The sequence below is a fragment of the Parasteatoda tepidariorum genome, chromosome 9 (assembly GCF_982258835.1).
Source record: "Parasteatoda tepidariorum strain Cologne lab strain chromosome 9, Ptep-v5.0, whole genome shotgun sequence".
NCBI lineage: Eukaryota > Metazoa > Arthropoda > Arachnida > Araneae > Theridiidae > Parasteatoda > Parasteatoda tepidariorum.
In genome coordinates this window covers 86404908-86549086 of record NC_141763.1, presented here as the reverse complement: position 1 = coordinate 86549086, position 144179 = coordinate 86404908, and the positions used below count along the sequence as shown (strand labels likewise).

General features: G+C 29.4%; 1 protein-coding gene across 1 annotated transcript; it reads left to right on the top strand.

Moving 5' to 3' along the window:
- Positions 1–63727: 63727 nt before the first annotated feature.
- On the top strand, positions 63728–138403 carry LOC147804297 (uncharacterized). The gene is made up of 2 exons (XM_087151503.1): positions 63728–65485; positions 138164–138403. Exons 1-2 carry the CDS (start codon positions 63728–63730, stop codon positions 138401–138403), a joined length of 1998 nt encoding a protein of 665 aa, XP_087007629.1.
- Positions 138404–144179: the final 5776 nt, after the last annotated feature.

The following is a 144179-nucleotide window of genomic DNA, read 5'->3' as shown; positions in this document are numbered from 1 at the left end:
CAAGGAAATAATTTGTCAAACCTTTTCTTCATTCTTGGAAGACGATTTATTCAACCATTATAGCCACTGTCTGAGACTAGTACTGAAAGCTGATTGATTTTTCTGTGTTTATCTTTAACCAAACTATTTCTTCCAATATACGACCTGGAGTTATTTCTAAGAGCAAAAATTAATTATTCTCATAGGAAAAAAATATAACGTTTAGAAATTGATGAATAACTCATTTAAAAATAGTAACATTTTTCTCTAACTAAAAATTTTGCAGTTTATTTTTAGGAAATGATTATTTTTTCTATGAGCAATAACTATTAGTTAAAAACTAAGAGAAAATAAAATGAGATATTTGATGAAATAAAAGCATATTTTGAAATACTTTTATATTTATCCTAATTACTGAACATTATATTCTTAGCATCTTAGATTATTCTTATTCTTACAATGCTCTTAACTGAGAAAAATGTATTCTTAAATTAACTAAAAAGCGGTATTTCCTTCTTATAAGAAACATTGATATTTTTTGATATTACCGAGTATTTTATGTAAATACATTTAAATAAGTACCCAAACTTATTAAGAATTTTTGATATTAAATTTAAAAAAAATTATATCTACTTTTAATACAGATTTGAGGTATAAAATTTACACTTAAATCAATATAAAACTGCAAAAAAAAATATTCGGAATTAATTTTTCTTTACAATTGCTGAATAATCTCTTTGATAAAAAAAAAGTTTTTATAGCAATAAATTAAGTAATAATTTGAAAAAAAAAATGTTCTAAGAAGTGAGAAAGGTAACCGAGCGAAATGACTTTGCTTCAATTTTATTCCAACAGAACTGGAAACGAAATATATGAAACCGGATCTGTGTTAGTTTAATAAAACATTTTGTGATCTTACCATCGAAAACCTTTTATTTACTCTTACAAAAATTAAAGATTTTGTGTGAATGAAAGTGTTTTGAAGACTTATTTGAGATAGATTTTTTTAAGGCGTTAAGATTGATTTGAGGTTTATTTGATGTGTGTTGACTTAAAAAAACCTTTAAAAAACCAACCTCCAAAGGTTTATAACAAGAGTGAAAGAAGTTGTTTTATTTACATTTGAGTTCAAGATTGATTGAAATCTGCTTCTGAGCAACCTGTTTAGAGAGGTTATTTTTGAGGTGTAAAGGTAATTTTTTTCAAAACTTCAAACAAATAAGTATATTTGAAGAGTGAATAATTTCACCTGATCTCAACTGTGTTATGTGAGAGGTAATATTTTCTAAGTTACTCATGAGGTTGATTTTATGAAGTATAAATGAGGTTAAAATTAAGGTTTATTGTTGAGGTTATTATTTGCATAAAAATAACCGTCAACAATGAACTTTAATTTAATCCAGTCAACCACAATAAATCTTCGAAAGCATCTTATTTCTCAAAGAAATGTCTTCAAAACACTCTGTTTTTTTACTACAAAAATGATAGCAGCAATCATGAGGGTAGGTGAAGTAAGTGGACAGTGGGCAAAGCAGCATAGTGTTTAAATATTGGGAATATCTAAGCATTTTACAATTCTCAGCTGCACATATGAAATATTTTAACTGAAAGTTTATTTATGCAATTGTAATGTCTTTTGAAAAAATAAATCAGAACTAGAAATTGCTTCATATTCTGTAGTTGTATTGGATGATGGAGGCTATAATTTCTAATCAAATCTCCAAACACATTCATCTGTAATTGGAATGCATCATTGGATATAGTTGTTTAGTGCAGACGTTATGCAAACTCTCATTGCATCTAATCACACTCCAAATATTCTCGTGCAATAGAATCAATACATATGTGTAAATATCGAAGATTATATGCAATTATTCTATAGAATGCGTACAAATAACTGTCGGTTGTATTGAATTAACTGTCACACTAAAGGCAATTAAAACTACAAAGTACCTATTTTTAGATATAAATAAAAACTTATGAGATATTAAACTAAATAAAAACGTATTCAAGATCTTTAAATTAGAAGGGTCTATACATTTTTATGCAAAAGCTTAAACTAATTTTTTTCCGATCAACTGAGAGGTTAATTTAAAAACTAATGCGTGAAACAAAAGTGAAAAAGAGCAAAGAAAAAAATACTGAAAAAAATATCAAAAAGTGAATATGGGACTTCGAGGATATGGAACCTTTATGTATTAAAGACGATATCCTTTATTAGATGCATAAAGGTTCCACGTATATTTTATCATCTATAAAATCATTATCATGAAATTATTAAAATTTTGTAAACTTCCTAAGCGCAGAGCTAGTGACGTAATTGTTTACAAACAGTCAATCAAAAGTAATGCAGATTACAAACAATGATGTCCCGCAGTGACATCATTGTTTGTAATCTGCTTTGATCGTAAAGACACGGTTCCCAGTAGAGCACCGAAGCCAAACATCACTGTCTGCCGTCAGTAAGCGGGTGGGTGACCGCTTTGATCATCCAGGGTGGGGACCGAATGTGCGCGGTATCGGTCCTCGCTAAATTGTTCTACCGCAAACTGCTCGACTTCATGAGCTGATCGTCAGGCTACCAAAGCAGGGGAGCCTCTTCAGAGGATCAAAATTGCGATAGCATGTCTTTAGATCATCCTCAAATATGTTTCCCAGATAGTCACCAATAGCCCATTGTGCAGCTCTAGTGCGACGTAAATAAAGTACTTTCCTAACCTACCAACAAGCAATGCTAATTTCAATTTGAATTGTATTTAAAAGAAAAGTCAGTTTTGATTACAGCTGTAGTAAAAATTGTTAATGGTTGTTTTGGGTATAATTTTTTTAGTTTTAATTACTAGTTCTAGTAATTTTGTACTCTTGATAAAATTAAATTTGGTTAAAAGTAATAAGAATGATTGATTACAAGAAACCATGTTAGGAAATATCATGTAACGATATATTATTACAAGTCATCATGATTACTAGTTACTAGTTATCGTTAATTCGTCTAAGTTATATGAGCAATTATAATTTTTGATGAATAAAAGAGCAATGGATATGAAACATTCATTGAATCTGATGAAAAGCCATTGAGTTTGATTGATCTTTGAGTGAAAAATCCTTTAAAGCTGACATTTCTACTCGTGACTTAACCATTTCTGATGAATAAAAGAATGATGGATATGAAACAATCATTGAATTTGATGAAAAGTCATTGAGTTTGATTGATCTTTAAGTGAAGAATCCTTTAAAGCTGACATTTCTACTCGTGACTTAACCATTTCTGATGAATAAAAGAATGATGGATATGAAACAAGCATTAAATTTGATGAAAAGCTATTGAGTTTGATTGATCTTTGAGTGAAAAATCCTTTAAAGCTGACATTTCTACTCATGACTTAACCATTTCTGATGAATAAAAGAATGATGGATATGAAACAAGCATTAAATTTGATGAAAAGTCATTGAGTTTGATTGATCTTTGAGTGAAAAATCCGTTAAAGTTGACATTTCTACTGGTGACTTAACCATTTCTGATGAATAAAAGAATGATGGATATGAAACAAGCATTGAATCTGATGAAAAGCCATTGAGTTTGATTGATCTTGATCTATGAGTGAAAAATCCTTGAAGTTGATCCCTTGAATTGAGTATTTCTCTCACCGATGTTGATATTCAAACTATATTTTTAACGAATCAATGAGGCAATATTTTTTGAAGCTGAATTTTTTTAAAACAGGGTGAGTCACAATATGCGCCAGCATCTAATATCTCCCCCCCTCTTTTTTTTGCTTATTTCTTACTATTAGCGTTTCATAATGATAATTTAAATTTACGTTAGCCTACTATAAAGATACGTTAATATTGCTGAATATTTTGCAATTTAATAATAAATTACATTAAGTAACTCGGTAATAAAATAATAAATTTCAAAATTTTCTTTGCGTACTTCATCCTACAAAAAGAAAAGCCGATTTTAAAAAGAGGTTCACATTCAAAAATACCAGGGATTTAAAGTAATACCGGTTGTATGCGTAGTTTTTCCCAACACATTGCATAATGTTTTAAGCGTAGAGCATGTATTTATTAAATTAAAATTGATTTTCAAATAATAGAAAAGAATGAGATATTAAAAAGAGAATTAACTAAATTGTTACGTTTTTCTAAGCATGGAATGGTGCTCAGAAGTCAAGGTCAGTGAATGATCAATGTTGATCAATGTCAGTGAATGGTCAAGGTAAGTCAATGTTAAATGATTTTCGTAGGAGAAAGCAGAAACTTATGATTGGAATATCTACTGTGCACAATAATGAAAGACACCGTTTATACACATTTGGACGGGAGCTCAACAAAGAATCATCTTTTTCCTCAGTATTTTTACAGAAACTGTTAACAGTTATAATAAATTTAAATATATTGTTTTAAATTGCTGAAAATAAAATGATCCACTAACCTAAATCAGAAGCATATAGAAACAGACACTTAGTATTTAACATTTTAACGCCGGAATTAAAGAAAATATTTAACTTTTGTTCGAATATTATAAAACCTGTGGTAAGTTTGAATATTTAATGATTTTTTCTGTTGCTAAAATACTTTTATTTCTAAACAGTACGAATGATTCCATTTTATTGTGTTTCCAAAGTTAAGCAAATTTACATCAAACATTGCAAAAAGAAAAAAATATATACATTTATACAATATCAATACAAAAGTATTTTGTTTTAATTTTGTTATGCAGTGACGTTTTTTAAATATATGTAAACCTTTAGATCTACATTATTGACCTTACCAAATACATTTGTATTTAATTTGTTTTTCTTAAAGATTTAAAATTTATTTTAAATAAAAAGTGATGAGTTGTAAAAAAGGCTGTCAGAATATTTTTTTCTGTTTGATGTTCGCAAAGTTTAATTATGAATCTTAATCTCGTCAGTTATCTATATTTGTAAATGATATTTTATTCAGTGAAATTTAAATAGTCTTGACAATGAATGACACTAAAAAGATACTTTTAAGTGAAAGCAAATTAAATGTCGAAATATCATTTTTTTGTTTGGTGTTTAGAAATCTTACTAAAAAAAATATTAATTTTAACAGTTATGTATATTTCTGACTGAATTTCTATTTAGTAAAATTTGGATTATCTTGACAAAATATGACACACTAAAAAATACTTTTAATTGAAAGTGAATTAAATGAACAAATAGGGCAGAATATTATATTTTCCTCATTGTAACTTGCTTGGCTAAATTGGCTACTTAGCAGGTTTTTTTTTAAATTTGCAATTCTCAAAACTAATAGGAACAAATTTGCAAATTTACTTAGAGAAGTTTGGATATTTGTGCATTTCTTCTAAACTATCTCGATTCTCGGTAAATTTATAATTCAGTCATCAATTGTGGAACTTATTACTCCAAAGTTTATATATTAATACTCAAGTGAAATATCCGCTAAACTAGGTTAACATGAAATAACTCTTGGCTACTAGAATTTCTCTCTGCCTTCCAGAAAATCATTTATTAATAGCTCATTAAGAATTAAGTACCTAGTTATATTCAATGAACCTGTACTTTAACGTTAAACGAGAAATGTACTTAGTTTAAGGACATTTTGTGACGAAAAGTTCATGTTATGCACAGCTATTTTCAGTTTAATTAGTTCATCAAAAATAATTTTATAATTAGATTTCGTGTTATTAGCATTTTTACGCGGAGTTAATCGTACGGAAAGTATTCGTTATTGTATGGGAAGATATAAGAATATGCTTCAGGGGTAGATAATCTCTAGTAAATAGGTTTAGTGGTTTTGATAAGCGTAAGGTATCTAGCGGCGAGATGAACATTTGCATTTTTTCGTGAACAGTTTTTATAATTTGAGATGATTTTTTTCATAATAAAGTTCGGAAAAAACTACTAAAGAACTTACCCAGATGTTAAAAATAACGTTAAAGTAAGAGTCATGTAGATAAGGTGTTTTAACTCTAAAGCATATTTTAACTTCATGAACTTTTTTAGTGACTTTATAGTAAATTGGAATTTTTAAATTGTCCGTCAGCTTTAAAAAAATGTTATTGCAGAAAACTTGTTTTTAAAGATAATGTTTCATCTCTGGAATTAAAAGTTGATTTGGTAATAAATTATGCAATGCGGAATGGAACATTAAATTGTAAACTGACTACTGTATCAAAAACCAACTGTATTGATCTGTAACCGTAGAAATTTTTTATGGATAAAATATTTTTTTACAATCAATCTTAGCAAACAATTTTCTAAAACATTTTCTAAATCCAGGTTATGAGGCTTAGGAGACTTTTTATAATCAAGCTAATCATTTAATAAGACTTTAGTCCTTAAATAAGATACCTCATTATATTCACTCATGATTAAACGAGTTCGATTGCAATAACACTATGACTTTAAAATTATGCGAAGCTGCAAACTGATCACAATTTTAAAGCTAATTTTTCGGTCAAGCCAGTAATCAGAGTTCAATAAATTTGCTCTTAATTTGATTCCAGGATTATGTAGAAAATGAAATTGAATAAATTTTAAATTCTAAATTCCTAATTTTCAGCTTGACAAAATGTAATCAAGCCATGAGTTCATCAAAGATTACGCATTATGTTTTCAGAAATATTTAAAAAAATTGTACCGCAAATAATTATTCGTTTATTTAGTTTGGAAAGTGATTTTTATAATTTTTACTCGTGTATAGTTACAGAAATATTTTAATACAAATATATCTTCTTAATTTAATTTAATATTATTTAATTTAGTTTATCATATTGATTGTGTTATTTCCAATATCACATGTAGAAAAAAATTCTGCTAAAATTACTGTAGTGCATGGTAATGACATTTCTGGTGTAAAACACTATGGTTTTGATAATAAAAGGCAAAATATAAAGTTTAAAGAGTTCATTTGATAGTTCTTCCATTCACATCAAAACGGTTTACAAAAACTCTGATTTTTAAAGTCATAGTTCTTTTTACCAAACATTTAGTAAAAAACTAAAATACTAAAAGGTAAATTTAGCTCGTAATATTAATCGCTTTATACCGTGCTCGCAAAGTATCATGATAAAATTACCAAATTTTACCAAATTTACCAAACTTATCTCAAGTTATAAAATCATACTTTATTGTTAACTTTAACAAAATATTAACAAAGCGCATCGATAAAGATTATCGAGTTATTTGGTGTTCCCATAAGGCAAGAAATGCTGTAAATTTTACCATATTCTGGTAGTTTTTACCATATTTTTTTCTTAGTGTACTGATCGTGTAATTTTTAATATCAGATATTCATTTGAAATGCTAATTTACTCAAAAGAATTAGTGATAAAGTATATTTCTACGATAATCTTTGCAATTGAATATAATATATCAGTATTCTTTAGATATTCTTTAATATATCACTATTCTATTTCTAGTAGAACCCAAACTATTTATTAAATACTGTGTATATTAGTGGTTTAAAAAATGTAAATTCCAAACGAACAAATTAAAAGGTTTGGTAAAGCGATGAAGCTATTTCTAATAACAGGCTTGAGAAACACGTGAATATTTCACACAAATCAATATTCGTTTATTTAGTTTGAGAATTATATTTATTGTTTTATGCTCTGTTGCATTTACTGAGCTCATAAATGAACTTACGTTGAGTTCGGTAATTTATATTGCACTAACTCGATCGTTACTGTATCCGTATGTGTTTTACAGAAACCTCATTACTCAAATTCAAATTGCAAAATTCGTATCAATATTATACATTATAGTTCATCATGCTGATTGTGTAATTTCCAATAGCAGATATTCCTTTCGTCAACTAAATTATTCAAAATATTTAGATTTGATTTAGATAAATTTCAATATTACGTTCAAATATTTTACTTACATTTAAACAATTTATTAAATACCGCTAAGGCTTAAGATTTAAAGAAATATTGAACTAAGAAGTTCAACACATCAATTACTGATGTGCTTAACTAGTTAGCCACCACTTTATAAAACGACTGTTGTTGTTACTTTTAGGATTATTGTATTTAATAATATGCATTTATAGCAAATTTTGTACAAAACTAAATCATTTTATTAAAATTATAATTCTGACAACGGTGAGAGTGATAAAGTAATAAAATGTGATTAAGTAACAAATGATTAAGTAACAATTTACAATATTATTTAATTTTAATTAACTACACATATGCAATATCACATCTAATTTAATTCTAAAGTAATAGATTGCTGCATTAGTTTTATAGATTGCCATGGGGAAAATGTGCCCATATTGTGGAAAAAACTATGAATTTACTTACAATTACTAGTTTTAATAGTTATTACATAGTTCATTATAATAGAAATTATATAATTAATTATAATTAAAATTATAATTATAACAACAAGGAGAGTGATAAAAATATAAAGTGTACTGTGCATGTGGTATTAGATCCAGTAATTAAATAATCTGGTAATTCGATAGCATTAGTCAGTAAATGGTTAATCAACAATAGCTGAAATCAATTAATTCTAAAGAATACTTATTCTGCAAAAATATTTTAAACATATTCATTCATATAATTTTACATGCTTTTGGGTTAACATTTATATCCTTAATTCTTTTTAATCTAAATACAATGAAATTTTCGAGAAGTGCTTAAAACGAGCTCAAAATATTGCGCAAGCTTAAGCTCTCAGGTGATGGGACAAAAATACCATCTTCAAGGAATCTTTTAATAAGAGGGTTTAGGACGAGATAGTCTAGAGTTTCATTTTCTATGTTTGGCTTCATTTTTATTCCGTTGCTTTGTTTGAAAACTAAATTAAGTCAAAGAAGGTTTTAAGTTAGATCTCAAGCTCACTTCTAAAAAGAAAAAGGAGAAAAATATATGGAGTTTTGGTAGAAAGCTTTTTTTTTATAAAGTAAAGTAAGGGTTTAAGTAAAGTTCATTAAGTGGGATTTCACGGAGGAAAGCATCTTAAGAGATTTGAGAAGAAGTTTCGGCGTGATGGATGCAACTTAAATTAAATTTGTTATCTCAGTTACACATTATATATTTCTTGTTTCTTTTTATTAACATACTAGCCGCCTAAGGCGGCCAGCTGTCCGCCACGCTGAAGGTTTTCACAAATAAAGTTTTTTAAAACATAGTGGACAAAGATTAGAAGATTTTAAAGATTAGTGGACAATTAAAGTGTTCCTGTCCAGCAATTTTGTCTTCATATCCAGTTCTGCTGCAGATGTGTTATAGCTCTTGAGGATGTTTGAAATTACATAGCTACAACGCTTAAGAAAAAAAAACTAAAATGCTAAATACATGAAAAGAACACGAAAACGAATAAATTTTTTATGGTATCAATTTCTATTTCTATATAATTTTTTATGGTATCAAATTCTATTTCTATATCTGTTACGTCAAGCACTCAGGTATTATAATTTGATCTAGTTGTGCTTGTATAATTTTGATCTAGTTGCGCTTTCTACGTCATTTTGTTAACATCGTTTGGTTTGTTATTTAACATCGTTTGGTTTGTTATTTCTAAGCTAACTTTCAAAAAATTGGCTGGCATCAGCATTTTTATTCTTTAAGTTGTTTATTTTTTCTTTTGGAATTCGTTCCTTTTTAGCGAAATGTTTTTCAACCTAATCGAATTCTTTGCCGACTGTTCTCTGTATATATAAAGAAAATAAAGTAAATATTTTTAAAGTGTTGTGAAAAGAATTTTTAGTTGTACAAAGTACTACAATATCGCTATAAAAATTATCGTCTTCGCTTAAGGAAAAAAAAATAGAGCGTGGAAAGAAGAAGAAAAACTTATTATAACAATTATGAACAGCGACAAATATATCAAAGCGAAGCGTTCTATTTACGTATCGAATATGTTGCCACATTTTTAATACAAAAGTTAAACTTTTCTCCACTTTAATAAATGAAAACTAATGCGAACTTTACAATTAAATTATTAATTCTTTCGTATATTATTGGTTTAAGTTGTCGAAAATTAATATTTCAATTGTGAGGTTCGCATTAGCATACATTTATAAGAGTGGGGAAAAGTATATGCATTTTTTAATAGTTTTTTGAATATGGCTCTTTGAAGACGAAAAAGCAGACGAAAAGCATAGACTTACAAAATGACTGATAACTAAATAACTAATCAAAATTTTTGAAAAAGAAAAAAAATACTTCTTCATTATGTCAAAACACAATTATGGGCCGAGTTTCGTGCCCGGGCGAGGCTTCTGGGGCGATATATTGTGATTACAGACACACACACACACACACAGCCGCGTTTATTATTATGTATAGATAAATCAAGAAATTATTTAAATATTTAACAGCTTGCTTCAGAATATAGTTCAAAAGTAATTTCAGCACAAAATAACATTTTATAATTACGCGATTTTGTTTACACATCGCAGAAAAAACAGATCAATCGGATATGTAAAAGATAATCAAGCATTTAAAGAAACTAATTTAAAGAAAGATGCAAGGACATAAATATATGCTCTGTTTCTGCTCAAAAAATCAGAGAATTTTTTCTCATTAATTCCAAAAAGCGTCAACGGATGGCATCGCTAACAAATCAAATTTATAAAATACTAGTTTTTCAGGTTCAGGCAAACCTGACGAATCCATTTTTATTTTTCTCTCCTTAATTTCCTGATCAACCTATTTCTGTTTTGCTTTTCTAAGGACTTTTGAAAAGATATTTTTCCTCTCTTCATGCTTTTTCTATTGTTTTCAATTCATTTACAATCGTCTTGTGACAAGTATTTTTAGGTCTTCCTCTTTTTCAATTGCCCTGAGTGTTCCATTCGAACCTTTGTCTTACTTTAAATTTTTCAGGCTTACGTAGAACATAACCAATCCATTTCCATTTTACGTTATTTTTTAATTTCCAGATCAATTGGTTTCTGTTTTGCATTTCTAAGGATTTCTGAATAAAAATTTTATGAAACCGTTTGATATACAATATTCTTTTTAAACAGTTAATAATAAATATTTGAAGATTTTCATTTTATTTAATATAAAATATAGTGCTATATAGTTAAATATAGTGCCATGTCTCAGATCCATGTAGTAGATTTAACATTAGTATTAAAATGTCTAATTTATGTTGAATTTGTTATGTTTTTGTTTTTCCTGAAATTATTCTGTTTCGGGCTTTGTTTTATCTATTCAAAATATCTTCATCAGCTCTTCCTTTATTGTTAATTATACTTCCAATATACGCAAAAATGCTTACGCCCTCTAGTTTATTATTTTCTAAGAGTAAATCATTTAATTGCTTAGGATTAATTTTCAAAATTTTAGTTTTATTTTGGTTGATAACAAGCCCCATATTCCAATGGGGCTTATCATTTATTTATCACATGCATTTTGTTAGTAAATTGGAGAAAGAGTGAATAAGTTGTTAGATAAGTTAACTAGCTTAGAGTCAAATTTCAGGACAATTCATAATAAATAACTATAAATATTTCTTAATTATACAGATATAAAGCACTACATGAACAAACACTATACTAATATTTTTATAATCTTTTCACTTAAAAAGTCAATTTATTCGTAAAATAAATATCACGCAAATGAGTAATTTCAAGAAAAAAAAAGTGAAAGTTCTGAGTAAACTTTTAAGAAAAAGAAATATAATATATTTCGATGTAATTGAAATCTGACATTCTGCAGAAATCTTGTAGTTATTCTGAACACATATTATGTTTCAAATTCTGGAGGACGGATTGATTTGAGACGTAAAATAAAACTAATTTGGTGTAAAGTTATGTGTAAAAACTTCAAAGTATGAAATTGTGTCAAGTTCTATGAAAATACAGTAATAATGTATGCAAATTTTATTCTAAGAATAAATTCAAGTGAAAATATTCCAAATTTCGTGAATTTTGAAACTGTCGTATACTTTTTGTTACCTCAATTCTAAGATGATTGAATTTTTCGAGATTTCTCCCGTTCGAACGAAACTCTATTTTAGAAAAGAAAAATTCTGCATACAGACTGACTATGAATTTGTAAAGAAATGTCATATGTCATTTTCTTCAACTGTGATGACATGCTTCTTTTATTTTCACTAAATTTGTAAAAAAAATTAAATTGCTAAAAGGAAAAAAAAAAAGATTTTTAATTAATTCGAGATGCTGCGTATTAACAGAATATCATGAATACGAGTGCCATCAATGCCTGATTATTTGTCAGAATGCAGAATATCAAGAACACTTGAGCATATTCATAAATAATTAAAAAATAATAATATACGAATATAATGAATATTAATTCGAATTCCTTACTCGGCTCCTACCGTGATCAGTGCTGACGTAATGATACTCTCAGTGGTAGACAGATCATGGGTTAGAGTCCCTTGCTGTTAGGCTAAACGTGGGAGGATTTCGTGGTTTTGTTCGCCATGCAACGCAATGCGGGTTAGTTCCACCAAAAAGTCCTCCACGAGGGCGAATTTCTATCAATACTTGATTCAGTAGTTACCTTGTTTTCTGGATTGGGTTCAAAATTACTAGGCTACGGAAATAAACATTGGTAGTCGTAATTCCATAATTTGGTCGACTGTTCAACGACGGTTATAAAATGAAATAAAAATTAGTAACTGCCTTATGGAGATCCTTGTTTACTAATTGGTCGAATATTTTTCTTTCCTTTTTCTGGATGGACTTTCATAAACGCTACAGCATTACCAAGTCATGGATTTCAAAAGCTGTATCGATTAATGTTTGTCCTCTTGTTCTCCAATGGATTTGGTTGGTTTTCAATTCCTCAAAATATGCATTTCTCAAAAGAAACAAAATTCTTTTCCTTTTTCAATGTTCTTATTTGTATTGAAATTGCCTCCGAGACAATAACTATTAATAATTTTAACATAAAAAGAACATAAATGCTTTAAATGAATATTTCATTTTAATTTTTAACAGTCGTTGAACAGTCGACACAATATTTTGAGTTTACGACTATCAATGTTCAACTCCGTAGCCTTGTAATTTTGAACCCTATCCAGGGAGCTCCTAGATCTAGTATTGGAAGTACTAACCGCATTTGCGTTTCCTAGTGTGTGAAACCGCGAAAACCTACCATAGTAAGCCTGACGGCTAGGGGACTCTAACCCATGATTCGTCTACCAGTGAGGATATTTTTCATCAACACTGTGATCGGTGCGAGACGTATGGAGAATTAATATCGACTAGCCATCGCTGGGATTCGAATCTGGGCCAACTTACTGGAATGTGAGTGCTCTATCCACTGAGTCACCTCGGCTCTTCAAATGAAAATTATGTAAAAACATTTAAAAAGCAGGCGGATCAAAATAAGAATAAAAATCTTCATAAGGTATTCAAATTCATGTACAGAATTCAGCACCCAAAAGCTGAGCTGTAGGTTTTTCTAAAAAAAAAATAAAAGCTTCCATAACAATTGCAGCAAACTGCAACCGAGAGAAAAATCTCCAAAAAAGAGAAAAGGCCATTAAAGGTCTCTGGATCGTATAATAGCTGACCTAGCAAGGTTGACTCAGTTTTCCTTACTTTCAGAGAGTTGATAAAATTATTACCAAGCTTGTTTGGACACTAAACATCGTGGTTCCGGTTTCCTCCCAAATTGTCAACATGCGTTCCTGCATCCCAGAACCTAAAGTCCAGAAAACTTGAATGGATAAAGTAAGCTTTAGCCCTTAATGGGTTGCCTGCCTCTGAGTTTAGTTCAAGTATGGAAGTCACTTCTGATGATTTATTAATTTAACATATTTCCTAAGTATCTGGGCATTTATCCAAAGGCATGGATCTGTCCGTGGTGTTGGGTGTTTTTCATGCATCTTCTGAGATCCCATATTTCCTGCAGTAGTAAACTTGAACTTTTGAATGTTCTGCAAAATGTTGCGCAGTATTGCAATACTTAGGGAACGACTCATTTTTCAAATCAGGATAACTGCTTCATTCACAGATCAAGACTTTGACAAAATAGGTGTTGAAGAACTGGATTGGTCTTCGCATATGCAAGATCTAAATCCCACAAAACTCCTTTGGAATGAATTCGGTAGCCAACCATCCTTACTTCCAGTACTCACTTCAGCTGTACTAGAAACCTGAAAGCAAATCCCTTTGTCCTCTTATCAAAAAATAGTTGAAAGTTTCTCCAGACAATTGCGCTAATTTGCAATCCAGTGGCTTTTAATGACTTGATAGTTTTTTTATTTCTCTCTTGGCTGTAGTTGCTGGCAATTATACCGCAAGCTTTTATTTCCTTTAAAATTTATTACCAGAACTAAAAAAAAAGTTGTGAATTAATTTTTTATTTAAAAAAATGCCAAAACAGAAGAGAGGGTCATCAAAGGCCACTGGATTGAAAAATCGTAACATATGTAGATAGTTTTTTGCTGAAATAGAGGACAAACAACATACTAATAATATACGCTTCAGGACTCTCAAAGTCCATACCATTGGGTATACTGATATTTTTGGCCTTTTTTTTTTATAGAAAAACACAATAATAAATAATATAAGAAGATATTGGTTGAAAAAACTATTGAGTTATTATTGTTTTAATTAACTTAAAATATTGAATATGAATAAAATAACATAAATTAATATAAAACATGAAATTGCTGAAGTGTTAAATAGTTTCTTAATACAAAAAGAGAGTACGATTCAACACAACTGTTAAGCGAATAAATGTAAATTTAATTTAAAAACTAGTGAGGAAATAATTAAAAAGATGGTGGCAAAATCCTCTAACAACTTTATGTAAATAGTTTATTTTTTAGAATTAATTGATGTACAATCTAAGTAGAAGATCGTTCCTAAATACTTTTCTATATTCTAACTATTCTAAGCAATATTCTAACTGTCCTGCGTAGCTTTCCGAATCAAATTGTTGCATAGGTTGATAAATCGTGAAAAAAGTGCTTTAAATTAAATCTAACGCAGAAAATTTTAATTTTTTCTGACAATGTGTTTTTTATTAATGATATTCTTTTCATTTATCAACAAAATGTTTTTTATGAGATTGGAGTTCCGCAACATTTTTCTCACTAATAAAATTAATTTCTTCATTTATTTTTTACCAGTCATTCCAATCGTTTAATAATATTTTTTTTTTTTTTTTTTTTGTAAAAACGTAGAATTGAAAATCTTATCTTTATACTTTTTTTTAAAATGTCCCCAGAGAATATGATAGCCAAACTTTATTTCCTTTTTGATTAATAGAATTGTCTAAAAAAGTTTCATTCTTCTAACGTGTCTGACACACCCACTTCTCCGAAAAACAAGTTTTTCCGGTTGCGTTCTGAAAGCTAATTGAAACTACTGACAAGAATTCCCAACCAATTTTCCAAATGAGGTTCCGTCACCATTTTGTTTGTTCACTTGTTTGTTCCCATTACTCATAGGAATTACAATTTTCTTTTTGTTTCTTTACATTTAATTCAGTTTTTTACTTTGGTTTAGCAGTTAGCTGAGAAATGTTTTTTATTGCCTATTTTTAATGCGAATAATTGTAAAAATATTTGAACAAATTTTTAAGGATTACTTTTGTTTCAAACAGTGTTAAATAATTTGTTATGTTTGTAAAAACTTAATTTTCTTCTATGCATCTTTTTGTTTCCATTAGCTACAAAATAACTTAGTAAACAGTAAGAATACTATCGTTTTATTAAATAATTTCAAGTATATTAAAAAATATTATAAACTTGTTTTGAAAAACGTTATTTCTTTTCTTTCAGAATTGTTTAGTTTTACACCCTCAGATTTTCAACTTGGTCAGAATAGTAGTATTTCTTACTCATCTTTTTTGGGTCAATTATTGTATAAATATTCGAAAAAACTTTAAAAAATAACTTTTGCTTCTAATAGTTCTAAATATTTCATTAATGTTTTAAAAACTATATTCCCTTACATGTATCTAACTGAAGTTTCGATTAGCTGCAAAAGAAATTCAACAAACAGTAAGAAAACTATTGTTTTATTAAATAACTGCGAACTATTTAAAAGAATTAATATTATGATCTTTTTTCATAAAAAGTAATTTTTCCCTTGAAATTATTTACTTTCATTTCACTCAGGTTTTAAACTTTGTTAAAAAAATAATATTTTTTGCTAGTAATTGTCAAAATTTTTGAACAAATTTTTAAGGATAGCTTTCGTTTTCAATAGCTTAAATTCTTTATTGATGTTGTGAAAAATCTATTCTCTTACATATATCTAATTGATGTTTCTAATAGCTGCAAAAGAAAAGTAGTAAACAGTAAGATAGCTATTGTTTTATGAAAATATGCCCATCATATTTAAAATAATTAACATCATGAACTTGTTTTATGAAACGTTATTTTTCTTTTGAAATTGTTTATTTTTATTTCACTCAGTTAATCAACTTGGTTAAAAGAATAATTTTTCTTGCTCATTTTTTTGGATCAATAATTGTCAAAATATTCGAACGAATTTTTGAGGATTATTTTGTAGTCAATAGCTTTAAATACTTTGACTAATGTTGTATAAACTTTGTTTCCTGTTGTAGATATTCTAGCAGTGTCTCTGAACTTCAATAGAAAATCGGAAAATTTTATCCATAAATTAGCAAATGAATTCATTGTTTTATTAAAAAATTGCAAACATAATTAAAATACAAATTTAACATTATAAATGTATTTCATGAAGTGTTAATATTTTTTTTAAAGTGTTTCTTTTCATTTAGTCCAAATTTTTAATTGAGTTTAATTTCAATTTCCATAAAAATACTTTGTTTGCTAAATATTTGGTCATTAATTGTACAAATATAATAAAATTTTGATCATTGCTCTTGTTACCAATAGTTTTGAATACTTTGATTAATGGATTGTTTACTGATTAATGTATAATCTTTGATTAATGTATAATCTGATTTTTCTTCATATTTTTCTTAAACTGATTTTTCTTCATGAATCGTCTATTAACTAAAATTAGTAAAGGTTATCTAAAATTTGCAAAGTAATTTGTTGTTTTATTAAATAAATGAAAGTATATTTAAAACAATTTCTCATTATTTTTCATAAAATGTTTTCACTTTTTTTCGTAATTGTTTTTTTAATTAACTCAGTGTTTCAACTTGGTTTGGAAGTTACCACATAAAACATTTTTTGCTCATTTTTCGGGTCAACAATAGTAGAAATATAATACAATTTGGAGTATTGCTTTTGTGAGCAAAAGCTTTAATTACACTATTTTTTTAAGATTTATTTGAACAATGTTTCTATTAGTTAGAAAAAAGAAAATAATTTTTAAACATATACGAATTTTTTTGGTTATTATTTTTGTCATCATAATTTGTTCTGATATTAATATTTATTAGGTGTAAATAATTTCTGCTGTAATATTTATTGCTTTACAGGGATCCTTAATAACCACTTTTAATGTATCTTTTAAGATTCATTATAACAAATAAAATAAAGTATACATATAAGGCACCATAGTTAAATTTTGAGAAAGAAAAAAATACTATCAAACTACTATTGTGGCAGGCAAGGTGAAGAACATCAAAACTAATTTACTTGAACGAAGTGAAGGAGATGCGCAACTTTAATCATCCTCTTTGTTTCCATGGCAATAAAGATTTTTATGTTAATTAATGAACCAATACCACTATGTAATAGGCATGGTAATTTTGCTCAAATGTAACCCAGACTGCGTATGTGGCAGCAATATATATATATATATATATACATAAGTGGAGGAGTAATTATTAGTTTCGAAAGAATGTTTCGACTTCTTATAAAATTAAGATGTCTGAATATATTTTCATTCAATTCAATTTATTGATTTTTAACTAAAAGATAGATGCTTTGGGTGAAGTTCGTATTGTTATTAATACTTGAGTCATAAGTTAAAACATGTACTTTTTTTTTACTTATATGAAATAAAAATAAACTTTTAATGCAAAAATTACTATGCCACCATTTAGAACTTTTTTTAAAGTATTTAATATTATACCATGTAGTCTTAAGTCCCTTAAAATGAGCCTTGAATCCATAAATGTAACTTTTTAATGCATACATGCGTCGAATTTATTTAAAACTAGCACAACTGTTTCTAAAATAACTATTTTATTTCTATCATATTATTCCAATATATTATTATAATTTATAATCTTATTCCAAAGTTAAAAATAAAACATTGTGATTAATTTAATTTTATTGTTTTTGTTTATTTCATTATTATAAATAGAGTGTTTTATGCTATGATAATGCAAATTTAATGGTTCCTTCCCCCAAAAAATATTGTTTAAATAAACATAATATGTAACCATAATATGTAATATTGTTTAAATAAACTACAGTAACTGAGTATCTTAATCTTTCTTTGCAATTGCAGCTGTGAAACATTAAGAATTCTCAAAGTAAGACTATTTGAGATTATTTATCCGCATAAAGTATCCAGGATCCACAAGACAATAAGAGAAAAAGTTATATTTTGAGAGATATCATCCAAAAATGTTGGTTATTTTAATAATCTATAAGCTAGAGCTAGACAATTGTTATTTTACCGGTCTAACTGCAGTGCATCGAAGCCCAAAATATAATTTTTTAAATTCATTTTAAGACTTTCCAGACTAAGTGCAAGCAAAGGGAAATTAACTGTAGCAATTAATTATAAATGCTCTGTAACAGTGCGATAGGTGAGTTATTAGTCTATAACAGTTCAATTCGAATGCAATTGGTAGGGCGAAACGCCTTGTATAATTTATCACATTTTAAAGTGATTCACTTTTAACTGGATACTCTTCTGCAGTATAGCAATATATATTCTCTGAAAAACATTAGCGAAAGGAATGCAAATAAGCTTTTTTTTTGTTTATTTCTTATTATTTGCATTTGGACTGCTGCATGTTACAATATTTTTAACTGCTAGACCGGCAGACAAACATCTATTATTTTACTTCAGCCTACATTGATATACAATGTATGATAATTTTATCGATAAATAAGTGATTAAATTTATTGTTAAAATGCTTCTCAGGCTAATATGAATTCCCAATAACATTAAGACCTCATACAGCATAGCATTTAAATGTATCGTGCATTATTAAGTAATTAATTTACAAACCGAAACTAAGTATTATGTTATAATATACTACTCGGTATAACTTTAAATATTTGTATGAAGTTCACTTATTGTTGTTAAATTTCACAAAGTTGTAATAGATAAAACGTATAGTTGTGAAATTATAAAATTAAATGATATTAGAATACATTTTCAAAATATCACTTGCAGTAGGATTAACGGAGAATGCCGGGGAATGCACATAATAATCGAAACTTGTAACCAATCATTCATTTGCTTTAGTAGATTTGTTTTTTGAAGAAGTCTACATCATTTGTCTAGAAAGCAATGTTTAAATTTATTATCATCTTTTACTTTTCTCCTTCCGTCTTCCAAATCCAAGATGTTCATCATTGCTTTTCTTAGTATATACAAATCATTAAAAATAAGATAAAAAAAATAATCTTAAAGTTACACATAAGCTTTACCATTTAAGATCCTTTTTTCAAAAAAAAAATATTTTTTCAACAGACTTAATCATTTTTTAACGGAATTGGTAAATTAAAAACAGAAATGAGCCACTAAAAAACAAATTTCATAGATTAACTAAATAATACAGCCCTATATCGGATATAGCCCGACAAATTTCTAATTTTAGGCTGAGTTCTATATCAGACAGCAAAAGGTTAAGAACAATTAAAAAATCAACGAAGATTGTATGAATCAAAATAATTTTCAAATTGTTATATTTGGACAAAAATTAGAATATTGATTTTTTTTAAAGTTTTTTGTACTAATTTAAAATACACTTTTGCTTACTTACCAACTGATTAATTCCTTTAAACACAACAATAAAACATAAATTGAAAATTGAAAAAAATCTTTGAACCCACTAAATATTATCTTATCAAAAGATTCAGCACTACCAAAATCTATGAGACATTCCAAATATTATAACCATCCTTCCTTTGAAATTGTAAATATCGAAAAAAAAAGAATTACGTTATATTGATATACATGGAAATAATAAAAAATGAAATAAATTTGACAGTTCATTAATTGTGCCCCGAATGAAAAAAAAATGAGGAGGCATACCCAGCTTTTTGGCAGCTGTTATCTAAACATAAAAATAAATTAAGATATAAAAGAAATTTCAATGAAATAATGATGTAAATCGCTTTCTTCCTGCACCATTTTTCTGAAAAAAGTTCGAAAATCTAATTACAAAAAAATTTTAATGCTACAGGTTTAAGAAAAGTGGCAGCATTCTTAACAACCAAGAAAATTCTAGAATAATTCATTGTGTTTGTGTACTAAATGAGAAAAATATGATAAATATTCATAAGACTAGAACCCGAAAACGTTAAAAATAAATGATTGTCTCAACATAATTGCGGTTTTCTAAGTTCTATAACTTGGACTATTAAGGCCTCAGTTTTATAAGAAGCAAAATGTAGTAACGTAAGAAATAGCAATCAAAATTTAAGTTCTATCTTTTCTTTTTTAAAATGAATAAATTGTTTTAACAAACCATAGTACTTTTTTCTTGAATCCGAAGAATCATGAATCTAGAGTAATATTATTCACGTATTAAGTAAAAAGCTCGGTTCAATTACGTATACTGGACATATTTCTTAAAATTAGGGAGTTGAATATATATATATATATATATATATATATATATATATATATATATATATATATATATATATATATATACAGGGTGTCCCAAAAGGTCGTTTACAAACTTAACATGCTGGTCTGTCATATCATGATGAACAAGATTTACATAGGAACTTGTGTCCGAAAATTAAAACTGAGACCGCTAGCGGGCGATAAGTGCAGGTTTGGATGAGGAGAAAAAAAATGATATCGACAGCGGTGTTAATATGATTTTTATTATAAAACATCATTACATCACAGCAAATGCTCAAAATTCCTTCCATTCGCCACAATGCACGTTTCACAGCGTCGGCGCATGGATTCACGAACCCGTTCAAATTGGCCAGGAGTGTCACGGACACGTGCTGCCGCTTCCGCGATCCTGGCGATAAGATCCATGTCCGATGTTACAGGTGTCTCGTACACTATGGACTTCATGTGTCCCCACAGGTAGAAATCCAGGGGAGTCAGATCGGGGGATCGCGGTGGCCATGGGACTGGTCCGCCTCTACCGATCCAGCGATTAGGATAAATCCTATCGAGGTATTCTCGAACAGCGTAGCTAAAGTGGGCAGGCGCTCCATCATGCTGAAACCAGAAGTTTCGGCGTGTAGCGGCTGGAACGTCACCCATCAGATCCGGCAAAACTCTTTCTAAAAAATGCGATAGGTATTTCCGTCGAGGCGTTCAGGTAGAAGGTAAGTGCCAATCAACATGTCACCGATAATACCAGCCCAAACGTTTACGCTGAAACGTTGTTGATGTGCATGGGCACGTGTACATCTTGGGTTTTCATGCGCCCATACGTGCATGTTGTGCAGGTTCACGACACCATACCGTGTAAAGCAGGATTCGTCAGAAAACAAAATCCATGATGGAAAATCTGGCTGTGCGACCCGCTGTTGCAAATACCAGCGTGAGAATGCAATGCGTTTGGGATAATCGTCAGCGCACAATGGCTGTACTTTTTGGAAGTGGTAAGGGTGTTGCATGTCATCGTGCAGTATGCGCATTATGGTGGAACGAGTTACACCCAAGACACGTTCGCCTTCTGGGAGACTTCTTTGCGGGTTGATGGCATACTCCTGTAGCACGGTTTCCTCTACGATAGGTGTGCGTGTAGCACGTTCTCGACCGATGTGGCTACGTGCTACGAAAGCACCTGATTCACATAATCTGCTGTGCAATCGTCCAAACAAAACATGACTTGGCTGACGTCTGTTTGGGAAGCGCTCAAGGTACGTCCGTGCCGCGGCTCGTCCATTTCCATCAGCGGCGCCGCATACGTAATGCATGTCGGCCATTTCTGCGTTACTAAACTCATTCATCCTTCTCCTTCAACGTCCAAGCCTGAAATGATTGTTTTTCCCACTCTCCCGTTTTCGTGCAATAATCGCCCTCTAGCGGTCGCAGTTTAATTTTTAGAAAAGTAAAATACACAATATACACCGAAGAGGTCCTACATGTTGACCACCCTGCTAATAACATGTAGGACCACCTTCAGCCCTCAAAACTGCTAGAACCCGCCGTGGCATTGATTCTACAAGGTGCTGATAGGTAGTCTGAGGTATCTGGTACCAAGCGCTCACCAACTGGTTCTGCAAGTCACATTGCGAGGGGGCACGAATTTGGTTTTTCAAGTAGGACCACAAATGCTCAATTGGATTAAGGTGAGGCGAATTTGGGGACCAAGTCATGACTTGAAAGTCACTGGAATATTCCTTGAACCAATCCATGACGTTTCGACCATTATGACATGGTGCATTATGCTGTTGGTAAACAACATCCCCAGGAGGAAAAACTGTTACCATGAAGGGGTGAACCTGGTCTGCAACTATGTTTAAGTAACTTGCAAACGTCAGGGAATGTTCTATGAGGATTATGAGTCTTAATGTGCCCCATGAAAACATTGTTCCTTGGTGAGAAACCATGAAAATCTGGCCGAGCCGATTGTTATAGATCAGGGGTTTCCAACTGGCGGCCCGGGGGCCGCATCCGGCCAGCGAAGCCTTTTTTTATGGCCCACGAACTAAAATATATTAGTTGTCATTTTTTTTGCGGACAATTTTCGTAAAAAATCTATATGGGTTTAAAATATTTTTCTCGTTAATGAAAACCTAATTTCTTTGTTTCTGTGAAATTTTGCATACCAACGGTGCGAAGAATCCAGGAAAATATTTATTCAAATACTAAACTTTGCACCCCAGGAAAATATTTATTCAAATAATAAAATAATCGTGTATGTAGCTCGATTTTTTTTTTTTTTTTTGTATTTTGTGAATATAATTTAGTATGTGCGTATCAGAAATTTTCACGAAGAAATTATCCGATTTAACTTTTTGGAACCTCTCATTTTGGACGAAAATATTTACACACACACTTGTAAATTTTAAACTTAAAATGTAAATATCTATTCTCTGGTGTTTGTAGCAGATAAATCTCAATTTTCTCATTGAATATTTTGTTTGTTACTATGAAAGTTTTAATACCAACCTTTTTAAAGTTTTGTCTCTCTACAATTTGCACATTATTTGTTGCACATTATTTGCTTAATATATAGGTGCACATTAAAGTTATTGAAACCCGAATTTTTGTTATTTATTTAATATTTTTAAAAATATTATTAATAACAATTAAATATTTTTAAAAATATACTTCTTATTTTAATTTGTAATACAATACTTTTGTTTTGTACAAATTATTAAAAATCTGACAGTAATATTTAATGTTCTTTCAAGCAAAAAAAAAGTCCTTCTTAAAATTTTGATAAAGTTGCGGCCCGCCATTTGATTTGTGTTTTTAATTGTGGCCCGCGGCCTCATGTAAGTTGAAAATCCCTGTTATAGATGGAGGGTGGTCATAATGTAATGGCTCTTAGGTGTATATATATATATATATATATATATATATATATATATATATATATATATATATATATATATATATATGTATATAAACCAGCTAATTCTTCGAATTTTATGGACATTTCTTAGAGTATAATATGTATAAATAAAATTCAATGTATGAGAAACTATTCGTCCGATTTCCCTCAAAGTTTGTATTTTCCTACATAAAATTACGTACTTTAAAATTGTGTTACAATTAAGAATTTAGATTATTATTAAATAAAATTTTTTTTTATAAAATTTACTAAAAGTTATTTTTGTAAGGAATTATCTTTGCATAAACAAATTTCATAATTGTGTACCAAAAGTTTTCAATTCGCTTGCAAATTTTCAAATTAAAGTTATCATTAAGAAATCCCAAATTTCGGCTGTCCCGTATATTTTGGCAGTCATAAATCCGAATCCATAGTATAAAAAGGTATTTTTTATTCAGAGGAAGTACGTGTTTGATTTCGTAACTTAAATTATCACCTGATTAATTAATTAGCATATTTGAAGTCACTCCTTCGAACCCTTAAGATTGAGTTTTAGAAAATCCGATGGTGGTTTAATTAACAAAGTAAGTTCATGTATCGTAGTTCATGCGTACCTGTCGAACCTGTAAGCTTCTATACTAAGCCAGAAGTGTAACCTAGAACTATCTGAACTGTGTTCAAATTAAAGAAATACGTATATATACTACTACAAAAAAATTGTTCTTTCGCTCTTTTACTTATCCTTATGTTTGACATCTGGAATCCTGTATGATGTTACCTATGATTTTGTTTTAATTGTAATAAAGTTAAGTTTAAATTTAGCATTTCTCCTTTTTATCTTTGATAATTGATACATTTTAAATGATGATAAATGCAAGCAATCTATCAAACCAAACGATCATTGTTTGTTCTCGCACATTGCATTTAAGTTTTAATCTTACAAAACAAATAGAGTTTTTATTCCTCAGTTATTAACAAATGGATTAATTTTCTTTTCAATGCTCATTTCTTTATTTGCAAAATATTTTAATATATTTTTATGGCATTAAATATTTAAATTTAAATGTTCAAGTGTGCTTATAATATTCATTATTTGAGTACAAGAAAATGATTTAATAGCATTTTTTTTTTGCTATCACTAGTTACAAAAATCAATTTAAATGTTTACAAAACTTTCAAAACTATTATTCCAAAAATAAGTTATTTAAATATTTACGTGTGGGTACGTAATTTGTGTCCTTTGATCTATGCAAATAGTCAAGTTTTAATCTCTAAAAACGGAGTATTCAAATATCAAATTAATTCTATTTTCTTAGGAATCATTAAAATAAATTATTCATTATTTCTCATTCTATTACCTGTATAAATTTATTTCTTAAAACGGAGCTAATGAAAGAAATTACGATATACAAAATGCGTGTGCATGAGCAATTAAGTTAAACTCATCTTCGAAAATCTTAGGCAAATGGCGGAAACGATTTATTTATTGATTAAACGAGATTTATTTTAAAGTTTTACAGTGACAGTTAATGTAGATTTTATTGCCATATAGGAGTTTCTTAAATTGATTATTTTTGACTGAACAAAATATTGAACAATAAATTGTGTATAAGGTAGAACTTATCTTAAATCTTCTTTCGAGTTCCATCAAAATATTTACAAACAACTAAAACTACATGAGTGATATTCATGTTTATTATAAAAAAACATGTTAACATCATAGGACCCTTAAAGCACATGCCATACGAAAAAAAAAGAATTAAGAAAAATTAACGACTTAAGGGAACGGAAAATTAAAGGGATATGGACTTAGAACCTACTCCATAATGCATACTACTGCAGAAAATACAGATATGATCCCATATATCTTTCCTTGACATCATGGCAAAGAACTAGTAGACCACAAATCTCCCAATAACGAACTTCAACTGACTCTATATAGTCAAAATTGAATAGGCCAACCATAGCTCTCTGGTTGTCTAACCGTAAGAGGCTGAGAACAGATGACTTTCATAGAGCTGCAACAGAGATAGATATATCGATTTATCGATATTAAAATATGAAAAAAAACGCGTTTAAACTTTAATTTATTATGGATTTCACAATAGCAAAATAGCGTGTAAAAATCATGGGTATCTTTATCATGGTTGATTTTGGTTTATATAACCATCGTTGAACATCAAATTTTTTGGGCATACAACAACTAATGTTCATCTCCTTTGCCTTGTAATTTTGAACCCAATCCAGAGAGCAGGGGAACTCCTGGATCAAGTATAGGGATAAATATGCCTTTGTGGAGGACTTTTTGATCCAACTAACCCGCATTTGCGTTACATAGAGTGGAAAACCACTAAAAACTTCCACGGTTAACCTGTTCAATCTATAAAAAAGTCTGTGACGGTATAGTCAAATAACTAATAATTGTTAAAAACTTTGATTTATTCATCAAGTAGTTTTCTTTCTTACCTCTTTTTTTCTGATCAAAAGTGTTTTATGAACTAAATTTTTACCCAAAGCTAGCTGCTGAGGTTTTAATGAAAGATATTGACCAATTAATTCTTGTAAAACCATCATAAATAATAAAAACATAAAACGTGAATAAACAAATAGGGAAAGGAACAAAAATGTCATCTAAACTTTGGATAGTGCGTTTTAAAATATTGTTATTTTTAAAATAAGGAAATATTAATCATGAATAAATTGGTATAATGGTTACATTTTGGTTAAACAGTTTTCTAACCCGTTTATATTCACTTATAAGCTTATATTCACCTGTTTATATTCACACAAATTCTAAATTTCGATTTTGGAACGAGTAAAATGCAGTAGTCTGGTTTAATCTGATGCTTCAAGGAAAAAAAAGCATGTGCTGAAAGTTTATTTATAAGAAAACTATAACATAATAATTCCAGAATATGAGAAAATTACTTACCTACGAAATGTATTAAGTCCTTATTAATAAAGGTTTCCTTATAGCCATAGCCACATTTCCTTATATCCACAGTTAAAAATGATGTTGCTTTTTCTAATCCTAGATGTTGTAGCTTAGCTACACTATCTAGATAATACCAAAAGTCTCAAAGTCTAAAAACAAATACGGATCCTTTAAAATGCAATGGAATTCTTTTTTTCTTCTCAAAGTTAGTGCATTTATTTTCTAACATTTGAATAATTAAGGATAAAGGGAAAGTAGAAAACTTCCCTCTTGAGTCACGTGTTTTTATTATTCAGACAGAAATTATCACACTACTCCATGAGGACTCTGTGATTAAAATTCGTAATAAACCTTCTGTTTCACTTCTTTCCATTTACCTGAAAGTCTAAGCTATTTTACGTTGTTTTTTGTACATTAACTTTCTTTAAAATGTGGTTTGTGTTATTTGCTATTTAATTTGTGAAATTATGAAAACATCAGCTAAAAACATAAAAAGTGAAGATAATACTCAAAACATGGCAATCCTTACGCATTCTTTATGTTATTTTTTTTCATAAATAAATTTGTGACTCATGACATTTTGAAATACACAAAGGAAATACATTGAAATACCTTACAAAATTATTACGTTTTCATTTAAATGCAATCTCAATAATAAAACGTCAAGCCTGTTTATGAATGGTCTTGTAAACATAGTGAAAGTGGATGCACCGAAAGATGTTAACATTCCGATTTTAGTTTCCTAATAAAGTTTACATCCAACCATCCAACAAAACCAGCTATAGACACGATATCAAGCATTCGCAGTAAGGTCTATGCTTCAGAATGGTATTAAAACGGTTATTCAACTCTATAAGTTACAGAAAACAGTGGGAGAAATTCAAAATTTTCGAATAAGGAACCATCCATCGAAGTAGGCGTGTTAAAATTGAAGTGGGAGTTTCTGTCAAGGTAGGCGTGTTCATATCACGTCCGGGTCTCCAATGTGGGGAAAGTCATATCAACAATGTCAGCATTCATCTATGAAAAGGTACCCCAACATAGAATCGTATTTAACATGTCTTGTATACTAGTGAATTGGAATCGTATTTTTCTTGTGTAAATACACTACAGTAACATAGATTCCCTTCATCGATGCGTGATTCTCAGAGATAAAAAAAAACGGATTTAAAGTAATGAAATTCTTAGCACGAATTATGATGATGCTCAACAGGGATGAAGAAAGTAATGGGCACCATACAAATCTTTGTTTTATTGTTCTTTCTCGGTGACAAATCTGATTCGTTGACTCTCCAAAATTTCATAAAATTCAATGTTTTTTTCATTACTGCCAGCATCATTATTTTTTCTGAAAAAAGTATTTTTTAAAAATAAATTTCAAAATTTTAGCCGAAAGGATCATATTTCGAAAAGTTAGGGATATGTTTCCAAATTAGGTCACTGTAAACATGTGGAGCAGGATAAATAATTTTAACACTATTCTTGAAACGATTACTTTTTTTTAATAATTTATACCAAATTTTTTTAAATTTTCACAAGCAACATATTCTCCAATTAATCATAAGTGGCAGAGTTGTTTTATATTAACGCTGTTTAGGCTTTGAAAAATTTGCTGTGTTGTAGCGTTGTAAAACATTCGTAATTCAATTCGAATTTTAAAGAAATCTCAGAAGAAAATCAATCTTTTTAAAGGAACGTCATTTACTGTTTAGTACCAGAACAGCCTATTCCAGAGGAATTTCGAGCATTGCATCTTGTTAAAATCTTTCATAGAATTGCATCTTTATGATTTCCAAACACGTAAGTGGCTTCTCAGTATGCATTCTTTTTGAATAAGCGTTCTTTTAAGTTGTAACTAGGCTGTACAAAAGAAATAGGAAAAGTGTCGCCAGTTTTTCACGGAGCTGATTCTGGGGAAATTGTGATTCAATCCAAAATATATTAAATATATGCAGTATATTTTTGCTGTTACTTACTCATTAAAAATATAACTTTTCAAGGGAATATAAATTATCGATTCTTAAGTCCTGAATTAATGTTTGAAATTCTTTGAATAAGGATTCCTTAAAGTTATAACATGGCTGTTTCATGTAGCTGATACTGGGTGAATGGTAATTCAATCCAAAACATATTAAGGATCTGCAGAATATTTTGCTATTACTTATTCATTAAAATATAATATTTCAAGGCTATAAGATAGTAATTATAGATTCTAAAGTCTTGAATTAATCTTTGAAAATCTTTGATGAAACGTTCTTTAAAGTTATTACTAGGCTTTACAATATATATACATATGTATATGAAACGTGTGGCTAGTAAAGTAAGTAAAATAAAATAAATTTAACAAAGCCTTTAAAAATGAAACATTTATCTGTATTTTGAATTGAAAGTGTAGCTGGCTGCCATATTTTTTTCCTAATAAAAACTAATAACTAATAAAAACGTAAACAAAACTTCTTGTTTTTTTACTGCAATTCCAGCGTCAAATCATTATATAATTTTGGAGCTAAATAAAAAGAAATGTTCGATAAGTTTCTTAGTGCATTATAGTTGGAAGTCCAAAAATAAGTTTGTAGTTCAAAGGTAGTTTGGCATCTCTCTGAGTAATTTTCTTTTTCTTTTAATTTTCAAATTGATTTAGTTTGAAAATATATATAGTTCGGAATAGTTTTAAAAAAAGAATTGTTGCAGATTGGTAGAGCATGTAAAGACAAACTAACTGACTACAAAAAGCGGCTTAGAAATAATAAAGGAACATTTTAAAAAAGGGGTATTAAACTAACTATTACATAAACTAGAAGGCTCCGCCCCATGTTCGGTTCGCTTAGCAACCTTTATGATTGCTTATCCTTCATCATTCTTTTTTTCTTCAAAATGAATTTTCTCGCTAAATATAAAAAACGCTTTCTTATTAAAATACATAATCATTACATTTTAATTATAATATCAATAATATAAGCCTGGATATGAAGTACTTCAATATAAACTTATGATTTTGAATGTGTGTAAATCATTATAAGAAAATAATGAAATGTAATTTTACACGTCACCAAGGCTTTTATATCATTACAACAGTTTAAATATTAAGCAGCTTTTTTTCTGACTTGAAATTGTATATCTCTCTCTGGAAGTATGTATTTTTTTGATATTTTTAAAAAAATTTCAATAAAAATATTAAGATGTTATATCTAATCCTTCTTTCCCTATCTTTTCTGTTACTTTGGACTTCTCAATATTGACACAAGTGCAATTTTATATAGTACCTTCAAAAAGCCGGGCAATGTTTTTATTCAAAAATGACTAAATAGCCATCATTTAATGCAAAAAAAGTAAGAAAAGCTTACGAAGAAGCACTTCAAATTGAAAACACGCAAGCAAGCTGTAGTTTCGACAGATGCTCGAGTTTTGTTCAAAAATAAGCGTGGTTCCTTAAGCACATCAAAGCACTGTTTTTCGTTTCTCGCAGTGGACTGATCGTCAAGCACCATTGGCTGCGGTCAGTGTGCGGGTGGGTGACCACTTGGATTAGTCTGCATAAGGACCGATGGTGTGCGGTATTGGTCCTCGTCAAACATTTCTACCGTAATGTGCCGGACTTCGCATGCAGGTCGTCGGGCTACAGAAGCGGTGGTGCCATCCCCTCTGTAGAGGATCGAAATTGTGATGGCATGTCCTCGGATCATCCTCAGGGATGTTTCCCAGACCATCACCAATAGTCCATTGTGCAGCTCTAGTGCGACGTAAATGAACTACAACTACAACAACACTCTTTTTCGGACATTTCAGCTCTTATTAGGCAGGGCTGCCTTCTTGTTATTTTTTGCTACAAGTTTAAAACTTAATAATTCCTGAACTAAGCATCGAATGTTATTTATTTATTAAGTCTTACTTCCTATACATTTATCTGCACAGCTCCGTAGCCTCAAGCTTAATATTTTTTGCTCAGAGAAACAAAATCTAACGTAAATTTGGATACCCAAAATATTTGCAACGGCATCTTACGATATTTTAATATAGAGAGATTTATTATTTAGACAATTTTATGTTTAAAAAATAAATATTTCGTTTAAAAATATTGCAGCTAACTTTCTTTGATAAGAATGCATAATATTAGACCAACTAAACATGGATGTTTCCGTAATGAGATTTAAGTCCCCGTTTTAGCATAAGCACCTTGTATTTTAGTTGATTTGTATTTATCATTTCGAAAGTAATGAATATAGAGTTGATGAAAGGGAGCTTTAATCTTAAGTATAAATAATCTGTTACAGAAAATTAAATAACTTTTAAAATTCACTTGGAAATACGAACAAGTACATACAACGACACTATTCTTCGCAAATTTAATTAATAAGAATTAATGGGAATTTAAATAGGCGACTTTAACTCCATATTTAAAATCTACAGTTTCGAAAACATTTCGCTAATTAATTCCAAGTAGCCAAATAATTATTACTACCCGCATAACAAATTCGAAATTGTTCAGGACATTATTTTATGATAATTTAAATTTTTAATTAAATTGAGGATACCTCTTCATTTCTTTCGTAGGGCTAGAAGAAAAACCTTTACTGCAATAGTTTCACTCCATTTTTATGCTTTCATTAATACCTACATAGAAAACTCTAGGAAATGATTCTGAGCAATCTTTAAATTGTTTGAAGTGTAAATTAATTTTGAAAAATCCCTTCATTTCGTTTTTAAGACTGGAATAAAAATCTTTATTGCAGTAGCTTTACATAGTTTTAATGTCTTCATTAATATCTGCATAACAAATTCAATGAAATGATTCACAATAATAGTTAAATTGCGTGAAGTGTAAATTAATTTGCGGAAATCTCTCTTTTTTTTCATAAAACTAAAGAAAAAATTTTAATTGTTTGAAGTGCAAATTAATTTTGAAAAATCTCTTCATTTCATTTTAAATACTGGAATAAAAAACTTTATTGCAGTAGTTTTACCCAGTTTTTATGTTTCCATTAATATCTGCATAACAAACTCAATGAAATGATTCATATAATTATTTAAATTCTGTGAAGTGTAAATTAATTTGAGGAAATTTTCTTTTCTTTTTCAAAACTGTAAAAAACTTTACTTCAGTAGTTTTACCCTATTTTATGTTTTAATTTTAGGAATGAACGAAATAGTTATGTTCCAATTTTAACTTATTTTATGTTTTAATATCTGCATAGTATCTTAATATCTTAATATTTGCATAACAAACTCAATAAAATGATTCACAGCAATATTTTAATTGTGTGAAATGTAAATTAATTTGGAGAAATCTCTCTATTTCTCCTTTAAAATTAAAAAAAAAATACTAGTTCTGTAGTTTTACCCTATTTTATGATTTAGTTTTTGGAATGAATGAAACAGTTATATTGCATTTTTGCCTTATTTTAGGTTTTAATTATTACTTCCTTAATACATTCAAAAAAAAATTTGTTAGCAGATTTTACAATAAAATTTTTAAAAGTACAAATTAGTTTAATTATATATTTGCATTTCTTTTCTGCATAAGAAACATACACATTTATTATTTCAGTTTTACCCTATTTCTTGTTTTCGTTACTACTTGCACTTCAAATTCAATAAAATTTTTCTTTAGAGAAGTAACTTATAAATCGTGGAAATGAAAATGAATTTTTGAAAAATTTTTCAATTCGTTTATGGGAATAGCAGAAATAATTTTACTACATTTTCACCTCATTTTATGTTTTCATTACTATACTTGCATAACAAATTCAATGAAATCGTTCTGGACAAACCTTATTAAATAATTGTTTGAAGTGCAAATTATTTTGATATCTTTTCATTTCTTTTTTTGAGAAAGAAAGATAAACATTTACTATCGCAGTTTTATGCTATTGCATGTGCTCTGAAATTTCCATAAAATTGTTCTCGAGAGTAGCTATTTATAGTTGGAAATTCATATTAATTTAAAGAAATATTTTCCTTTCATTTTTAGGAATAGCATAAATTTAATAGCTTCGCAACATTTTTACGTCGCTTTATGTTTTAACTTCAACCTGCATAACAAATGCAATGAATTTGTTTTGGGACAGACGTAATTTTCAAATTGTTGGAAGTGCAAATTTATTTTATTATATCTTTTTGTTTCAATTTTAGAAACGGAAGCAAACCCTTAACATTCGAAATATTGTACTGCATCATTGAGAGAATAAAGAATTTATAAAATTTAAGAAAATAATAGTCAGATTTAATTAGAACACAATGAAAAATATGCTTATGTAAGAAAACGAATTTTGCAATTTATAATGTACTACTTTATTTAAAATTATTAATAAATTTTAAGGCAAAGGAATTTAAAGTAGAGTTTTAGAATTCTTAAATTTAATACTCTAAAATGAAAAATACAAATATCATTTTCTGGGAAATATTTTAGTTTTAGTTCATTAAAGGGACAACTAGGGAATGTCATTTATGGGTATAGAGTTGCATAAAACAAATGAATATATAAAATAATTACCTTATTATAATTATCTTATAGAGAAACTGGTTTCTCTATACTAATACCAAAGTATACTAGAAGCCTGCAAATTAAAATGCGACTTTTTACGTGCAAAACAGTCAGGGGGTTAAATGTAATTTTTTTTTATCAGGATCTGAAGCAGCTTTAGTGACTCTTGAGAATTTAGTTGTCTAAACATGTTGACTTTTTATTACCACCTTCATAATTTTTTGAAGCAAAAGAAATTTTTTTATTACCAAGTATATCTCTCCATTTTGATTTTTTAGGATTCATAATTTTTTTTTCTCCATTGTCCACCTGGAGACTGACCTTTCGTCCTACAGGCATCTGAAGGGCAGATTTGTTGGCCACTTTTTCAAGGGCACCATATTAAGTGGTCCAACGTTGCCCCCACAGTAAGGATAGATAGTACAGAGAATTAAAGTAGCATCCATGCCTTGCCCAAGATTCGAACACAGAGTCATTCTGATGCAAGGTTCCCTGTCCCATACGCAGACCGGTCGGAAAGATTCGTCATTTCATACTGTAATCCATTTGTGACCACTATTATATATTTCTATAAATAAAATATATTACTAATAAACTTTTAAGCGATCAAATTTTTAAGCTTTGATGCATTAAAATAAGGAATTATAATTAGCATTATTTTAAATTTAAAACTCCTATTGAAAGTTCTTAAAGTCCGTGTAAATTAAGTAAGAGATTTTTAAAAAATATGCGCTAGCTACATTAGGGACTTATAAAATGACTATTTATAAGACTGACCCACAAATGAATATTATAAATAACTGAACCTTAATCTTTCTGTCAATGGGATATCTAACAATAAAGATAAATTTATTGACCTGACAACCATTGCATAAACTTAAGTTATGGTGAGGCTTTGAGAACTTGATGGGTATTCTTTTTAGAGATAAACTGATTCAGACACATTGTTAGCTATTTACCACAATGCAATTTATTTTGCACTTCGTCATGATGCTATCACCAATTTAGAAAGAAGATGCATTGCAACATCTTCCTATGATTTCCCCATTGGATTCTTTTAGTGAGAAAGAGAGAGAGAGAATATAAGGGCACAAGAAATCGCTAGTTTGTTAGTAATTCTTTTGACCGACTTTGTAAAAGCAGGTTTATGAAGTATCAGGAGTTCATTGACAACCTACAAATTTAAATACAAGTTTTTTGCAAATATATGCAAAAATAACATTTTTAAATTAAAAAAAAAAATTACTATTTTAGAATTTGGCATCGTAATTTCCATAATGGAGTCACATTGATTTCAAAATTTCAAGTACAGGGACATTGTAAAATGTCTGGCAAAATTTCATACTGGGATTTAAAGTTCCAGAATGGGATTTAAAGTTCCAGAATGTTTGTTCTAGTTCTGATGTCATTTCTACTGGTATCATTTCGATACTTTTGTTTTGAGCTTCTTCAAAACAAAGTTTGGCTTCTAACCAATATCACCTAGAGTAATGAAAGACTCATTACAGGCTACCATAAACAAGAAATTTGATCCTTTAGTATTCCAAACGTAATGATATCGTTCCTATTCACCTCCACTGCGCAGTTTATGTCCGTTATGTCGGACTACTAAATTGATCCGTGCTGAGCCCTTCTCTCTTTTAGGAGGTGTTACTCTAGCTGACAATAGCAGATGCTCATAGTGAACATTTTTAACGAAGTAACTTTTACGTTTGATAGATTTCCCAAAAAGGAAATAGATAAATTAATTCAATGAGCAAATTTACTTATTTTGCTGAAGTTCGTCATTAAATACGGGCACTGAGCTACTTTTTTTACAAAGAAAACAACTGGCCTACAAATTTTACCTATATTTCTTAGGAGTGTGTAGCGGTCAGTGTGTGGGTGGGTGACCACTTTGGTCAGTCTGCAAAAGGACTGAAGGTGTGTGGCATCAGTCCTTGTTTAAGTTTTAAACCGTAAAGTGCTCGACTTAGCACTAATCTCGTTCTGCTACCAAACCAGGGGAGCCATTGCCTCCGCAATTAGAATAATATGCCTTCAGATCCTCCTAATGCGTGTTTCCAGACTTACGTCAAGTGCCAATTGTCCAGCTCTCGTAAGACGTAATAAATATAATACTAAATCTACTTAAAGTGAAGGTATTGGAAAGGAAAACATGAATTTTTTAAGTAAATATAATTGGTAACCATAATGTACTCCACTTTTGCGGGAAGGATCTATTTACATAATATAAATACTTAAAATTTATGTTTTTCTTATAAATAATTAAATGGTTTTGTGTAAAATGTTAATTAATTGTTACATGTTTACTATCCTGAGGTAGAACAATACCATCATATAGTGCAAAGATATTGTGTTGCTTATGAGAGCATAATAAAATTTTTAATAATAATAAGAGATGGTATAATTTCTTGATTACAACCCAACTGAGAGGATTAAACATAATGGGGAAAAAATTTAACCAACTCTTACGCCTTTTCAGTAAACTAGATGGCTGGTAATGAAAAGGAATCCTATCAGAATAAAAAACAAGTCAAGACGTGTACTGACTTCGTCGTCACTGTTTTGGGAGGTAAAAGAATGTAAACAGATCACATTACAGTTGTCCAACGCAAAAAAATAAAGAAATAAAGTGTTTCATTTGGGCGCTGACTACAGAATTCTGGACGACAATTTCAATTAGAGTTCCTGGTGTTTCCGACGAAACTTCGCTTCTCAGGAATACGTGTCACATTAAGTCTTGTAAAGTGAGTATTTTTTTAAAAAGACCTTATTCAAGAAAATAATCAAACATATCAGTTAAGCAGCTACAGTTATGATGAAAAATAATTTGATTAAAAAGTACTAATTGTTAGAAGTTATATATAAAAGTTTAAAATAGTCTGTGATAAATAGATTCCATAGCAATAATTTTACTTGGTCTCAGTTGGGCTCAAAATTGGTTCAATATGGGTCTTATGCACCGAGAGAACAATATTTGGATGATTAGATTTGTTAATGTTGGTCCTATATAGGACCAATATTGGCCTATATAGGGTCAATATAGGGCCTATATTAGCTAAATAATAAATATAAAATATCAGGTGAATCTGAAAATTCTACATAGAGCTGATATTGGTTGTATTCAGATGTAAAATATCGTTTAAAATCGGACCTATATAGGGCCCGTATCAGAAAATAACGGCCCTTTGAACATTAATTGAGCCAAGATTTATGAATCTTGCTCCAATGAAGGGCCAAGTAATTTTGCTGTTAAGGTTGTTACAAAATCTAAAAAAAAAGGATTTCAAGTTTTGGAAAAAGTGAGTTCTTTGCATTCATAACTGTATTGTGTTATGCATCAGTCAAGGGGTGTTGTTTTTTCTATTGCCAGTGTCAGCAAGTCAGGTTGGGAAACCAAGGGAATTTAAGGCACAGGGGACGTTTCTTGTTTTTAGTGGCGCCACCTATAGCTAAGAATATGATTTCAGTCATGCACACGTCACAGTTCGTTTTTACAGAGTGCGTGTATTCATATATCCATTCATTCACTCATATATCATAATTTTGAACTGAACCAGAGAATGATCAAGCTCCAGTTCTGTACCTCCAGAGGTATTGATTTGTTATGGGAACTTGGAAAACTTAGTGACCCCGACAGATTTAACGAACAGCCGGTTTCTTCAGCCGACAGGAATCGAACTCCTATGTTTATGAACACAAGTTCAACGTCCTACCAACCAGGCTATCCCAGCATCGGTCAAATGCTTTCACATAGTATTAAAAGTAGCAATAAGTATAAAATTTTAAGTTATGATAGAAAATTGTTTTTTAAAAGAAATAGATGATTATTTAATCCATAGAAACGTATTTGAGGTTGCGGATAGTAAATTTTATTGTTCATATACTTTTCTACGAAAAAAAAGTTCAATTAGTTAAGAAATTCAGACATAATGTCTGTTAAGTTAAAACTGTCTTTGACTTTAAGAAATTCTATTAACAAAATTTATGACAGACAAAATTCTTTATAGCATGGTGGGGGGAGACTATGAGCCCTGGCCATTAAACTGTGTCTCGCAATTTTTGACTAAATTTTGTCCTTTCTCCGAAAGACATATGTACTGCTATTTGGAAATAAATGAAAATCAGAGAAGTTCTTAGTTAGACGATACCAGCGTTTTGAAATTGTTAATCTATTTAAAAAAATATGATTTTTTTGTTTTCCATCTGTGGTGCTGGTAATATTAATTTATAGCTATTAAAAGCACTGTTGACAGGGAGTACAATATATTTGAGTTATATCATGATAAAATCATGCTTCAAAAAGAAAATTTTTTTTACTTTATCCATTTTTGAAAATGATTTCATCTTTTTAAAAGTGATATATTAATTTCATTACTAATTCAATAGCTTTTGTTCTTCTTTTTCCAACTCAAACAAGTCTTTTTTTTTAGCATGAAGAAAAAAAGACGACTGCTTATCTTTTCGGTGAAAGAAAAGAAAATGACGCTAGGAAAATTTTTCTTTCATCTCTGAATAAAGAATCTATGAGGAAGTTGATTTTGCAAAACTATTTTTTCCTTTTTTCTTTTTTTTTCCTTCGCGATTCTAAAACTTTAAACTTAGAATTCAGAATCGTAAAGTTTTGTATAAAGTAAATCAAAGAAAAGAATTTTTACAAAATTTCGTACAGGCTTAAGATTTTCTTTTAAAGTAGTAAAGATTGTTTTAAACATTTATCTGGAGAATTAACTTTTGATACGTTCTATAGATATAGGAAACGGTTTTAAAAAATTCTGTAACCATAGTTTAGTAATATAATATACATAAATCCTTTTATTAAAAGTCATATTGTCTTTTGACTATCTTTGCGATTGGTTCTTTTAAATATTACGTAAGTACCTATCGAGGGAGATGTGTGTGATTTGCTTGTTAATGATATAAGCGTGAGGAGGGGTATGAGCAATGCTTACGTAAGACATTATAGAATACCCTTATTTTAAAGTTTTTTAAAAAGTAAATTAAAAAGAACAACAGAAATCACACATGAAAAAATTTCAAATTATGAATTCAATAGCTTTTATTCATTTATATATATATATATATATATATATATATATATATATATATATATATATATATATATATATATATATATATATATATATATATATATATATATTTATAAAATGTATTTTATTTCATTTTGTTTCATGAAAAAATTCTATTTGAATTAATCCTAAAATTAAATTACTACAATAAAAGAAAAATTTAAAACTCAGGGGGGTGTTGTGTATTTAGCATGTATGACTGGCTAATTTCTGCTGGCAAGGGATAGCCAAAAAATGTCCAAAATATGCTTGCATAATATTTGAATAGCTCCAGTTAAGTTTATTTTAATTACCCACCTTAGCCTTAAAATTGGTCCACGAATACATAACTTTGCTGCTTTGCATTGACCGTACTGACAACAGCATTGCGCTGAATCCTTGAACTCTTCTTGCGAATGTCCGGATGGTTCAGGGGTTACAGCACTTCTTTGGTGTCTGATCACCACCCATTGATATTATCCATTTAATTTGATTGCTGCTTTCAGCTTACCCCTATTAAAGAGCTGTAAAATAACCCTCATAATAGACAGATCATGGGTTAAAGTACCCTTGTTTTCGAATATCCAGTGGAGTTTCTCGTAATTTTGCCTCTTCGTGTAACAGATGTCCGATTTCATTCCATGAACCCTTAAGTTCACAACTAAGAAGACGAGTTAATCCTGATGTTTTCCTTGCTTAAGCTATGTTTGATACTACGAAGTTTAGAGCAGACAGCTGCAAATCCGCAGTTCATAAAATAAGATAAAATTCCATATTCTTCTTGAACTCGATGTCATCTGGATCTATATTGATATCTCAAAAAAAATATATATATAGCATTAAAAATATATCGCATTATGTATCTAAAGTGCAGCTGTTTTTTTATCAAATAAAGAAACCACTCAGAAAGCTTGTTGCTAAATAATAACACGTAGTAACATTTCATAATTATTGTGTGCGTTTTCGGTGAAAAAAGTCACGTTTTCTATAGATACACTACGATGTTTCTATTTATTGTGCTGCCATCTAGTGAAAATTATGGGCACGTGTAAAGAAGTTATCTGTAAATTATACTAAGTACAATTTGGTGTAAAAATGCCTCATTTACAAACCAGGGGCTGATCACTAAATCACTATGGAATATTCGAAAGTTAGCTTCAACTACTTAATTTATAATTATTTAAATCGATGCGAAATTAATTATAGTTTCATGTGAAAAATATCAACTTCTTAACTATATATTTATTTGTTATTAATTACTCTTTGATATAGAGAGAATAGTTAGTAGACGATATCGTTTAATATAGTAGGAATTCTAATCAACATAAATTTTGCTGCTAATATAAAATACATATTCTCAGTGTTATTTCTTCCTCTTGTGAGAAAGTTTACTGAATATAAATTCCATTTTATACAAAGAATTATTAAAAAGTTGAAATCTTGTCTATTCAATTATTTTCAAACACAACTTCTGATCCTTACAAGGATAATATATTATTCAAATGAACAGCCAATAACTACGGTATAACTATGAATCATGTAAAATAATACACCCCGGAAAACTAGTTAAGTCGTGACTTTAAACTTGGGAAATGCATACATTTGTAACTGAAAAGAAAAACAAGAACTTTAATAATAAGCTAAGAATGATGTTTAAGTAGCAAATTACTCTTTTCTCAATAGCTAGCTCCCTAAAGAGCTGAATCTTTTAAAACTCCTTAAGCGAGTAAAATCTTCGAATTGGGGACGCTATTAATCTTTTTCTCGAATGTATATTCTCGTTCACGAAGTTCTGTATTGTGCGTTATAAATAGATGCGTAGCTTTAATGCCCGAAGACATTAAAGGCAATTGTGCGTAGATTTATTTCTTGTGATTTGTGTCTGCAAATGCGTTTCGATAATTTGAATCTGTTGTTTCTCTGTAATTGTTCTCGTACTTCGATTTCCGACTTCGGAAGATAAACTGAAGCATTAAGTTGATTTGTAGGAAATCAGAAATCAATGAGTTTCGGTACTAAATTTTCATCTTTTAGGGTGAAATAAATCAGTTTGTTAACTAATTTTAAAGTGTAAGAAAGTAACGTTTAAAATGTATGTTGTTTATAATGTATTTTTGCGCGATAGTTTGAAACATAGAAAATATCTTAATACTTATTATGTTTTTTAGTTTTTTTGCTGTGGTTTCTGGAGCCATGTATCAGCAAATGCATTTCAATAATTTGAATCTGTTATTTCTCTGTAATAGTTCTCGTACTTGAATTTCCGACTTCAGATGATAAACTAAGGCATTAAGTTGATTTGTAGGAAATCAGTAATCAATGAGTTTCGGTACTAAATTGTCCTCTTTTAGTGCAAAAAAAATCAGTTTGTTAACTAATTTTAAAGTGTAAGACAATAACGTTTAAAATGTATGCTGTTTAAAATCTATTTTTGCGTGATAGTTTGAAACATAGAAAATGTCTTAATATTTATTATTTTTCGTCTTTTTTTTGCTGTGGTTTCTGGTGCCTTGTATTTGTAAATGCATTTCAATAATTTGAATCTGTTATTTCTCTATAATAGTTCTCGTACTTGAATTTCATTTCCGACCTCAGATGATAAACTAAAGCATTAAATTGATTGGTAGGAAATCAGAAACCAACGAGTTTCAGTACTAATTTTTCTTCTTTTAGTGGAAATAAACTAGTTCCTTACCGAATTTTAAAATATATGAAAATGGCATTTAAAATTATAACGTACAATTTATAATCTATAATTGCGTGATAATTTGAAGCAATAAAAATTCCTTTATATTCCGTATTTTTTCCTTTATTCTGCGGTGGTTTCTTGAAAATTTTTGCATCTGCAAATTCGTTTCGATAATTTGAATCTGTTGTTTCCCTGTAATAGTTCTTGCTCTTTCAATAGTTATTGTGCTTCTGAACTGAGGTATTAAATTCATTTGTAAGTATTCGGATATCAATGAGTTTCAGTAATAAATTTTCATCTTTTAGTGTGAAATAAATCAATTCGTTGCCTAATTTTAAAATACAAGAAAATAGCGTTTAATACTTATCCAATTTATAATCCATTATTCTATATAGTTTGAAACATTGAAAATGTCTTAATATTCTTCATTTTTTATATATTCTGCTGTTGTTTTCTTCGATTTAAGTGAAATGTTTTCATTAAAATAGCAACAAAAATAGGTGCCCATTTTCAAGGCTTGACAGACTTGAACGTAACAAAACAAAAATAATTTTGAAAAAAAAACGTGAAGTTGTCAGTTAAAAAAAGGAAAAAATAAAGGCAAAAATAAAAGTTAGAAAAACCATAGAAGTAGAGAGAGATAGAAGATGAAAAGAGAACAAGAAAAAATTGTTGTCGAGAGGCAAATCAGGGTAAAATGTATTTCCACGAGTTATAGAGAGTTGGGGGAGAACTAATGTCCTTAACGAAGGAATCAACCTTCAAATGAATAAAATAAGATTCCAGAGTATCTAAATGAGCCGACATGACTGTGGTGTAAAAATTTCTAACAATGTCGAAATTGAATTTATGCCACGATTTCAACAATGTGAAGCAATTGAAGATTTCTCAAGTTCTTGACTACGGACTTATCTATCGCATCATTTAATTCTAAAATTTTAAACGCGTTTTTCAATCTATCGCATCATTTAATTCTAAAATTTTAAACGCGTTTTTCACAGAGGCATTTACTCCACCCCTTGTCAGTAGGACCTTCGCTACATCGGACAAACTAAACGTGATTTCAAATTTAGAATTAAGAAGCATGATGGACATGTCCGTTATCAAGAACTTGAAAAATCTCCAATTGCATCGCATTGTTGAAATCTTGGACATAAATTCAACCTCGACAATGCTAGAATCCCCCCCCCCAGTCAAGTTGGCTCATCTAGATATCCTGGAATCATATTTTATTCATTTGAATGTTGATTCCCTTGATTTGTTAGAAAGTTTACATGTGTTTCGAATGATTTTAGTTTCGTTACATTCACGTTTGTCAAGTCTTGAAAATGGGAACCTATTTTTTATATGCTTGAAACATGTCAACATGTATATTTTTGAAGCGTATAAAGAATAACTAAGGTTATAATTAGGTAAAAACTAAGCTTGATGTTTCTGTAACTAAAATTAGGATAAAAAATATAGAAAAAATATATAATTTGGACAATTAATTTAAAAATTTAAATAAATATTTTAAAAAAATTGGAAAAAAAGCAAAAAATGATCTTTAAAAAATGATCTTTTTTAAAAAAGTTAAGTAATAGTATTTTATTTAAAACAGGAGCGATTTCATCAGTGCCTGAACTTCGTTAAAATTACTTTTTAAATAGGACGTTTTAATTTCATATACGCAAAAAAATAAATAAAAAAAGCGATTAAAAATAAATTATAATATTTCACAAAATAAACTTACAAAAGAGTACTTTAGGTTTAGATAAAAAAAAATTTGTTTAGTCGTTTATTTTTGTGGCAGCATTTCTCAACAATTCCGAATGTACGATCAATTTTTGGCACACCATTTATATTGAAATTCTTGACAGAAAGTAATGAAATTCAGTATGTTTTACTTCAGATACCGGGAAATGACACGAGCAGATGTCCCTATAATAGACAAAAATATTTGATGCCACCTTCAGAGAAAGTTCTGCAAATGATTGTTTGAAGATAGCTTTCATACCATGCTCAGAGTTATTCACTAAATAAGAATTCTTTTGTTAAAAGAATTTTCTGAGTCTATCACAATGATTTATTTTTTAAACAGTTTGGTTTTATTAAACAGTATAATCATGGTTTTCCTTCAGTAAAATTGTGTTTGTATGATAATAAGTGTTGTTAGCATTACTTAAAAGAACATTAATTTTTTTTTCCTAATAATATGAATCTTTATAGATTGTTCGCATTTAACTATACTGTCAATTAGCTCAATTACCTACCCAATAATTACAAAATAACGAATTGAAACATTTTAATTCTTCGATACCTCATATAAAGAACAAATATTCCAAATTTTAGCTTTCTGACTTTTTGGAATGTATGAGAATTAGGGATCATATCTATCTATCTATCTATCTATCTATCTATCTATCTATCTATCTATCTATCTATCTATCTATCTATCTATCTATCTATCTATCTATCTATCTATCTATCTATCTATCTATCTATCTATCTATCTATCTATCTATCTATCTATCTATCTATCTATCTATCTATCTATCTATCTATCTATCTATCTATCTATCTATCTATCTATCTATCTATCTATCTATCTATCTATCTATCTATCTATCTATCTATCTATCTATCTATCTATCTATCTATCTATCTATCTATCTATCTATCTATCTATCTATCTATCTATCTATCTATCTATCTATCTATCTATCTATCTATCTATCTATCTATCTATCTATCTATCTATCTATCTATCTATCTATCTATCTATCTATCTATCTATCTATCTATCTATCTATCTATCTATCTATCTATCTATCTATCTATCTATCTATCTATCTATCTATCTATCTATCTATCTATCTATCTATCTATCTATCTATCTATCTATCTATCTATCTATCTATCTATCTATCTATCTATCTATCTATCTATCTATCTATCTATCTATCTATCTATCTATCTATCTATCTATCTATCTATCTATCTATCTATCTATCTATCTATCTATCTATCTATCTATCTATCTATCTATCTATCTATCTATCTATCTATCTATCTATCTATCTATCTATCTATCTATCTATCTATCTATCTATCTATCTATCTATCTATCTATCTATCTATCTATCTATCTATCTATCTATCTATCTATCTATCTATCTATCTATCTATCTATCTATCTATCTATCTATCTATCTATCTATCTATCTATCTATCTATCTATCTATCTATCTATCTATCTATCTATCTATCTATCTATCTATCTATCTATCTATCTATCTATCTATCTATCTATCTATCTATCTATCTATCTATCTATCTATCTATCTATCTATCTATCTATCTATCTATCTATCTATCTATCTATCTATCTATCTATCTATCTATCTATCTATCTATCTATCTATCTATCTATCTATCTATCTATCTATCTATCTATCTATCTATCTATCTATCTATCTATCTATCTATCTATCTATCTATCTATCTATCTATCTATCTATCTATCTATCTATCTATCTATCTATCTATCTATCTATCTATCTATCTATCTATCTATCTATCTATCTATCTATCTATCTATCTATCTATCTATCTATCTATCTATCTATCTATCTATCTATCTATCTATCTATCTATCTATCTATCTATCTATCTATCTATCTATCTATCTATCTATCTATCTATCTATCTATCTATCTATCTATCTATCTATCTATCTATCTATCTATCTATCTATCTATCTATCTATCTATCTATCTATCTATCTATCTATCTATCTATCTATCTATCTATCTATCTATCTATCTATCTATCTATCTATCTATCTATCTATCTATCTATCTATCTATCTATCTATCTATCTATCTATCTATCTATCTATCTATCTATCTATCTATCTATCTATCTATCTATCTATCTATCTATCTATCTATCTATCTATCTATCTATCTATCTATCTATCTATCTATCTATCTATCTATCTATCTATCTATCTATCTATCTATCTATCTATCTATCTATCTATCTATCTATCTATCTATCTATCTATCTATCTATCTATCTATCTATCTATCTATCTATCTATCTATCTATCTATCTATCTATCTATCTATCTAATCTATCTATCTATCTATCTATCTATCTATCTATCTATCTATCTATCTATCTATCTATCTATCTATATATATATATATATATATACATAATGTGTATACAATATAAGCATTATTTGTTTACCCATTATATTTAATTCCATTTTAAGATGATAACATATGTTGTCAGCGATAAGTTTTTCAAAATAAAAATAAATTTTATTACTCTTGCATATATGATTATTCCAATGCCAATATTTCTTAAGGAAAACAATAAAAATAGTATTCTTATTTTATATAATAAAATAAAAATTGAAAAGGAAGGTAAAAAAAACTGATAACTGTATTACTTGCAAAATTTACATTCTTAAAACGAAGCTATCATGGTTGAATTGTTTGTAGAAAAAATGCTAACGTATGCATGATTTGTTGCGAACGTTTTATTTCCGTACTTGAAAATACGTAAAATGCTTATTTAGTTTTTTCTCGACTCTTATGCATTTAATGCTTCTAGAGTATGATATTTTTATATCCCTTGACTTTCTAAAAGAATATTTGAAACAACGATTAAATTGTTTAGAATGAATCTATCTATGCATCCGTGTAGGAAGACCAAGTAAAAGATTTGTTGTAACATTCAAATATACGACCTTAAAGTAACCTATGATATAAAATCTACTAAATTGAATCAGTACATTTTCTAGTTGAAATGCTGCCATCATCAATAAAGGAAAGTTTATTATGGCATACGTAGATTATTATTGTTTTTAAGAAGATATTTATACAAGGAAAATATAATATTTTAGACGCGTAATTATTGAAGCATATTAACAAAAAGTATCGATTAACAATAATATACATCCATTAAAAAAATCAGTTTTCGTGAGTTAAAAATCATTTCTAGAAATATATAAACATTTTAATGTGTATTCAAACAAATCAAACAGTTTATCAATTTCAACTAGAATAGAACAAACTATGTTCTATTTTAGAAACCTTTTGATTTATTTAATATTTTCAAAACTAAAAAAAAAGAAAAAAATATTTTTTAAGCCAGATTATCATTTCTTAAAATATAGCTTAAAATATCTAAATATCATAAGTATAACGCAATACTTAAAAATTATATTAAAAATATATTTATCGTATGTACATTACGTTTAACTATAAACGTTTTTTTTAAAAGGTATATAAACCTTTATCCATTATATATGTATACTTGATTATATAAGCATGAAACGCAAATATTCACATGTTTATTAATGTTTAAATATAAAGGTCATATAATTATTAATGAAACCTTTAAGATGGAATGCTAAAAAGAATTTTAATTGTTTGAATCCTAAACCAAAGACGGAGAAATATTTACGCTATTTACATAAATTTCGAGCATTCTCTATTAATAACTCTATTAATACTTATAATAACCTAATTAAACTAAATGCAATTCCCTTAAAAATAAGCAATATTTGACTTCTTAAATTTAAGAATACTTTAAATTCTGAAAGAGCAGTAAGCATTTCAAATAAGCTATTTAAAATGCATTTTATTATTGAGCCAAGAATTCAGAGTATTCAAATAAGGAGCAATAAAACGGCTCTTGAATATTAAATCCCATTACTACTGAAATTTATTTCTGCCAGAAGTCTTGAAAAGTAATTAAGAGATGAATGAGGCTACAAAAGTGCTCTTGACCAGATGTAATTAGCACTAAATAACGTGATTTAAAACACTGCTCTTGAACATTTTAGTACATCAACGTTAAAATGGAATTAACTTCATAAAATGAAATTATGTTTTGATAAAACATTATAATACAATTAGCGAAATATTCGTTAAAGTAAGCAGAAAATATTCTGGAAGGTGTTCCAAATCAAATTTAAACGAAATGGTTAAGATTAAATTAATAATTCTTTCAGAAAAATTTTGTGAGAGGGTATTATAATCTTTTCCTCCAGAATTTCTGGTTTTAGATCAAATAATTTTTAATAGATGGGGCTGCAGAGAATCAACGTCTAAATCGAAGAAAATTACTTGAATATCACGAATTTGAGCTTTTTCTTTCTTTTGATAAATTAAAATCACATCTTGAATTTTTAGAACTGACAACCATCTTGAACAAGACAAATCATCAAAAGAATAGTGATATACAAGTATTCGAACACGCAATCATGTGGTCTGTACTCAACATTCCTACACAATCATCTAAAAACACTATGGAAAAAAAGTCAAATGAATATCAGTGTACATCTGTCGAAATTTTTTAAAACTAAAACTGAGCATTCTTGGCAAATGTATGCTTTTTATATAAAAAAAAAACACTGTAATTTAAAAATAAATAAATAATGGTTTTAAGACTATAAAATATTGAAAAGAGTTGGTCTAATTAAGTAAATTTCCTTAATATAGTCCTTTTAAGAGAGGTCAGCAAGCAGCCCTTAAATACATAAAGCATTTTTTTTTACTTCCAATATCTTTTTTAATACTATCTATTTGTCAATTCATTTTTATGGTAAGTTTTCTATATATAGATATTGATTGAAAAAATTATTTATAATATGATTACTTATAAAAATATGCTGATCAAGACAATTGTATTTTAAAAATAAGTTCAATAACTTTAATAATGATTTTGTTCCCAAATGATGTTGTGAACAAAATATTACACGACGTTATTTCAGCATAAGTTGAATAACGTTTAAAATTCAATAATACATTGAATATTTAATTATACATTGAATACATTATATATTATAGATGTAAGTGGAATATATTAAAATGCAAATTTACTAAAAAATAGTTTTTGAAGGAAATTTTATTAACTTATTTATCTAAAAGATAAATTTAAGAGCTAAGAGTTTTTGAAAATTATTTGAGAAATTTTCTTTTCTAAATTTATTTAATACAAACTTTTTAAATCTTTTTTTAATGTAAACTTTGTGAAAACTATTTTGCATGTTATTTTTAGAAATTACAATTTACTAAAAATAATAAAATTGTTAAAATTCTTCAATTTATTTATAGTTTCCATTTAAAAAAAAACTTAGTGCTTTAGTTATTCTGTATCAGCACAGTTGACTCACAAATTGTTACGTTTTAAGCATCAGAAACAAAGAGGAGTAATTTTTACGTCCCATGCCCGATTAAAAATTAATTTAGTCAAGAATAAAAATTAATCTGTAAACAGCGATATAAATTACGTGTTTTCACATTTTGTTCACTACGCGAATTTCGTAACATTTAACCATAATATTGACTCCTATAAAAAATTTTACATTTACAGATTGAAAAATTACCCAACTTTTGAAAATAAAAAACGTCATCGACTTATAAACATTTGCGGAGAGAAAAGCATATTGCAAAGTTAATTCGTTTCCCCGAGATAGGAAATCAATTGTTTCAAAATCTGTTACAAAAATAAATTATTTTTGCTATTTCTGTTTCAAAATAAAACTATCATTAATCACCGCTGATGATCTTTAAATATAGATTTTTGTAAGCTAACGATGTATTACTTGATGTATTGGACAAAAATTTTAAGTCATTTATAAGTTTATAGAAAATTGAAAGCGGTTAAACGCTGAAAGGATAAAAAACAAAGTTATTTCAACGTTTTGACCGAGTAAATAGATTCTGATAAAATGAAATACTTTTTTTTAAACTGTTTTGGCAGAGGGATTCATTTTTAACATTTCTGAATTGAAATATTGAAGCACATGTGTTTTATTAAATGGTTATAGTGATATATGTAATAAAAGCAAATTTCATTTCTTTCCCTCCGATGATTGACTTGATTCTTTTATTTGTTTTGTTATGGTTTTTCTTCAAAAAACAAATAAGTATAATGTATTATTTTTCTAATATTAATGTGCACAATTTATTTGTCTTTTTCTAAAGACAGGCACTGAAATACTCGTTCTTCTTTTGGAAGATATCGGAAATGTTGCTCATTTACTGTTCCCCCTGGGGAACCTGTGTACTTAAATCGCGAGGCAAGCAGCAGTAACCACGTCACACTGCCGCAGACACATAATTATTCACCTGATTCATACTGTGCATAAAAACGTTCCGTAGAGGTGATCTGGGTTATAATTCCCGCTATGGTTGGTTGATTCAAATTTCTCATCTCGCTTTCAGCGAGTGCAGTGTTGACGTGAAATATCCTTAATAGTAGACTCAAGTGTTAGAATCCCCTTACCGTCAGGCTAACCGTGGGAGGTTTTTGTGGTTTTCCTGTGCATGTAACACAGATGCGGACTAGTTCCATCAAAGGTCCTCCACGAAGGCACAATTTCTCCCAACACAGGAGTTCCCTTGTTTTCTGGATGAGGTTCAAAACTACAAGGCTACGGAGTTGAACGTTGATAGTCGTAAAACCAAAATTTAGTCAGCTGCTTAACGACTGTTATAAAAAAATTCAAATACTGAGGCTCAGTATCAGCCCCAGTGGCTCAGCTAGGATATAGAGTTTAGCCTCCCAAAAAGGTGACGCAAATACAAAAGCAAGCGGCGACTGGTAGATATGAATTCTGCTGCCGGCTCGCACTAACCACAGTGCTAACGTAAAATTTTCTGAGTTGCAGATGAATCATGAGTTAGAATCTCCTTGCCATCAAGTTACCCGTGGGAGGTTTTCATGGTTTTCTTCTCCATGTAACGCAAATGCAGATAAGTTCCACCAAAGAGTCTACGACGACTTGTCCCAATACTTGATCCAGAACTTCTCTTGTTTTCTAGATTGGGTTCAAAATTACAGGGCTACGGAGTTGAACATTGAAAGTCGTAAACTGAAAATTGGGTCAGCGACTGTTACGAAATAAAAAAATAAAAAAATTATAGAGAATAATGTATAAAATGAACAGCAAAAGTAGGTTTTTTGTTCAGTAACATGTTTCTGTAAAAATGGATTTCGAGGTAAAAAGTTTCAGCACCCTGAATGCAGGAACTTTTTACCGTAACTTGATCCGGAATTTCGCAGTATACCTTTTTGTCTATAATTATTGTTGTTTGCCTAGAGAAAAGTAAAGAAGCTTTAATTCAAACAATTAGACATTATTTAAATAATTTAAATAACTAATAAATTTTTCTAATAGCATATTCTAATAACTTATGCTAAAAAATGATTAAAAAATATAGCATTAATCTTTGCAGTTATGAATTTCTATAAATTATTGTAGTTCAAACAACATTCTTTTTTTTTATTCTTTTTTAAAACTTTAAGTTTTTATATAAATCTATTTAAAATAAAATTTAGCTTTACTTAATTCTAAGTGAAGTTCTCGTGTATACTTAAAAGAAAGTTCTAAGCTCTTTTTAACTTAATTAACTTTTTATCCACAGTCTCTTTGTTGAAGTCTTTTAATCTCATGTTCTTTTAATCCTTTAAGACGTTGTCGAATCCAAGAGTAAAATTATGGAATTATTGCGGAAAGCATAAAAAACACATATTTGGCTTACTCCAAAATTTTTATATTTAAAAATTATAGTTTCTTAAATATTTTTGCAAAAAATAAAGAATCTGCATTTTTAAATTTGCATTTAATTAAAACTTTTTAAAGTAGAATATGTATTAGTATATTATGTTGTTTAATTGTCAGCAGCATTTCCTTCTTAGTTTTTAAAAATATGACAGATCTTTTAAAAAATACTGTTTTTACATTAAACCTTTAAGAGAAATTGCATCTTAATAGAGTTCCTTCAGATATGTGATGTATATTTCTGTTATATTAATATTTTTTTCTGCTTTTTTCATCAATGTGCAGAATTTCAGTTTTTATCAGATCTTTCAATGATTTAGTCACGAAGTTTTAGGTTGCGAAAATAAAATAAAAATAAAAAAAATAAATATAAATGAAATAAAAATAAAGAAAATAAAAATAAATAAAGTAAAAATAAATAAAATAAAAATAAATAGAATAGCAACAACTAAAATAAAAAATAAATAAAATAAAAAATAAATAAATAAAACAAAAAAATAAAATTAAATAAAATTAAATAAATTGAATAAAAATAAATGAAATAATATAGAAATAAGTGAAAAATAAATAAATAAAATGAAATAAAAAATAAAATTAAAAAACCTAAATAAAATAAAAGATCGAAAATAAATTTAAAAAAATAAATAAATAAAAAATGAAATAGAAAATGAAAATAAATAATATAAATGACAAAATGAATAAAATAAACGCAGTTCCGATACAGCCCGTTGTGCCAAGTGGATCATTTAGATAAAGGGTTCTCGATTTTGTAACCAACGACAAGGATTTTGGTAATGCAGTTAGTATTGTTCACAAGCACAAATGCGTATAACAATTGCCTTGTATCTTCAATTTACGAATATCTATAAATTTTTCAGTTTTGTAATGAGTTACAGAATAATGAGATAATAAAGAGTTAATGAAAAAAGGCATGCAAGTTTGAAAAATTAAATGAAACTAATATTAAGAATGTATTTTCTTTTGATCGGTTTTCGTAATTCTACTTGTATGAATTTAAAAGTAAGAGAAATAGCTTACGATATCAAAGATACGTTTTATTTTTTAATGTAAACAAATTAGGTTTTATTTATAAATTAAGATTAATCTTCTGACGTATAAAATATAAAGTGTAAGTATAAAATATTTATTACTAGTTGAATACCGCTTTTCATACGGGTAGGAAAAAAAAGTAAATAGTCAATAAATTGGTATTGATCAACACAACGAAATCATACACTAAACTGAAAAGCATATAAGAACACAATGAACTTAGCTTAAAAACATTAAATTTTTCTTGTTTATGATTTTTAATTGCCCTCCCCGCAGTCCTTACTTCATTATACAATTATTATTATTATATATACATATATATATATATATGTAATACAAAAATTAAATACTTTTGTATTAATAAAAGCATTAAAACTTCATTCCTTTTCATAAAATATCTTTAGTAAAAGATAAGGGTAGAAATTCTATTTTGGGACTTCAAGGCTAAAAACATGCCAATGAATAATAATTAGATTTATACTTCAAAAGAGAAGTTATTTTAAGATCTTTCACTTCCATATAAGGAAAGATTAAACGATTTGCTTTGAGTAATAAATAAATTTGATGAGGCGTAAGAATACAAAAAAGATATATGACTGGACTTTTTACTCTTTTTAATCATCCTATATAACGCAGGACCTAATGTTTTTGCGTGGCTTTTTGTTGTTTATCATGCTAAAATAAAATCCGTCAGCTTAGACGGGATATGTGTTCCCCCTCTCCCGCTTTGGAGAGGGGTTAAACTGCTATTTCACCATCGCAACTTAATAAAAGAAGATTATGCACAATTTGGACTCTTCAATCATGCTTCTTTCACCTAATTAACTAAAAAATATCGGTGTGGATACACCGCATATTATATATATATATATATATATATATATACATATATATATATATGTAATATATATATATATATATATATATATATATATATATGTATACATATATATGATACTAACGCTTCTTAGCGTAAGGCTTTATATATATAATACCAGGTAATTTAGAATTTGTGCAAAGAAGAAGCAATCGCTTAATCAGAAAAGTTCTCCTACTTTAGTACCCGCCATCATCACTAATGATTCATTCATCATCATTACTAAAATGACAGATCAGGGTTATACAAATCTTTCCCTGGAAGAGATCATAATTACAGGCAACCCTTTGGCTAACTATGATTCAACTACACAAAGATGAACCTGTTAGCAAAATCTCGCTCAACTACGTCTGACCATCGCATAGTTTTCTAAATTTTTATAATATTTCATTTGATATTTTATAGATTCATTAGATTTCTATAATGCTTTTCTTTTCCCTCGTACATATTAATTTGCTGACTTAATTTGTATACTTCGTTAAAAAAATGTATTAAGGGCGGCTAGCACGAAGCACCCAAAGCACAAATAAAACATTTTTATTTCGCTAGGAAAATGGGAAAAAAATAAGGAATAATATAAAAATTATTATTCTTTTCAAAATCAATCTGTACTCAGCAACTTTCATGCTCTGGTAAAAATGGCAGTTATAAAGTTATTAGGAAAAAACACATGCGTCACATTTTAGTTTAGTATTAAATAATGTCAGAGTTAATGGAAAAAAGTCCCGCTTCAACTTTTAAAAAAATATTGGACAAGATATAAAAAGCCAATCTTTTCTTTTTACCTTTTCTCAAGAATTTCTACTTCTTCGGAGATTTCAGTAAAGTAATTATTTTCTTTTCTAAAATGCCAGAGTGCCAACGAAAATAAGTGCTTTATCTTTTTCGCTCTATTTACAGAAAAATAAAAAAGCACATCTATGGGCTCTTTAATGTTTTATACATAGAAAAGTCAAATTCACTAAGTATTACCATTATAAATTATCAAAAATAAATTTCAGTAACACTCACAAAATTTCATGGATACATTGGAAAATATTTCTATGTGAAATTAAATGACTGTTTCTCAGGATTTTATGTTTGCAGGGACGATAACATTGTCAATTTCCACCCAACATCAAATTTTTGATATTGCTGTCTTATCTCACATGTCAATACTGACAAGTCTACTTTAACTCAGGGGGGAGGGCTTTTGCTTGATTTCCAGTAGCGCCATCTATTGCCGCGAAATGAACTTCTGTCGCATGCATATTTAACAGCCAGTTTTACATTGACGACACATTCACACAACATCCATCCATCAACAAATCTAAGTCTTACCTGATAAACGGCCCCAGCCATCTCCGATCCAGTATCCCCAGAGGTAATGGGAGGAATTAGAGAGCTTCGCGACCCTGACAAATTTATAGTGCCCCTGTCTCCATTTTGTCTGTGAGGATCGAACTTACGACCTCTTAGACATGCGACCAATGCCGTACAAACCAGGCTATCCAGGCTCCAAAACTTTTGTAAGTATGCTTATCAAGTTTGTTATGAGACAGAACGGACGTCGCAGAAGTGTTTTTTGTTTCTTCTGGGAATTACGTTCTTCCTACTCGGAAAATCTAGCATTCTTTAAAAAAAAAGCTATCCAATATCAGCTTGGTATACAGTGTTAACAAGTTTTTGAGATTCGAGCAGTGCCACTAGCCTGTTTTTAAAACAAACTTAGTATAAACATTAGATGGTGCAATACAAAGCAAATAAATAAATAGTTAAATGATCATCAATTTGAAATGTCATAATAGTCGGTTCACTGTTACTGTAATAGTCATAATCATCATGGCTGATACATATATGATGAATCTTCAAAATGGATCCATCACAATAATAGATCCTTCACAAATGATTCATCAAATTGAATTATTTAAGCCTTTTTATGACCAAATTTAACAAGACTATTTACAATAAATAGTGTTCTGTGCTTATTGCAAGCAGCTGATGTATATCAGGATAATTTAGCAATTAGAATAAAGCAATGGTTACCAACTGGCGCCCCGTGGGCCGCATCCGGACCTGGAAACCTTTTTTTGAGGCCCGCGAACTAAATTATATTAATTGTCATTTCTTTGCTAACAGTTTTCGCAAAAAATCTATATGGGTTTAAAATACTTTTCTTTCGTTAAAAAAAAAAAAACCTAATTTCCTCGTTTCTGTGAAATTTAACATACCAACCGTGCAAAAGAATGTATTTCTCGGGTTTTGCATCCTAGAAAATATTTATTCAAGAAAATATTTACTATTATTATTTGTAATTCAATACTTTTGCTTTGAACAACTTGAGAAAAATCTGACAGTAATATTTATTGTTCCTTCAAACATAAAAGTGTCCTATATAAAATTTTGACAAGGTTGCGGCCCGCAGTTTGCCTGGTGTTTCTAATTGTGGCCTCCGGCCTCATCGAAGTTGGAAACCCCTGGTAATAACCCCTGGAAACCCCTGGTAACCCTCGAAGCAATAAACCGAAAATCCGCCAGGTCAACTAGAAAACCCTGGAAACTGTTTCAAATAGTTTGTTGCATTAAAAAATGACAGAGGCAATTTGAAAAGAAACGTTTCATTCAATTAACCTGCAATTATAGACATGGCAAGAAATTATGTCATGAAGTGATGGAAACTTACATCTTAGTGAAGCACAGAGGTGATCGAATTAAATATTTAAGTGTTCTAGAATCTAGATAATTGGAAAATGGACAAATTTTAAATGACTATAGGATCAAAAGGATAAAAAGATGACGATAAAATTTCCTTGTAGTTGTCAGGAAATGAGTGAAATACATTAATGCTAGTTATAATGAAATGTTTTTAGTACCTATTCAAAACACTGTACTCTTTTTAGACTGATTACTAATCTACTTAATTGCCTAAGCAGCTGTTATAGATACTGCAGTGTAGAATCATAAATCTCGTGAAGATTTCTTTTTGGAAATGAAGATTTTCTTTATATTATTTTCCCTCTTCTTTTTCTTATTTAACGTCTGTGCTAATATTTAACGACACATGATTTATTGCGTTGATAATAAATATCGTGTCTCAAATTTTGTCTCTTTAAGCAAAAGATAAATGCGCCGTTTTCTAAACTTTTAAGTTGTTTTAAAACTTTCAACTTCTAATCAGTTGTTCATTAATACTGATTAAACAATGATGCAAAGTGGCGGAGTTATTCAAGAATTTTTAATTGGTGTATTTCCCCCCCCCCCAAAAGAAAAACAATTAAAAATAATAATTTATTTTATAGAAGAAAGTGCATGTCTATGCAATACCATTCATAATTTAATAACTAAATGTACCCTACCACCTTTTTACATTTTAAAAATAACTTGTAAAACATCTGCTAAGCCAAGCATTTAAAGTTTCATTGCAGACTATTAAAATGCAGAGCCCAAATACTATTTTGCTTGGCATGCTAGGGTCAGATAAAAATTCCGATCGAGCGCTTGTATTTCTTTCTGTACATGTCCTGCATTCCTAATTTCTGTAAATATTCAAGCAAGTATAACAGTTAAGTGCTTTCAATTCTAGATGCAAATAAACAGGATGCCGAAGCAAATGAGAGTCACATTTAAGGCAGAAATTAAACAATAATGTCAATTATATTTATGTACTAAGACTTCATATTATTCATCTATTTAGATATATGTGAAATATATTTATGAATTAGCTTAATAATTCTTTTTAATTCTCCTAGTCATTGCCTATGTTCATTAAAAAAAGCTTACCCTGAGCGTCAAAAAAAGTATTTATTTAATTATATAAATACGAAATATATTTATGAATTTGCTTAATAATTCTTTTTGATTCCCCGAGTTATTGATTATGCTCATCAAAAAATAGTGTTTACCTTAATTACTGTGCATAAGAAAATAATTGACTTGAAAGTTGATCACATCAAAAGTATGGTGCTTTACAAAATGGTACTTTAAATTTGATAATATTACTTTTTTGTTAACTATAATGCTCTGAATTTACTCCATTAGTGCTTAATATTTTGTTGTGTTTTCTAATGCCAATTCAGCACTCCTGCTTGGTGAAAATAAGTGTATCTAAGGCAGAGAATGCGTTTTTTGTTTTTCAGTAGCGCTATATATGCTCAGGAACACGATTTCAGCAGTCACAACCTGTTTATAGAACAATTCATACATCCATTCATTCATCCACAGATCGTAATTTTGACTCGAACCAGAAAACTATATCATTCTCCAATTCATTACCCCCAGAGTGTATGATTAGTTACGGGAACATGGAGGACTTTGTGACCCCGAAAAGTTTAACGTGCACTAAACTCACGATCCCTTGAATATGGCCCGATAGCCCTACCAATCAGGATATTCCAGCTTCATATTTTTTTGTTAGAAATACCTATAACTTCTCTGCAATTTCTAGAGTAGCATACAAATTTTGTGCAACAAAAAATTTGAGATTTTTCGAGCCTTGTTATATTATTGAACATTGTCAAAATGCACTCATTACTTTTAAAAGTAATTACAGACATTTTATTATAAAAGCATAAATGACGGACATAATGTATATATCCACTTTCGTCTGAAAAAACTGAGTTTATTAATGTAAATGAAGCTATTTCTAATCTTTCTGTTCCCGTATACCTTCCTATTTAAAAAAAAAATTAAGCTTAGAAAATACGCAATGAAAGGTAATGATAAGTAATTGTAAGTTTATTTAAAATGGCATAAAAAGTATCAAATTCAAAATGCATTGGACAATGAATTTCTTAAAAATAATAATGTATCAATTTTGCTATACCACATCTAACAATTTTATAGAAATTAAAATGAAACTATTAGTGATTAGTAAACTCACAATTGTTTATCATGTTTGACTTACTTATATTATTCTACTTCCTGTCCGGTAGCACATAAGACCCTTAATTTCTTCCGCCACCTCACTCGGTCTCAAAAGGATAAAAAGATGACCAGAAAATTTTCTTGTAGTTACCAGGAAATGACAGAAATACTGCAATACTAGTTATTATGAAATGTTTTTAGTACCTATTTAAAGCACTGTACTCTTTTTAGGCAGGTTACTAATTTACTTCATCACCTGCAACTTAGTATTTTTAATCTCGTAAAAATTTCTTTAAAAGACGGACGTTTTCCTTCATACCACTTCCAATTTTCATTCTCGCATTCAACGTCTGATCCTGCCTAACGAGACATGATTTAATGTGTTAATAATAGATATCGGATCTAAACTTTTGTCTCTTTAAGCAAAAAATTTATAACGTAAGCTTTGAAGTTGTTTGTAAGCTTTGAATTTTAACTAGTATGGTAATTTATACGGAATAAAAATTGAAGAAAAGTGGCAGACATATTCAAAAAATTTTAAATAATGTACTTTCACAAAAATGAACAGGAAAAATATTTTTTTATAGAAGTGCAATGAATACAATACCATTTATAAATTAATAACTAAATGTCAAATACTGCCTTGTTACTTCTTCAAAATAACTTTTGAAACATGAGCTGTGTCAAACATTTGGAGTTTCCATTGCAGATTAATAAATAGATAAACAAAAGCATATTTCTGATACTTGTTTTGTTTATAAATCTTAAAATAAATTTATATGCGATTATCAATTTCTCCCCTTCTTCTATAAAATTACTTAGATAAAAAATGGTATAAAAAGATAGTTTTAAGAAACATAGTTTGAGAAACAATGCAAATGCACTAAAATTTACTCTGGAGAGCGTTATTTTGTTTAAAAAAACTGTAAACGTACATACAAAAAGTAGGTTATCTTTAAGCAAAATTCAATTTTTCTGAAAGATATCTAATAGCAAAACTCTAAAGAGTTTTCTCTAAGGAATTTTTATTAAAGATAAAGGCGTCAAAGTCTCAAAATTTAAAAATATTGATTCCTAATTTGAAATTTAGTCGAAAAAGACATTCTTGTAATGTAAAACAAATTCAGTTTTAAAGATACCTATGCAAAGGTAAACATAAAAGAAAAAATAAATTTATAAACAAGTTAGCTGTATTCGTCATAAATATTTACAATGTTTCTATTTTAAGCTTAAATATTTATGTTTCTTTTAAATTATAGAAATAACAAAAAGTGCTTTATCATAAGAAATAAATAAAAAGTGACACTTTTCAATAAGATAATATGATATAGCACAAAATAATATAACTTGAATAAAAGCTATCCTACAGTAAAGAAAATGATACTTTCAGTTTTTGACGTTTGTTTTAAATTTCTCAAGAATTTCCGTAAAGATTATTTTACAACTTCTAGGTGTTTAGATCATGCGATTTCTTATTCTTAATCATTAAATTTTACACCTTTTAGAAATTTGGGAGACCGGCAATAAGGTAAAAACAAAAACAAGTTTTTTGAAAGGCAATAATCTTGTAACTCGTATCGATTATTTTGGTTGCTATTTGCAAATAAAGTTTCGTAAAACAAAATTATTGCTTTATTTTTTTAAAACAAAATTTTAAAAAAATCAAGGTAGAAGCATTTAAAATAGTTCTTTCTTACTGGGCATTGTGCAAAACATACATAAAAAATAATAATTTTTAGTAACGAATGAAAAAAGTTCGGTCCGAAAATTTAAAATTTATCTAGAAACTTTAAAGTAGTCTTTTTACTTTTTTAAAGAGCTCTATTAATGATAAAGGGTTTTCTACAAATTATGTTTAGTTTTACTAAACAAAATTTACTAAAAATGACACCAGTATTGTAGAGAATCATCCCCTATAAAATATCGTTTTCTTTCTTTATAGCATCATGTTTTAGGGAACGGACGATTTTTGTAAGACATCATTTGTTATTAAATTATGTTTTACACAGATATTATTTGTTATTAAATTATGTCTCGTTGCATCAATTGCTTGAATTTCAAAAACCCAGCTTCCAAGGTTGTGGAGTTATAAGAAAGGTAAACAGATACAGACACACACAAACTCTTTCTTTTATTATTATTATTGATTAATTCAGAAATATGAAGCATAATAATTACATTCAGGAAATAAATACTCTAGGATATAATCTTACGTGTATCATCGATCAAGAGACAACAAAACTAGAGAGATTAAAATTAAACAAATAAAAGAACTTCTCTAAGCCCATAATGCTGGTCGTTAAATCTTTCCAAACGTTCTAAATTACATTAGACTGAGAAGTTCCAGAAAAGTTCTAATAGCGAGATCTAATTAGGCAAAGTCTTCTTCGTTAAACTAATTAAATCAAAAATGGCTGACCATAAGGAAATAACTCCTGTTACTCATCTCCTTTTATCGTCAGTATATTGAGGGTTTAATAATCGAGTGCGTGCTCATTAATGTCGTCGAGCACTTGATGCTAAATGAACCATTAACTTTTGTGGTAACTTGTAAATCAAAAATGGCAAATAGTGTGCGTTGTAGGTAGGAATAAGAATTTATTTTATAGTTAAACTCTGAACAATATTATTAATGTCTCTTGAATAATTTTGAGACGTTTTGATTATTCTATTGTATGATAAATCAAATTTTGCTTATAAATTCATGAATATATTCTGAAAATAATGCCGCTAACTGAAGTAATTTAAGCCACTTTCATTTGTATATTTTTTTAATAATTTTTATTATTTTGTTTTACTTCCATAATATTTAAAACAAATGTCTAATCAATGAATTTTTAACCTGCAAATTGAGATTTAAACAGCTGATAGAGCATAAGAATTTAAACTGTAAAATTAAAAAACATCACATTTTTTCACTCTTTTTTAAAGTGTTGGTCCATACTTGACCCTGTTTAGGGTTTCTTTGGACTACTCGCTGATTTTAAAAGAATTTGAATACGAGTCACATGTTAGACTATTCTAACCCCTAGCGCAAAATGGAAAAAAAAAGACAAAATTTTTTTTTGGTAAACAGAAGAAATAAATTTGTGTATCAGAGGAACATAAAAAGAACCATATTTTTGTTTTTTTAAAATGTCGAATCCTAAACTTTTTATTCTAACTATTATCAAACATCTTAGGAATATTGACGTATTCTCGTTTCATTGATTTGGCACAGTTCATTTTTCTTGATGTCTGTCCAGCGTGAACAAAAATATTCTTTCTCTCGGGCTTGAGGTTTTTAGGTTATGTTTAGGAAAACTTTGAAAGGGAACCGTTAGAAAAAAGCAATTATCACACATTGGAAACAGCTGAATCAATAAAATATTTCGACATCTTTATATAGTTATTAGATAGATATTTATATCGGTTATTAGATAGATATTTATATCGGTTATTAGATAGATATTTATATCGGTTATTAGATATTTATATCGGTTTTATATATTTATCACGTAACTGGATCCACTCACAATTAAAAGTTTGTAGCTAAGCAAATTATTTAGCAGAACAAGGATTTAGAAGCTGGCTATCGTAAAAATTTTCCTTTACTCAAAATTTATTAGCCATCAGAAAATTTTTTAATTTACTCGAAATTATTAAAAAGATCTTCAAATAGAGATCAAAGAAAATCCTCACTTCTTTTTTCGCTTTCTCATCAAAAAATAGAAATATCAAGCGTGTGAGCTGTCAGAAGCAACATTATTGCTAATTTCTGAATGAAAATTCGTTTCTCGCGTGGACAACGAAAAGCTGAAACAAACTGAGCTATAAGTTGGGAAGCGTTAAAAAGCTATAAGCAATTAGTCCATATCAGAAATGTGCTCTATATTATGTTTTTATAACATTTATGCAGGTTCAACAATAATATTTTTAATAATTCATTTTGTTATTCATTGGAAAATGAGTATTTGTTAGGATGCTATGCTTTTTAAGTATGATAAAAAAACAAAAGCGTAGAAGACAGTTTTGAAAGGATGCATTAGCATTGGAAGAATGTGTAGGACATGCACCGTCATGCTTGCTGCTTTTTTAAAAGCATATTTATGGCTTTTTCTTAGCAAAGTTTTTATAATAAGTTTCATTTATTTCAATTGAAAACCTTTTGTTCAAATAACTTATTATGGTCTACAATTTTTAATTGTTTGTTGAGGAATAAGTTATAAAGGATTAAATTATTAAGATTTTACGCTAGAACAAATTTTAAATGGGTCTAACTTAGTAGCGAGGGAAGCAAACATGATTTTCAAAGCAAACCATATAAACCAGCATAGCAGTCTTTGGGGTGGGGGGGAGCATCAGCGACCAGGGAGTGAAACCATATTTATTTCCTCCCCAAGCTACCAATTGATTTTATATTTGAATCTCTAACTATCATCCAAATTATCCAATACAGAGCATTTTCTCTCTCTGCGCTATAAATTGCTGCAGTAGGAAACTTCGGCTCTTTTTTTGTGGAATTAATTTCAACTTTTTTTTCCACACCAAAAATATTCAACTATTGTTGTTTAATATCTACACTCCCTTATATCTGTGAAAATTAAGGATTTGGTATAATAAATTTAAGCTAAAATTAAAATCTGACTATTTCCCGATAAATATCAGTTTATTTCAAAGATATCCCTAAGCAATCCTCAATTAGCAAAATAGAAACTCAAAATATCATCACGATATTCAAATCCTGATCTGCAATATATCCAAAAGTAAATTATTTTTCTTTAAATTTTAGAAATCAGCTTCCAGACAGATTATTAGACACTAAAACCTAATATTACAATCCCAAAAGAAAAAAAAACATAAATTCTCCAACACTTCAGTATAAAAAATAGTTCTTTTAAATTTGCATAAGCATACTTCATAAAATAAATATGTTTAAAACATTTGCAAATATAGAATGCGAATGCGGAAATATATTCGTATTTTGAGAAGAAATGGATGCTCTACGTAATGCATAAATATTTATGAGTTTCTCCAAACAAATGTAAACTCGTAATACATGTTCTTTAAAGAAAGGTGTAAAATATGACATTCCACAATAATAAACGCGAAAACATTTTTCGAAAATTATAATATGATGGAGAACAATACTAAGTTTTGTGTTAAATGTATACTCAATGAAAGAAACTTATGTAGAGAATTATTGCAGAGATAGTCACAATATATTTCAGAAATATTACTGACAATATGTTACAGAAACGGGGTATCTGTAATATAAGAATATCTCATACGAATTTTTTTATACTAAAACTTAATTTTGAATAGCTATCTTTTGTATCCAAACCACAGAGGATCTTTACTTTCACAAAGAGTCATAAATATCTAATATTCCAATTAAAAGATTATTTTTAAAGTTTATGGGAAATCCTTCTTGGAAGTAGTAATTCTTAACAGAATTCCTAAGAGACAATATGGCGCCCAGTAGAAGACATTTTGAAGCTTAAATTTTCCATTTTTAATGACATTCAATTCCGGATATAGAAACATTGCAAGCACTTTGCTTTTAAGACCTCGTATTTAATATCGGATAAGCGAAAATGTGTTGTTTTTTCCTGATATTGATTGTCCCATTAACTTCAATGATTACGTCTAGGCTAAACTAGCATTTCCTAAAAGAGAGAAGGCCTCCGCACATGTTTCCGGAATTGAAAAATCTGATCCTATAGTAGCCCGAACGCAGTGACATCTTTCTTTTTTCTCCTTCTTCACTGGGCAATTTACGTTACGCTTGTCTACTAATTTGATCCGTGGAAAGTCTTCTCTCTTCTAAGTGTTGCCTTAACTTAACACCCTCAAAGGGGAAACTCGCTCAAACCAAATGTGTCTATCATTTAAAATTATTGCATTTTCCTAAAAAATTCCCTATCAAGTTTCGTATATCTGTGATATACGTTAATTGCGTTTTTTTTTTTTTTACTTGCGCATGCTTCAAACATCGATATTTTATTGTTTGAGTGTAAGAAAATTATTTCAATTCTGCTCTCATTTAAGTATTGGCAAAACTGGAACATATCATCTCCACGTGACTTGATCTTTGAAGTTCATTCGTTGGGCAATCGCGGTGAAACACAGTACTTTTATTTCAAAGGTTATTTGAAGTTTCGACAAGAAAAAGGGATATTTGTTCGTATATATATATATAAATTAATTAATTAATTATTAATTATTATAAATTAATAAATTTTAAATTAATTATTTAAAAAATTAATTAATTTAAATATTAAGTATAATTTATAGGATATATACTTTCTTTATAATGCCATTACATATTTCTATTAATATAAAAAGTTTCAGAGCTTTTTATTCACTTTTACTTTTTTGGGATTTTATGAACTGAAAAATGACAGTTTTCGTGAGAATGACCCATATATATATATATATATATATATATATATATATATATATATATATATATATATATATATATATATATATATATATATATATATATATATATATATATATATATATATATATAAGTAACTCCGCCACATGGGTAGCTTCGGCTATTCCGTGCGCCAGTCCCAAGCCTGGATAAAGGAGGAGGGTTGGGCGTAGGGCTAGTCCCTCTACCCCGTAAAACATCCCTGACTACAGAAACCAAAAGCATATCGGGCCAAATTCTCTTGGCGGAAGCAATGACTTGTGAAATTCCAAATGACAGTTATCTAACCTGGAATGAGGAAATCACGCCTATGAAGTGTCGAAGGGAAAGCCATTTGGAGCCTTCGATGCGGAAGAAGTCATTGATGAAACCTAAACACAAGTTACGAATTGGTGCTTGGAATGTAAGAACTATGTACCAATGTGGAAAAAGTAGACAGGTATCAATGGAAATGGATAGATACCAATTGGATATCTTGGGAATATCAGAACTTAGATGGACAGGTTTTGGCAAGATTAAAACTGGAAGTGAACAAATCATTTTGTACTTAGGAGATGAAGAAAAGCTCGAAAGAGGCGTGGCGCTAATCATTAATAAAGAAACAGCGAAGAGTCTTTTGGAATGGGAACCAATCAGTGAAAGAATTTTAAGAGCACGATTTTATTCAAAATATATTAAACTATCAATTATTCAAGTGTATGCACCAACGAATGATGCTGATGAGGAGGAAAAGGAGACATTTTATGATCAACTACAATGTGTTTTAAATCGAGTTCCAAAACATGACATGATAATTCTTATGGGAGACCTTAATGCTAAGGTTGGAAAACGGATTAGTGATGATGAAACCTCCATGGGAAACGAATCACCGGGTGAGAGGAACGAAAATGGAGAACTGTTTGTTTCCCTGTGCGAACTAAATAGTTTAAACATAGGTGGGAGTAGATTCAAGCATAGAGAGATACATAAATGTACATGGACATCACCAGACGGAAGAACAAAGAATCAAATAGATCATATTGCAATTAATAACAAGTTCAGGAGCTCACTAAGAGACGTAAGAGCGATGAGAGGTGCCGACGTTGGATCAGATCACTACTTGATTCTTGCAATATTAAAACTAAAATTAAGAAAATCACCAAAGAAGACGGGACATAAAAGAATAAGCTATGACATTGCTAAGTTAAAAGCCAAAGAGTGCAGACAAGAATTTTCAATCGAGTTGAAAAACAGATTTGAGCTGTTAAAGGAAGAAGAAAATCATGGCAACACTAAGCAATCAGAAAATGAGGTAAAAGAAAAAGTTGAAGAGACTTGGGAACATATCAAAAACATTTATTGCGACGTAGCAGAAAAAGTGTTGGGTAAAAAGAAAGGAAAGAAAAGCAAAGAATGGATTACGGGTGAAACATTAATACCAATTAAAAGCAGAAGGAAAAAGAAAATACAGATGGAAACTACAAAGTCTGAAAGATTATTTAATCGGTATAGACAGCAGTATAGTCAAATTGATAGAGAAGTGAAAAAGTCAGCCAGAAAAGACAAAAGGAAATATTTCACAGACCTTGCCAATGAGGCTCAAGATGCAGCGCAAAAAGGACAAATAAGTACTTTCTATCAGAAAGTGAAACAAATAAAAGGAAATAAACGAAATTCGCAATGTGCAGTACGAGACAAAAACAATAAGTTACTTACTACGGATAAGAGGATCGAAGAAAGATGGAGAGAATATTTTGAAGATACGCTTAACGCACACCATGTTGAAAATTCTGAGCAACTCCCAAATGTTACATTAAATGTAGCATCTACTGTAGATTTTTCTTTGGAAGATATCTCGCTGGATGAGGTACAGAGTGCCCTGAGGGCCACAAAACCAAAGAAGGCTGCAGGGAGAGACGGAATCGTGGCAGAGATGCTTAAGGCAGATTTTGAAACCGCTACAAGACAGTTGCAAAAGCTCTTCAATGAAATCTGGAAAAATGAAAGAATACCAGAACAATGGAAAGAAGCAGTAATAGTGAAAATTCCCAAGAAAGGCGATCTAACAAAATGCGAAAATTGGAGGGGCATTAGCCTACTTTCCATACCAGGAAAAATATTTGGAAGAATAGTTTTGAATAGACTAAAACATGAAATTTATGGAATTTTAAGAGAAGAACAGGCAGGTTTCCGCAGTGGAAGTGGAACAATGCAGCAAATCTTCACACTTAGAAATATCATTGAGCAAAGCTTAGAATTTAACACCTCTTTATATTTAAACTTTATTGATTTCAGTAAAGCCTTTGATTCAGTTAAGAGAGAGAAATTATGGGAAATTTTATCACTTTATAATATACCAGAAAAATATATTAACATAATCAAAGATATGTATGATAACAGCAAAGCATGTATAGAAGTAAATGGAGAATTAACTGAATTCTTTTTAGTAAAAACTGGCGTGAGACAGGGATGTGTTTTATCGGGATTTTTATTTATACTGGTGATAGACTGGATTATGCGAAACAGCTTGAAAGATGAAAAAAGAGGAATAAGGTGGAATTTCACAACTACTTTAGAAGACCTTGATTTTGCTGATGACATCGTACTTATTTCATCCAAATGTACAGACCTTCAACTTAAAACAGACAAATTCAACAAATATTCAAATAGTGTAGGTTTATTCATGAACAAGAAGAAAACTAAAGTAATGAGAATAAATCAAAAGAAAAATGACAAAATTAAAATCGAAAATCACGAAATAGATGACATAGAATCATTTAGCTATTTAGGTTCTATTGTAGATAAAAAAGGTGGAAGTAGCGAAGATATTAGACAGAGAATAATCAAAGCAAGAACATGTTTTAGGGGATTACATAAATTTTGGAGAGAGTCAAATATTGAAATAAAGACAAAAATAGTTGTTTACAAAGCTATTGTTAGAGCAGTACTATTATATGGCGCAGAAACCTGGAAACAGACTAAGATCGAAATACAAAAATTAGAAACCTTTCAAAACAAATATTTAAGATTTATTTTTAAAATTTTCTGGCCTTACAAAGTATCAAATCAATATCTATTAAAGAAAGCTAAAATAAAAACAATCGAAGATGAAATTAAAAAACGAAGATGGAGCTGGCTCTGACATATCCTTAGAATGCCCAAAGAAAAAATTTCATCTGTTGCGCTTACATGGGCCCCTGATGGTAAGAGACCAAGAGGAAGACCCAGACTTACCATCCAGCGCATGTTATTGGGCGAATTAAAAGAATGTGGAATATCTGGCTGGGAGGAAGCAAGATCTATTGCTAAAGACAGGAGGCGTTGGAGGGATATGCTGGAGGCCTTAAGTGCCCAAGGCACGTAGAGGATAAGTAAGTAAGTAAGTATATATATAAGTTCAAAATGAAGAAAAAAACAAAGAAAAATTACAGACATATGAAAAAAAGGGGGTGGGAAATAATAAGTAAAAAAATAACAAACAACATATTGTTTAAAAAAAAAAAAAGAAAGAAAAAAAAAAAAAAAAAAGAATATATGAAATTTTAATTAAAAAACCGGAAAAAAAAGATATAATCTTTTCCTCAGCCCACACGATTATATCCGCAAAACAGAGTGCTTTCTGATATTGTATCAATAAAGCCAAAGCAAAATATATTAATACAATAGTGTGAGGAGCACTCAAAAAATTTTTTATAGAATAACTACATAAAAATAGATCATAAAAAGTAAAAATAACATGTAAAAACAGATAATAAAATAAAATAAAAAGAAAAAACATTTAAAAGGGGAGACTATAAAGCGAGTAGCAAAATCAAAACAACTTACATGGACAGATATTTTTCAAGAATGATTTAAAAATGTTTTCGCAGAAAGATTGCCAGATTACAAAATATGAAAACAAAAGATGAAAGCAAAAGCGCAAATTGAGTGTAACAAGAGGGTTTTAAAGTGTCGTTTTTACTGCACTGCTGAAGTGATTTGTTATTCTGAGTTTTGATTTGTTAGTTACCAAGGATGGTCCCGAAATGGATGTGCGCAAGGTAATATTATACTGGATAATTTTAAAAATTGATCATAAATAGTTTTAGAAGATAGATGTTTATTTAAGAAAAAATATAAAATAGAAAAGAGAAACATAAATTGCCTGCTTTGCAAATAATTTTAGCCGCGGATTTGCACGATATGGATTAGTACATAGAAAAATTATTTAAATTATCAAAGAAAAAATTCTTTCAGTAGATAATTTTGACACGGATTTGCCCGAAATGGATTTGGCCTTTTTCATTTCTGCGTTTTCAGTTATATTTTTATAACTAAATGAGCAATTTAAAGAAAAAAAAAACAAAAAGTGCACCCACTCATTAAAGCAATTTACTCTAAGATAATTTCATGCAGATAATATAATTTGTCTTAATTATGTATTATTTTTTATTATTAAATTTAATTCTGAATTAAAATATTTTGAATTCTGAGGCATAAATGTTTTCATAACATATAACTCTAACCTATTTTTCTATTGTAAAATCAAAAATCTCGATTGTTTTTAATTTATTTTTTCATTTTATAATCCAAGAAAAGTAAAAATTTATTGTCTTGAAGAAAATAATTTGGGAATAATGTACAGATGTTTAAATTTGGCAATTAATATTTAAATATGATTAACTTACGAAGAACTTGACTTCCGAACGCGTAGACTAAAATTCCATTCATAATTTTTCTTCTGATAGCCAAATGTTAATCCTCTTTTTTTAAATTATAAAATATGAAGTTTCTTTTCAAGTCGTCTGAAAATTTATTTGTATAGCAAGGAGAATTGAATAAAGCACTATATTTAGCGATTTTTGAAAAAAAAGCATGTCTCTAATCAAATGTGGTTATACATCTGATTTTTTTAAATTTTTGTTATAGTAGGTTCATTGAAAAGTTGATACAATTTCAATAATATGCATATGTATGCATGTATTCAAAATAATATATTTATAAATTTCCTCAATCGATAATTTATAATTATTAAGCAATTGCCACTTGAATTAGGATAAAAGTTTTATAAAAGGTATCACATATTTGGCAGAATGAAGCGATTTTCAAAATAATGAATCATGCTATATTCTTACGCCGACCAGATGGCCGAGTGGTTAGCTTGTCTGACTGCGGAGCCATTGGCCGCGGGTTCGAATCCTGCTTAGGATATCGATGTTTCTTTTTCTCTCTCTGTGTTCTACGTCCTTTCCTCTTTGTGTGAATGTGACCCGCCCTATAAACGGGTTTGTGGTTGTTTGACGTGGGCGAAGCTGCTCCACCACTGTGGCTTCGCTGCAGGTGCCCACTGGGTAACGAGAAGTGAGTAGCAGTTCTGGCATTTCTGTGGCCAATGGGACAAACCCCAAGTGCCCACCATTAAAAAAAAAAAAAAAAAAAAAAAAGAAAGAAAGAAACAATGTTCTTACTTATACTTAAGTCAATGATTTTTTAAATGCCAATTCACATTCACTTATTTTTCATTCATAGAAAAAGAAATATCATAAATTATTTAAAACTTCTTGAATGTGCATAGTAGTTAAAATATCTTCCGAATACTCTACACTTTTTTCCGAAGCTTTTTTTTTTAAATCTTGAAGCCTTCTTGCCTAGAAGACTCGATCGAAGGTGTAAAGATGATTTCCCTTACAACTCTATGCATAATTAAAGAAATTATAATAAAATTAGAAAAAAAATTTTTTTTTCTAAAACCTTCAAATTTAAGAACTTAAAAACAACTTGTGTTTAATTTATAAACTATTGGAAAATCATAAATAATTTATTAATCCATTCGCATTCCATTTTCAAAGGAGATAAAAAAGAAAAAAAAATTTGCGCTTTGGTCAGAAACCACCCCCAAAATATTTCTATAGCCTAGAAACCTAGAGATATTTTTCTGTTAACTATTTAAAGATAAGCTTTCCCGAGCTATTTGAAAACAATGAATGAAGAGAATCAATTTTTGTTGCATTATTTCTTTATTGCATCAACTTGGTTGCTTAGCCACGGATAAACATAGCTCTTGTAGATCATATAGTTCGTTTCAAGTAATCTTATCCTCCTGCTACTGCAGTACTATTTGGCTATTTTAGGTGAACTACAACAAATATATATAGCTTCTTAGCACCAAAATTTAAGGCCCAATTTTTGCGAAAGTTTGTCGATCTCCTTTATTTTAAGGTTCTAAATATGCATAACAAATTACGTGTTTTTTCAGAAAAAGTTCGTTTTTGAGTGTGATTTCGTAGCTTACTTAATAATCTATAAATACACGGCGACAAAAAAGGTCTCATTACAACTCCCCGAATGGCAAAGCTAGAAAATCGACCAATGATTGCCGCTAATAATGTCACAAGCCAAATCTAGCTGAGATGGCTCAACATATAGCGCTTTTAAAAACAGAAACTGAAATAACCAGAGAGAGCATAAGCTAGGCAGAAGTAGAGTAGTCTTTGTCGATAGATCTCTATTTTAGTATTTTGCCGAAAGCGCTTTCTTTCATGAATTTATTTATATATTACGAATTTATTTGATGATTTTTGATTTATATCACGAATTTATTTGTTTATGCAGGTTTTTCCATTGCAATTCACTTATTTAAATTTTTGATAGACTTAATTATAGCCGAAATTTTAACCTTTTTAAAGAGATATCAGTTTCAGAAATTTTATCTTAAGATTTTATACTGTACCACATTTCTAATAGGTTCAACGATTTACATGTCATTTATTTGAATTCAAATTTATTTTAGTAGCTTAGTATTTACTAAGAAGATGTTTTTTTCTTCTTTCTTTTAAAGTTGTTTTATGGATTTGAATAATTGTTTTGAATTCTTAGAATTTTGTGCATTTGTAATGTACCTAAGTTAGTAGCGAGCGAGACAAGCTTGGTTTGCGAAGCAAACCATATAAGATTGCGTAGTAATTTTCGGGGGTTAGCGAGCGTTAGCGGGCAGGGGGCGCAGCCCACTAGTTAGTACTAATTAATTAGCAGATTTGGGGTCGCTCCCTTGAGCCATTAAGTTTGACACTTAGTAAGTGAAAATCGGATCATTAGAACGAAAGTTATTCAGGGTGATATATATATTTTTTTATTATTTTATTTTCCTCACTGCATACTTATGATATAATGAACGAGCGTTCGTTCATTAAAAATCAAAATTGAAGCAAAATCGGTCGAATGGTTTCTAAGTAATTAGTTTCAGATTTAAACAAATTAGTTGCAGATTTAAAACTCGCTTTCTCGAGAACAATCGAACCAATTTCGTACTAAGTTAATATTTTGCCACTTAAAATTACATTTTTTTTAAAAAATAATGTAATAAATCTTGAACATAGAAATTAATTTAAAAAATAATAAACGATTATTAAATATAGCTTTTCACATGGAATGACCTTCGGCTAAATAAATTACATAATTTGCGTAAAAAATTTGCTTAAAAAACTTTTGTGTTATAGTGCACTATGCAAAAAAGAAGTTAACACTTAGAGGTGCAAACTTCCGGCCTTTTGGGATGATGGTTTCCAGATTGTAGCTACTCTAATTATTTGTATGTCAAGGTTTCAAGAATGTTAAATCCATCGAATCCATCAAATCCATTGTTTCAAATCTGTTTTTGGATTGGCCAAAATCTTCTTTTGCTGCAATAGGTGAGTTTTAGGTGATAGAGCGATCGCCTCCTGTGATGTGACCCGAGTTCGAATCTCAGCGATGGCTGGTCTATTGGAATTCCACACCCAGCTTGCACGCACCAGATTGCTGCATGAAAATATCTTCAGTGATTGAAGGATCAAAGGCTAGAATCCCCTTGCCTTCGAGCTAACCGTAGATGGCTTTCGTGTAGTTCTGTCTACATGTAACCTAAAGGCGGGTTAGTTCCATGAAAAAGTCCTTAACGAAGGCTAAATTTTCCCAATATTTGATCCAGGAGTTCCCTTGTCTTCAAAATTAGAAGGCTACGGAGTTGAACTTTGGTAGCCATAAACTCAAAATCGGGTCGGCTGTTCAACGACGATTATAGAATAAAATTTTAAATCTTGAGTCGTAGTGAATCCGAGGATAGTGAATACGCCACCCAATGAGGTGACCCAAGTTCAAATCCCAGCTGTGGCAGGTTGATATAAATTTTGCTTCTGACTTGCACCGATCGCAGCGCTGATATAAAATAAACTCAGCAGTGCATGGATTATGGCCTAGAATTCCCATGCCATCAATCTAGCCAGAGATGTTTTCGTGGTCTTCTTTTCCATGTAACGGTAATGCGGGTTAGTTCAATCAAAAAGGCACGAAGAGTGGTTTGTCCTAATGATTGCGCCTGGAGTTAAACAGTCCTCTACTTTGGTTCCAAATTACAAGGCTACCGATTTTAAAAATGAGAGTCGTAATTTCAGAATTGAATCTTCTACTCTATTATAGTTGTAAAATAAAATAAAATAGAGGTGTCACATATTGAACATCTTTTTTCTACACATTTTGCTTAATTCTGTTACCAAATAGTTAGACAATAAGGGGAAATTAGTTCACTTCCTTCGAGTTTAAAATTCTGCATCACAATGAACTCACTATTTAAACGAGGTCTTCATATATAAAAAAAATAAACAAATTATAACACTTTGACAGCTTGGAATAACTTCAAAGTCATTTTCTTAATAAAAAGAATGCCCAACATCGAAAATATAAAGCCTTTTTCCGGATTTAATGCAGATTATTAAATAGAAAAATTTAATGAACCATCAAAGTAATGTGTCACGTATTTCCAAATGTTCGGAGCGTTATTATTTTTAAAGTTCTTTTGAAAGAAAGATAACGAGATCTTAATTAGTGAAACCGCCGACCTTCTTAAAGTTCATCATTTTAAAATTGTTCCTCCTCAAAGAGAAGTTTCATTTGTTTTCAAAATAATTTCATCTGAATTTATTTAAAAGTTTGCATCCCATATCTGGTTCATTTATTTTCAAATGTTTATTGCACGACAAAATTTCGAATATCCTTAAGTTGCTACAGTTTAAGGTATTCAGCTTGCGTTTTACATACATTTTACTTTTACGTTCAACTTACATTACTTCTCAACTTACTTACTCATGTTACATTTTGTTTTGCGTTGCAAATACTATATAATTTAGAAGCATGAAATTGCGAAGGTATGTAGAAAAACTGCAAAGAGAACGAACAATTAAATATTCAATAACTAATTGAGAGTTACTACTTGTTTGACTTTTAATTTTATTTTTTAACCGTCGTTGAACAGTCGACAAAATTTTTGGGTTTACGACTAATAATGTTCAACTCCGTAGCCTTGTAATTTTGAACCCAATCCAGAAGACAAGGAAACTCATGGATCAAGTATTAGGAGAAATTTTCCTTCGGGGAGTACTTTTTGATGGAACTAAGCCGCAATGGCGTTACATGAAAAGGAAAACCAGGAAAACATCTCTGGTTAGATTGATGACAAGGGGATTCTAAACCATGATCCATCCACTGCTGAGGTTATTTTACATCAGCGCTGTAGTCGGTGCAAGCCAGAAGCAGAATTCATATCAACCTGCCACCGCTGGGATTTGAACATGGATCACCTCATTGGGTGGCGTATTCACCATCCTCGGATTATTATATTATATTATATTATATTATATTATATTATATTATATTATATTATATTATATTATATTATATTAAATTATATTAAATTATATTATATTATATTATATTATATTATATTATATTATATTATATTATATTATATTATATTATATTATATTATATTATATTATATTATATTATATTATATTATATTATATTATATTATATTATAGTATAGTATATTATATTATATTATAACTGGTGTTGAATGGACAACTTAAATCAGAGTTTGCAACTACCAATGCTCAACTCCATAGCACTATAATTTTGAACCCAATTCAGAAGAAAAGGAAACTCCTGCATCAAGTATTAGGAGAAATTTTCCTTCGGGGAGGACTTTTTGAGCGAACTAAGCCGCATTTGCGTCACGTCACATGGAGAGGAAGACCACTAGAACTACCCACGGTTAGCCTAAAACCAAGGGGATTCTAACCCATGATCCGTATTCCACTGAGGATATTTCACGTCAGTACTGTGGTCGGTGCAAGCCGTATGCGGAATTCTTGTCGACCAGCTATCACTGGGATTCGAATCCGGGTCACCTCATTGAGAGGCAAATGCTCTATCCCCTGAGCCATCCTGATTCTTAGCAAAGTATAGTAATTACTCTTCTTGAGGAGATTAATATTATTTAGTTAATTATTAAATCTCGATTACAATAATAGAAAGTTATTACAATTTAGGTATTTGACAAGTTTCAACAACTTTTTTTTAAATACAAATATAAAATTTTTAAAAACTCGTTTTTTTGTTTTATTATGTGTCAGGACGTACAAACTAACAAAAAAAATTTTATTATCATTTTGTTTTATAAATGACTATCTCTTTTATAAATGGCCATTTTTAGATAAAAAAAAATAAGGCATATTTTGCATACACTCTAAACACTGTAAAATAATTTTTATCACCTAAGACGAAAAATTCTTTGAGGACTTTATTTAGTAGGCTATCTATTTTTTGAACTACTATCTTAAAAGCAGGTGCATATAGTCCTGAGTTAAAGATCACTGTAGTTAAAAAAACAAACTTTTCATGACTTCGCTTTAGCGATAAAACACGCATAAAAAATGAAATTCTGCTCTCTCACAGTCTCTAGTCCAAACCATGAGTGCTATATTCATAAACACCCAGGGAAATTTGTAGACAATTATATTAAATACAACATGGAGGTATAGTGCTTATAGTGGCGTAAAATCTGAAAAAATCTGATTTTGAGACAAACGCATTCTGAATTCAAATTGTTAGTCTATCCATTGATATAACCTTACACAAAAACTGATATAACTTAGCAAATAATTAAACCGCAGTAAAAAAAGGTATTCTTAGAAAGCTAACATTGCAAAAACTCTAAATTTATAATAAACTCAATTTCGAAAGTTTTACCAAAAATCTTGTTTTTAAGCCAGTAGATGCCTTAATCAATTTACAATAAAGGAGTATAGCTATTCAAAAATCATTGAAACATTTATTTGATAATATGAACATACTAATATGAATTGACAATGTAAATTAATTTTGCCTTGTTATAATGATTTTATATCGAGTCTTTGAGCGGATATTAAATTTTTTTTCGATAAAAAGTTATTTAATGTGAAATAAAAAAGTACATTACTTTCAATTTATTGGGAGAAAAAAGTCAACTTACCAAGACAGATGCCAAAAAATATATAGAAAACAAAGTTAATATGGAAGAGAGATATTTCTGACTTTAAAGATTTTTAGGCTTACGTGCGTTCGTGACTTCTTAAAAGCTCACTTACGAAAAGAAAAAACGGAATGCCAGTAAAAAATCGAAAAGTGACTATTTTTTCCCCTTTCCACAGCATGACCTCGTGAAAAATAAAAAATAAAATAAAAGAGAAATTTACAGGTTTTATTTGTTTATTTTTTTAAAAACTATACAAAATTGTTTTTAAAATTAAAATTTATGCAAAAAAAAATGATTAAATATTTATAGATTATATATACCCTATTAATATTTATTAGTTTTATTTATTTTTTTAAATTACTCATATAATTTATTTCATACCAAAGTTTGCAGCAGTACTTAATAATTTATATTTATTTTTATTTTATTTTATAATGTTATAGACTATTCTTATTAGTTTTTACTACTACACTGCATCATAAAGGCTTATGAAAATTAGACAAAGATGAGCAAATATATCTCCGAAACAAATATAGTCGACTTTGAAAGCCCTATGTTCTTATTATTCAGTTTAATGACGTGCTCGAAATTGCATACATTGATTTTTGATAAAAAATGCATAGTCTCAAAAATGACGCAGAAAAAACAACTATTCTTATTAGTTTTTACTTGCCTACACTGCAAAAAAAGACTTCTGAAAATTGGGCAAAAATGTGCAGAAAATAGCTCCAAAACAAATTGAGTCGAATTTGAAAGCCTCGTGTTCTCATTATTGAGTAAGTGACGTGCTCGAAATTGCATATATTGATTTTTGATAAAAAATGCATAGTCCCAAAAATGACGCATAAAAAACAACTATTCTTATTAGTTTTTACTTACCTACACTGCAAAAAAAGACTTCTGAAAATTGGGCAAAAATGTGCAGAAAATAGCTCCAAAACAAATAGAGTCGAATTTGAAAGCCTCGTGTTCTCATTATTGAGTAAGTGACGTGCTCGAAATTGCATATATTGATTTTTGATTAAAAAAAATGCACAGTCCCAAAAATGACGCATAAAAAACAACTATTCTTATTAGTTTTTATTTGCCTACACTTCAAAAAAAGACTTCTGAAAATTGGGCAAAAATGTGCAGAAAATAGCTCCAAAACAAATTGAGTCGAATTTGAAAGCCTCGTGTTCTCATTATTGAGTAAGTGACGTGCTCGAAATTGCATATATTGATTTTTGTTAAAAAATGCATAGTCCCAAAAATGACGCATAAAAAACAACTATTCTTATTAGTTTTTACTTACCTACACTGCAAAAAAAGACTTCTGAAAATTGGGCAAAAATGTGCAGAAAATAGCTCCAAAACAAATAGAGTCGAATTTGAAAGCCTCGTGTTCTAATTATTGAGTAAGTGACGTGCTCGAAATTGCATATATTGATTTTTGATTTAAAAAAATGCATAGTCTCAAAAATGACGCATAAAAAACAACTATTCTTATTAGTTTTTACTTACCTACACTGCAAAAAAAGACTTCTGAAAATTGGGCAAAAATGTGCAGAAAATAGCTCCAAAACAAATAGAGTCGAATTTGAAAGCCTCGTGTTCTAATTATTGAGTAAGTGACGTGCTCGAAATTGCATATATTGATTTTTGATTTAAAAAAATGCATAGTCTCAAAAATGACGCATAAAAAACAACTATTCTTATTAGTTTTTACTTACCTACACTGCAAAAAAAGACTTCTGAAAATTGGGCAAAAATGTACAGAAAATAGCTCCAAAACAAATAGAGTCGAATTTGAAAGCCTCGTGTTCTCATTATTGAGTAAGTGACGTGCTCGAAATTGCATAGATTGATTTTTGATAAAAAATGCATAGTCCAAAAAATGACGCATAAAAAACAACTATTCTTATTAGTTTTTACTTACCTACACTGCAAAAAAAGACTTCTGAAAATTGGGCAAAAATGTGCAGAAAATAGCTCCAAAACAAATAGAGTCGAATTTGAAAGCCTCGTGTTCTAATTATTGAGTAAGTGACGTGCTCGAAATTGCATATATTGATTTTTGATTTAAAAAAATGCATAGTCTCAAAAATGACGCATAAAAAACAACTATTCTTATTAGTTTTTACTTACCTACACTGCAAAAAAAGACTTCTGAAAATTGGGCAAAAATGTGCAGAAAATAGCTCCAAAACAAATAGAGTCGAATTTGAAAGCCTCGTGTTCTCATTATTGAGTAAGTGACGTGCTCGAAATTGCATATATTGATTTTTGATAAAAAATGCATAGTCCCAAAAATGACGCATAAAAAACAACTATTCTTATTAGTTTTTACTTACCTACACTGCAAAAAAAGACTTCTGAAAATTGGGCAAAAATGTGCAGAAAATAGCTCCAAAACAGATAGAGTCGAATTTGAAAGCCTTGTGTTCTCATTATTGAGTAAGCGACGTGCTCGAAATTGCATATATTAATTTTTGACAAAAAAATGCATAGTCTCAAAAATGACGCATAAAAAACAACTATTCTTATTACTTTTTACCTACACTGAAAAAAAAAGACTTCTGAAAATTGGGCAAAAATGTAATAAAATAGCTCCAAAATAAATATAGTCGATTTTGAAAGCCTCATGTTCTAATTGTTGAGTATAATGACGTGCTCGAAATTGCATATATTGATTTTTGATAAAAAATGCATATTCTCGAAAACGACGCCTAAAAAACAACTATTCTTATTGGTTTCTACCTACACTGCAAAAAAAGACTTCTGAAAATTGGGCAAAAATGTAATAAAATAGCTCCAAAATAAATATAGTCGAATTTGAAAGCCGCGTGTATTCGGTATAGTGACGTGCTTAAAACTGCATATACTGATTTTTGATAAAAATGCATAGTCATAAAATTGACACATCATGTAGTCATTTTGAGTAATTTGTTGTTTAAACGAGCATGGACATTTTCTCAAAAATGAGTATAAGCTATTTTGAGCATGTTAATATACTCAATACTGAGTATATGGGTGTATGGGTATATTTCAAAGTATATGTTATATTTCAAATTCAACGATGTTTGTTTTAGAGCTTTTCATTTTCTCTAATTTTTGAGAAAACCTTTACTAACACCTTACTTGAACAAGAATGAAAAAATGTTAAGCATAAATAGTTTAATACTAAGAAAGAAACAAATACTCTCCACATTATTCATTAGAAACTGTGCTCATTGACCAGAATAGCTGAAAGATGTGTCTAAAACAGTGTGAAACCTTAATTTTTCTATGAATATCGAGTGAATAATTTCTTTTATTTTTATAACTTATCTAGCTATCTTGTAACAAGAAATTCTCGTAAACAAGAAGCCTGATTATTACTTATATGACTAATATAAATTAATTAGTTTTAGAAGTATGTAACCTAAAAATTAAAGCTTGAAGCATATAGAAAATAAAGCAATTTCAAGCATATAGAAAATGAAGCATTTCTCTATTTGCATTATTAATAAAGCTGTGAAAAATTTTTGGCAAAATACACAGTAGTTTTTCAGCAGAAACATTACTTTAAATTATTTTTTTATTATAAATGCTTTTTTTGGTGTCTACATACTGTCCCTAAAAAAATGTTTTCTCGCAAATTTTGATCCCTAATTTTTTTATACTAACAATTGAGTTCTGACGTATTTTACAGTCAAAATTTCCACTTTTTTTATTTTTAATAAAAATATGCATTGAACAAGTATTAGAAATTATTTGTTGTTGTTGTAGTTCAATTACGTCGCAATTGAGCTGCACAATGGGCTATTGGCGACGGTCTGGGAAAGATCCCTGAGGATGATCCGAAGACATGCCATCACAATTTTGATCCTCTGCAGAGGGTATAGCACCCCTGCTTCGGTAGCACAACGACCTGCACGAGAAGTCGAGCACTTTGCGGTAGAACAGTTTAACGAGGACCAATACTGCACACCCTCGGTCCCTACACAGACTGATCCAAGTGGTCACCCACCTGCACACTGACCGCAGCCAGTGATGCTTGACTTCGGTGATCTGCTGGGAACAGTGTCTTAACGATCAGTCCACTGCGGGAGAAAAATTATTTAAATTCGTACAGCATGTTGTAAAAGTGTGTAAGATACATTTATTTATTTTTTTTTTGATTTCGCACACAACTAATCAGCGATAATTAATGCATAGATTTCTACCAACAATCATTACAATAATTAAGCTATTGACCTCAAACCAGTAGCAAGCCAATACCTCTGGGGATACTGCATTGGAGATTGATCGTTCTCTGGCTTAAGTCTAAATTAGGATTTGTAGATGGATGAAAGGTGAGTGATTGAGTCCTCCCTGGGAAATGGGTTGCGACGTATTTGTGGATGGATGAAAGGTGAATATACGGGTTAGGGCTTTTCAAACCTAGGCATGTGCCCACGTCTGAATGAAAAGAAAGGAAAGGATGAAAGGTGAGTGTTTGAGTCCTCCCTGGGAAATGGGTTGCGACGTATTTATGGATGGATGAAAGGTGAGTGATTGAGTTCTTCCTGGGAAATGGGTTGTGACGTATTTGTGAGGCAAAATCGTATTCTTGGTCATAGATAACGCCCCAGAGAAAACAAGAAGCTCACCCTCTATCTTAAAAATTCACTTGATTTTCAAGCAGGCTTGCAGTATTTGCAAGTGCCATATGTAGAGCCGCGATGGATCAGGGGATATAGCGTTCCAATGACATGAACCGGGTTCGAATCCTGGCGATGGCAGGTAGATACAAATCCGTATCCGGTTTGCACCGACCAAAGAAATATCCTCTGTGTGAGAAATATCCTCAGTGGTAGATGGATCGTTGGTTAGAGTCCCTTTGCCGTCGGGCTAACAGTTGGAGGTTCTCGTGGTCTCTCTCTCCATGTAACGCAAATGTGGGTTAGTTCCATCGAAAAGACCTCCACGAAGTCAAATTTCTTCCAATACTTGATCAAGGAGTTCCCTTGTCTTCTAGATAGGGTTCAAAATTACGAGGCTACGCAATTGAACATTAGAACAGAGATGATCAACGACGGTTATGAAATATCAAAAAAGTGCCATATGTAACAACTCCACAACAACAAAGAAATTGTCTTGAGGATATTGTGACTCTAAAATTTAGCACTCGAACCATGACAGTTGAAAGCGAGTGTGTGAGGAATACAGTCATGAGATCAAAGAGATCCAGGTGTTCTGATTTTATTTTTTTCTCAATACACGAAAAATAAAATGGCTATATGTTATTTTGATTGTCCGAAATCTATGATCAAGTTTCGTGTCTAAGTTTAACAGCTTCCCAACCCCGGGTAACGTTAAAGCGCAATACTTTCAAGACAAATGAACGAAAATTCAGTGCCAGAGATTAAAAAATTAAGAAATCGAATCATTGCCAAACTTTAAGTTAAAAAATAATATCGCTAAAGTGGTTGTAAATTAATATTTAAGCCAGGAAAAAAAGAACTTTCTTTCGAAATTTGATGCCAGGCTGAAATCACTAAATAGTGAGCAATACTATCAAAACCGTATAAATTGACAAAGAAAAGTCACCAAGTTTTTTTTTAAATTTAACTGGACCTTCTTTTTTCGAATGATTCGAAAAATGATTCGTGGATGATTCGTAAAATGATTCGAGAATGATTCGAGAATGATTGATATGAATTCCGTTCCCGGCTTGCTGTAACCACAGTATTGACGCAAAATATCCATAGAGGTAGACGGATCATGGGTAAGAGTCTTTTCATCGGGCTAACCATTGAATTTTTTCGTGATTTTCCTCTCCATGCAACGCAAATACCGGTTAGTTCCATCTAATACTCCTCGTCGAAGGAAAATTTCTCCAAATACTTGATCTAGTTCCCTTGTCTTCTAGATTGGGTTCAAAATTACAATTCTAATGATTTGAACATTAGTAGCCTTAAACCCAAAATTGGGTCAGCAGTTCAACGACGGCTATTAAATAAAATACTAGTTAATTAACTATTAAAGTAATTTGCAGAGAGTGAGAAAATAACCTAACTAAAATAATTGTTTAACGCAACTTTTAATTCATCCAATACTTAACGCTAGTAATAATCAGGTATTACATCTAATAGGTCAGTGAGCAATTCATGCCGAATTCACGTTAGTACCTTTTTATAGCTGCAATTACCCATTTTCTTTTGCTACTTCTATCTGTGTGAAGCAGGCTTGACATGACCATCTGGCAGAGATGGTAATTTGTTATCGGAAAACTGGATTACACCAGAAGGACTCTTACGGGAGAAATGTGAATAAAATAAATATTCTTTGATGGTATTGGAGTGTTATGGTGAAAGGACATGTTACGGGAAATAACCACTCATTCGTAAAAGGGGCAGAAAAGTTTAGTTTCCTACTATTGGCTAGGAATTAGTAGATCATCGTGGTTATTCTAGCAGGAGTAAATCAGTTTATTGGTATTTCTAGTTGTATGTAGAGGTATTCAGAAGTAATTATTATCTTTTTTTCTATTCTGTTGTTAGTGTTAAAGTAAGTTTTCACGGCAAATACAAGTTAAATAAACGATAAAACAATTAATTTTGTAATCCATATTTGTAGCAACGTATTACAGCAAATATTGCATATTAGTTACATTGTCTCTTAATTTCAGTTAAGAATTAGTTTATAATAGCAAGGCTTAAAGTGTAAAATGTTTTATTTATATCACATGAGTATTTTTTATTTGCGATAAATAAATACTTAATAATTAAATTTTTTTGTTGTTGTTTTCTTTTAAAAATATTTCCATGATGGTTTTGATTCTTATAAAACTCTAATAAAGTTGATATATTCTCCATTACATTCCTCTAATGTTTATGTTTCTCATAAAATTCTAAAAAACATTTTTCCCGTGGCATTTTTATAATGTCTCTGTTTTTTTTAAAAATCTTATAATAATAGTTAAGTTTGAATGGACTTATTTAAAAGTACTAAAAGGATCTATCACAAGTTTTTAAGTTGTTTGAAAATCGTTTCATTGAGTTATTGGGGGGGGGGTAACACAAGTTAAAATGAGATAAATTAATAATAAAATTTGGATAATTTAGTGAACACAGGTTCTAAGTTAGATCATTTAAAAAATAAGGGGCAAGTAAGTGGCTTCAATTCTAGGATGATGTCTGCAAATACTTTCGCATGAATACTATTTAGAATTATTGCATTCTTTTTCTTTTGCACTTATACATTGAGTGTTTTGTTTCCATTTGCAGTACAAAAGATGAATATCATGACGATACTCAAAATACAAGCACATGTTTTCTTGTTCGGAATTACAATAACAATTTTGTGGGTATTTCTTTTAACGAAAAAATTCATCTTCAAGTTATACTGAGGTAAAAGAATATTAGTAGTAGTTCCTCTCTATCTGATGCCTAGCTGCAGTTCTATACTTAAATCAAAATATTTTCTCTGTGTTGTCATTCTGTTATGTTTCTCTTTTAATTTTGCGTCAGTTGAAAACAAACATTTGAAGTTACAGATGGATTGTTCGGCATGTGATATATTTGTGTTCGATGTACAAGAAATAAGTTCAACAGTTCTTTATTTTGCTCAGAGTTATAACAAAAATAACTGTTTATTATATGGATGTACGTGGTTTCTTTCAGACGCTATAACGAATTTGTAGTTTAATAAGAGCTTAACTATGCTAATTCGAACATAGAATCAAGATACCATATAGTTCATTATTTGCTTGGCACTTATTTAACACGGTAGATCCCAATATATTCAACAAATCCTCTTCACAAGATTTGAAGTCCTGCGAAACAAAAGACTGACTTCCAAACGAGCACTATCGCGTGACACTTACTTTTAACACTGTAGATCCCAGTATTCGTTCAACAAATCCTCTACTTAAGGTTTGAAGCCCTGAGAAACAAAAGACTGACACGAAACTTCAAAAAAGAACGTCTTTCTTACGAAGTATAAAATTACACATGTCGGCAGTTTTAGATATTTCTATGAATATTTATTTTAATATTTAACATAAACTCACTAAATTTTGATACAGAATACTTAAGAGCAATTTAGTTAAAGGCAAAAAATATGAGCATCGAAACTCACAGATATGTTCAAAAAAAAACATAAGAAATGGCAAAAAATTGACAAAATGACGCCCTCTATTGCTATAACTATAAATAGCTGATACGAGTTATTTGTACATGCTATGAACATAATCGTACAGAAATAAACATTATGACAAAGGCATTAAATTAGAAATCGTAGTGCGTCAAGTATTCAAACATATAATAACCTTCATTTCCAAACCTTTTCATTTTGGTGTTATTCGAGAACGCAACGGCATATCGGGAGAGGAGAAACTTTAAGAAAAGCGTCGTGCTGACGTCAAAGCTCATCTTCTTTATATAATATTACTCTTGCTCTAAACTTGACTTCCTCTAATTTGCTAATAGACAAACTAGAACTTCTACCACATTTTCTCTCCGGATATTTTTAAAAGTAGTATTGGAATTTAAAAAAAAAAAACGTTGGAATTTAATTTTATTTTGTATCACTTGTTTCAAAGAAATAAATATATTTTACTTTTGTCCAGTATTTTGACTTAAAAAATAAAAATATCTTATGCGGTATCTGCTGTTTGTTTTATCGTATTCTTTGTAAAATATTCTTGCTCATCACTTTTTGAGTTCAGTCTACCGAATTTTCATCGGATCGTGTTTTTCATCAAAACTTGTAAATGTATGATATTCGTTTTTTTTTATTCTACCTCATCGACAATTTTTGCCGAAATACTTCCCTTTTAAAAAATATATCTATTTTTTTCAATATTACTGCTTTAGAAAAATTGGAAAATATTTTCCTCACTCTTATAACGTTTTTTTTCCAACATGAATAACTCAACTTTTTCCCTTTAAACATAACAATTGCTTTCTAAGTAAAGATGTGGTTCAATCTTTCTTCACTGTAAGAAAATCTAGAAAACATTTGAGGTAAATACTGTAAAGACCGTATCTGAAGTTCTATATAATATTTACAGTAAATAACATTAAAATTAGTATTTTTGATTATGTATGAAAGGAAATATTTTTGTTTTCAGAATAATAATTATTGTTCGTGTGCTTGTAGTCAGATCTTCTGAAATAATTACAAAATTCCGTAGTTTATCGATTTTCCAATTTGAATGCTTTAGGTTCTTGATAATTGTGTGGATAACGACACTGAAAGAAATAAAACTGCTCATGCGACAAATTTGAAAATTGTTTCTGGAAAAGGTTGGAAAAGACATTTTTTGTTTTCAACTCACGTTATTGTTTCGTTATTTCAGAGTTGCTTTAACTTAACGATGCTTTAACAACTTGATTGCTTTTAAATAATAGCGATAATTAAAGGATTATAAAGTTCCTATCTAGCCATTGCAAAAGTTTTACATTGAGATTTTTTTCTGATAAACCCAACTTTCTGTATAACACCATACATGCTTGCATTTTAAATTCTGGTGGTTACACAGGTTATTAATGTACCAGTATTTCACATTTAAAATGGTTTTCTTTTAATTGCGTTAAAATGTGATAGTGAAACTTTCATAAATTAAATATGTCCCTCAGACAAAGGCAATGCCCAAATTTCATTACTTTACAATATATTTTTTTAATGTTGGGATTATTTTACTATCAGTGTGTAACTAGAATACTACTCGCAAGCCAATTCCCGCCTTAGCCACCATATTGTAATTATCTTAAAATTGCCAATTATTCGCCTTTAAACTTCTGAAAAGGTACCCCATCATGGAATCGAGTTAACACGTTTTATATACTAGTGAATTGTAATTTTGTAGTGGTAGATACCCTACAGTACTCCCCCACCAGAATTATATCTGTGATAGAATTCGATGAACGGATACCACTAGTTGATTCATTGCTGTTTTGCAAGAAACTGGGAGAGCTGTATTAAGATCACTGCACTTTTGAGTGATGAAAGTGAGAGGTGTATTAAGTTCATGGTCGTAGTTGCCCCTGTGTTGTCGTTAGCAGTCGAGTTTATGCAAGTCGACGTTGTGCGTGATCGAGACGAGACTGAGTAGCAACAGTGCGAGGAGGTGGACAATTTCGCAGTCACAAGTAGCAAGTCAACTGTTTAATGCGGATCATCCATCGAAGTAGGCGTGTTCAGACCGAAGTGGGCGTTACTGTCAAGTTAGGCGTGTTCACATCACGTCCGAAAGTCACCAATGTGGGGAAAGGAGTTGTTATCGACTATGTCATTTTTCATCTATGAAGAGGTACCCCATCGTAGAATCGAGTTAACACGTTTTATATATTATTGAATTGTAACTGTAATTTTGTAGTGGTAGATACCCTACAATCAAAAATATTTGTCACACATTAGAAACATGCCCAGCCATCATTTAGCACAAGAATTTAGTTAAATAGTTAAAATATACACTCAATTATTCGCCTAATTTACGGAACTCCTAGAAACAGAACTTTTCACACCAACGAAATGAATGTAAGTTGGTGCAAGCTTTATTAATTATTTGAGTTAAAATTTAATTAACCCTTTGAAGTTTGTACGCTTGATTTGGTGTTAGCTTGATATAAAGTAATCATCAATCCATTTTTTAGAGTTTTTCAACTCCAAATTCTGATATTACATCGCATTTTTGCAGCTTACGCTGTGTGTGAAATATATGATACTTTCAGCAAAATATGAAATCGAATATGATCAAATTATGATCGAAGGGAAAGAAGTTACACATTGTTCTTTCTTCGCTTTCTTTTTTTCCCTTCTTTTTTTTCAGTTGACAACCAAAAGAAAATATCCTTTCTCTTTATTTAATAAATCAATATTTTTTATACACAAATCTGTACTTTGATCGGTTTATTTGGTTAACATTAATATAATCTAAATTTGAAAGCTATCAATATACACCGAAGAGCCACTACATTATGATTACCCTCTATCTATAACAATGGGCTCTCCCAGGTTTTCATGGTTTCTCTCCCAGGAACAATGTTTTCATGGGGCGCATTAGGACCCATAATCCTCATAGAACAATCCCTGGCGTCTGTAAGCTACTTGAACATATTTGCAGAAAAGGTTCACCCATTCATGGCAACAGTTTTTCCTGCGGGGGATGGTGTTTACCAAAAGGATAATGCACCATGTCATAAGGGTGGAATCGTCGAGGAACATTCCAGTGACTTTCAAGTCATGTCATGGCCCCCAAATTCACCTGACCTTTATCCTATAGAGCATTTGTGGTACTACTTGGAAAACCAAATTCGTGCTACCACGCTACCCCCTTGCAATGTGAAGGAATTGCAGTTGGTGAGCGCTTGATACCAGATACCTCAGACTACCTATCAGCACCTTGTGGAATCAATGCCACGGCGGGTGCTAGCAGTTTCGAAGGCTAAAGGTGGTCCTACATTTTATTCGCAGTGTGGTCATAATGCAATGGCTCTTTGGTGTATAATCGGGTTATGCTGTATTATACAAACCGTGGTATAATATTTCTCCAAATAAAGTGTTGAGCAACTCAACAAAATGCGTGAAGGAACACTTTATGCTGGGTTAACCACAAGAGAAGCGTTCATATACGATTTAAAGAGTTGAATTTAAATCTTAAGATTTAGAATATTCTTTGAAGACTTTCTCAACTTTTTTACACTATGCGAAAATTTTTTCACTTCCAAAAACACCAATGCTGGTGTGGTTTGAATTCCAAGACACGCCAAGTAGAATATCTTGAGTAGTTAATTGCTTACAGTCAGGAATGAGCCAGTTAGTGTTAGTAAACAATTTCATTTCATTTGTGGATGCTTGGATAAAATAAATGTAAGAAATAATTTTATTTTAAGAATTATTGTGATATGATACTTACTTATGTTGTATCGTGAAAATAAATTAACTGACTCGTATTTTTATCTCATTTTATTATAAGTTTTATAAATAATTTAATAATAAGCTTAATTATAAGTTTTTTGTTATTAAATGACAAAAATGGTGGTGGCTATTTTACTAAAAAAAGTATAAAAGAGCATTAGTGTAGTGAAACTCTAGGTCCAAGAATTATGTACGGTGTTTCATTACACAATTTTGTTACAAGTTAATTATCGCAAATTGATTTAATTTATCTTCAAGATCACTGCTTAACATTATAGTTCGTTGGTAAAATTCTTCGATTGAGAACGCTTAGTTACGGACACTTTTTCGAAATTGCGAAATTATGTATGCAGAAGAAGCCCACTAAAGTCCGTAACTAACCTGCTGTAGCGATGGAAATGGTGTTAAGGTGTAGCAAAGTGAACTTGCTTTAAAATATGAAATAGTCTACAATGTCATGTGGAAATAAACTGTAGAGTTACCGTTAAAACTTGTTAGAGATATGAAAAAATGATGTGGAAATACACTTACGTTTTTTACAGTGAGGGTGTATTGTAGCTACCACTACAACTATTAAATTCCAATTCAATAGTATATAAGACATGTTAGCTCGATTCTATCTTGAGGGATCTTTTGATAGACGATGGTTGACATTTTTGATAGCCGAAACGTCACATGAGTGACCTTTGGTCGTGTTCTGTACATGCCTAGTCTGATGGATGGAACAAAGTGATCAGTTGACTTGCTATTTGTGACTGCGATTTCGTCTACTCACGTTATCGCTTCTCAGTCACGATCACACGCAACGGGGTCTTGTACTCACTCGACTGCTATTTGCAATACATGAGCAGCCACGTCCACAACAGTGATCTCAATGCAGCTCTCACGACCAGCACTCAAAACCCGGTGATCTTAATATAGCTCTCCCGGCTTCTCGGAAAGCAGCAATGAATCAACTAGTCGTATCCATTCATTGCATTCCATCACAGATAAAATTCTGGAGGTGGAGTAATGCTGCGTTGCTACCAATACAACTATTAAATTACAATCCGATAGTATATAAGACATGTTAACTCGATTTTATCTTAATGCACATTTTAATAGATGACAGTTGACATTGTCGGTGGCCGTTACCCCACAAGGGATCTTTGAACTTTAGAAAAAAATCATTAGTAACAGGAATATCGGACAAATGATTCAATACGGCACTGAATATAATCTATTGTATAACATGTCGAATTATTGCGTACCAATTCTCATACGTGTTTTTAAAAATTTAAAAATTTGTCAACTCATTAAGCGTAAAATAAGTGCATTTTCTTAAATATGAATGTTTTTTTAAGTATAATATCCATCTTGCTCTATATTTTATCCATAAAGTTGATTTTAGTTCTTAAAACATTTTTATTCATTTGAAAAGAAAAACAATGTTTTTTTTCATTATTAAATTGTATTTATTCAAAAACATATTCTAAACAGTTTTCCTTTTCTAAGATTACACTTCTTTCTTCTGTTTTTTATTTATTTACGCTTGACAGACAAAGCTTATTTCTTTTAAATGTAGAACCAAGAAGTAATAAGGAAGGAACAAAATCAAGTAAACAAATAAAGTAATTTCCAAAACTAGTCCGGGATAAAAAACATTATTGAGCGTGAAAAATTCCTAAAATAAATAGGATCTATTGCTATTCTTTCCTCGCTTAAGGGAGTTGAAAGAACAATTGTTTATTTTTTTTAAGTTATTTACATTTTATTCCTTCAGAACTTCAGCTTTCTTTTTTTTAGAAGATTATGAAAAAATACTCGAATTTATTTATAAAACTATTTATCATGCGTAAGATCAAAATGGGAATAAATTCAGAAATCATGACAAAAAAGTAACTGCATTTGGGTAAATACAATATGTCTTATAAATACTTAATGAAAACGACAAATTCAAAAGCGGATTTAAAAAAGAATTTGTCTCCAATAATAATTTTTTAAACATTTTTTTTCGTAAAGGAAACAAGTTGATTTAAGTTTTATCTATAAATAATACAGTCTTTGAAATATTTTAAAGTTGAGCTATCATATCGATACCTTTACACGGAGCAAATTTTCCAAAACTTTAATATGATGTTAAATTAAACCATATTTTAGCACAAGTTGAATTATTGTATCATGTAATGTGAATTAAGCTTTAATATGACGTTTAATTTAAACATGTTTCTGTTCAAGTTTAACTTGTATCGTGTATTTTATGCGGTGCAAATTTTTTCAAGCTATATGGCGTTAAATTGAACCATAATTTGGCTCAAGTTGAAGTATTGTATAGTTAAATAGCTCAAAAAATATAATAATATGGTCAAGTACCAAGTCCATTGAGAAATTTTTAAGTAAAACTGTGAAGACAGTTACGCAATCTATCATTGTTAGTTTCAACAAATGATGCTTTCATAACTAGGGATATCTAAGTTAACGCTTATTTGTTTAAGATACACTATTATAACTTTGGAACGCAGAGAACCACTATATCGATTATATTTTCTGCTACTTTATGAGACTAAATTTAATTAAAATGTCAAAACACTTTTATGCAATACTAATATCGCTCTAAGTTGAAGCATGATAATCCATCAAATTTTCTGCAATTTTAATATAAGGCTGAGATAACCTTATTGATAGGGTGTTGGACTCATGCTCGTGAGAACAAGAGTTCAAATCCAGCTAGGGGAAGAAGCTTCGTGTATTAAATGGTGACTGGTGGACTGTAAACATGTCGGGGTAACAAGGTTCTCGAAGTTTCATAACTAATTAATAACTTTTAGGGTACTCATCCAGGTGATCCCTTGTCTTTTGGATTGGGTTCAAAATTACAAGGATACTGAAATGAACATTGGTAATTCTCAACGACGGTTATAAAAAATATTAATACGGGAGCCGTGGTGGTTCAAGGGATAGAGCGTTCACCTACCACTGAAGTGAACCGGGTTCGAATCCCAGGGAAGGTTGGTCGATGCGAATTCCCCACCTACCTCACACCACACAGTACTGACGTAAAATATCCTAAGTGGTATACGGATCATGGGTTAGAGTCCCTTGCCATCTGATTAACTATGGAAGATTTACGGGGTTTTCCTCTCTATGTAGCTCAAATGCTGGTTAGTTCCATCAAAAAGTCCACCACGAAGGCAAATTTTTCCTAATACTTAATCCGGGAATTCCCTCGTCTTACGTTTGCTCAAAATTGCTATGCTACTGAGTTGAACATTAATAGTCGTAAATTGGGGCGACTATCTAACTACTGATAAAATGCAAAATAAAATATTAATAAGGTTAAAGTGAATATAAATAGGTATCACATTTTCTGTTGCTGTTGTTCATTTACGTCGCACTAGAGCCGCACAATGGGCTATTGGCAACGGTTTGGGAAACATCCCAAACAATCCAAACATGATGATCCGGAGACATGCCATCCCAATTTTGGTCCTCTACATAGGTGGTGGCACCCCCACTTCGGTATCCCAACGACCGTCAAATTTTCCGCAATATTATTATTATCCTAAGTCGAATCATAATATCGATTAAATTTTCCTTAGTTTTAATATGGTGCTAAGTTGAATTATAATATCATATAAATTCTATGCTATATTAATTTGGCGCTAAGGTGAATCATATCAATCTTACGTTAACCATAATGCTAACCTTATTTTCCATCCTTTATATAAATAATATAGAGTGTTTATTCTTGGCCTTAGTAACACTGCGATTTATTGAGTTACTATTGCGCGTGCGCAATTAACCTGAAGTGGTGTAACGATAACGTTAAGGGGAATCGAAACGCTAAAACTCTGTATTATCAATCAAATTTTCTGCAACCTTAATATGCTTCGAGGTTTAACATTAATATCGATAAAATTTTCTGCAATCTTAATATGGTGTTATGTTGGTTGTGCAGTAACCTTATTTACTTCTTATACTTCGTTTTATACTATAATTTATTATGTTACAATTGCAATGCATTTAAACTGATTACAACATTTCTCAAATATTTTTTATTGCTATTAATATATATTCTGGCTCTTCTCTGCTTTACGTGAATTATTAAAAATGTATGTATAAATGTTAGTTTTTCATATGGTCGTGTTAGCTCAGTTTTATAATGAATTAGACTCTCGTCTGGAAGGGTTCACTTTCAATCCGCGGCTCCACCTTGACCCACCGAGTAGATGCGTAAAACGTTCTGTTAAAATCTGTAGAATAGATAATAATTTGGTTGGTCCGCTGACCAGTACTATGGACACAGGGATCTGGAGATAATCTCCTTTCTCTTCAGACCTATGTCTAAATTGAAGAAGTGACCTCACAAGTGAGATCCTTCTGCTGATGATAAAAACTGAGATGGCATACCTTTTGATCAACCTCACTGACGTTTCTCATATTGCGGCCAATAGCCAATTGTGTTGCTCTAATGTGACGTAAATAAAGTATCTACCTACCTAATGTTTCATAAAATGATAAAGTAATACAAAGATCTCAAAATTTAAAAACCACGGCTTGGTCTAAGTGATGCATAGCACTATTTTATTCGATATGTTGAATTGTATTAAAGATATTTATGTAATTTTTTACAAATGTATTTTTAAAATCCAAAACTTGGATCTTTCTGGCCGAGTGGGATAACACGCCAAACGCTGTATTAAAGGTGGAGGTGGCAGGTTCAAATCTAGTCGCAACCCTGGATCCATTCTTTGTGACGGTCTTCTCTTAATTGTGCTATCTGTACTTCTACTGGACGAAAGTTTAGAAGCCTTAATTGAGCACACAAGTGTGCAAATATATGTTGTAGTAATCAATAAAAAAATAAAGTAAAAAACTCCTTCGAAAAACTCCTTTCTCGAAAATAGCATTTCATAAACACGAAATAATTTTCGAAATTTTCAAAATATATTTAATTTTAAGTTTACTACTGAAATATTCTAAAATTAAGTTTTTTCCTAAAATCATTTCCTAAACTTAAATAAATAATGAACAACATTTTTAATTCACTACTGTGGTATCTAATTTAAATACTGTAAAAAATAAATTATTATACTGTTTACTCTATCTAAAGTATATGATTATTAATTGCTAAAAAATAATAAACAAATTATTACTTTTGCTTATATCGCAAATTATAGATTTAGAAGAGAAGTAAGAAATTTCATCAGTTTTGAAATTCTTTATTCAATAGATTTAATTAAAATTTAAAAACATTGGAGCAATTTGCAATTTTTCCTAAAAAACTAAATTTTTCAGCTTCTGAAGAAATCAGAAAATAGAAAAGATGCAGGGGAATTTCCTAATTAACTTTCAGGAGAGGAAATTTTAGAAACTAATTCCGCTTGGGATTAATTTTTGAACAGAGCTGAAACCTTTGATCGCGAATGCTTTGATTTAAATTAACTGAGAAACAGTTGGAAAAATATTTTTCTCTTTTACAAAACGGAATCACACATTCACGAGTAGTAATACAGTATGTTTTTTTGATTATTTTAAATGGTTAAATTAAGGATTTATTTGTAAAAAAATATTTTATTTACTTTTAAACTTTTGTTTAGCTTTGCTTTGTAAGTTAAAGAGATAGCAAGTAATGATTTAAATAGATAATTTTGTTTGAATAAAAAAAATAATTTGGTGCGATAAAAGCTAAATCTTATTCTGTTTCATTTAATTTGAACAAACAGAATTATAGAATTTAGTAACGTTAGGTAACAACACGATGTGGTAAACTTTTTAAAAACAATTTGGGATGTTCAAATAAGAAATTATTGTAACTTAAGGTTTGGTCCTCACTAGAGAAATTTTTAAACCAAGTTTACACAAATTTTTTTAAAAAAAATATCATACATTTCATAAAAATTCCAAAAAAAAAAAATGTTTAACTGTGGCAATTCCTGTATAGGAATAAATTTGAGAAAAGAACTCATTAAATGCCTCTTAGACAATAAAAATTGCTTTAAATAAATTAACTGGACCTTAAAATTAATGTCCCCAACGGGCTGTTTCAGGAATGTTATTTATAAAAGTACTTGTGTTTATTTTTTTACATACAGAATCTGGGAAATAACCCACTTGATCATATTTAGCTGTAATTAGAGACCAGTATAACTGTATTTACCATGCATCTGAATAAATAATCCCATGAAACTGACTCTGAATGATAGGCTTTATAATGTGAAAACTTTATTTGCTTTGTAATTTATAAATCATTTATTCAAAAATTACGAATCAAATATTCATGCATTATGAGTCATATATCCATAAACTGCAAATGAAATATTCATACATTATAAGTCATATATTCATAAATTATAAATTATTTATTTATAAATTATAATTATAAAAAATTTCTTAATAATTCATAAAGCAAATTAAGTTATTATATTGGTAAATATACCCTTCCGATTCAGTTTCTAAAATATAATAAAACACACATTTACAGTTTATAAAACAAATGAAATCATTGTATTATCTAGTACAACTTTCAACGTTAATCTTTTTTGCATTTAATCCCTTGGCCCCCCCTTAATGCTTTGCCCATTGCCCTTTTTATGTATTTTTGACACTCTAATTACAAGCAAAAATACCTTTTGGTATTTTTTTAAATATAAAAACAGTGTTATAGTTGTAGAAAATATCTGTTACCGCGATTCGTAGTAAAATATAAAATCATTAAAAAGTACTTTACAAAAATTTAATCACACTCAAAAATTTGAATTTTTTTTTCAAATTAGAGAAATTTTAATTTCTATTTCTCTATAAAATAACTATTTCTCTTATATCTAAATATTAACAGCATACAAGTGCAAGTTTGAAATTTTTTTTTTAGGAAGTGGGCCGCATTTGAAAGACTTTACCTTTAACGCAGAAAAAGACACCGGTGTTTCATACTGTATTTCAATGCCATAAATTATTAAACTGCTAAATACAATATCTTTTTCTTATTTTGACCTAAATTAACACAAAATAATGAAAAAATATGTTTAGTAAAAATTCCACATTCAAAGGGTTAATGTTTCACAGCTTTCGAGTCTGCTTCCCATGATATACAGGTTAGCAAATTATAATCTGACGGTAGCAAGTCTTGAGAATGGGAGCCACTATTTGAGAACTCGAAACAAGTTTACTTTTCCTACCTTTATTTCCTACCTCCATTTCTGAATCAAATGATTATTTTTTTTATATTATCGAGTATTATCGTACTAATTTACAATATGGTAATATGCAATATTACAGTAATGAATAAAAACAGCACTGCAAAAACAGTATTTAAAATTACAGTGCTGCAATATGCAATACTGTAATTGGCATTTTTGAACTAAAGAATATGATGAAGAATAAGATTTTTCGAGAAGGAAATATGAAAATGACTATAAATTATATATTATAATGATTTATTTATAAGATATCAACAGATTAACAAATCAGACGAAAATGCAGCATTATTAATGCAGCATCAATATATGCTTCAAAATAATACTGCAAAAATACCCCATTTAATAAATAAAAAAAACATAAAAAGGAACAAAAAAAAAGGAATGTCAACATACATTTTCTCCATCAAGTGTTACGAAAAATACCCTGATGTTGTTTGTTTCCATTTCAATCTTACTCAGGTAACATACAATTCACTTCTGTATGGCGCTCTGTAATATTCTATCATATTTTCTCGTTCACTATATAAAATAAATGGAAAAGTGATGAAGTGCGAGTGTTTTGACAGCCTCTCAATGCATTATGAATGAAAGTAAATAAACATAATCCTTAGAGAAAACATTTATTGCTCTTTGAAGATGGAAGCTGTTTGTAAAAATTGCTTCGATTGTTTCCTATCACATGAACCGTTTTAGAGATACTACAGAGTAAAATATGGTAAATGTTTTAAGGGAGTCTCGATAATAATACTTGCGATTCAATGCAGTTTATGGTTTTTTCATTTATTGATTTGGTATTACGTTTTACGACGAATATTTTCAAGGATTATGCTATTAGCTGCTGTTTAGGGAATTATACTGCAACTAATGTTTTGATTTTTCTCTATTCTTTGAAACAATTTAGGTGCCACTGAAGACTGATCACACTCAGCAGATCACTGAGGTTTAGTATTGTTAGCTGTCGACAGTTAGCGTTTGAGGGATCAATTCAGTCTGCGAAAGAACCGAGGATGCGTGGTATCGGTCGCTGTTAAACTGTTCTACCCTGAAGTGCTCCCAAAGCGGGTAAGTCTTACCGGATTCAAAATTAGGATGACATGTCTTGGGCACATCCTCACGAATGTTTTCTAGACTGTCACAAATGGACCATTGTGAAACTCTTGTGTGGTGTAAGTAAAGTATTACTGCTACTTATTTTAATATAATATTTATATTTTGATGAGGAATGTAACAAAGTTGTTAGCGCTGTAAGAAAATTTATATTTTGATGCATTGATTGTGTAAAGACAATTTTGACAAGAAATTTTTTTAAAAAGACCACATAATTTAACAAAAAATCTATACACTGTTTTTACTTTTTTATTCACAACTTCTCAATTTGCTTTAAAATCTTCATATGCTTCTTTGGCCTTTAAAATCACACCTGCTGTGTTGGCTTGTCAATTCAAACCTACTGTTTCTGTCTTTCAATTCACATCTGCTGCTTTGACATTTCTATTCACTCCAGCCGTTTTTTCCTTTCTCACCACAACAGTTGTTTCAGCCTTTCATTTCACATCTGCTGCTATCACCTTTCAGGTCACACTTACCGTTTTTGCCTTTCTATCCATACTAAATGTTTCAACCATTCAATTCGCATCTGCTGCTATCACCTTTCAAGTCACACTGGCCGTTTTTGCTTTTCTATCCATATCAGTTGTTTCAGCCTTTCAATTCACATCTGCTGCTATCACAGCTCAATTCACGCCAGTAGCTGCTCTAATCTCACCAGATAATCTTGCTCATTATTTATTTATAACCGGCGCTTTACAGCCGATCCAATTCTGAACTTATGACTAACATGTTCCGTAGCCTTGCAATTTTGAACACTGCCCAGAAGACAAGGGAGCTCCCGGACAAACTAGCCTTCACTAGTCCCACTGGACAGCTTTCTTTGAGAACTGTTTGGTGGAACTAACCAACATTTTTCGAAACAAGGAGAGGAAAATCACAAATTCCTTTCACAGTTTGCCACGTGGCAAAGAGATTCTAACCAACCACTGAGGCTATTTTACGTCAGCACTGATGTCGGTGAGATCCGAGAGCAGAATTTATATCTACCTGGGCCACATAACTGGCAGACGAGCACTCTATTCGAATCACATCGACACCACTACACTCTTATTGAAGCTGAAAAATATTGTTGCCTCAACCAAATGTAATCTAGTCAAATTTATTGGTTGCATAAAAGGGGCATCTATAAAACACAAGCTTCCTATTAACTGTAGAGCAGCAAGAAATGCGTTTGGAAAATTGCCTTTAGTGAGTTTTTAAGTTCTGAATTGTTCTAGCGTATTATATTTAGCTAAATGGGAATGAATACTTTCTAAATTCACTTTTTTCCCGAAATTTTTCTAAATAACCATAATCCATTACAGTCATAAGTTGATCACAGACTTTTGTTACATTTCTAAGTGAGAAATGGATTCTGTTATTATTTAAGACTGGGGTCGCAGGAGGATATACAATGTCTTCTAAGTTGCAGATTTCTACTTAAGAATTGCAATTTCTGTTGTTATTTAAAGCTGGAGTCTCAAGAGGATATACATAGGGATATACAATTTCTTTTTAGATGCATATTTCTAAGTGAGAAATACATTCTGTTAATATTTATGACTTGGGTCTCAGAAAGACATACAATTTCTTTCTTCTAAGTTGTAGATTTCTAAGTAAGAATTGCTATTTCTGTTGCTATTTAAAGTTGGGGTCTCAAAAAGGTATACAATGCCAATGCGAAATAATAGTACAAAAGTAAACGATTTTCATTACAATCACTCCTTCTCTTACAAAAGTCCACTTTTTAATTTTAACATTTTTCAATTAAGCTGCAATCTTAACACAATGTGCTATAAATTAAATTCAAAGTTGTATATACATTACTTTTGCAAAATTTCATTGCTTATTTCTTTATCTTTTAATTTATTTTCAGAAATAATTTAAAAATTATTATTTAAAATCATTTATTTATAATGGATATATCTCTCAAATTTTAAACTTACAATAAATTTAATTTAAGAGCAAGCTACGTTAAAAATAAATACACGTAATATTTTTATTTAATTATCCCAAGCAAATAGTTCCGTTTTATCAATTCCTTTATATGTAAGCTAAAATTCATACGCATGAATATTGAATAAAATAATTCGCTTGTTGTAGGAGAATTAATGAGAAAAATATAAATGCTGATTTAAATATATATATATATATATATATATATATATATATATATATATATATATATATATATATATATATATATATATATATATATATATATATATATATATATATATATATGTATATATATATATATATCACAATATTGTACCAAGCACTGAATATAAAACAAACAAATTCAAAAGAAATGGGGGACTGGTTAAAATAAATGAATATTTCGAAATTAAATCAGAAAATTGCTATTTATTTTATTCATTCTTCCATGCACTACTTATTGGTGAGAAACTTTTCAGTAAAGACAATAAATATTTTCATATTTGAAGTGTAAATTTATCATAGTAATTCTTCGTTTAAGGAATTTATTATGCAGACAAAGCATTAATGCATTCCTATGTAAATTTAATTTTGGAATTTTCAGTAAGTACTGCAGAAAAATCTCATTATATTTCACATTCGTCATTGAATTAGTTCAAATACTTTAATTTGTTTTTATACTTTGTATAGTTCTAATATTAGTTCCAATAATATTAATATTAAATTTGAACAAAGACATACATGCAGAAAATAGTTTGGACATAATAATACCGTAGTATCTAATAAAGATCGTTTTCTCAAAATATTTGCTTAACACTATCCATTTAGAAGAACCTGCCCAAGGTATACTCATGTATTTAAACTAAAATTATTGCTTATATTTCACAATAACGAATCAGATGGTCAGCAGGTTCAAAGCATCACATGGATGTGATTCAAACGGGAATTTTAGATAAATTGTAGGAATAATAAAAATATTGTTAAAATTGTTTGCTTAATGACATGTTTGCATGTCTAGTAGCAAACTGAGTTATTGTCAGTGTATTGCATGATCATTTTTGAATATGATTATAAATGCAGAGTGTGGGGTGGGAAATCTTGAAAACTTCATCGTTGTTTCCGGATTTAAAGTGCTATAGACTATTTCGAAACAAATAGTTCACGAATTATGAATACCCAACGAGGTAACAAAAACGTATTATCTAAACATATTGTTGGTATTAATCTAAATTATTTAAAAAGTATAATCTGGCATCAATGTTGGGAAATTTCGATAAATGGTAGTTAAAAAATATTTGTTTAATAACATGTTAGCATGACTACTATTAAACGTGATAAACTATGGTCAGTGTATTGCATGACCATTTTTGGAAGTGATTATAAATGCATAGAGTTGTATGGAAAATTCTGAAAACTCCATCGGTGCTTCAGGCTTTAACTCTTTGCGGTCATACGTCTACTTACAGTCACCAACTCTTGCTTTACTAATCCAGTTATATATCTGTTCTCAGCCACCACAGCAAAGATGTTAGCCACAGATTAATGGCAAACTACATACATTGCATCACTGGTGAAGAAGTAAAAATTGTTCTGTTTATTCAAACAGAAAAATTAATGGCGGAAGAGGCAAAACTAATTATTTTTGCAACACATGTTCTCGAAAACAAGGGCCTCATACTGCTTTGAAAGATACCACACGATGGATAACAATAAAATTTAATTTTTACATAAAATTAATACATGTTATTGTCTAAATATGTATATATCTAAAGTTTAAAAAAGAGTTAATAATTTTTTTTTCCTATCATAATCTTGTATAATATGTATTACTCTTCGTTCAACGACAATTTATTCAGACCAGCATGACACTGTTTATATTTTAATATTTTTATTTTTTTAATTTTTCGTTTAATTAATATCTCTTCCAATTAAGGATTTTATTACATAAATTTTCCAAAGAATTTTTATCAAAGTGTTTTTTTTCCTAAAGGGCAGCACTGAAATGTAATTTGATTCATATTTTTTCAACCAAATATATTTTTACATTATTTTGTACGATGTAAGCTATAAGCACCGTTTTTATTGTTTTCTTTGAACCGAATTTTTTTTAACTGTTAGATTAGTAAATTTATTTTTAAGGGAGTTCTACTTTTAATCCACTTCGGTAAACTTATTTTCTACTTTCATTTATCTCAAACTCATTTTCAAATGCATTTTTAACTTTTAGCGATATCGACGCTCTATAAAGAGTTATTTTTATCTTAGCATAATTATTCTTTATTTGGAATTATCGCTTTTGCTATTGTAAGGGAATGCGTCATGAAGAAAGCCTTTACATTTTCCCTCTAAAAAAAAATTCTATTTTATTTTATTTTATTTTATTTTTCCTCTTGAATTTTTAAAGAGAGGAAAAAATATATTTATTAATTAAATATTATTGAAAGAAGTATTTAAAATGCTAATAGAAATTAAAAAGTCGGAAAACAAAATAAGAAAAATCTATTATCTAGTCATCAGCTCACACAGTTATATCCGTAAAAAGAGTGCTTACTTATACTGTAATGATATAATCAAAGCAAAATATATCAATACAATAGTGTTAGGAGCACCAAAACAATAGCAGCGAAAACTAAAAATTCAAAATAAAGCATATGAAGCAAAAAGTAGGAAATTAAAATTTCAGAAAAAACAAAACAAAATAAAACACAAAACACATAATGTGAGTAGCATATGATGTGAGTAGCATATGATGTGAGTAGCATATGATGTGAGTAGCATATAATGTGAGTAGCAAGTTCAAATGTACTTTCACTTACCGCCATCTTTCAAAAATAATTTCAAATATTTTCGAAGCAAGTTTGTCATTAGAAAAAAAATATGAAAATAAAAGCGAAAATTGAGGATGTGGGAAGCATTTTATGGCCGTTCTTACGGAATTGCATTTGATTTGATAGTTACCTTGGATTGACCCGAAATTTGATATGTGCGAGGTAATAATATTATACTAGATAATTAAAATTTTAAAATTAATAAGTTTGAATATCATTTATGAATTTTAATTCTCATGATTTTTAGAGAAATTATTAAAATTTATTGAAAAAAAATCCTTTATTGAAAAATATTAAATATTAGAAGATTTTTAGTCATGGATGTGCCCGAATCAGAAAATTTAAACGCCGTTAAATAGGAATTTTTTTTCAATAAATTTATTCATTCAATAAACACAATGATTTTTTATAAAAAAGAGTTGAATATTCATTATTTATTTTTACTATCAAATTTTGGAATGGTTTGTCTTTTGTTTTTTAGGATAAATGAACATTACTACAATCGCCTTTATTTCTATTCATTTGATTCAAAATAGCATTTTAATAAATGTTTTTAGAAAAACTAGAATTCTATGTAATTTGTTTATTTACATTAAATTTAAAATCATTTCTTTTATCGGATAAGTCAACAATGCAGATATTTTCTTTTTTAATACTTAAATCCAAAAAAACTAAAATTAATATTACCGTCATGATTACGACGCAAAATGATTTCCACCGGGAAAATGTTCTTTAGAGAAATTGCATGATTTCTAAAATGAAAGATAATTAAATCATCAATAAGATTAAAAACAAATTATTATTATTAGGAAGATAATTTTTTCCATAATAGTGTGGAAATAAGCAGGGCTAAAGAGAATAGAAGGGCTGGTTCATTCCTTTGAAGTATCTCTTGCCGCACCGATCCTCCGACGTCACTCTAGTGACGTCACTTTGGCGCAAAGCTCGCACTTTTACTTCAAGAACGGAGCGTTTGGTCTAACTAGCTCTAACTAATATTGGATCATTTCTTTTTGCGAGATATTCTAAGACATTTGTTATTTTCTATAATGACTTTCCTCAGTTTTTGCAGTGAATTTACAAGAATTTAAAACTATTATCGAAATGCCAGTTTGCGCGATTGCAACTTGCAAAAATTCTGATATAAAAACAAAAGGAAAAAGTATAATTTTTCGCGTGTTCCCTAAAGTAAATGAACAACTATGTAAAGAATGGATTCCGAAATGACACAGTTAATATAAAACCGCAATACGTTTATTCTGTCGTAAAGAACTTTTATAAAAATTCATTATCTAAATAGAAACCGCCTCGCTACTTCATAAAGAAAGGCAGGTGAAAAGAATTAAAAAATAGATAAAGTCAAAGAAAATTAAAATGTAAGTAAAAAGTATAAATGCTCCGTTAAGCGAACATTCATGGGACCGAAAAATTTGTCCGTTTATGAGAGTTGTCCGTTTACGGGAAGGGTACCCTAATAACGAAATTTAACACCGTAAATTGTTTTTTGAATATTCTCAAAGATGTAGAAATTATTAAATAATATCTACAAGGATACTGTAAATATCTACAAGAATATTTATTTAAACAATAAGAAAGATAAAAAAGAATATATAAAGAAGTTTGATATAAATACATAATTCTGGATGTAGCTACAGATAAATAAATATAATTTTCCTATTAGCATAGATACTCAAGTTAGACATATGATACCAAATAGGAGCGTACTGTCCTCAGTCCGTTTCAATTATTAGGTTCACATCCCCTTACACCTACTTTTCATTTGATAGGGAACATGGTTAATACCTTCTTGGAAAATAAACCTCCTATGATTCACAGAAAAAAAAAGTAATGCATACCTGTAAGTCATGAGGACCTATGGAGATGATTATTCACAATTGATCAGCTATCAAGTGTCTGAATAAATGTTTCATTTATATAAACATCTCAAAGATTATACTTCTGTTTTCGTTTTTTTTTTACCCCAGTTGTGTTAAATACAGTCTTCAAATTGATAAGAAAATTAAAGAAATTTTCAATGGGGAAGAAGCATTGAGAAAAGTAATTTCAACTTGAGGGGTCTCATAACCTGTGTGGTCCAGATGAAAAAATCAAAAGATGCCGTTGTCAGAATTATTTCAGGAGTGCAGTACCATTTTCTCTCCTTTCTTTACAAAGATAAGGCAAGGTGACAGGAGAAAGATTGATTTTTCGCTGGTGAAATAGCTTAACAATATTTTTAGTTATGGATAAGGCAAAAAGTTTTATTTACATGCGAAAAGTTGAATTTTTTTTAGCTTGCAATTTATTTAGAAAAAGTAGTGTCCGGTTTGTAGAGATAAAAAACAACGTTTCAGGACCAAAATGACTGTCCGCGTCCGGTTACGGGAGTGTCCGCTTTGCGGAGAATGTACGTAATGGTTTATTCATAGATGATTCCCGGGGAATTAAAAATATGTCCGTATTGATAGGCGTCCGTTTTGCAGGAGTGTCCATAACAGGAGGTTTCACATATAGTATATAGTTGAAATTCTCCTAATTTCATAACATATTTTTTAATGTAGTTATTCTAAATATTTATGATTTTTTTAAAAAATTATATTCTCTTCAATTTAAATATCTATATATTATATCATCGTAAATTTAAATGTCTATAAACAATTGTAAAATTTCTGATGTCATTATGAACGTAAATTATTATTTTGTTTCAGTAATTAGCGTTTATGGTTGATGTTTCTTAATGATTAAGTATGAACAAATTGCTATTAACGACATATTTTAAAATCAGGGATTCTAAATTTAACTTAACTTATCTTTATAAAAGAATATGTAGATAAAAAAAAGTGTCGATATATGCCTCCATTTTTCTTAATAGTTAAAGTTAAAACTGAACTTTTTAAAATAAAGTATTTATCGTGTCATTTTCACCAACTAGCAAAACATTTTTATAAGTATAAAATGGCATTTTTTTAATATAATAACCAGGAAAGTTTTTTTTTGAACTATGTTTATGAACGGAAATAATGTGTTAATTTCGTAAAGTTTGAAGGCTAATAACCAGAAAAAGTCTAACTTATTTTTACAAGAGAAAGATGCAAAGTTATCATATCTTTGCTTGCGATCTCCGAGATCTGTAGACACAGTGACGTCATGAGGAGGGAAATCGTAGCTTCAGCTCTAAGAGCGGAGTGAACTAGCCCTTGTATTCTCTTCAGCCCTGGGAAATAAGTTAGCTAAAAATGATGAAAAATTAGATCCTTGTGGTATTTCACCTATATTTAATTGTGGTATTTCACCTATATATGTCTTTTTAATAATAATACATATTATTATTAAAAAGACAAATATTGATAAGAATTTTGTAATAATCAAAATTGCTATTAAGGATATTTTTATATTTATAATAATAACTTTAAAAAACCCTTTTTAGTTTAGAAAAGGGAATGCTATTGAAGAGATTATGAAAATCAAAAGTCGCAATAGAAATAATTTTATTTTGTTCAATAAATTCTAAACTAGCTTGATTATAAGTGATAATCAAAGAAAAACCATCTTTAAATATATTGTTATTTAAGTAGTTAAAGAAAATAGTGCTAGGTTTAGTTAAGTATGTTTTAGACCCAGAAGTGATTGTTCTAAAATTTATAGGATTTCCATGAAATTCTGGACTGATAATTAAATATGGTAATTGAATATTATTAACTTTAATTTTTAACCTCTTTTAGAAAGCTAAAAGAATTATTTAAGTTACTAAGCCTAAAACTTTAACTATTTCTAACCCCTTATTTAAAAGTTCAACATATAAATTTTTACAGAAGATTGTCTATGGGGTGTGAGCTTTGTCTATGGTGTTAATTCCACAATTCCCTTTTAGTTGATTGATTGCTCGATCAATTTAAAAAAATGTTTAATTGTTAATGTTATTCAAATTTTCCTTATTATTAAAACTATAGTTTTTAAAGTAATAATAAACAGGCCATCTCCTTTCTGTTAACAGACCTAAAGATGAAGAGTATCTATTTGATATCTTTAAATACAAAAAATATTGAAATCATTAGGAAGCATTTTGGAATTTTATTAATTTCTACATGGTAAATAGGCTGTAATTTTGTGCCTTTGAACATTAAATTTCTCAAGTCTAAGCTTTCTACAATATTTAAATTACCAGTAATAATATGTTTATGATCCTTATCATCAAAATTCAAAATATGTATCTTTACAGTGAAATTCCTAATCAGTTATAATGATTTTCCTTAAATGTTTGCTAATATCATTCAAGTTAAAAATAGTTCTACCAAAAATTTTATTATAAATATAGATTTTAATTAATTATGATAAAATCTTTTGAAGGAAACAAAATTTTATTATTGTCAAACATGCAATGAAATTTAAACATATCAAAAATTTCCATTTGAAAGTTAATAAGTTAATTATTATAGTTAGAAAGATATAAATTATCTAAATTTTTCCTTTTCTTTTGTTAAATTTCACTCGCTTTGGCTTTCAAAAGATCGAAATGAAGAATTTTGAAGTGCAAATTAATAAAAGAAACTTGTAAGTAAAAGAAATTTGTAAATAGCCGGAAATTTAATAAGATCTTGAAGTTTTTAGATAAAATTATCTTTAAGAGAGAAATCAAAATCTTTCATTGGTTTAATATTGAAATGTTTATTAAAATCTTTTTTCCTTAAAAGACATAAAAGGTACACATTTGTCACTATTATTATTTATACAATGATAAAATATATATAATAATATATAATAATTATAACAATATGTAATAATATGTAAGATAGATCTATTACATCCTGATCCCTAATTTTCCCAATTTGTAAGCTTAATCTTTAATGTGAAAAGTGAGTAAGTTGAGGAGTTATGTAAGTTAATTTGAGTATAATGGATGGCATAATTTACCAATTGGTTTGTGTAAAAGCATGTAACAATTTTCTTTTTGTAGTCTTAAATCAATATCATCTAAAATATCGAAAATATTAATTTTAACACTGTTAAGTATCAATACTCTCTAAAATGATTCAGTTCAACGTTTTTGATAATTTCATTGCTGTTTATATTTGAACGATGTTGATTAATTCTAATGTTAAGCTATATGACTATTTTCGACGACTTTTTTTTAAATATCAATAAGAAATATTGAAAAAACTATTTTATTGTGTGTAAGAACTTATAAAACTAGCAAAAACATTTATTATTATTCCCCCCCCCCTTAATTGGCCACTTTTAGGTTGAAATAAGGCATTTTCGCATGTGCGCTTAAACACTGTAAAAACATTTCTACTTCCCGAAACAAAATATCCTTTGAGGTTTTTGTTTAGAATGTTATTAACTATGCTTTGAACTATTATCCTACAAGCAAGTGCATATAATACTGAGTTAGGAATCAATGTAGTTAAAAAAGCAAATGTTTGAAACTGTCAGCTTTCGTCTATGTGAAAAAACGTAGAAACCGGCAAAATTAAATTCCTAGTGCACTTTAGCATCCAAACAGAGTCTCGGTGCTGCCATCTAGTGTGGCAGAAACTAGACGTCCAAATTAACATGACCAACGGTATCTCATCCATTGTGGTGGTCTTGAAAGAGTGGATACCACCTCTGGAAAACGCACTAGGTCTGCTCATCGGCAATACCGATTGTGCAGCTCATTGGAAAAAAGAACTTTTAAATCAGTATGAGATATCATGAAGGTGGCGTAAAATGAGAAAAAATCTGATTTTGAGATAAACGTATTTAAAGTCTTAAACTCATTAGTCTATCCACTGTTGTCACTTTGCAAGAAAACTGCTGTAATTTTGTAAATAATTGTAGTACAAGCAAAAGTAAAGTATTTTAATATTTTTAGAAAACTCAGATTATGGGAATTCTAAATTTATAACAAAATCAATTTTGAAAAATTTGCCCAAAATTATGTTTTTGTACCGTGTCTGTATGTCTATCTGTACAAATCTATATACAAATCTGTATGTACAAATGAAAGTAAAATGCATAATCTAAGTATGTAAAATATATGTATACAAATATGTACGGCTAACTAGTACGGTATACAAGTTCGCAATCATTAATCTTTCTGCACCAAATTTGGCGTATGTATGTTCGAAGATACAGCGTACTGTATTGGCTACTTCAAAACCTTCTCCAACCATCCTTTCGCGCGTTACTTCCCTATGGATGAGTCTCCGATTATAATGTGAATAATTAACTATCTTGAGGATTTCATAAATAAAATAATTATTATTATCGCAAATTTTTATGATTTATTTAGTTTCCTATGATGATTATCATAGGAAATCAAATTTAATAATTTCGCAACGAATGGTAATGACGTCCCCGAATTCGTATTTTAAACAATATATGAAACTATGAGCGATTTTCTATTGATACTTATGCTGATACTTACTCTATTAAATCATGTTTATTTGAACTTAAATAATGGGAACTGAACAAGAACTAACAAAATAAATTTGAAGTTATCAATTAAATCAAAGGAAATAGGTAATAAATTATGAATATCACATTTTAAATGTGATATTTCTTTTGGTGAGTTGAAATTCATATTACCGAAAAATCTAATAGTAGAAAGTTTTACCAGATTATACAACAAATAAAAAAAACAAGGGTTGGGTATTAGGTACTATGAAAGTGTCATATGGTGATATTAGGGTACTCATCCGTTTCGGAGTGTGGTGAAAACTACCTCAGTAGTTATGACAAATATTGGTATGTTGGTATAATAGGTTTTCCTACATTAGTATAATAGATTCACAATACTACTGCATGTATTAAGGAAATACAATATTATTTTATACCACGTTTAATTAATCGTCACTAGAGTTAATAATAATTTATCGATTTTAATGAGAAAAAAGTACCGATGGTAGTTCTCTCGAGAAAATTTATTATACAAATATTATTGTCGGAACTAATTATTTTCGAGAATTACTATTAATTAATTTTGATTAAAGTTACAAATTAAAATAAACAAATTTAATAAAAAATAAGTTGGTGCATAAGCCCATTATGCTTAAATTTTGAAATTGGTAAAAATTGAAATTAAAAAAATATATTTTATATTTAAAAGCTAAATTAATGGAGAAAATATACTTGTTCATCTCGAAAAACCTTTAAAATTCACCTGATTGTTAATGACACCATTAGTACTTATTTAAGTTTAGCAATTGATACTTCTGTTATGTTAATTGGTTTTGTTTTAATGGGTACTAAATATACTAATTTTGATGCCTATCTACCATGATGCAGTTAAAAAAAGTTTTTAAGGCCCACCAAGATGGAGAAAATTGTTGTTGATGGTAAATTTTGATTATCAGTAGTTGAGGACGAGCAATAGCACTCTGCCAAATGGTACTTGAAATGACTATTTTTAATTGTGATGAGATGTATTTCTAAAAACATTTTTTGCTTAACATGAAAACCTAAATCAACTGACAAGGGTAGCAAAAAAATATTTTAGTTAATATATTTACATAAAATACATTAAAGTTACAAATTAAAATTTAAAAAAAATTGTCCTCAAAATAAATTGAAGCAGAAAATGTACTTTTTCGTCTGATTCGTATAAAAGGATCGTAAAAAATTTCCATTTCGGTTATTGACTCCCAATATACTTAATTTTTGTAATTGGTACAAATTAAAATTAAACAGTAAGTTTCATATTTAAAAGCTAAATTAATGGAGAGAAGGCACTTATTAATCTGGAAAAACCTTTAGAAATTACCTGATTATTAATGACGGAAATAGTTTTTGTATAATTTTAGTAATTGGTACTACTGTTATTATGCTAATTGGCTTGGTTAATTTGTTAGGTTTTTAATAGGTACTAAATATACTAATTTTGGTACCAAGATACCTATTATGGTGCTGTAGAAACAAGTTTTTACGGCCCATCGATAGGGAGAAAATTGTTGCAGTTGTAAATTTTGACTGCCAGTCAATAGCAATCAGCCAAATGCTACTGGAAATAATTTTCTTTAATTTTCATGAGATGTATTTTTAAAAACTTATTTTTGCTTAACATGATAACTTAAGTCCGCAATCTAGGGCAGCAAATAAAATATTTAAATGTGCCTATAGAAGTGTTTCAGTTTTGTGGATGATTTCTTGGTGTAAATAATACAGATTTGTTAATTATCTACTTATTTTCACCTTGTACGAAGAACGGGTATTCAGCTAGTTAGTAATAAGCCAAACTTGATAAATGTTTTCATCAAAACAAGCTGCTGTTTCCCTAATATAATTGCTCAAAAAAATTCTCAGTTTACATCTACAGTGTAAGTTTCGGTTAAATGCATCTTTAAATTTTTAAATAAAGAATGAAAGCGAAGCAATCTGGAAATTAGAGTAGTAAAAGAAGTGAAATCAGAAAGAGCTTCCGAGTAATTTAAGCAAGAACAAGCAATCCCCACGAAGATTAAGTTCCACCTCATTTACTAAGACTTTAAAAATGCTAATCTTCAAATAAGGAAGAAAAGTTATTTCCCGTATTTTTGTTTAATTTGAAAGATAACAATTTCTGCTCCGAAGCGTTCGGTTTATCTAAAGAACGGATTTAGGAAATTTTTAGAAATAAATATTTCAAAGTATAGAGAGTTATGCATGCATTCATTTCAAATTTAAGTATTATTATGTTTTTACATACATAGAATAGCATGTAAAAAATACATTATTTTTGCGCATGTTTTTATATTGTTCTAAGTTGCTCATAATTAGTTTTTTTTTCAGTTTATAATACAGAATAAATACTGCGGTTTTTAGCACCCAAAGCATTTAGTACTTGCTTGTATATTTTGCAAAATACTTCACCATTAGACTATTACAAATTTTGAAGTGGTGAAGTTTTGAAGTGTTGGTTTCAAATTTACTTATGCCTTAACAAGTAATTTCAAGTTGAAGAATTTCTTAAACTACACAACTATAGGTTTAATTTGAATTAAATATAGTTCAATTTAGCATCCTATTATGGTTTTAATCATAATATATTTTAAGGAACCAATATAATTGTGGAAACGCGGGACCAATTTTTCTGAAAATGCACTTTCTTTTATTTTTCAATAATTATACTAAACATTTTTGCTATTGTAAGCTTAGGTTAAGTCAAAAACTTCATTTTTCTTAAATAGTAAGAGGTATACTAAGCCATATGTGGCATCAAACAAGGGAAATGTGTCAAACTGTTTCAAAGGCAAGATTTTATTGCCAGTATAATACTTTCTTGCTCTGAAAAATATTTTTTTAAGAAATTTTTTTTTTTTTTAAATTTGGGAATACCGGTCAAGTCGCCATTTGCTGCCACCTGAACACGATGTTGCACTTAGTAATATCTGTACAGTGCATAAAATAAAAAAAATGTCTCCTCAAATAACTTTTACTATAATGGTCAGAATATTAATGAATCTTAATGGTTCAAAACCGTGAACTTTAATATGATGATTAGTGCTAATTATTAATTGCGCTACAGAATCAGACACAAAAATGCCCTTTCTCTAAATAAGTAACCTTGTTTTTTCAACAGATTTAAAGTTACTTTACTTTTGATGTTGTGCTTTAAGAAAAAAAATGGACACTCTAAATTAATATTGATCTAATGATCGGACTTTTATGTACTGGAAATCAATCTGAATGGTTCATGGAGAGGAGACCTCAAATATGGTATGCAATTAATGTGCAAACAATATTTAAATGACAAATTTCAAGTTGCGTTTAAGTTTTAAGTTAAGAAACCAGACAGAAAAAAAAACTTTTACGAACGGATTTGGATTCCTGACCATTAAAATATGGGAGATTGTTTAATGCAATCTATAAAATATGGTTTCGATTGTTGCAACAGAAGAACTATCGAAAACTTTAGCATTTTAGTTAAACTATTTATTTGCCGTTCTGATTATTTAACCATATCTCGGGAAGTTTAAGAACGAATCAAAACATTTTTGAACCCAAATTTTTAAACTCATTCAAGTAAAGATAATCCCATGTAAAATAATTTTTGATGTGTTTTATCACTATAATTTTTATTATTTCTTAAATATAGATTGAAAAAAATTGATTTGTTAGGTACATATATTTTTTTACAAGTTTTAAACTATGTATAGTTTTAAATGACAGCATACAAGATTTTGGCGAAATATGTTGAATAGTTTTTGATACGTGAAATGTCATATTTCAGGTCACTCGTTTCAAACAATAAGATTGATCTTTAGTTTGTTGAAATCCGATCAATATTACAAAAGTTATTTAAAGTGATGTTATGTTATTTTACTCGCTGTACTAACTGGAAGAGAATTATAATCTGAGGTTACAGCAGCGAATAGATTGAGATATGTTACGATAGTGCTAGTGGAAGCAATCCTTGAAATCGTGCTAATAAACCAATAACTTTAAGGCTACCATTGATGTTTTCAGGGATAGATCCTGCACATCAATGTTTAGGCAATGCAGGATGTGCTCCGAAGATGCTGAGATGTTGGAGCGGGAGAATCGTGGAAATGTTTTCATTTCATTTTCAAATCTCAATACCTTTTTTACAGCCTTTGTTGAACAGCCGACCCATTTTTTTGACGTTTACGACTAATAATGTTCAACTCCGTAGCTTTGCAATTTTGAAACCAATCCAGAAGACAAAGAAACTCCTGGATCAAATATTAAAAGACATTCGCCTTCGTGGTGTACTTTTTGATGGAACTTTTTGCATTAACGGAGAGGAAAAACACGAAAACCTCTCGCTGTTAGCCTGGTGGAAAAGGGACTCTAATCCCTGATCCGTTTACCACTAAGGATTTTTACGTCAGCACTGTGGTTAGTGCGAGTCGGGTGTGGAATTCGTATCGACCAGCCATCGCTCAGATTCAAACTCGGTTCACCTCATTGGGAGACGAGCTCTTTATCCTCTGAGCGACAGATTAATTTTGAGTCTACAAAGCATTGTTGAGATATTTCAAAGGACTTGAAAAGTTTACCAGAAAATTTGCTTGCACACCACCGATGAGCAGGGGCTTGATGTTGACCTGTAACTCAGTTTTCAAAATCGAAACATGATAATTTTAAGAGAGTTGTCATGTTCTCTTTAGTTCCAGATAGGAAACTGTCATAACAGTAATTAAATACATTGCAATATAATGAAATAAAATTACCCTAATATCGCGGTATCAAATTTAAAAAGTACAATCATCTAGATCAACATATTAAAATTGCAGCAAATTTAATCAACATTCAAAATCCAGGTTTTTTTAAATGTCTAACAGTGCAGCCTAAAATAACCGAACTAAAATGAAAATAAACTAAAATATACGCTGTAATAAAATATGTGAAAGTTAACCATGGTAGGTTTTGTGTTGTTCTTTTTTCTCGGTATTACTATTATAATTCAGTTCCAAATAAACATTTCTGAAGGAAAGTGAATGTGTCCTTTTGAGTGATCCTAACATCATACTTCTTTGCTACACGACAAAATGGCACAACTTTAACCATGGTTCATATGATATGGTTGTCATGGTTCAATTTATCACCATGTCAAAGTTGCAGAAAATTAGCATAATTGTTTGGTATAAGGAGATCGGTGGGGCATATACCAATAATTGAAGTACTATTTCTTAGCATCTAAACAAGATATTGCTTCATTTTTTTTCGCCGAATATTTACATATACATGTCTACCCTGTGACACCTGAGAGTACATATCTTTAACAGAAAGGTTTTTAAAAAAAATATGAACTGAGAACTTTTAATTCTTAAAAAGCTTCATCGTTCTAGAGCAAAAATCTTTCCTAACTCAAAAAGTATTCTTGTTAACGTTAAAACATTGTAACTGCTTACAACTGATATAATTTCAAATATTCCTATAAGACTTCAAAGCGATATTATAAGTAATTTCTTTGAAAATGTATACTTAGGAAAAGGTCAGCTTTAACATTATTGATATATATCCTACCGACTCCCTTTAACGTTAGGCCATGCTTTTTTTTAACTGACTGTAGCCGTTTATTGAATTTCTCTGTAAATATTTAATCCTGCACCAAACAATTCCAAACAACCTTCAGAAGTGACAGGCTTCACTATTGAAAACTACTTAAAATCCTTCTTTTAGAAAGCAATCAATTCCTTCAAAAATTTTCAACTGGATTTTTAAACTCTAAATTATGAAATTTAATTTTAAACACAATGTAGCATTCATTTTTATCAGATAAATCTGTTTAAAGCCTTTAATATATATCTCCTAGATGGAAAAATAAATTCAAAAAGCACGGACCCTCAAAGGAAGTCATTTAGACACATTATTTCCTCATTAATTTTCTGGAAAAATACGGGATTCTCAAAGGTATTCTTTAACATTTACATTGCAATTAAAACTCTAAAACAGTTTTAATTTTGCCATGGATTTTTCCTTACACTAAATTTCCGCAGCGATATAAGCTATGTGTTACCTTAATCTTGAAAAGTTTAATTTCTTAGAAAATGTAAGTCATTCATTTTCAAAATTAAGTTTCTAAGTTGAGAGTTTTCTGATTCTTAAACAATCTTGACTGATAATTATTTGGGTAAGGCTTTAACATTAAGCTAAATTATCTCTTACTTTATCCTTAAACATTAATTCATTTGTAAATGAATTGACATAGCTGTGTTACACTTAACTATTCAGTTTTTAAACTTTACAGTAATTTTGATTCATTATTCAAAATTACTAAATTCGCAATTTTATTTATCTGAGTTTTCATTTGATATTTTATTAATTTATTTCTTTATTCTCGCCAAAACTTTGACACAATTATTGAAACTGATAAATATTTAATTATTTGAGTTCTAATTAATTATTCATGGCTACTAAATCTGCCGTTTATATTAATTTTATTTGATGCTCATGATTTAAATTTTTATTGTCACCAAACAATTGACACAATTATTCAAATTGATTAGTACTTGTGGTTTTTAATTGATTTTTACTATGTGGGGATATTTGAGAGCATTTGAATATTAAAATTATTTTGAGAGTATACATTTAAATTTTGATAACATAGATTGATAAATTGTTTCAATAATAAGCTCGTGATAGTGACTAAGTCTTATAGCATTCTTAGCAAATTTGATTCAAAATTTGAACCAAATTGCCAAAAGCAAGTTTGCTGTAACTAGTATTATGTGTTAAGATGAAAATATTCCAGTTCGAGCTGAACCATAACACCAAGTTATTAAATGAAAAAAAAATTCTATCTAGGTATGTATATATATGGGTGATTCTTTTTAAACATGACAATTCGGACAAAAAAATTTCTTCGAATTTAAAGTCTTCAAAATTATCTAAAATTGTTTTTGTATACTTCTTTAGTTACACTTATTAATATCTTATAGACAGAAGTGTAGTTTATTCACATTTGCTCGAGAGAAAAAAATAAAATAGAAATTCACCAAATCTTGAAAGCCAGGAAAATGATATATTAGCTTAGAAGTTTAAAAAACAGTCATTTTAAATATATAGTAAATAACTCAACTTAAGCCTTTATGTTAAATGGACCTAAAATTGCTTAAATTAATTCTTTTTATCCACTGCAGAAAGAAACAAAAAAATTTTTGTTGCTGATATGTACAGAATAAAATTGTGTACAATAATCAACTTTGATTACTTCCAAGCATATTAAAATCATACATAAACTTGGTATTAGGTTAATATTTGCTTTCCCTCCTTACTGTGTTAGCAGTTAAAAAATTTCTGATAACACTTCAATGTCTTGGGATTCATAAGCCAGGAAAATGACAGCCAGGATAATGACAAATTCCCCATTTTAATTTAATATTTTGGCCTAAGACGTTTATATTCTGCAGAAAACAACAGGAGTTCATAAAAGTACTCAGATAAATCTATGTAGTTTATTTTATTAATGATTTCAAGAAGTCAGGAAAATGTAAACTAATCTACTCAAATAGATTTTGAACCAGAAAATTAGTTCTTTGTTCATGCAACAAGACATGTTCATATAGGAGGATATCTGATCAATTTATTAACATAAGATATTGATTGCTGGCGCTATCTATTTTGGTTATAAACAACTAAATAAAAGTAGCCAGGAAAATGACAGATTTTCTTGGGACAAACGAATTATTGACAGAAAAAATTATTTTAAGCGAATTTTTTGTAAATAATACCCTCTGCGTATATTCTAGAAATGCTTACACAGGTTGAGATAAAAAAATTAGATATTGAGAAATTTATGGGAAGTTTAGAAGCTAGTTATTATTGGAAACATTGTTTGGGACATGCCAGGAAAATGGCATTTTGAAGTTCAATCAAATTTTTTAACTATACAAAACTCTCAATGCTAGTGCAAAGATATATATATATATATATATATATATATATATATATATATATATATATATATATATATATATATATATATATATATATATATATATATATATATATATATATATATATATATATATATATATATTGGTGCTCATTTTATCAACCCACTGACGTCATGAAAGGTTGAGTCAACCATTCCCGGTTTGAGGATAGAACCCATGACCTGTGGCATAGCAGCGTAAGGCGGTACCATTCACCCTTTTAAACCAAATGCTGTATTAAAATATTTAAATTATTATGAGTTTTGTATGATAGTAACGTTTTAATAATTTTATTTTTTCATTATTTTGCCTAGTCATCCCATACTCATTCCTTGAGGTAACCAGCAGTAAACATTTTCAATTATTCAATGTTTCCAGCCACTCTAAAAAAATATGAATTCAAAATGTGCAAGAAATGAATATTCGTGAAAACCCACTTTTAAAAGCTAAATTTACAAACTTATTTGCAAGAACATTTATTAGAGCAGAGGTTTGCTTCAAGTACATTTATTAGTACGAAAGTTAATTACATTTAATTACATTCAACAGTACAAAAGCTTACGTACAAGTGTATGTATCATTAAAGAGGACTGTTGCGAAGTACATTCAACAGTATTGAAATTTACATCCGATTGCATTTAATAGTACATAAGTTTACTACTAGATACGAATATCACTTAGCTTTCCACTACATTTCAATAAGCTATTACTAATTAGTAACAAAAAGTATTAAAATTCATAGGTATTGAAGCAAAATCTATATTTCTCAAAATTTCCCTTCTAAGTTTTTCTTAACTGCAATAATGATAAAGTTGTTTTTATAAAAACTATTTCTTAACAGAAATATTTATAAAATATAGTTTGAGCAGTTTTTAGAAGAATGTTTATAAATGCCTAATACATTATTGCTTCATTGTTAGATTCTGAAACACGTTTAAAGTCAGCTATTCGACAACAGCCAAATATTATTGGATATCTTTTTATCTCTTTTAAAGTTAATTTAGTTTATTGTCATTTCAAACTTTTTCCAATAACGTAACTTTTTCAAGTTATTGGATTTGTTTGTTCAAAGGAAGATTTAGTTGTCACCTGACTCCTGATCATTATCAAGAAACAATAAATCCATATGAAAAGAATTATAGGAAAGGCTTTTCTTTTTAACAGCCTCTTTAGTAAAAGTAAAAGCTGTTATCAGATACAGAAAATTTTTCTTAATACGCATCGATTGAAGATAAGTTTCATTGGAAAAAATTTAAAATGCATGTAAGCTTATACTTGGCATTTAAATTAGATGTTCGTCAACTAACTTTTCGCGATATATAATTTTAAATGCAACGTATATGTTTCATTTTCATAACATACAATCTGTGATGTGCGTCAATAGTTATGGTGTGGAGGATTTGTGAAATTTTTGGCTTTACTCCTTATCTTAGAACATAAACTTCTTATATATATATATATATATATATATATATATATATATATATATATATATATATATACAGGGTGTCCCAAAACGACCGCAAAAACTCTGCGCAGCTAGATTCCTCGTCGGGAGTACATAAGAACTGCCCAAAGAAGCGTTCCTGTACGATCCATAGTTTACGAGAAAAATACAAAGAGCAAAGTATGACATCACTGCCGGTGCAAGAGAAAACACTTTATTGAACATAACAACAGCAGTATACTATGCGCAATTTAAAGCAGAATATGCGCGGCGAACGCTTTAAACATTATCGTCTTGAAAGATATGCAAATTTGTCCAATAAAGTTGTTGATATGTCCTATAAAGTGTTCCTTTCCTGCACCGGCAGTGACGTCATACTTTGTTTTTCGTATTTTTCTCGTAAACTATGGATCGTACAGGAACGCTTCCTTGGGCAGTTTTTATGTACTCTCAAGGAGGAATCTAGCTGTGCAGAGTTTATGCTGTCGTTTTGGGACGCCCTGCATATTATATATTCAACATCCAGTCAATCAATATGATTTTGGTGTTCCTGTGATAAAATAATAAAGATGATTTAAATAAAAATTATATAAGTAATTCCATGGTTGATATCTACATTTGTCTACGTTCTGAGATTCTAACGTCTACATTAAATTTTTTTGCAATTATGCAATTGAAATATTCTTCGATTTTCTTTCATGAACGTCTGAAAATTGGAATAATACTTAATAAATTAGCTTTTATTTACATTCGTATACTCTATAACGAATAATACGCTAAAAGAACAGTTTATAGTAACATGTTTTATTAAAAAAAACTCATACCGATGAAGAAACTGTGAGTTTTCAGTTTGGACACATCAATTTTTATTCATACACTTCGTATATTAAATCACCTGGAAAATTTCGCAGTGATGCATGATTATGAAATAAAGATATTCTTTTTTAGCTGAAGAATGAATCTAAAAAAAAATATCACCAAAAGTCATTGTGCTCAGATGGTATATATCGGGCGATTTATCTTAATGATATGCAAAATACCATACATTTTCAACTCTGCGAAGTAGATGTCGGATGTAAAATATTGCGACATTATAAAGCCATTTGCGATTGGAGGCCTTACATATGTATGGGAAGAAAATATGGGAGAAAAACATGCTGAAATCCAAAAATGCTTTTCACGGTTAGTTTAACATATATCTCTTGCATTTGTGTAACAGCACAACACTTATCAAAGCCACCACTAGAAACATTTTTTGATATGTGTTTCTTAGTAAAGTATTAAAAGTATTAAGTAAAGTATTAAGTTATAATGAATATTTTATTTAACACTTTTAATATCCTTTTATAAATAAATATATTTAAATAAGACAGTAGTAGTTGAATGTTATGTCACTTCATGTTATGAAATTCTAAAAACAAATGTTTTTTTTTCTCTTTCTGAAGAAATATTAATCAAAATAGAAATAAAAATTTCCCATTTCTAAATAAGGAAAGATAGTTAAAACTAAATTTCCAATATCTAAAAATTTACATTCAAAATTTAATCAAGTCTTCTATAGTTTCTGAAATGTAATATATTTTCTTTTTTCGATTTAAGGAATGAACTCGGGTAGATTATAATGGGGAGCAAATTTTTTGTTGTATTTATACAAATTCGTGATATTGCTTAATTCGGGTTTGGAGATTTAAATTCTGAAATTGGGTTTACTTCTAAAGCTCCAAAGTTTTCAAATAACATTTTTAGTTCATTTTTGCTACTTAAATGGTGCAGCAAACTTTCAGGGGAGCTTTTGCACATAATCAGAATTAAAACGGCATAGAAAGAAACGTCGTTCTACGCAGAAGCTCGTTCTGTGGAGCTGGGAGTGCTTCCCTCTTATAAATTGTTCAGAAGCATATGAAGGAACAGCGGTTATAGCGGCTTCGTACGGCATTTTCGGCATGGGTTTCCATTCAATTTTAATCCCGAGGATATTCCGTAACTTCCCTAGAAGTTTATGGCAACATTTATGCGACCCCCTGTTATGCATAAAGCTTCTCAACTTGTACATTTTGATAAAAAAATAGACTAAAAATGCCAATGAAAGAATGCTTTGAAATCAATTACGAGAAAATGCCCAAGATCCGCAAAAAAACTTCATGCAGCAGAAAACCAGTAAAAAAATGCTCCCAAGTGTTATTAAAACAAACAACTCTTGGAAAAGGAATCATCAAAAGATTTTTGTTGTACACCAGAGCTATTTTCAATTATTTGTTCACTAAGTAATTAAATAAATATTTATTTTTGTTTATTTAAGGAGTAAACTCTTGTAAAAAGAGATACAAAAAAACATTTAGGAACTAGATACGTTTAAAAACAACTTTAAATTAGTAATTGAACAAGTTAATGTTTATTTCAGTCTTCAAAAAGAATCATATGAAAGGTACTTTTTTCAAGGTTTAGAATTAAAGCTCAAAAAAAAGTGTTTGATTTCGAAAATAAACGTCTCTAAAGATGATAAAAAAATTTATAAACCTTTGAAGAGACTAAAAAAAAAACATTAACTATAAAAACTTTATTATAACTAATATATTTGTTAGAATTTAATGTTTAAGTAAAGAAATAGTAATAAAATATCGGAGAAAAAAATCTGTGAAATGAAGATATTCTTCATCTTAAAATTTTTATTTAACTTCTTGCTCAAAAAAAATAAGTTCCAGATTTTGAAATTGAGAATCCCGTATGCAAAGCTATTAAGACATTAAGAAAAGAATTCTAGCAAAAATCCAAGCTAATTATATATTATTAATGTGTTTCAATGTTTATTTAAAAACAAATCTTATTAAAAAAATATTTTCGATGAAATTTTGTGATACGATGATTCTTTTTTCACTTTAAACTTTTTCTTTCACTCCTAGTTCATAAATAAATTTTTTTATTTTGAAATTTAGAAGTTTATAGGAAAAGTAATTTAAAACATAAAAAATACATACTTATGAAATACCCAAAATAACTAACATGTTTGTATATACAGAGCTTTCTAGAAATTCACAAAAACTAAGATTTTTTTTTGTACCTTAAAGCAAGGGGACAATGGACGTTCAAAACCAAAAATTTTAATTTTCCTCCTAGCCATATGAAATTTTTATTGAATGTTGGTAAGATCAATAGAAGCCTGTGTATAATTTTTTTTAAGAAAACGTTAATTATTTTTCAAGTTACAGCTGAAAGTATATTTTTAATTAACTATAAATTAGCAATATGTAAAAAGTCCCTTGCGCATCAGTTTTGCTTTTTTCAAAATTATTTTTGTACAAAAAATAAGGTTATGAGTACTTTTATGTGTTTTACTTGTTTCAGGTACAATATAGATTAATAATGTGTATCAAAAGTTTTTTTACACATCGCTCTTAAATTTTCATCAAAAAATTACTATTCATAAACTTTTGTTTAAATATTAGCAACAGAAATTTTCGTGCAATGCTAACTAATTACAGTTCTATCTTTAGAACAAACATCAAACAATACCTGAAAAAAATTTCAGAGCAATAGAGCAAAAATTGATGCGCAAGGAACTTTTCGAAGATAGAAAATCGTGCAAAAATCTTATTCTGAGAAAAATCAATATTTTTCAATGCAAATGATTCACAACATTCAAATTGAAACTCTTATAACTCGTTAATAAAAGCTCCAATTTGAATTCTGTTTGCTGTATATTATTCAGAAAGGTGTGAATTTTTTTAATATCACAAAAAACAAAAAACTCAAAATATTAAGGATTTTTCGTATTTTGAACGTCCATTGTCCCCGCAATTAAACTTCAGTCTGGAATAGAAAATATTTAATGTCGAAATTATAAATATAATACAGTATTATATTTATAATTTTATTATTTAGTAAGTATTTAAAAAATATTTCAAGTATTTAAAAAAATTGTAAATATTTATCAAAATTATAAATATTTATCAAAATTCCAAATAGCATGCTTGTATTAATGTGTTTTTTTAAGTAAATAAACAAAACCGTATATTAAAATGCGAAGAAGTTTTTTTTTTACCTTAAAGGTATTTTTTAACTTCTAGCCCGAGAAGCTCGAAACAATCTTTTAATTTGGAATCCATTCGAGTGTTTTGGCTTCTACAGAAATTCTGCTGTAAGTTTATTCCCTTAGGTATTTTATTTTGTGCTCATGCATTCTAAGCAACATTACGGAATAAAAGAAACAAATGTAAAAGAGGGAATAAACAATCGAGAATATATAGTAGCAGCATTAAACGTAAAATCCTTACGAAAAATTGAGCAACCTTTTTTTTAAATTTATTTATTTCCAATCGAAAATTGAAAATGCGAGTAAATCCGCTTACTTTCGAAACGGGGTAAAAGCTTAAAAGTGCTATTGATAAATGAAATAAGCTTTTCTTCTGAAAAGGAATATTTTTAAACATTCTGTCAGCTTATTTTTATTTTGCTGTACTTAAATTCGCAACAAAGTTGAGAATGTTAAGGTGTTTTTCGAAGACTCTGTCGTCATGTGAAATGTTCCTCTTTTGCGAATAATATGCTACTTTTATAACTGATGAGAGTTTGGAAATGCTACTCATGACAGTTGGGGCAAGTTTAGCTTATCTAAAGTCAGCTCTGTCTATGCTTTGTTTGAAAATGGTGCAAAATGATAATATGGAGAAAAGTCAGAGTTTTGTGATATTGAAAAGCGTTTGTGGTTTACATTTTTAATGTTCAAAAACTTACTTCAATGCCGCATTATCTGGGCTGATAAGAATGTGCAAAAACCGAGAATAAGACAATGAGTTTGATAATTTTCATCTAGGGGGATCTCGCCGAATTGGTGATTTTTTAAAATGTTTAATAACTTTTGAAATATTAAATGAAATTTGTCAGCTCTAAAGCCTAGATAATTCTTCACGACAAGATGATATATATAGTTTGAAATCATCGCAATGCTTCAAGCGTAAGGCACTTAACTGTGGCTTTTTTATTTTTCTTGGTGACGGAGCTTCCAAAAACAAAGTTAATGCAGTGGAGAATTTGGAGTAAAACGTAGCATTGAAATTTGAGTGTTAACAAAATATGGTTCCATACTAACTACGGAGTATCGTATTTCAGTTGAAAGCCTGGTGTATCAATTTCAAAATCTTTTTAGAGTTCTACACTAAATTACAAATTGTTTTATGAGAAAATAAGGCTAAATATGTGTTTACCTCTTTTTACGAATTTTGCTTAATAATTTAGTACACAATCTGCCATTTTCTTAAAAGCAATTTCAAGTTTAAAAAAAAATAATAATTCTATTTTGTTTTGTCCGTTATATTGCCATGCGACGCACGCGCAAAACGTTTTAAATGGAAAACTTTTGTTTTAGCTGAGCTCAAAAATGTTAAAATTGAGAATTTTTTTAAATCTTCGCAATTTTGTATGGTAGGCTACATACATTATAAATGTAGCTAAATGAATAAAAATTATTTTCTTATCAGTTTTTTGAAATTATATATTTAGGGGAGTCGGTAGGGCATATACTAATAAACTGACTTTTTTCGACGCACTTTTTCTTTGGATATCAGATCCTGAATGTCAGTCAAAACACCGGGCTTTTCATAAAATGATGGCATTTACTATCCAATATTGTTGATAATATTCCGTAATGCCTGACTATAGAATATTCTCATAATTCTTGTCAAAACTGTAGTCAAAAGGATGTGCATTGGAGATGCTAAATTGATATTTAAACTAAAGATGAATTAAAATAAAAACAATATATTGCTGATAAAGTGGTTCTGAAAGTATCGAAACCTGATTGATTGCTGGAGTTACCAGAGAACAAATGAAAAGTAAATAAATGCCTCCTGGTGTCATCAGCTTATCAGAAAGTCAAAACCAAAATTCTGGGACAGTTTCGGCTAATGAACTTCTTGCTATGGATCTTAGAACTCTTTTAAATGTTTTTGATTAACTTAATTTTAATATTCACAAAAACTATAAGATATGTAATTTTTTCTTGGCTAACAAGTTTTTTTTTACTGCAAATGAGGACGTAGTGTTCCAAAGTCTCCACTCTAAACTTTGGAACCTGTTTTTCAATTCCAGTTCCAAATTGTTTCATAGTTTTTTTTTTTTTTTGTATGTTTAATTTTTATACCACTTTTCTAACCGGGATTATCCAAATTCCGATACCATTTCTGTTCATTAATTTCCAAAATATTAATTTTTAAACTCTATTTTTTATTAATTTTTAAACTCTATTTTTTATTAATTTTTAAACTCTATTTTCTCTATTAATTTTTAAACTCTATTTTACTATTTTAAACTGATATTTGGCAAAGAGTCTAAAACTACGTATAAAGGGCAGTGATTATAGAACAAATGGTTCGAAATTGGATTTTGAAACATTTTCACAGCTTTTCCTCTGAAATTTGAAATTGAATTAACCAGTTGGTCTAGTGAGAAAAATGTTTGATCAAAACAATAAAAAGAAGGGTAATAGGAAACAAATGTATGAGGCATTGGTGGACTAAACTCCAAATAGCAATAGATTTCCTAACAATGGGAAAGATAAGATGTTATAAAGATTATTAACTAAATTCTTAAAATTTTTCATAGTATGGAATAATTCCCAGAATTCAAGCTCGATAGTTGGAGAGCAGGGTTGAATGATTTTAATAGAAGGAGACTTAAACCTTTAATTAGAATCAAAATCCCAAATATGTGGGACAATGGAAGATGGCTTATTACTTTGATTATATGTTCTTCCATTCATTAGTTTAGTATGACTTTATAGTTTCCTTTAGTTTTTATGTTTTTAAATAAATTGTTATTTAATTCGTGGAATTTATTTTCCAACTTTTTCGCCTGTGATATATTTATGATTCTTAATTTATTTTTGCTGATAGATTTATGTTTACTCTTGAGGTACTTTTTTAAATAAAAATAGAAGTTCAAAAATTTTGTAAAAGATCGATCCGAGATGGAAGAAAACAACATATTTTTTATTATCAGCCATGAAGTATACTAACTCTTACATCAATCATACTTGATGATCGGGAACCGCATAATTTGGCAGATTCTTGGGTTGAGATATTGACTTATTGGATGAAAACTAAAAGCAATTTGTAAAGGAATGAAAAACTTTCAAAAAGCGAAATACAGAACTCTTTGTGAGAGACGTTTTTTATGAAGCAGTGTTGAATAAAATCTAATAAACTTTTATGATTTATGCTTTTATATTTATCTAAAACTGAGATGAAATGTATTGAGAAAAAATAAATTATACTGGTTGCTTATAGTAATAGATTTTAATGAAAACTGTTTTTTAAAAGTAAGTAGATAATATTTACACAATTGGAAACTGTAACTTTTGCAATACAAAGGTATTTCGGAATTAAGTCTCTGTTTAAATAAAATGAAAAAAAAAAAACCTTCATATAAAATTTCAGATATCTTCAAGTTTTATTAGTTTACCAATTCTTTTAGCATGAATATCAACCAACTGTGATTTCAACCAATATATATAGCACTGTTTTGAGCATTTTTATCGTGTGCGAAAAGCTGATCCTTACGTCACTGTAATATGGCACAAAACAAATGGCCACCAGATTCAGTGGGTGTACAATGGCAGAACACATTTTGTGACGTTATAACCAGCGACGCCTGGCATTACAATATTCTCTATCGTATGTCTTGAAGCTTATTGAATACTAGAATCCTTGATGTGACAGTGGGTTGCATTTTACCCTACAATTACAACTGTTGTGTCGTACCGGAGGATATTTTCTGAATAGACCTTGTATCAAATATAAGATTTTTGCTAACTTTAAAAATCAATTTCTGATATTCATTCTGACTTTTAAAATCTGCCAGACACTTACTCCAGAGAAAACTGATATAAAAAATATTTCTTTAAACTTTAAGAAATGGTGGGAAAAGGAATTATTAATTTAAACTAAAATGTATGAATTAATAAGAAGTAAATATTTTAATCAAAGTAGAATAACTTTTCAAAGTATACAAAAAATGTCTTTGGTAATTTGTAACATTAATGATATTGAAACAAAGACCGTAATGCCCGAAAGTCTTAAAAGAAAATATTATTTATAAGTAACAGACATTGGCAGACTCAAAAAGAAGAGTGTAGCCTACTTACGTACACATTTAAGATCCTTCATAAAAAATTAAAATGAGAATTAATTAGTGAGGAACAATAATCATTATGCGTTTTTAATTTTTCCATAGAAATTAAAATTCAATTCACCTATGTGAACTTATCGAAAATTATTATAAATCTGTGGTTAAAACTAATTATTTTTAATGAGAATAGCAAATATGATTCCTGTGTATTAGCTTAATTTTTTTCAGAATACACTGCCTTAAAGGAATGTTCAGCTGAAAAATTTAATGCAAAGCTAAAGAAAAAGTATGTCTGCAATGTTATATTGAACTTCATTTTCAAAAAATTCTTTTAAAAATAGTTTCAGAAGTACTTAAATTGAGAATTTTTAAGAATCTCACTGTTAGAACAAAAATTAAAATTAAATGGTTAGAAAAGACTAATTATTTCTAGTCTGAATATGGCCCAGACGCAAATTTGTGGCTGATTTAATGTCACCACTGGCCACAACTGTCTCCCGAAACACCTCATAGTTTTAAGTCCCACCTGCAGTGTCTGCAGTCTGGGATGGGCTATGTATAGTGACCATCTCATCCTCTGCCTAGCCTTAACCAAATGTACAGTAGCTTTAATCTAATGTAGACAGCCATTGGGAAGCCATGGGAATTTTGGATTAATAGACTTTCACCACAGCTGTTTCTCTTATTTCATGTTAATTCTTTATATAGTTCTTTGCTTTTGTTGTGTAATAATCTTTTACTCGTGTCACTGGAAATAAGAAATAAAATGTGAATTTTACTCAGTTTTTATCTTTCACTTAATTGAGAAATGGTCTCTTTTTTCTGAGCAGTGTTAAGTTAAGCTGCCAATCAATAGTAAAGTCTGTTTCACATTCTATACAAGTCTTAAACTAGCATATGTATAGTAACAATAAACATTATTAGTAGTTAATAATAGTACTTTAAATAAAATTAAATAACTAAGTCTTATTTATACACCTAAATACAAGTTATAAACTAACAAAAAAAAGCATTATTTGTTGTTGGTTCACAGAACTCTCCATGATAAAAAGAATGCCCGTTACTCTTTTATGCACCGAAATACAAGTCTCAAATTAGCAGAGATAAATTAAAAATGAACATTATTTTTGAGGTTGTCATCAGTTATAAATTAGAGTATCTCATTGATTCACCTAAATACATGTCCTAAATTGGCAATAGTGTGTGAAAATAAACATTATTTAGTAGTTGGTTAATAGTACCTCCAATGGCTATTTCTAATTTATGCACTTGAATGAATGTTAGTCCTAAATTAGCATGACAAGTATGATAAAAAAATAATTTGATTGTTGGTTTATACACGTCGAAAAAAATCTGGTAAAATTACCGTACAGTAATGTAATGACATTTCTGGTAAAAATAAAAACATAATTCTGGTAATAGAACCAATGTATATGGTATGCAAACCATTATTTTGTAGTTTTTCGTTCATCTGGTAACGTTTAGTCAGAAATTTTGATTTTCAAAATTATCGTTAGTAAATAATACAAAACAGAAAAGTACATTTAATCAAATAAATGCTTTTTATGCCTCACTCTAAGAAATCACGATAAAAATACCAAAGTTTAATAATTAACAATATTCTATCACACATTTTAACACTATAATTTTTGTTATTTAACCAAACAGATTACCAATGTGCTCCGGTGAAAACTAGCAAGCTCTTTGGTGCTCCAATTGAGACAGAAACACGGTAAATTTAACCATATTGTGGTAGTTTTAACCAAACTCTTTTTCTCAGTATAGGACACCCAATAATAAAAATTTCAGTAATTCATTTACACACCTATATGTATGTCTTAACGTTCACACAGATATAACAATAAATAAACAATACTTGTTTTGTGTCTCTCAATAATTATAAATGGCAACGTAAATAAAAACCCAAACAGAATTTTTACTTTAAAAAAGGAAATAATATTTGTGGAGAAAAAATAAAAATATTCCTCTAATTTAAGCCAAAATTAAAGATAGTAATGAATTGAAATATGTCATAGATCTTTAAATAACAATAATCATCAATAATTCTAATCTATGATAAATTTGACACTCCGCATTTCATTAAAATTCCCACCATGTGCTTTCGGAACTGAGAATTAGTACGCATTTTCATTTCCAATATAGATTTTTCATAATTACTTTCAGCTTTCCTTCATAATTCTTCTCTTAACGTCAACAATCTCTCAATATGGAAAATGATATATATTTCTCTGATTGAAAAGAGCTGCTTTCAGTCTTATTAATTTCAAAAGAAAGAGAGAGAGAGAGGGAAATATTAGCGCATTCATTTATCTTCGTTCTTATTAGAATTGCAATTTCAAAACTGCCGAGAAATAAATATTTCAGAACAATAATTTCTAAATGACAGCTCTGAGAATTATGTATCTCGTATGAATAATTATTTGTGAAATAAAATTAAGTTATTTAAACAAGTCTTGTGAATGAGATTTAAAAATAAAGTAGAAAAGCGTTGAGTAAAACATACATGTATATTTTAAAATCATGTAATAATCCAGAAACTTGATAATTTTAACCTTAGAATCAGAATTTTTTTCTAGAACTTTTAACACTTAACCATTATTAATTCCGATAATCATTATCAAACCATTATTAATTCCGATAATCATTATTAAACCATTATTAATACCGATAATCATTATTAAACCATTATTATTTCCGATAATCATTATTAAACCATTATTATTTCCAATAATCATTATTAAACCATTATTAATTCCGATAATCATTATTAAACCATTATTAATTCCGATAATCATTATTAAACCATTATTAATACGGATAATCATTATTAAACCATTATTAATAATATTAAACAATTATTAATTCCGATAATCATTTTTATCAATATTGTTTCGCTACCTTTTAGTTTAGTTCTATTGTTAGATCCATGTCTGTTTCTTGAACCATCATGCAAACTTCCGTTCTAACATTATATTTCTAGCATGCAGTTTCCTTTCTATCATATATTTCAGTTTCATTATAAATTCTATCATAAAAATTAATTTTCATTATAAATTTTACAATAAATTCCGCAATAAATTTCTTTTCTACAATACGTTCTGACATATAAATTTTTAATCCTAGATTTCATTCTCATATCTATTACAATTATTTCTGTCATAAAGTTTTGTAAATTTCATTTCTGACAAAACTTTTATAGATGAACATTATTTTCATAATAAGTTTCGTAATAATTTGTAATTTTATATTTTTTGAAAATATCAAGTTAAAGATTTTTGATATTAAGACATAAAAGTTCCGTTATAAATTACGCGGAAACTATATTTTCCGTTTTATATTTAGTTTCTATTTTAAGTATGAATTCAAATTTTATTCTCATTTTTGAGTTCAAATCATTAATATATTTAATTAGGGCTTTATACGTTGTAATACGACAGTGCAATAAAAATTAAGCGCAGAAATTAAATTGTTTTTAGCGTTAAAACTTTTTCTAAGTAGATTTTCAAAACACATAAATATGAATAGTTTTTTAACTAATATTTATATCTCAGATCTGAAATCAAGTAAAGCGATTATAAAATTCATTCATATTTCAGAAAAAATTAACATTAAATTAACATAAAATTAACAAAAATAAAAATTAAATTTATCTTTGCAAAAAAATTTTTTATGAGAAATGCGGAATAAAGTTGGCTGTTTGTTTTTCAGATTAATATTTAAGTCCATGTTAAACTCGAAATAAACAATTTAATAAAATCCATTTTCAAATCTTACAATTAATTAAAATCTTACAATCCTTTAAAATATTGTTGTACATATAAAAAATTATATAGATCATTACTGTCAGTGATATTTCATGCGATAACAAATTCATTTGGAAAGCCTTAATTTAAAATTAAAGTTGAAAGAAAATGTTCTGTTATATATTATTTATAAAATCGTTTGCTTTTAAATTTTTTTAAAAAATTATTTTGCTTTTCACTTTTGAACATTATTTTCAAATAAAAGTTATTAAACAAAATCATGTGAGTTCTGTGAAATTTTTACTAAATTTTGTTATATTTATCAATTAATTTGTAAACGTAGAACTTTAATTTTTCCGAAATCATAAAAAAACGCGTTTATACTGACAAAGAATAAAATAAATAAGTTCAATTTCAAAACAATCTAGGTAAAAGATCAACGCTCTTAAATCACTAGATATTTTCAACTATTTTTTTATTTTTCTGTCATTTAAAACAACAACTCATGTAAAATCAAAAGCTATTTTAAATAATACGGCAAGCTTATTCAAATGAGTGTCAAAATTTTTTGCATATACGTAGTTTATTTGTAATACTTTCTATATCTTTGCATTAAAACTTTCTTACAAAACTTTCATTTCCCTTGACTATTTTGCCACGAATTTTTCTTTATTCTCTTTATTTAACTATCCTCTTTCTTTAATGACTTAGGAAATTTAATACCTTGTTTAAGTAATTTAGTTTTTAAACAGTCTTAGGAATGAAAATTTAGAGTCATCGAGAAAAAAAATGTGTAAGGAACTTCACATTATTTTAAAGATTAGCTTCTTTTGTAACTTAAACTGAAAGATTATGTTAATACTTTATTCTAAAATTGCCTTCGAGGGTTTCGCTCAGTTTTTTCCTATCTTAGATTTAATATTTAAAGAAAAACAAAGTTTGATACGTTTTACTCACAAGCTAAATTTTATTCGAGATTATATAAGTATTTATTTTTTAACATTTGTTTTTAAATTGCATGCCATTTTGTTATTGTTTGAGAATCCCAGCACTTAATCCCAGTTTGAAAGTTTTTAGCTAGCACCTGCATGATTTTCTAATTATTCGTTTCTTTGTTTAGAAAATTTTTGTTTCAATTCACCCAATTCATTATTTAAACTAACCATATTTTATTTTCCTTCACCACATCTCTTATTTTTTATATTATTTTAATCCTTGCACTAAATTCCAGTTTTAACGTTTTTTGCTAGCACATGCACGATTTTCTAATTAATCGTTGTTTTGTTAAGAAATTTTTTTAATTCATCACATTAGTTATTTCAACTCACAACATTTTATTATAATTCACCACATCTGTTATTTTTTATGGTTTAAGAATCCCTGGACTTAATCCCAGTTTGAACATTTTTAGCTAGCACCTGCATCCTTTCCTAATTATTTGTTGTTTTGTTTCGAACACTTTTATTTTAATTTTTGACCACATACAAAAATACTGTCTTTTAATCATGTTTTAACATTTTAGTTTGTACAACAATAATTCTATTAAATAACCAAAATATACGATTATGCGAAACATAATTATCGCTTTGAAGACGTTCCTGTCCATTTGATAGTTTTGCTCCTTAATGCATGCACGAATGCATAGTATATGTTAAATTATAGAAATCAGAGAAATACACTGATGAACATACATTTATGATAATATTGAAAATGTTTAATTTTTTTAAAATTTAATAGAATAATCTTTCAGAACTTTAATACTAAAAAGTCAATTTATGAAAACTCAATCGTTAGCAGCGAACACTCCCTACTCTATGAATGCATGCTTATTGAATGAGAAAGATTATTAACTTTCATACTTTTGTAAATGTATTAAAAAAAATCGTTCAACTATTTCACATTTATTTTAGTTGCTTAATTCAGGTTGGCAAATTGATAGCGTTTAAAGATTTTAAATCATCTTAGACTAAAATACAGAATTCTTTAATGCCCCTGCTATATTTTTTTTTCAATATACATCTCTCACTAAGGCTCTGTAGGACAAATCTGTTCCAGAGTCGTATTAATTGAGTTCGACAGCGAACTGATCGTAAGGACAGTGTTCCATCTAGATCACCGAAGTCAAGTATCACTACCTGCGGTGAATGAGCAGATAGGTGATCACTTTGTTCAGCCTGCGGAAAGACCGAGAGTTTGCGGTAACGGTCCTCGTTAAACTGTTCTATCGTAAAGTGTTCGATTTCACCCCTTGGTCGTCGAGCTATCAAAGAGAGAAAGCATCCCATTTGTCGAGGATCAAAACTATGATCGAGGTTCAGGACTTTCGGATAATCCTCAGGGAGACTTCCCAGACCGTCGCCAATAGTCCATTGGGCAGCTGTAGTTTGATGTAAATATATTTGTGATGGTGCTCTCACAATACCCTCAATTTTCAACCATTTGGCCTTAGTCTAAATTTACAATATTACTTTTCATGACTGTGCCTTGCACCTCACTTTTTTTTAACAGTGACCGTGAGCCTTTCTAAGCCATGTTCCCGGATAGACGCTCACATTTAATCCCTGATTGTTTAGGAACAAGGTTAAGACATTTTCTTAAAGATCTCATTTTCTTCTCTGCATGCTAAGAAAATAAAGGATATTCTCTAATATTTTATTATTTACGTGTTACTCAATCTTGCATTTATGCAGTTTTAATATACATAGATTGATCATTTACATATTTATCCTGAGATAACGACAGAGCATGCGGAGAAGGAGACACGTGTTCCTTTCGAAGCTCAAGATGCTTCCTTTATTTTCCAGTTCCAGTGCCTCTTCATAAAACAGGGTGACATGAAGAGATGTTGAAATCAAAAAACAAAAAAAAAATAGTTCCAGAATATGTTCTGCATTTTTCTCGAAGTTGAAATCCCAAATAGGTGGAGCATATAAAATCCTGATCAGTGAATCTGAGTTCCACTATATCTTTTACAGCCGACGAAAGCAGCTACGTCTCAACATTACTAATTTTAATGGAATATTTATACATTTACGAGATATGAAAACGTTGTTAGGTTGCGTTGTAAGTAAACTTATTATCAAATATGACTTAGTCTCTTAACTACATCTTTAACAATTTTTAACATTAAATTTACCAATTTTTTTTTAACTTAAAGAAGATATATGACTTAACAGAAAATCTGTATCGCGAATCAGAACAGGTTTCTAAGATTTGACTTTCAAAATCTATTAATAAAGAGTAATTATTAACTGTTTAACTTTTCAGTCAGTTATTTGTTTGATTCAAACTTACACCACTTCCTCATAGTTTAAAGTTCTACCTGCTGTCTCTGTAATCCAGGACTAGTCATGATGGGGACCATCATATTCTTTGCTTAGTTTTAACAAAACGTTCTCTTGCAGACAGTTACTGGGAGACTTTTTGGATTTATGTTCTGTATTTGGACTCATATTTCCATTGGATTCATGTCCCATCATGTTCTATATTTGGACTCATATGTCCATTGGATTCATGTGCTATCAAGTTCTATATTTGGACTCATATGTCCCATCATGTTCTATATTTGGAATGATATGTCCATTGGATTCCTGTCCCATCATGTCCAATGTTAACAGTTGTCTTTATTTTCCTCTATGTGTTTTCCTTCTCTACGTTTGTTATCTTTATTATTTTTCCTTATTTGTGTTTGTTCGCTTTATTATTTTACTCTATTAGTGTTTGTTCTATTTATTATTTTTCTCTATCTTTTTTTTTTCTCTCCTTGGTTCTCTATATGTTTGGTTTAATTTATTGCCGTAGTTATCTTTTAATATTCGAGATCTCATAAAACCTGGAAAAGTTGTCCATGTCTTTGGTCCTTATAGAATGACATTGTCTTGTCAATTATCTCGTTTTGTAGCGCTTTTGCAGAAAACTATTTATCTATAAACCTCTTCGGCCTAAAAAATAACTAGATGAAATATTTGCTTTTTTGGTTTATTCTATTATTGTTCTTTTCAAAGCTTTCAAAATCAAAGTAATCTTTGACATGCTTGTAATTCCAGACACTCTATAATCTTTCTATCCGTTTTTCCAAGGATTTTCTCGAAACTCAGTTCTAGCTTTCTTCGAATTTTCCTGTTTCGCGGAAAGGGGATTGTATTATTTTCAATTTCTTTCCATCCGTTGTCAGTGGATTGAACAGATCCGTTTTTTTTTTTAACCGTCACCTGTCGAAGGTGATATATAGGGTTTAAAAATACGAAACAACGCTTTCTTTTTTATGTTAAAGCAGCGTTCTTTATCCGAAAAACATGTTTGGGCTTTAAACTTTTTTCTTTAACTATTTCCACTGTGATCGGATTTATTTATTTTTGTTTTTTGCTTATTTCTTTTCCTCATCGATACCTGCTTAATAATACTTAACTAAATTAAACTGTGATATTTTACTTAAAAAATTAAATTTCAGTAATTCAAATTCATAAACTTGCCAAATGAATTTTTTTTTATGTGACATGCAGTCAGACTTCATTTAACAAATATATTGCATCAAAAATTTTATTCGTTAAATCGAATCTTAATAACCAGGATAAAGGAAATAAAAATAATCCGGCACATACCCAACAATGCAAAAATATCCATACTAATCCATCGTGCATTTAAAAAAAATTAAATTATTGTGCATTACTTAATGTGAAATTTTAAAGTGTGTAACTGGATAACGTTTTACAATATCATTGATTCGGTCTTGAAATCGACTTGAAGCGGTTTCTTTTTGATTTTATGAAGGGAGGAAAAACTACTTCTTTTACCTCCCGCTACATTACGTATGTTATCAAAGTTTTCACACAATATAAGACTTGAAAGATTAGGGAAAGTAACAGTTTTTACAAGAGTTTTAATATCGATTTCTGCATCGGAATTTTTAAGAAAATTCAACTGCTGCGCAAGCACAAATGTGTCACACGCAACTGTTTCGAAAAAGAGGGATATTTCAGTCATTTGAAAAGTGATAAAACTAACAAAGAATTCCAGCTGTTAAAGAAATGTGTTATTTTGGGTCTTATAATTCGTTAACCAGGTGATTTTCTCTTCAATTTGATTGGGAGAAATTTGGTTAAAAGGGGTTCTCTTAATTGAGGTACAGCTATATTTATAAAACTAAGAAAAATCAGTTTTAGAATGTCTAGATGAATCAAAATGTTATCTTTAAAATATTCTGTACTATCTAGATTATACTTATCACAATGTACTTTTAAATTTAGAAATATAAGTGTTCTCAAAATGCTGCGTGACATTTTCTGTCTTAACTAAAATGTCACACGCAAATCAAGCTAATTTTTTTTCAAGGGTAAGTAAATAAAAACAATTTCTTCGTTTGTTATTTTTCGTATTAATTCCTAGGCTATAAATATCACACTTAAGTACAGTAGGTTCAGCGGAGGAGTGACTGGTTACGGAGGAAAAAAAATTATACAAAAGGTGATAGAGAAATAAAACAAATATGTTTATTGAGAAAGAAGTAAAATTTAGAAATTTTGGAGTTTAGTCACAAAAAATGTTAACAGAGGGCACTACAAGCCACGCATTATTAGAGTGATTAGTTCTAACGTCAAATCGTGAAATGAAGTTGTAATTTACTAGGAGGTTTAAACTACGTACTCTATTGAGCGCCGCGTGGTTTTGATACTAGACCACTGGGTCTTTATAAAAAGTATGTGTATTTTGAAATTATATTATTAAATTAAATTATATTATTTAAAAATTATATGAAATTATCTTTACTAAATTCCAAAATTTCTGCATTAAAATTTCGCGGCTTTCACAATAGACGTACCATTTGTTTCATTCCTCTATGTTGCCCTCTTCACATTATATTTACTTATTAATTTCATAATTTAAATGTTATAATTACTGACTGAAATGGCTGTGAGGAAACGAAATGATGTATTAGAACGTCGAATTTTCAAATTTACCTTACGTTTAATCACAAATCAAGCCACCGTTGATAAAAAATCATTATTTGCTTTACTACTTAAACATTATCCTAAATAATTTTCGATTAAATTGAGATTCATAAGTAACCAAGGTATGAATTTTCATTATCGTTTAATCACTATAAATCGTTAGTCGTTCTTTGCCTTTAAAGATTTATAATATACAGACCAGTAAATTAAAGTTGGAACAGCCGAAAGATTAGTTTGAATTCTGTATTCCCTTATTTTCTCTAATGAAAGCAAACTTAATGTAACGGCCAATTCCGAAAACCTGGTTACTGCTAAGTTTGCAATTTGTAATTACGAAGAATCCTCTCCTACAGCTTTAAAATAATTCATTTAAAACACGCGGACACTTATTGCATGTAATAATTGCCTCAAGTGAAAGTAATTGGCTGGCTATTAATATATTTATGCAGATTTCAAATTGCTTCAGGACGAGTTTCCCCCTTGATTGCTATATTATGATTAATTTTGAATAATATTTTATGTAAACCTTTTCCAATTAATGATTCGCTTGAAATAAACAAAGGTATACAGTGAGCAAGAAAAGGGAACACTTTAACTTTCGATCCAATGGACAGATATACAAAGTTTTGATCTTAGTAATCTCGATGTATAACCTTAATATGATAATTAATTAGTGCTCGTTTTCAAGCTAATATTTTGCTTGAAACAAATAAAGAAGAAAAATGAATAAAATATAGAAAAGTACAACTTAATATTTGAACTAATGGTCCTTATATTTTATTTAATAATATTCGAAGAAAATTTGAATTGTAAGGTATGCAATTTTTTACATAATTTTAAAGAATGTAATCTTACAAGGAAAAATGCAAAATTGGTGCGAAATCTGTACAGCAGTTCCTGAGAATCGTATTTCATAGGAATCCGTCCAGAAAAGGTGCATTTATTCAAAGAAAGCACGTTTTTATGTTCTGATTTCGTAACTTGAAATATCAGCGGCATTAACTAATTAGCATATTTTAAGTCACTATCTCATACCATTAAGATTGAATCATAGAACGTGAAGACCCCATCAAACAATCAAAAATCATACAGGTTGTTTTTGTTTAATTTTTTTACACACAGTACAAGCTGTATCCTTTCTTACTATTCAATTATTTAAGATTTCAGTAATTTCTTTAAGCTTAATTAAATAGTTTAATCTTTTATGAGACTTCATCATTGGCAGAAGTATTGCTACTATTGTAAGATTGGTACTTAGAACATTAATATCTGCAGATATTAATGTTCTAAGTAGCAATCTTAATGGCCCGATAGTCTAATTTTAAAACAATACTTAAGTAGTGCGCATTTTCCGATTAATATTTTGCTAGAAATAAACAAAGGTGTACAGTGGGCAAAAAAGAGATCACCTAAACCATTGATCTAACGGCCATATTTAAATATACAAAGTTGAGATCTTAATGGCTTGAGGATCTAACTTTAATACGCTAATCAATTAGTACTCCTTTTAAAATTAATATTTTGCTCGGAATAAACAAAGGAGTAAAGTATGCAAAATATCAAAGAAAACAATAACTTTTGATCTAATATCCGGATTCCAATGTACTAATTTGTGATGTTAATGGCTCGAGAGTCTAATCTTAATACTCTAATTAATTAGTGCCGACTACTATACATAGCCCGATGCAAAGACATATTTTTTAGGAAAAAAGACATATCTTTTTTATGAAAGATTTGGATTCTTGTATTTTGAAATATAAGAGGTTTTCACAATTCGAAAAGAGGGCAAGAGAGCGTCGAAAGTTTAAACTCCTTAGTTCCATTTTTTCATATTTCTCCAATAGAAGGTAATATTTATAAATGTTTTTTTTTTTGCAAGAGCTATTCAAGCCGATTGAATTGAAATGTAGGATTCTTTTAATTTAAAATTACTTAAATCAAAATAGGTTAAATATATTTGTATTCAATTGTTCAAAATGTTTTCGACCGCTAGTAAATCAAATAAGGAAAAATAATTGTTAATTGTAAAAAGAAAAACTCAAATTAGATTATCTTTGTATGAATGAGTTTTTCAATTGTATACATTACATTTGTATTTCTCTTAAAGCATAAGAGATATGACGAATTGTGCAACAAGTAAAATTAACAGCAGCAGATCCTAATATTCGACTGATCTCTTGATCAAATTATTGTGACCTTTTCTAGATTGCGGCCACATCCTCTCATATTTTTGGGGCGAAAAGTAAAAATTCATCAAAAAAATATGTGCTTATTTAGAGAAAATACGAATTTTGATATCTTATTTGTTAAATTGGAATATTGTCTGCACAAATTAATTAGCATACATAAGGCTTTGCCTTAGAGCCTTTCAGATAACATCTAAAAAATTTAAAATATAGTCGTCAGCTATAAAGATTGCGTGACTTCCAATAATGCATTTACCAAAATTTAGACCCTATGAAATAGCTGGAAGTGCTCCCTTGGTTTCATTTCCTCTGAATATTGTCCGAATACAAAGGGTGAAGAGATCTGAAGTTTTCATTATCTTCCCGTACTGCGCAATTTAATTTAAGTTTGTTCGATCTATATCGAGGATTAGAGAATACTGCTAAATTAAACAATGATATTTATGCAGTACAGTGCACTGGTCAATGTGGAAAATAAAATGCTAATGTTAGTAAAGTAGATAGGTCTACATAAATGAGACTGATATATTATAAAATAGTTCACGAAAGCAGAAAAATAAAAACTTCTGAACTAGGATATATTTTTAGGTGGTTTATTCGAGGTATTATTCAGGATTTTTACCAGTTATAAGACACAGTTTCCAGTAGATCATCGAAGACAGTGGTCAATGAGTGTATGGGTGACTACTTTTATCTGTGAAGGAACTGAGAGTGCGAGGTATCGATCCTCGTGAACGTGTCCTAACTTAAACAAGTCGAATTTGTGCCCTATGGTCATGTTATCAAAACGGAAAAGACATACCATCAGGAGAAGATTAAAATTATGATGGATTAGGAATGTTTCCCAGACCTTCACCAATAGCCCAATATGTAGCTTTATTGCGACGCAATACTATTGATATTCTGGGTATTAGAACATTGATATCAGTAGACAATATGCAAGGATATACATAAATATAGCCGCTTTTTTGCTTATTTATTCAAAAAATTGGAATGCTCGATATGAAAAGATTCTTTATTTTAATATACTTCTTTTGTATCTCATTATAGTATCCTAATTGTAATTCTGACATCAAACAGACTTTAATTACAAGTTTTATTTCTCCTTAGTCCTCATAGACCCAATGAAAATTACTCAGTTTGATGAAGTTTTGTTGTCCCCAATTCATAATTTTTTTTTAAAATTCATTATTGTATCATAATTGTAATGCTGCCATCAAACTGACCTTAATTACAAGGTTTTTTCATGTTTATTAAAGACCCTAATAATCATTAATCAGAGTTCTATAAAGCACTTTTGTCCCCTATTAATACATTTTTTGTAATTCATTATTGCATTATAATTGTAATACTGGAATCAAAAGATCTTAATTACAAGTTTATTCTCTTTTGTGTCCTTATAGATCCAATAATTACTTATTGGAGTTCGATAAAGTTCTGTTGTTCCCAATTAATTATTAATTTGTGAAATCAGATACGAATCAGATGTTAATATATATATTAATGGCAATAACTCTTATATCTGAAAGTAATATGAAAAATTACTTATTTTTAACTATTTTCAAAGTACTGCAAATAATGGATCTTTACATTTCGAATAAACATACTAATTTCTAGCAATTTATTTGATTTTCCAAAATGCAATTAACTGCGATAACTTATCATGCATTTCAAAATCTTCGATAATTTGTCATGCATTGCACGTAATTTCAAAAATCGATTAAAGGCAGCTTCAATTAAATTGGAAATGTTAATAAGTCATTCTTTCCAAAATAAACCAATAATCAAGTCAATAAATGTCAAACCAACCAAAATTAATAGCTTCAAAAGTGCTAAAATCGATTGCCAGGAATAATAAATTGCTGAATTCGAAATGATTGCAATTTCAACACTATTCCCCATTTTTATATTTTTACCAATTGCGAAAACTTGAAATCGGGATATAATTATTCCTTCAAGGACTTTAAGAGCATTGACGCATTAACAGTTTTAAACACACCTCTAAAACTTCTGAAAATTTTCCTCACAGCCTTTGTTATACATTTACATCGATTAGTTTAATAATAGGATCTATTATTCGAAACGAAATTCTTGTTTGATTGCTTTAGTTTTCGATAAACTTTAATTACCATAGTTCGGGATTATTTCGTATCAAACTTGTTCGATTTAACTTTGCTAGAACAGAATTAGTTCGATTTGTTGAATGGAATAGAGGGACACTTCATAAATATTTTGTTCATTGTAATATTACTTTAAGAATTGTAGATACTGTTGGCCATTTTGAAAAGTTAAAAATACATAAAAATATTTATATACAAAAAAGTATTATTCATTTTCAAAATATTAAAATAATATTTCGAAATCGTCTTCCATTATATCATGTATTAAAATAATTCTATCTATGGATCAAAAGTTATTCAGGATGTTTGCTTTATTTTTTATTTTAATCGTTGCACCCACACTGTCCTACATATACACATTTTACGAACCACAAGACAGTAAAATTTTTCATACATAAATTATTCTAAATCTATACAGCATTTTACATACAAGCAAGATACATATTTCGACATAAATACAACATTTTTAATACATATGCAACACCATTTTTAAATGCGTAAACATTACACATTACACTAAAATTGCATTATGTGTGATATTATACGCTGCTTTTTCAGTTGAAGCATATTCAACGGTTTTTATCCAATTCTGTTCTATTTTTAAAAGAAAAAAAAACTGGTACGCACACACTCGTCGACAAGTTAAAAATTCCTGCTACTAAGGCTGGCCCACTAAACGTTGTGTTGGAATCTGTTGCTGTTGTTGTTGCACGGCCCCATTGGCCAGCAGTGCTAGACCAGGTCCATGGCGTTATACACCCTCAAAAAGTCCAACACCGTCAATGGATCATCTGCTAAATCCTGTTTGGTGAGCCCCAGGCACGTGAGGATGTGGTGAGGCGAAACCTGGTCTGGAGAACAGTTTTTTCAGAAATTTCAAAGTTCTTGGATCCTTCCGAAAATTTCATTGATTTAAGGTGATCACGTCAAAAGCGGCAAGAATAGTTTGTTCCTGACTATTAAAATCTTGGGCCAGTATTGGAATCTTGTACAAGTAACTAAGTGTAGGACACGCAGTAGGTTGCAGATTTCTGTGCACTTCCCGGGTCCATCCATTTACAATATACACAGTAGCATAACCATGTCATGGTTTAGATTTCCATAGCCATTAGGCCAACCGAGTGAGGATGCCGTGGTAAATTTCTCAATTTAATTGGCAATGCAAATTGCTAGAAATAAAATTTTAAAAAAAATATTCATAATGGAGATATTGAACCATTTAAAACTTAATATATTTATGTAAAACTCAACTCTAGAATTTTACTATCTGAGCAGATTTTTAAAAGCAAGTCATAGGAAGGTACCATATTTTCTGGAATTCAGATTTGTAGTTCAAATTCCGCTTTTGAATTCATCTTCGAACTCATCTTAGATGTCATGTTTTATTTTGCTGTGCAACATTTTACATTTCAGAAACTTAAAATTATTATGTGTAGAAAAATGCACATCGAGTATGACGAAATACAAAAATAACGATCGATAATAAGTTATAGAATTATTCATTGTTAAGCTTGTCGTAAAAAAAAACATGCGGGCATTGCGTCAAAAAAAAAAAAAAAAAAACAGAAAAAAAAAACGGATGCTTATTTTCTAATTTTCAGACTAAATTCTAAAATACAAACGAGGCTTAATAACACAGGCATTTCAGAAATGTTTTTATGAGCAAACGTTTTGAGGTTTTTATATATGAAATGTAAATTAGTAAAAAAGCATTTTCTAAAAATTTTTATCATTACTTCCTCACATCTTTCTCGTCGAAACTATTTATTCTACCTACACAGTTTCAGTTTCTTTTTCAGACTTAGAAATCATGAAAAAAACACAATACACGGAGAATAAAGCCTCACTTGTCCAGAGAATACTACTGAAGAAAGATATGTCAAATATTGTATTACTTTTGTGCATAGGCACACTTTAAATCCTAACTATTAATCCTATCATCTTGAAATTAGCAAATGTTGTTTTAGAGGATACTTTATTTTTCTAGATTTCAATATTTAAGCATCTTTCCTATTCATTTTTTCTAATCCCACCTAAACACAATCTCAATATTTCAAAATTTTTTACCAATTACTAAGAGGAGGGTAAGTATCAGATTTTTGCGTGGTGTAAAATATTTTGAAGGCGATATTTCAATTCTCTTTATATATGTACACACACCATTTAAGTTACAAAATGTCACTTCGAGACATGAAAAAGAGGCATCTAACCGAAAAAAAATTCTGAAAATGGTTGTATATTTAATAGTTTATAATTATTTTTATTGCTGTATACCCTGAAAAAATAGTTACAAAACTATTTTGTTAAAAATTTTGCAAAATGCATGTACTGAAGTAATTATTTAATAAGACATTTGGGTAAATAGTTTTGATTTATTAACGTAATACAAAAGGAAAGTAGAAAATGTTTTCATTACGGGATAAATGTAGAAGATTCTCAGAAGGAAAAATAGAAATATTGTCAATTTATTAGAATATTGTTTCCCCACAATTACTGCACTTTACATTTCTTCTTAGACAACTTCTGTATTTCATAGAGTGTAAAGTTGGAAAATCATAAATATTTATAACTTTTATGAAAATTTTCCTTTCTTTTTCAAAGAATTTACATTTAGATCCACGCAAAAGAAATATTTCATATTCCCAACTCAATGGTGTATGTTTTCAATCGAAATGTGCTTGTTCAGTGCAATCTCCCTATAAATTTTTTCAAGAATGCAATTTAGTGATAAATTTTTAGTATGGAATATTTTGCTAGAGTGTATAAAATACTTCACAATATTTACATTGCATGAGTGTATAATATTTACTTTTACATCCACACACAAAAAAAAAATAGTCCATATTTCCTATTCAATGATATATGTTTCCAATCGAAATGAGGTTTTTCAGTGCAATTTTCTCCCAAAAAAACTTCAAGAGGGCAATTTATTGTATGGAGCATTTTGCATTAGTGCATAATATTTACATATGCACGATATAATATTTTCATTTTACTAGTGTATAATATTTACATTTAGATCAACGTGAAAAACAGATAATTCCTATTCCCATCTCAATGCTGTATGTTTTCAATCGAAATATGTTTATTCAGTGAAATTCCCCTATGCATTTTTCTTGGAGGCAATTTATCTCGGAGGAAAATTTTCGATGTTCTCAGGCGAGGGCATCTTTTGGACCTGGTGTAGGAAAGCCTACACCAGTAACAACAACAACGCTATAACGTTCGTTTTCATCCCGTCGATAGGGTGTGTAATATTGAGCATCAAAAGTATAAGCTTTTTAGTTTATTCATAATTAGTTAGTTAATTTATCTTATTTAGTGTGTTAAGCACGTTATTCAAACAAATAATATAAGCTGCCATTGCTTTAATTTCTATCACATTCGAATGATACATATCAACAGCAGAAACTGTAAAAAATAAAGCGGAATAAATAGTTTAAGGTATTTCAACATCGAATCGTTGCGTATATCTAAAATTACATTATTTTGAAATTCAGGAAAAAACATTAATGTTTTAAATTTCACAGAAAAAATGTCCTTAAAGTTGATTTGATTTGTCAGTTAATTCTTTCAACTTACTTGGTAAAAGCTTTTACGTGTTTGCGCCAAGTACAAATATTTGATTCGATGATAAAACGTCAAAAGCAATTACTTTTTATTCGGAAGCGAAGACCAAAAAATCTTCAAATTAAAAAAAAAATAATAATAAATACATCATACCAAAATGAAGAGGAAACAAAATCTTAATTGAAAGAGGATTTTTTGTAGCAGAAAGCTAAAAGGTTTTAGTGTTCCAAAGGTTTCAGTAATGAATGGAATCCGTGAAATAATTTAATTTAAAGAAGCTGTAGGTCTTATCTATCGTATCAATTAACAGTAATAACAGTTACGGGCGAAACTGTACCCGGAAAAAAAAAGAAACGGAATTGAAAAGGAGGATAAGAAAAAATAAGTTCATTTTAACTGGCTTTTCTTTTTATCGAAGAACTAAGAATGGAATAAGATTGGTATCTTGTATTTTCCACTTTTGTAATTCGCCAAGTGAGCAAATTCTCTTACCTGATATAAAGTTTCTTGAAAGTGGTTTACTTTTTATCTATACGCAGTAAAAAAAAAATATATTTAGTTTCCTCTATATTTGATGTTCAGATGAACTAAAAGTTTTACAATAGTCGCATTTTTTGATTTATGTTTTCACCATTAAAGTTTTATTTATATAATTATTAATTGTTCGCTTGTTTTTGTTTACTGCACTGTAAGGAAAAAAACTCTCATTTCTGACGATTCAGTAATCCTTGAGCTGCATTTCATTAATGTGGAGAATCATTTCGTCTCGAAATCGCGTGATTTGAGACGAAACGCGAATGCGCAAATATACTATAAAGAAAATGTTTCTTCAACTCGAAACCAGATAGAAGTGCATTTTGGGAGATATCTAATTTCGTCTGAAAATCACATGATTTGTGACGAAACAGGAATGCACAAATATATTATAAAGAAAATGTTTCCTCAATTCGAAACCTGATCGAAGTGCATTTTGGGAGACATTTAATTTCGTCTCGAAATCACGTGATTTGTGACGAAACACGAATGCTCAAATATACTATGAAGAAAATGTTTCCTCAACTCGAAATCTGATTGAAGTGCATTTTGGGAGATATTTAACTAGAATGAAGACTAGACGATTGAAAATAAAGTGAAGAAATAATACGTATGGCTGGTATGGTAGTCAAGGAGTTGGCCTTGTATAGAGGAGATCTCTGATTTGAATCTCGCTTCGGGTTCGTGCAGTTTATCTCTCTATTTTATCGGTCCTCCTTGTTTGTTGGAGCGACATTTATCCACCTATATGGTTCAACGATAAAATGATTATTTGAGAAGTTTAGTATACAGTGAACTCTCTCTCATGCACCGGTCTAAGAGACCAAGGGATAAAAGGGGATACTTGAAAAGTCCATTCCAAGTTCTAAAACTCAACATAAATTGCAATGAGAGCATGAATAAAATTATTTCTAAATATTAAATGACATTAAGTTAAGTTAAGCTCTAAAGATTATGTTAACATTTATGATGGTCTAGTATTTATTATAGTTATACAAAGAAAAAATTGTAACACACCTAATAACAATTTATTTTCCTACAAAATAGTCCATAATAAATGTTTATTTTTGTTTTTGTCAATAAATTTCATTGCCAGTTTTTTCAAGTTCATACAAATGAGGAAAGGGAGCTTCAGTAGATGAATTAAACTACAAATAGTCAAGTATAGTGGCTAAACCTTCTAACACATTTAAATGATTTGGAGGAACTTTATTATCATCATCGTTATCACTGAAAATGATTATATTTGTAATCACTATGAGTTCACTTTAACTTAACATTCCTTGACTAAAAACTAAAGTTTTGCTGGTAGTGGGAAGAAAAGGCTCGCAATAATTTTTAAAAGCAAATCTCAAGAAAATCTATGATGCCATAACATGCTGCTCAATAGGTTGTTTGATTTCTATGGTCACTAAAGATACCTCCTTTTATTTACCCATATCTGACTGCAAACAAGTGACCACGGTCACTTTCATATTCCAGATATTCCGGTATTTCAGGTGTTCTTTTTGCTAGAAAATAGCAAGGGAGTAAAACTAACATCTGGGGTAGAGCAAAGGTTCTTTCTTTGGAGATGGATGGATTTTCAATGTGGGTGGTGTAACAGATATGGCACTAACTCAAAACTGTGGAAAAAATGTCTCCCTAGAAACAATAAAGGGGAATTGCACGAAGATCTAGCAACATATTTCATTTTATCTGTAACAACGATTGCTTATTTGCTGGGATTTTTAAACTAAAATTTTTATTCGAGAAACACTTTCATTATTTTTTTTTTTAATTTAATGAAAAAATTAAAATTTTTGGCTGTTCCAAGAAAAATTTCGGCACATAATTGAAATATTTATTTTCTGGGTGACGCATAAGCGAATGATAATTATTAATATTTTCCTATATAATGAGCATGGACCTTTGAAACCATCATGCAAATGAAAAAGGGGCATAAATGAGGTGGTTCACAAGTAAGAAGTCACTGGGTTAGGAGCCACGAGTTTTTTTTTTTTTTTTTTTTGAAAAAAAAAAGGAATAACGAAATATTTCCTTAACCGCTTACCTTGCCTTTGTTTCTGAAAAAAATTGCGAAAAAACAACATATTTTTTTTTATTATACATACAGGAAACTAAACAAAACATAATACACAAGTTTTAAGTTTAAAATTTTAGTTTTAATTTTTGTGGAAAAACATTTTATTTACTCTCAGATTACTATCCAGAGTAATCTCGAGCAATTAAAAATGTTAAATATTAGTATTTACTTTATAGCTTTTAAAACAAGGGCGTGGGTTCGATCCCCGCCGGTCGAAGACTCCCCGTGTAGTAAAGCGACTGATGCACTTTAAATCTCGAGTCGCAAAAGTTCTCCATGTTCCCATAACAAATCAATACCTCTGGGGGTACTGGATTGGAGATCGATCGTTCTCTGATTCAGGTCAAAATTACTATCTGTGGATAAATGAATGGATCTACGAAT

Excerpts from the sequence above, each read along its gene's own strand:
- LOC147804297 (XM_087151503.1), top strand. The coding sequence starts at position 63,728 with ATGACTTGTGAAATTCCAAATGACAGTTATCTAACCTGGAATGAGGAA. Across the intron at positions 65,486-138,163 it reads CAGAACAATGGAAAGAAGCA|TTGAAGCATATTCAACGGTT; the intron begins GTAATAGTGAAA and ends CTGCTTTTTCAG.